The sequence below is a fragment of the Lepeophtheirus salmonis genome, chromosome 10 (genome assembly GCF_016086655.4).
Source record: "Lepeophtheirus salmonis chromosome 10, UVic_Lsal_1.4, whole genome shotgun sequence".
Lineage (NCBI taxonomy): Eukaryota > Metazoa > Arthropoda > Copepoda > Siphonostomatoida > Caligidae > Lepeophtheirus > Lepeophtheirus salmonis.
Window position 1 is genome coordinate 4,824,069 of NC_052140.2, and position 144,179 is coordinate 4,968,247.

General features: G+C 31.2%; 2 protein-coding genes and 2 long non-coding RNA genes across 11 annotated transcripts; 2 read left to right on the forward strand and 2 right to left on the reverse strand.

The window, feature by feature from the left end:
• The first annotated feature begins 26,168 nt into the window (after nt 1-26,168).
• On the forward strand, nt 26,169-112,602 carry LOC121125239 (uncharacterized). 8 transcript variants are annotated; one of them, XM_071891291.1, is made up of 9 exons: nt 46,956-47,420; nt 47,483-47,542; nt 47,640-48,488; nt 48,551-48,935; nt 50,804-51,215; nt 84,404-84,539; nt 107,810-107,952; nt 110,909-111,168; nt 112,039-112,602. In XM_071891291.1, the coding sequence occupies exons 5-9, from the start codon at nt 51,176-51,178 to the stop codon at nt 112,276-112,278; spliced, it is 819 nt and encodes a 272-aa protein (XP_071747392.1). In that variant the 5' UTR covers nt 46,956-47,420; nt 47,483-47,542; nt 47,640-48,488; nt 48,551-48,935; nt 50,804-51,175; the 3' UTR covers nt 112,279-112,602. The 8 variants fall into 8 exon arrangements, with proteins under 8 accessions (XP_040576323.1, XP_071747392.1, XP_071747390.1 ...); XM_071891289.1 differs by having other exon boundaries at nt 48,551-48,851; XM_071891290.1 differs by having other exon boundaries at nt 46,956-47,542; nt 48,551-48,851.
• Nucleotides 101,488-105,513, reverse strand: LOC121125238 (protein trapped in endoderm-1). The gene is made up of 6 exons (XM_040720388.2): nt 104,573-105,513; nt 104,415-104,516; nt 104,013-104,184; nt 103,698-103,796; nt 103,496-103,642; nt 101,488-101,994 (listed from the first exon to the last, which is right to left on the reverse strand). Exons 1-6 carry the CDS (start codon nt 104,821-104,823, stop codon nt 101,575-101,577), a joined length of 1,191 nt encoding a protein of 396 aa, XP_040576322.1. The 5' UTR covers nt 104,824-105,513; the 3' UTR covers nt 101,488-101,574.
• Nucleotides 112,603-122,788: 10,186 nt separating the features above from the next.
• Nucleotides 122,789-126,943, reverse strand: LOC121125330 (uncharacterized). Its single transcript, XR_011781965.1, has 4 exons — nt 126,838-126,943; nt 126,401-126,735; nt 123,075-125,803; nt 122,789-123,017 (listed from the first exon to the last, which is right to left on the reverse strand). It is a non-coding gene; the product is annotated as an uncharacterized lncRNA (long non-coding RNA).
• LOC139906444 (uncharacterized) lies at nt 123,446-128,595 on the forward strand. The gene is made up of 2 exons (XR_011781966.1): nt 123,446-123,583; nt 123,653-128,595. It is a non-coding gene; the product is annotated as an uncharacterized lncRNA (long non-coding RNA).
• The last annotated feature ends 15,584 nt before the right edge of the window (nt 128,596-144,179 follow it).

Here is a 144,179-nt window from a genome sequence, read left to right on the forward strand (position 1 = left end):
ATGAAATGAAATAAATACCAACCCAACTTTATTATGTGCCGTGCCTTCAGTTTGAGTAGTTGCGATAATAACGATTTGTTGCATTCAAATAGGCAAAATATGGACTAATTAATGCTTAACATTTTGAATTATCTAGACTTAGGTTCTGTATCCATAATATAAGTTTAAAATTCATGAGGTTAAAGGTACATATTTAAGCAGTACAGGGGAGTATGACAAATCCTCGATAATTAACGCTTCAAAAATGAACCACAAACAGAATGGTCTAGGAAATCAAATCAGAAACACTATTTTCGAAGTATTAGAAAAGAGAGATCAAATCAAAACAAAAGAGGTATGATAAGAATTACTTAATATGAAGTTATCTATAAATGAAAACAGGTTCATCAAGAGAAGCTCTTCACCAATATAAAAGAAATATGATGAACTACGAAGGAACTGACAATCTCATAACTATGTTATAGATATTCCTTCAATAATGTTTTGCTTAAATATGGTTTAATAAGAGGTCCGTCCTCCATACTCACTAATAAAGGCGATCTATAAAAGTTATCTATAAACTGAATGGAATAAAAGGAATTCTTGTGTACAAATTTACCCCTTTCTTTAACAGAATTGAATCATACTTGATCATTGCTTTTGGAGGACTTTTTCAAGTTTCACTACCAAAAAATGAAATTTTCCGACAAAATATTTCCCCAGACGATCAACAATTCTATGATTGATTACTTAAATCACAAATGAGGTTTTCAATGGACGATCGTATAAGTCGATCCCTATCTTTGCATTCATGATTCATCAATTTTTAAGACAAGAAATAATTCTTCTCTTCTACAATTGTTATATAATAGAAAAAATATTTATTATTTAGTTTAAAATTTTTAATTTATCCCATAAAATGCCAGTTTCTCAGGGATTGTATACTCGTATCTACGTGTAAAATTAAGTTAAATAAAGCCTCATGTAAGGCCTTACACATTTTATTACACTGTTAAGTTTCATTTCTAAGTAATGAACTAGTATGGCTAGTAACTATTATATATCCAACTTAATAATTTAAATTTGAGAGATGCTCGGGAATTTTGATTGTAAAAACCAAGGGTCACCAACCATATGCCCAAGGGCATCCGGTCACCTGTTGGCTTCTTCTTGTCGCCGCTGTATTTGTTCTAAAAATATTGTATATTTTTGATTTCTTGATTCGTTTATAAATATTTGTTGAGCTGGTAGATAAAGGCAAAAACAACTGCTTAAATGGTCACAACAACGGGGATAGTTGCATTGGGTGTAGCATTATAATTAGCAATTGTGTGTATCCTTCATGATAGTAGTATGTTGTTATACAAGCATAAATAACCGGGGAAAATCTTTTTTTGATGCTTTTAATTAGGAGTAATATCGCCGGACATTACTACATAAATTAGCTTTGGCTCTAAATCTCTACGATGTCATGTTAGAAAACTACATTAAGTCAAGAATGGTTGTCTTATCAGTTATAAAGGAGTCTTATTTTTATATCTAAGATAAGTAATTAAGGTTTAAAATTTGACTGCATGGATTAACTTTTCTTTTTTTTAGATAAACATGAAATAAATGAAAGTGGGATTCTAAAAGCTGTTCGTACTAAGATTGGAAGAAGATATGGATTTAAATCTAACATTATTTTGTGATTTTGACATTTACTTTATTATTAATAATTATTAAGATCTCATCGGTAGATATCTGTCTATCCTGTGCACAATTGTATATGCAACTTGCACATAAGGGAAAAAGGTTGATGATCTTTTTGATTAAACTCCACGTCTGGTTTGTGTTTTGCAACCTAAAGTTATGACATATTGAACTGAATTCCGATGTTAGAACAAGAAAATATTATTTGAATCAATCTATTATTTCAATATTCTGTATTTATAATTTTTTTGTTATTATTAGTTATATGTTTCTAACTGTTTAATTTTGTATATTTAACTTAAATGGATGATGGTTTATTTTTTAGTATGTAAATCATATTTAATTTAAGCCTTATTTTTTAAACTTGGAAATTCAAATATATTTCGAAATACTCTTACTTTGTCGTTTTATTAGTTATTACTCTGAGAATATTGTTCATAATGAATTACAATTTCATGGAGTGTGACGTTTTCAAATCTACTGTAACGGATAAAAACCGTCTAAGTCTAATTATACGTAGTATATCTTTATTAAACATTTTGCTAATACATACTTTTGTTATACCCTCAAAAATGATAATAAAGCAGGCAACTGATAAATACTGATGCGATTATCAGTGAGAATCATATCAGTATTTTAAACAAAATGATACCATATGTCTTTCTCCCCCCTTCTCCTCGCAAGCGTTTTTCTCTACAATATTATCAATTATAGTTATAAGTGTAAGTCATGTTGGAGTAGAATTAAGGATGGAAAGGGAGTAATTCCTCTGTATTCTTCCTTCGTGAAGTGGGGGGAGTTTGTGTTTTATTTTCCTGACCTCACACCTCCTACAAGCTAATTTAATTCCAAACATTCTTCAAATCCTCTGGATTACCAAGTTCATTTTCGGTTTTTTTTTTCCATAGCGAAAGTGCTTACAATTTACAACCCTAACTTTGAGCATAATTGTGAAGGCTAAGTGGTAATTTCCCATCTTTTCATTGCAAATTTACCAATATTCTAGATTTGAAATTTCAGGGCTCACAATAAAAATAATTTACAGATTTAACACTCATTTTCCTATGTACAATGTGTATAAATAATTAGAAGGGATGGGATTATTTTAGATCTCACTGAGAAGGTGGGAGCTTTACTTCTCTTAAGTCAGGTTTTCTATTCCAAATTTGACAACAGGAGAAATGTTAACACCATGACGATCTATTTTATCTAGTTCAAAGGTTGAAGGTTCTCCTCTCTACAGCAGTAATGCATTTGGCAGATGTGAACAATATTAATTGAGTAGTAATATACGTGCGACTCCTACCTTCTCTTCGCGCTTTTCAAAGTACCCCCCTTAATCATAGTTAAGGTTCCTACAGCAAAATAATCGTATGCTAAGAATGTAAAGAATTTACATTCTTACGAATTGCCTAATCCGAAAAATGCTAAACTTATCTGGTTTTTGAGAAATTAAAAATCAATTTTAGAGGTGTTGTTCAATGCAGAAAATCATTTACTTTTTATAAATATTCATAAAAACAGTCAGTCAGTTACTTTGATTTTTTTTTAAATCTTGATTTCTAAACAAATACTCAACGACCATTTTTCAAAAAATAAACAGAATATTTGACTTCTTAGAAATAAACAAGGATTACATTTTCCAAAAATCATAAAATTTTGACCATGCTTGAACCTAGTGCGCGTTTTAAGGTTAAATTTGAAAAAAAGTCTAGACATACGCACGGTATGAGCAGGTACCTTCTGGGTTTTTTCTCTCAAGATCTCGTTTTCCCGGGATTTTACACCTACGTAAAGTTTCACATTTAATTATTTCATAAAGTATGTTTCATTTAATTACATATAATCTAGTAAATTAATAATAAATTATACTAGGTGTGCTCAAAAAGTAAGAGGACTTTGTATTTTTTTTTAAGGAAAAGCATTTATTTATTTACCAATATTTATGTTATCCCCTTCAAAGTAATCCCAGATATAAAACACTTGTGCCAACGCTGTTTCAAATCCTTGAAGCACTTCTCATCAGCACTTTTCGGTGTAGCCTGTAACACTTCCAACAATGCAGTCTTTATCTCTTCAGTTGTTCCCAATCTCCGTCCTCTCATAGGTCTTTTAAGGTTTAAGAACAAGAAAAAGTCTCATGTTGCATGATTGTAGTGTTGTTTTTTGCGAAAAAAATCGACGATTCATTTTGTCAAAATTAAATAATTTCTGAACGAGCTCGGGGACATCCGTCTCATACGCAAAACGTACGAAAAAAAATTACGCCACATCCCAACCGATATGTAATATCCTCAGCAACTTCTCTGATAGTGATTCGACAGTTTTCAAAAACAATTTTCTTCAATACTTCGACATTTCATCTGTTGTTGACGGTCTTGGGCGACAAGAGCGAGGGTTGTCATTGGCATCTTCCCGGCCATCTTGGAAGAGTTTGTACCACTTTTAAACATTTATTTAACTCAGAACAGTTTTACCGTATGTCATTGTCAACATTTCAAGGGTTTAGGAACACTTAATTTAATTTTTTAAACAAAATTTGATGCAAATTCTTTGATCCATGCTTTCAATGGCAAAAAATCGCAGAAACACGCAAAATACATCTAACTGTTATGTCTCTCACAAACATACTTAACATATTATATAGCTGAAATAGTAAATACATGTTTGTTGTCAGTGTACTAACATAAAAAAAATAGAGCATACCAAATGTACCCCACCCACAAAATTTGAAGTAATCTAATTTTTTTGAACACACCTTGTATATAAATGAATTTAAACATAATTGTAATATTTTCCCTGAACTAAAGCTATTTTAAATTTAGAAGTTTCTCCTTTTTATAGTAGTAATTCATTTTTTCCCCCAAAAATCATTTAATAGGCAGCTAATATTAACATGGGCTTAATTGAGCAATATTCTAAGCATCTCTCCTACCCTTTCCTCACGTTCTTCCAAAAATCTCATCTCTATTCATTAGGAAGAATCGCCTAAATATCGTCACAAGATCTCAAGTTTCCTTTCTTTTTAATGACTACGGAGTGGGACTGGACTAGACCGGATTGAAGTGGACTACACCGCAGCTCTTGGTTTCTAAATAAGGACCGACTCAACACTAGTTGCGATTAAAATTTTAATTTTAGGTTTCTTTTTTTTTAGTATTTTGATATGTAATATTTTCTACATATTTTCTCTAGTGATAAACATAAAAATTGATAATATATGCTGTAGTAAGAAATCCATTATTTTGATGGATATATTTTTAAAAAAGTCCATTAATGTTTATCCCATTGGCAATCAAAATGACGGCGGTATTCGACGATTTCGATTATTTTATACCCATTTTCGACAATTTTCCTTCTAGAGCGTGGTACATCTTTAGCATCGAAATTACCGGAACAGAATTGATGAAACAAAAATACCACATTATTTGCTTTATTATGGACAATGAACCTGGTTTGTATTTTTGCCGTTATTCGAAGAAAAAAGGTAAAATATACCGTATTTTCTCTTTGCTGGTGTACATCTTTGACAACCGTGCTCAAACAATATTGAGTCAAACAATCACACAAATAGTGTAAGTCCTTATTAATTTGGTCCAGTTTAGTCCTAGTCGCTGTCCTATCAGTCCTTTGGACCGGTCCTTAAGACCGTCAGTCCTACTAGAACCTATTAAAAAAGAAGAAATAAAGTTGAGTACGTCATCAAGGACCAAAACTTTATATAGAAGTAATATGCAGGACATAACTGGACCGGACCGAGACAGGACTGGATGTGACTACCGTTTCTGTCAAAAATAAGGATTGACACAACACTACACACAACTTTCACACAAGTCTTATCTTTCTAACGCCATCTAGTGTAAACCGATCTCACTTATACAACACGAGATACTAAAGTTGGAAAAATAATGGATTTCTTTTTACAACTTCAACTAAATTAGATTAGACTAGATCTTAAAATGTATAATTCATTATTTAAATATAAAAGTGAAATAGCTAATTTAATCGATTGATTCCGGGGATAGACAATTTCCCGTGCAATGAGAAATCATAGTAGGTACCTACAATCCAAATAATTGAAGGCAAAAAATAATAAATGACTGGCCTCATGCGGAAAAACAGATTTTCCCATAATTCACTTTTCTTTTTAGGAATTGATAGGATCTTATCGTATTGGTCAGAGAGAAGGAACATGTAGTTCTTGTACAAAAATGGAAATAATCTTATGGCAAATGTAGTAACATAATATTTGTTTCTTTTGTGTGTGTTTTTATTAGTTGTTTCTTGTATTTTTTTGTACCTTCTAATTAATCTTGTAGGAGAATAGTTAATTTTCGTGATATAAAAGTAATTATTAGGCTTGTAATTTTGTAAAAGTAGTTTAAATATTATTATTTTCATGGAACATTTTATAGAAAAAGAGTATCGCAACCTCCAACTCTACCATTTTTTTAATGAGAAGCGTTAAGTAAGTGTTTTGAATAGCTTTTCTCACATAATAGGGGTAGACAAAAAAGCTTTATAAAATAGAAATAAACACACTTGAGGCATAAAATAATAGTATTAAATCATAGATAGGAATGGGCAACCACTAGTTCTTTAATAAATATTTGTGGTGTTAAGTGTGTTAACATTTTGCATTGAATTATAAATTCCTGCCTTTTAGTAGTGTTGTTTTTATGATATGCAAAAATAAAAAAATGAATATATATGTAAAAATTTAATTTTAGAATACTTTCCCCGCATTAATTCTATATAAAATGGTTCTCCTCTTCATAGTAGTCATTAATTTTCTTACTCCAAAATAATTCCAGGAAGGTGATGTCAACAAAAATGTATTAACCATTGAGTTTTTTGGCCTGAAATACTTTTAATAGGCAAAAATGTTTCATATAGGTAATATAACGAAGAAAAAAAATATGATCTTTAGATTTTTGTTCATTTCTTATTACTAATTAATAATTTCTACTCAGTGTTTTTTCTGATTCAAAATAATACTAATATTACACTTACCAAAAGAAATGCTCTTGTAATTTTTTCAAATTTCTATTAAAGCTTAAAACCTCCTAAAATATTTTTTTTATGGTCAACAATATATAAAATTATTGCTTTTCAGTAAAATATAAAATGTGAGAAGCCTCGGAATTTTGTTTTCCACTTAAAAAAGGTCATACGGTCAAATAAAGCCTCTTCTAAAAGTTTTAACTCCAAAAAAATGTTCAAAAAGTTTCTTGTCTCTTCCATTTCGTAGAGTATCCAAACATTGATAGGAACGGTCTTTCACTTTGGACTCTAGATAAACCTATACAAAATAATCTCAGGGATTGACATTTGGACTTGAAGGTGGTCATATTGATTTGTCCCAAAATTGAATGTGCCGTTGAGTTCGGCGTCTGGTGGGTATGGGAGCCCCATAGCTGTATTATTATAGGTTTTGATACCAAGGTAACGTTAATGGACTTTTTATTCTATGCAGTTATTGATAAAATGGGAAAATCAAGACTTTTTAGTTAACATAACACAGGGGCTGAAAAGTCCAGGGCTTAACAAAGAATACACGTTTTTTTTCATTCAAAATTAGCTTATTTTTAATATTATTATTATATCTGCAATATAGAGCGGAGTCCCCAGAATACTTTTCAAGCCATTGCTTAGATTGAACAGTATTTTTTCTCATCAAGAAGCTGTGTAAAATTAAAACATGTAATTGATTTTGATCCCTTTTTATTTTTGGAAATAACAAAAGTAGCCTCACACTTAGCAAAATAACTCACAAACTAAAAAACAAATTGTCATGAAATTTTGACAACTGTCTTTTGTTGATTAGTACTAACTGAAAATGAGGTGAATAATAATAATAAATAGCGCAATCTATTTGTGAAGCTCGGGACATTTCAAGACATGTATTATATTAAACTTGGCTGTTTTTCTCCTTGAAAACAACTGAAAGGTACAATTAATAAATGAAACTCTATTTCATGTTATGGTAAATTACTAACAATTATGATTTTGCAATCACTTCAGAGTTCACTTCACTTCGAGCCAAACATTGTGATAATTTTACCTGTTGCTACTAGGTAGGTAGATGATGTCAATTGATTTTATTTTTTTTACAACTGGTAAAAGTTAAAAAAAACAAAAAACATCACCTCCCTATGTACTCTCTCGGTTTTCCCAAGAGAGTGCGCCAAAGACGATAAATATCTTGAACAATCTGTAACTTGACTTCAAAGACAATTCCTAGGTCAAATGGAGTAATTGTTATACTATAATGTTTACTTACACGTAGTCAGTGCAACTCCATCAGACAAATATATCATTTAAAAGAAGTATTGAAAGTATTTGAAATTCGTTAATAAACCGTGATCACAAGAATCTCATTAGAAATTTTGATTTATAAGAAAATTACTGATAGAGAACAGCGTTACGAAAAACAAAACATTTAATAATATTCAGTGATAAAATTTACTAAAATCGACTCCATTTTTTTCGAATTTAAGAATCGACTTAAGTCGATAACACCATCCAAAAACATTTTAGCGCTCATGCTGAAACCCACATTTATTATTGTTATTAAAGCTGTAGAACACAAAAATTACCATTAAAACTTTCAATTCCTACAGGGTTGGCCTTAAAAGCCTTTAAAACAAATCAAGTTTTTAGGGTATAGCTACGATTCAGTGCCATATTTTGCCTTGAAAAATCTATTACAGATGAAAATCAAAGTAAACCACAAATTGATACAAACATTCAGCATTTGAAAAATGAATTGTTTATTAATTTATCTTAATTAAAATTAATAAAAAATGTATATAACCACTAAAAAATCAAGTAAAATGAAGTACCTTGCTTAGAACCGAATGTCTTTTTATTTTTTTCTTCAAGTGCGTTATATTCTAGCTGAATACTTACATTTTAACCTAAAAGAATTTCATTTAAAAAAGTCGATTTTGATTGTTTTTTAGTCTATTTTGTTTTGTTATTTATTAAGGATTTTTTTTTATAAAATTGTTAAAAATATTTTGTTCCAGGACATTATAAATTAGCTTAATATTATTTATGACAAATATCTAAACATATTTGTTTGTTCCATCCCCCAAGGGAGTACCTTCAAGTGAGAGTAATATTATTACAATACAAGTTCCTTGAATTTTTTTAAATTCAATCCAATCATCTAAGAAATGGAGTGAGAGGCTCGGTTAGTTCAATGTATACTCCTGTAATATTACTTCAGCCAGCCCATATTGTTGACATTTTTTAAAATAGGAAGATTTATTTTGGTTTTTCAATTTATGGCTGTTTCGGCGTTATTAACTCATTAACAATTTACAACGATTCGTTCAGCCCTTATGAATTATAATTAACTTATTAGTTTTAGTTTTTTGCTATTAGTTTCAACAATAATATCTTAACAACTTGATGTTTTAGTAGTCATTGGTTCGAATTATAATTTGACATAATCATCATGGTTCTATATTATTATGCATACGCCTGCTCCAATAAGAGCACTAAACCTGGTCTTAGCTTACATAAATTTCCTAGAGATCCAGGTCCATCAAAACTTAAGGTTTAACTTTAAATTAAATTAATGTCTATTATTTCCTTCAATATAGATTAGTGCCAGAAATGGATACGTGCTGTTCGACAAAAGGATTTACCACCTTCTCCTATTTCCGTCCCATGTTCAGAACACTTTTTTACCAATGACTTCTTGGGTGGACAGGAATATGGAATTCTGAAAAAGTTACAGTTTAATAGTGTACCTTCAAAATTTGAAGTTACACCTTTGAATTTTCCATGCAAGGGGAGAAAACGTTTACATTCTGAATCCTATCAAGAAGAAACATGATGATGACTGATTGAAATTATTACTGTTGAAAATAAAATTGATCCTACAACCTATTGAATCCATCAACATGGATCATTCATATGCTTTTCCATCTGATATTGCAGTGGCAAGATCCAAGTATGATAATCTTCAATCTTTGATTGAAAAAGTGCATCTTAAAGAGAAGAAACAAGGACAAAAACTCCATAATGCATGTCTTAAAAATTAGAATTAATTCAAATTATAAAAGGTATTGAGGGAAAACAACTTTTACAACCACAGAACATTTCAATGCTTGAAGGACGATTCAACAATGTTCAATTTGAAACCGTTAAAGGATTGCTGAAAAAAAACAAAAAAAAAACCAGAAGTGTGAAATTTTGCTACAACTATTTTTTTATTAGAGTCGAAATGAATTTGATTTCGTTTCTCAGCTTCTTACTTTACCAAGCCAGTACACAATCCAAAGATAAGTAGGCAGCATTGATTTATATCCTGGGTTTCAAATATCAGTATTAGAGAGCTGAAACGCCGGAACAATGATATTTATTTTAAAGAGGCTAGCCTTTTGGATAGATGATTAAATTTGATAATAAGTTAGGAAGGTATTTTGGTCAAAATAACAGTGGCGAGGATATACCAGCAAATGAATGCCTTGTTGTGATGCTCGTCGGCCTTATAAAGCTATTGTAAATTACCTATCGCTTATTTCTTAATCAAGGGAGTTCCGGCTTCTGTTCCTGCAGGAATCAATAGTCAAACTTTGTATTTGAAGCCGGTGTTATGGTCAGATCCATTTTAGCTACTATATCTCGTCATTAAATATTCTGGGCTACAACCTTCAAACTAAGGTAAATACCTAATAATGAGTATGAAATTGCGATAATATGAATGGTTCCTTGTATTAACTTCAGAATATTAAAGACATGTGTACAACATTCCCTCATCCATACAAAAATAAAATCATAGTTGCAATCTACGATCCCCTCATATGGCCAAAAACTTCAAGAATCTGTTTACACATTACAATACCATTATATAGCCCAATAAAGGTGTGATCAGATGGCCTTAACTTGAAGAACTCCATGAAAATCAGTACAAACATGATTTTAGGCTGATAGTAAGCTAACAGGACGCCATATTTCATTTATAAACGAGAGTTAAATTGTTCAGTTAATGTTAGACTCGCTCGCTAGATCATTGAAATGGGCTCATCAAAACAAAATTTATTGGGTTGAAAGTGAAGATGTTCTTGATACGGCAGAATTTCTTGAATTTCACGATAAGTTTTTTGATATTATGAACAGTCGATCCAAGTAAGGCTACAAATTCAAGTTTATACCCTGAAGTTTATATTTTAATTCTTCCGGGGTTTGGGCTAATCTCTCAGATTATTACCCAAGAAACTTGTAAAAATGAGGCTTTTGGCTCGCTAGGTATAATCTATGCAATAGTCGCGATTGGGGTACTAGGATTTATTGTCTGAGCTCATCATATGTTTACAGTAGGGTTAGATTCTGATACCCGGGCGTACTTCACGGCAGCTACTATAGTAATTGCGATCCCCACGGGAATTAAAGTATTTAGTTGGCTAGGGACTCTATACGGGAGTAAGATTATTTATACTCCTTCAATTTATTGAGTAGTAGGGTTTTTGTTCCTCTTTACGGTGGGAGGGTTAACAGGTATTGTGTTAGCTAACTCCGCTTTAGATATGACTCTACATGACACCTATTATGTAGTTGCTCACTTTCACTATGTGCTTCAATGTAGCATTGATTCCAACTAAAAATTATCAATTAAAAAACCGGTTACCAAATAGGAAAGCTATTCTCGTCAGCTGACGATACGTAGTTCAGTTAGCATCATGCCGTCATCATCTGAGGAGATAAAGAGCTATAAGTGGAACCAGGAGCTTTCGAGGTCCGCCGTAGTCATGGCATTGGTTAATAATGGAGGTGAAATCTCCAATTCAACGATTACTTCAACCTTAGGAGTGAATTTACGGACTGTTCAGCGTATCCGTAAGAAGCTAGAGGACACCTGGGATGTTGATGCCACCATAAAGAGGGCACCTAAGGAGGAGGGCGCCGACAGGAAGGTCAGGGACACCGACTTTGTCGACAAGGTGAAGAAGATGGTTGAGGATGACCCTACCAGGTCCATGAAGGCCATGGCGAGGGATCTGGGCTGCCATGAGAAAACAATAAGGGACTGTGTATCTGAGGATTTAAGGTGCAGGAGCTACAAGATGCAGGTGGGCCAGATCTTGACCCAGAAGGCAAAGGACAACAGGCTGATGAAGTCAACAAAATTGCTCAACAAGCTCAAGCACCCAAAACAGCCTGGGATGCTGTGGTTTTTCTCTGATGAAAATAATTTCTGTCAAGATCAGAAGGTCAAATAGCAGAACAACAGGTGGATAGCCACCTGCACCAGCCATGTGAGGAAGGTAATGAAGACCAAGTTCCCTGCAATGGTCATGGTGTTCAGCAGTGAAGGTCATGTTATGCCTCCCCACATATTTGAAACGGGTCTAAAGGTCAATACAGAGGTCTACCTGAATTTTATGGAGAAGGTGGTTCTGCCCTGGATCCAAAGGGTGGCCCTGGGCGTGGCAACAGGACTCAGCACCCTGCCATGTGTCTAAAATCTCCATGCAGTGGTTAACCAAGAACTGTTATGACGTCGTAACCAAGGATTTGTGGCCTCCTACCTCTCCAAACCTTAATCCTTTGGACTATTTTGTCTGGGTCTATGACGAAAGACATACCAACAGACATCCCCATAGCACCAAGGCCAGCCTGATGGACTCCATCAAGGAGGTATTTGGCAACATGGACAATGAGATGGTCAGAAGAGCCTGCGGCCAGTTCAGAGGCCGTATTGAGGCTGTTATTGATGCCAAGGGTGATTATATCGAATGAATGGCTACTCTATACATATATACTCGTCATAGTTTTGATTTTCAATAATAAAGTTAAAAAATGTATATTTTGTGATGTTTTTTGTAGAAAAATATTTTGGCGACAATTTGATCCCCGCATGCATGAAGTTTTAACAAGAAGTAACGGGATTGAAATAATTGCTTCTAAGCGACCTACTGGGTCATTATGTTTAAATTACCTGCTCTAAGTCATCTTGTAGAACTAATAAATTCTGGTAAAATAAATATGCAATATATTTGTTGTCATAAACTTCAGCAAGACCATTCAGAACATCGGCTCGCGGAAATGAGACGAAGGAATGTATGGTGTTTCAATCAAAGTCCGAAACAATTTAGTTTTGCCTTTATGTAATATTTGAAATGTTTGGTAGTTTAATTTTGGTTAATTATTATTTTTTTAATATTAAATATTTAATTATATATATATTTTTTTTAAATTCTCGCCACTGCTTCCCTGAACATCAAGGTCCCCTTTTGATATCATATAATACACCCCACCCACGAGTTCTTCAAAAGAACCGCAGGTTCAATATATATTTAGTATAAATTCTATTACTTTTCTTCAAAATAGACAAACATATATATTTTTCAACGTCATATGGAATAATTTCAAAAAATCCTCTTTTTGAACATACCTAATAATATCTTATTTTTATTTAATATATCCTTAACATACATACATTAACCAAATCAACTACTTTTGGAGTATGTTGTGTTATATGGCATTTTCTATTACAGAGATGTCCTTTTTTTTTTTTTTTTTTTTGCAGATGAACTTATTTGTTTTGAGTCTGTCCAATTGTACTCTTGAAAGCCTTTTTCATGCCCATAAGACATAATTGATGCGGTCAGTCGCAATGTGAATTCATTCTCTCTGGGAACTTCATCAACACTGAGAAATGACTTCTTTCAAGGCTCTAACTGGTTTCTTATATTGAACCGTTTTTTAAGACATCATATTTTGTCCCTAATCTATAATGTCTATTCTCTGCTACATGGATCACAACAGCCAATCTGTTTTTCCATGTTTAATACTTAGAAATGGGACTTTGACACACTCTTTGACCTTAGCCTCCTTAAAATGCTCTGAGGAGATTTGCATAATCCTTTTTGCTTGTCATTCGTGCCTGTGATTAGCTTCTATTAGTTGCACTTGTATCATTTAAGGCCGCAGATGGAACACTCATGTTCTCCGGATACTGATTGTTTACAGAATACCAATTTCATTTCGCACAATACAAGAGTGAAAGCCACGTCATAAAAATGTCTTGAAGGTCTCCATTAGCTCTCTCAGATTGTGAGTGATGAGGATTTCCATGCATAAGTTCACTTGCGCAACCCAATCCCGGAGGTCTATTATACACTATTAGAAAGGGTCTTTAATGTACAGGGAAGCAGTGGCTAATGCCCCACATTTTCGACCAGCGGTTTACTTGCACATCCAATGAGTTGGGGTATATTATAGAATATTGAAATGGGGTTCTTAATGCTCAGGGAAGGGGTGGTGGTGGCTAATGATCCACATATGTACCCTGCAGTTCTTTTGAACAACTCATGGGTGGGGTCTTGGATGATCATGGAAGCGGTGGGTAATAATCCACTTTTTGGACCAGTTGTTCACATGCACAATCCGTGGGCTGGGGTGTATCATAGGACATTAGAAGCGGTCATTGAATTCAAGATAGCCAGTGCGATAGATTTGGATCCCTATTGTGGACAAGTGGTTCACTTTCGTAACCCGTGAGTCGGGGTGTATTATAATATATTTGAAGGGCTTCTTGATACTCAAGATAGGGGTAGTGTTAGGTTTTGATCCACCATAGGGAACAGCTGTTGACGTATATTTTACAAAATAAATTAGAGTCTCTTGTGACAATGTCTTATCATACAATAATTCGATGGTCTGAATATAATATAAATTCCAATGAAAATGCACTATATCAGGGATGTCTAACCTTTTAATATAAATGTCTGCATTGCCACTTGAAATATTTTATGGGGCCATAGAACCTATTAGGTTAAATTTCTTGAAAAATGCCTATGTAAAACAAAATTCTAATTCTAATTTTTCAAGGCCAAATTACGCAAAAAAGCTAATCAGACAATCTTGTTAGAGTCTCAGAAAAAACGAGATACCATCAAATATTTTTCAAAGTTTGTCGTATTATGAGAGTTCTACACGTTTTGATGTTATTGCGACAATATTGCTAAAAAATACGACCTGATGTGAGAATGAGAAGTGGCTATACAAAAACATTAGGCGGGCCGCAATGTTGCCCACGATCCACAGGTTGAACATCCCTGCACTAGATTATCAAATTGCTTACTATAAAAATATATCATAATCAATATTTCAATGATTAAAATTACTTGTACTGAATTGTTTAATAATCAAATTACCCACAATTATTTCACCTAAAAATGTAAATGAAGTTTAAATTACCATTGACTATTTTACTATTGGAAATCTTATAGATTTCCCGGGCATTTTTCAAAATGCCCTATTTACTACATTGCCCGTAACATATATATTGAAAAAAAAATATTAAATGAGTAATTTGCAAAAGAGAATTATTTCATAATCAAGAAGGTCCTTGTCCAGACTCATCTTTAATTTTATTTAAAAATTATTACAGTGATAATCGAAATAGAGGACTTATTATACCGTCAGGCTCGATGTGCTCGACTTCTTTCTCTGTGTTAATAAATATTTTGTCAACACAATGGTTCATTTGGTAGCATTAACATTCCAGAAAAATTGTTAATGGAAGTCCTAACTAATATCAATTAGTCAACCATCTTCGAAGGATTATCAAAACATGCCTTAAACGTCAGAAACCTTATTCGTTTGGTTTTAAAAAAAATCTCTTTATTCTCATTAAAAAAGTATTGTCAAACATTATTTCCAACAATAAAATTAGAAAAGATGGAAGTCCCCTAAATAGATATAGGATTTTTTTAAATGTTTAGATCCAAGATGAATATATTTTTTTTTGAAATCAAAATATAATTGTAATTTATAAAAATATACAGTTAGCAATTCTAATATTGATTTTAATAACGTTATTTAGAGGATGTGTGTCTTGGGGAGGGAGGGGTATTTGACATTAGATGGAAAGGTAATTAATGTTCTTTGTCGATATTTTCGAAGTAAAAATGAAAAAAAAAAAAAAAACTATTGACATACCTCTGGTTCTCCAAGGCTTCCCATTGTGTCCAAAATGTTTTATAGCTCTAACATATGGTATGATCAAACTTTTTAAAATACCATTGAAAATTTGTAGAAAAGTATTTATTCTTCACTTCAAACTACCTAAATTTGATTTGCTTCCCACCCCATAGGAGTATGAATCAGAAGAACGACGTTTTCATTCTCAAGATCCATTATGGAGACAGATATATTTAGATTTCGAACAGAGAAGGGGAGGAACAATGAATTCGTGAAATAACTCCAAACTAAACAAATGTACCACATCAATCGCTTTGGATAAGTACCTATTTTGGAAGGTCTCAAGAGAATTTTTTGTAATTTAATATGAATTTTTTATCCAATGAGGAGTAAAACAAGTTTTTTTTTAAATCAATAATTGTTTTTCTAGTGACGACAATAATTTTTGACTTCTATGACTCTAAAAACCCTGAGTATGACTTCTTTTCAAAGTGTTCAAAACTCTATTTCTTTTAAATCCCCAAATTCGAATAAGATATCGAATACAAACTTGAGCAGCTGAAGATAATAAAACAGCCTTTCGCATGCCTTGTCACCTATATATATTTCTTTCTCTATGACCCTATTTATCCCCCCCCTCCTTACCAATCCTTGCGATACATTTCTTAGAAGATTGGATTGCATTTAAAAAAATGCAAGGAACTTGTATTGCAATAATATTACTCACACTTGAAGGTACTCCCTTGGGGGATGGAACAAACAAATATGTTTAGATATTTATCATAAATAATATTAAGCGAATTTATAATGTGTTGTTATTCGTCATGAAGTTTGAACAAAATGCGGGTAATTTTTCTAACTGGCAATTTTCCTCCAGGGCTATCTTCCACGGGCAATTTTCCACAGGGCAGTTTTCCTAGTACCTTTGGTTCATTTGAGGTATTCATCCAATAAATGTTTTACAGTGTGCATAAAAATTTGCAGAGCATTAAAGAAGGAGAAAGTTTCATAAGAAGGGTGAATAAAATGCAAAATTTTGCAATATGCAATTTGTGGAAAAACTACTGGCTGGTACTATAAATAATCATCAAATACATTCAAACAATAGCAGACAGATGTTCTCGAATTATTTTATGTATTAGTGTACAAAACCTCAACAAATTTTATTGAACTAAAATAGTTCTATAATAATTTTAAAAGTTACTTTTTTTCATTGAATGATGAAAATCAATGACAACATTTGGAGTTATGTCATATGAATAGGAATCCGCTCATTCCTTTAATTTGAATTATACTTTAGGATTCCATACATGATGCATCTAGAAAATCTCTTGAATCAACAATTCACAGATCTGTCATATTCGCGGGTGTATGAATCACGCTTCATATACAAGGTTGGTCTGAAAAGTTTCTAACCTAACAAAGATGCTCTTTTTGTTTTCGGCTCAATTATTCCACATTATATTAACTTAGACGCGTCAAATTTTAACACAGTAAGCCTTTATATGTCTGCTATTGCTTGAATCTATTTAAGGGTTATACTTTCAAACACAAATATTTAATGGCAGCTTGATATTCGATTGTGATTATTTTGACAAAAACACTCGTAACAACTCCCTCAAACGACTGTTACATAACAACTGCGTCTTCAAAATGGTGGAAACTTTGTTGAGTAATTTTTATTTACGAGTGCGCTGCCATCTTCGTGTTGATATTTTTTTTGTAGGGGGTTGGTTATTTAAATTTTTGCTGCAGAGCATAGCATAATTTGATCAAATGACCTTTTTGAGGGGGTACATATCCTCCAGCCCCCCTACAGAAACTCTGATGTTTATGATGTAAAAAAGTTATGCACGTTGATACAACCATAAACAAGGATTTGTTTGTTCTAGACTAGGAGAAGAAGGCGAAAGCCAGATTTATGGTACTTCTAAATTATGACTCATGTTAACATCAGCTCTCTGTTACATGATTTTGAAGGGATAAAATGTATTACTGATATATTGAGGAGAACCTTCTACATTTAAATTAGTATTTGCGCAGGGAAAATATCGTTAAATTATATTGATACATACTCATAAATAATAGGTTATTATGTAATATAAAAATAATATTTCAACAATACGTGGGAATTTATTATTTAGAGATACATGTTAACAACACGACGATCTTTTAAATAAAGATAAAAAAAAATAAAAGAACGAACCGTTTTTTAATGCTTCTTTAATTCGGCAGATGCAGTTGACTGATTAATTATAAATAAACGTTATGGTATTACAATTTCTATATCATACCTAGAAATTGACCTTGATGCCGATATAAATAATTTATTTCTGAGGGACTGAGTATCGTACCTACACACATTGAGTTCAATAGAATATTTTATTCCAAGGACATTGTCCATTGACTTACGTCGTTTCATCCTTTTTTCTTAAATTTTCAGATTCCTATAAACATATAAGCAGATCTGTTCCAGAAAGAGTGGCGGGAGTGGCTTTTTCTAGTTGACAATTTGAACAAGCTGATTTTGTTCTAAAGTTGCTATCATTATTATTTAATTCTTAAAGACAGAACATCTAAGTATAAAGTAATCACAAGGTTGTGTTCTCATGAATGATTTTTATAGTTAAAAAACACTCAAGGTTTTTCTTCTCGGGAGTGATAAGTGAAAGTCCTTGTTAGACTCCAAGTAAAATTGAGGATCCCAATCGGAGTAATTCAAATCTGTGTTTCCTTGCCCTATACGGAGTGGGATTTGTGTTTATTTATTTTTTCTCACGGCTGCTTGCAGCTGATCTAACAAAACGTCATGAAATCTAAGCAACCCTTCTCCAAACATTATTCCAGTTTTCAGGTGTTTTACATTAATTTTCGTTTTATTTTACTTTTTACATAGCGCTGGACCTTATTTTATGCATCCCTTATTGAACTCAGTGTAGAATTGAAGATCGACAACAGAGTAATTCCTGCCTTTGTCCTTACTTAATACGTAATGGTACATGTGTTTCTTTACTTCATGCCATAGCTACTTACAGCTAGTCTAATAAAACGTCATCGTAGCTAATCTGCTTTCCTATCAAATAAACTTCAAATTGTTTGGATTACTATGGTAATTTTCAGTTTTATTAATTTTCTACATACGGAGTGTGGACCCAAAACTTGACTGGGAATTAATTTACGATTTTATCATCGTTATTTTTAAATACAAGGTTTCATTACCAAATTTGTAGAATAATTTAATTTTCAATTATGAGGTTTCATTAAGCAACCAAATGTCTGCTGAAACAAAAATAAACAAGGTTTGTTTTTATCCCATGTCATTGTCAGAGCAACAATAACAACAACGAAAAAAGGCAAATCTTGTGCGATCTCCTATACGCCCACTCCAGTTTCAGTGCCAAGAATACTGCAGATACCTTTGGAGTTCTATCAGGACTGCCTTCAACATCAAGGAACTAATTCCCGAGTGCCCCTCCCCCTACAGCCACGAAGAATCAAAACTTCTCTATCACCAGTATGGCTGGCGGCTTCTGGCCTGCCTCTATGTGACAAACCTCCAGTCCTGACCTCAACTGAACTCTGCAGTTTGAGGTATCTTGGAGAAGAGTATCTACCGCACCTCTCCCCCAAATTTGAGCTGGCATCATGAGAGCATGGTACACAATGGGCACGACCATCATCGTCTAGAGCTGCCAATCTACTTTCCCGTGTGTCAAGGCTTTTATTGCTCGTGAAAGAGGACATATTGAATCAAAAATATAGTATTCAAGCATGAGACAAATTGGTTTTGAGTTGTCCTTTCTTGTTTCCATAAAAATCAAGTTTTTCATAATTTAGTGATGCTACTAAGAGTTTTGAGTTCCCGCTCTGTACCAAAATTGCATACGATTTACAACCCCAAATATCCCACTATAGCTGGGATCCTGTAGCTTTTTAACTTGTAGTAAAATTAATTTACCCTAAACTAGTGGCGTGATGTTTATTTCATTTAAAATAGGAAGTTGTACTCAAATTACCCCAAGATTTTCTAAATTACACAATTTAGTGTAATTTATCCCTGTTTCCCAAACACTGCTCTAAATAAAGCCTTATTAGTTTGTCAAACCAATAACCAAAATAATATGGAGGGGTTGGTAATGTAAGCCTGCGATAAATTTTACAATGTTAAAGTTACAAGTCATTTCTTAAAAGTAATAACGAGCTGCATTAAGAGTATATATGTACTATTATATATTCTAGTACAACAAACCCCCCCAACCCCCCCCTTGAACCCCTTTTCTTCGAATTAAACTTATTAAAGAGCTCGAGATGACACAACAGGCTGCTGACTCCTTGAAACACTTACAATATTTCTTCATTAGATTCAGAGTATTTTTATACTTTACATATATGAACTCGTATATGTACCGACGGAAATGCCTTTTGTCTATTTGTAACTAAAATGTTCATTGAATATATTGTAGGGGAGACCGGGAGCAGCTGCAATTTTTTTTGTTACTGACTCAATTACTCAAAACTAATTTAACTAAGAATCCCCAAACTTCAACGGAACACACCTCACGGCGTGGCCTCACTAACACAAATATATAAAGTATATTTTGCTGTCAGCTGTTGATATATCTGCTTCTTCCCCACTAATCAGTGTTCTTAAATGTTGAATGTATGTAGTAGGAAGGACAATTCCCAATAAATATTGAATAAAAGCTCCTTAGTAGGGAAGAATTGTGTGATTTTGGGTCTTGTTTTTTGTTTCAGTTCGAATAAAATGTTGCGTGATACAATGATTTAGTATAATCATAATAAGTGTAGTAGCGAGTTCTGAGCATTTTTTCGCTTTATTTTGATAATTAATTTAAAATGGTGAGGATTATCCGATTTAGATGGTTCCTAACTGTTTTCTGGCTAATTTTTAGTTCATGCGCAATGGAATAAGTGACCTCATACAGATCCAACTCAACGATTTCCATTATTTTATCGACATTTTCACGATTTGCTGTTGCATTTGATACTGTATTGAGTCCATTAACAACACCTTGGTCGTAGTGATAACGAAGAATGTATCGAATTTTCTCTATTTTTATTTTCATTTAAGAAGGCTGTAAGACACAACAAATGAACTTTTTTTAAAGTGTAGGCTTAGCCTTTAAGGATACTGTAAGCTTTTTTTTTTTTTTTTTTTTTTGATGTAATTCATTAATCGTGAGAAAATAGCTCACTAAAGACATCTAGCGAAAAACGCTCAGAACATTTTACTTAACTTAATATGTCTGCTATTTATTGAATCTACTTAAAACAGGGATTCTCAATAGGCCAAGTGCATTTCATACACCATGCAAAAATGATTTAATAACAATAATGAAATTAGAATAAAAAAGTAAAAGAATGGATTATTTGCTTGAATTTGATGTTAATATGATATGCCTCAGTGTGCTTTTTTAGAAAAATAAAATGTATTGGGGGAGAGCAGCCTTGCTATCATGACCTTTAATTAGATCAGCTACAATCAGACTGGGACGAGGGAGGAGAAGTAGATAAACGGGCAGATTGGCTAGAATTCCTCCGATGATGATCATCAATTCTACCCTAAGTCCAACAAGTGCTTACAATTATAACTCCAAAACAAATTATCCAGGTTACACTCCGTCTTTTAAGGGGACACAAATATGTTCAATCAGGTTTAGAATATAATTGAATGTTGTAGGAAAAGAAGTTGAGGATAAGAAAATGCATTCTTCAGATTACCAACTCAAAAAAAAAACGGTTGAGTTATAAAATACCACCGATTTTCATCCCTTGTACTAAGTATACGCCTATGAAATGATAAATTGGGCTATTGGTCCCTAGGTGTACCCAGCTAGACATTATAAACCAGTCCAAAAAACTAAATACTTATTTCTCGGAGTGTATCCAAATTTGGATGAGAGATACAATAGACATTTGTATCCAAGATGCCCTAAACTATAAAGTCCAGGGGTTGAGATGAGAGCTGCAGGAGGGACACATAGAGGCAGGCAAGAAGTCAGCCATATTGTTGCTAGAGAAGTTTTGGTTCTTCTTGGCTGTATGAGATTGTAATACATTTTTTTGTATTGTAGCCAGTCTGGATAGAGATACAAAAGGCCTTTGTAGCCTTCGTGGCCCTCACAATGCCACGGAGGAGCTTTTCCATGTTAGTTGTTACTCTACATTTTTACACATAGACACATGGGACTAAAACAAAACTTGTTCTTTTTCTTTCAACTTTCCTTTGGTTATCTAATGGAACCTCGGGATTAATAATAAGTGGGAATAAATTATAATTAAATGCTACGTCAAGCTTTAAGTTCCCACTCTGTATTGCCCTAAAACAAATTCAACTCGACGTAGAACTTAAAAATTAGAACTAGACCAAATTCCAGAATTGGAAAAGCCGTACCATGATGTCAGCTCGGAGCAAATCCAAATTTGGATGGGAGAGGCGACAGACATTCTTCTGCAAGACATCCCAAATTTCAAAGTCCAGGTGGTTCAGATCAGGACTGGAAGATGTCCACATGTTGTTTGGTTGCGTAATGTAACTTCATAATTAAAAATAACGGGGGATTAATCGTAGATAAAAATTAAATTATTCTGCTAGTTTTGAGTATATTTTTGTGTTAGTGAGTTAACGCTGTGAAAATAGGTCTCACCCTATTGTACAATGTATATATTCTGTTAAGTTGTAAAATATTAGGTTTCTCACTTTAAAAAATCATAACTTTATCCTTCTTAATGATGTTTGATAAGACACAAATCGTTTACAATCTCGTGGTTAATTATAACCATCATTAAAGGTATTTATTCATTCTTAATAACCTACATTTTTAAGGGTGCTTGGTAAGTACGTTATTAGTCTATTCATTCCCTTTCTTTATTTTTCATTTTTAGTATAAGAAGGGATATTGAGTGACATCATATGGCGTATGTTTCTAAACAAATTAGTAGATTAATCAAAATGTGTAAACCGTAACGCTGTACATTGAGTGGTCTAGAGATTACAGTGATAGAAGACGGGTTTTATTTATGGTTGATGATCTCTTATGTCTTACGTGGATTAGAAATAACGTCGTCATTAGCCCTTAATGGCGAGTAGCAAGGAAATCTATGGATGTAATTGGTACCTTGGGAGATCTAATTAAATCTTGTTCACTTTTTCCTTCACAATCCAAATAAGCAGTAAACAAGTTACTCGTGTCCCTGATTGCTTCCTCTTGTCTCCATCTCTCTCAGTACAGAGCTGGGAATTTTCCTTTTTGAAACTTACAAAAAAAAAAAACTTATCCCTAAAAAAACTATATAATTCCAACCATGGATATTTCGTGTGTTTGGAGGGCCTTAACTTTATTGGATCGGAAAGCTGTGGTCCAGAGGTCATCTAGTGATTGATCATCTCAGAAAATTTGTAATGGCGCGGGTGTAATTAGAAATTTACTAATTTGCAATAAACAATTATTGCTTCATCTTCCGTGGGGAAAAAAGTGTAAAGCGCCCAATTTAATCCTTCAAAATGAGGATTTCAATGTTCCCTGTGTCCTTACTTAGAAAGTGCTCCCAAACTCCAACTTTGGATCCTTATAAGGAATATTTAAAGCAGTGGAGAATCAAAAGGGACATTTGTGGATGTCTCAATATTTTTAGGAATCCTTTTTTAACGTCGGCAGAGAAATGTTTCATATATAGAAACCTTACTAGAACTCTTGAAGTGGGATCCAAATTTTATTGAGACAAGAGAGAGGAGTGCCTTATATGATGGGGAACATTAGAAACAACAGACCATTTTTTATCGGAATGTTTGATTTTAAATGACGAATGTATGATAACCCCGAATGTAAACTCGATAACGATGATTTTTCAACCTTTTTTAAGCGTACAGGCAAGGGGATATTGACACTAATAGAGTAGTATCTATCGCAAAAATTATATTCGTCTTTTATCAAGTATTTAGATGTGTTTTTTTTGGGATTATTTTATCGTGTATTTTTGCAACGAATTTTTCATAACCTAACTTAGTAGCTTTTTTATATGACTGTCTACGAATGTCATTTTTTATGTAATTGTGTTTAAATGTATTAATTGTTTAGTTTAATGTAATTAAATGAATGGGAAAAAGAATGGCTGAGAGAAAATAAGCAATCTCAGAGAAATTGGATATGATTATTCTTTTATATGAGTATCAAGTAATGACAAGTGCGTCAAGGATGAAGAACAACACTGAATATTGCTTGGGGAGTTATAGTTGTAAGTCCTTGATGGACTTGGAGTAGAATTGAGGATCGACATTAGAGTAATTCCCGCCCTATACTCATGTTTTTGATACATAAAGATTCGGATTTGTGTTTACTTACTTCATCTTCTACGTACTTGTATCTAATATAATGAATCTAAGCTGCTCTTTTCCAAATCATTTTTCATCAAATTGTTAGGATTACCATGTTGATTTTTTTATTTTTAGCATACCGACAAGTCATATTTTATTGAACTCTAATTATTCATGTTAATTATTGAGGAAAAGACATCTAAGTATAAAGTAATTGCGTGTGAAAATAACAATAATGATTGCCTGGGGAACATTTTGGTCATGTTAAATAAAAGATACCAAAAATCAACATATAACCCTGACAATTTGAATAATGTTTTGAAGGAGCACAGCTTAGCCAGAAACAGCTGTGAAGAGGAGGAAGAGAATGGTGTAGATTCTCAATTCTACACTGAGTCCAACAAGGAGTTACAATTATAGCTGCACAACACATTCTCAGGGTTACTCTCTTTCTTGGATGAGACCACACAAATGTTCAATTTGGTTTCGTATATATCAATAATATGTTGTATGTAGTGGAAAAGGAAGTTCATTTCCAAGAAGTTAAATAATAATGACAACAGCAAGGAAAAGAAAATTCACTCTTCAGTCTGCCAACCTAAAAAGAAAAAACCAGGGAGAGCTAAAAAATAAAACTGATTTTCATCACCAGTAATTAGCCCTTCTTGCCTCAGAGAAAATTGAGAAACTCCCTCCTACGTTCTTGATAGTTACGGAGTGTTTTTTTATTTATTATTTCCTTCCTCTCATAACTACTTGTAGTTAATCTAATGAAACGCCATGACAGCTAACCCGCTCACTTCTCAAACACTCTCCAAATTGTTAATTTTTTGTTGTTGTTTTTTGCATAACAAAGGGTATATATATTTTAATACAATATGGAAATCTGTCAGCTAATATTGGCGTCTCTCAAAGTTATCATAGTTTTATGATATTCTCTCAGGCGTAGTTTTTACATTCACAAACATTTCGACACTTTTCACAATTTTGATTTGTAGTCGAAACAGATAATATACCTAACTCTTTATCTTTTTCTAACCGTAATGTTAAAAAAAAAAAAAAAATAAAATAATATTCCATGTAGATTAATCTACACATTATAAACTATATACACACATCAACCTTGACAGATTCAATTATAATATATTATCATTCAAGTCAATAATACTAATAAAATCATAATCAAACCATTATCAGTACGTTGATCACGTATGAATAAATCTTTCTTTTGGAATAACACAAAAATTACATACAAACCAATTGTCTTTTTTTACACTGCCCACGGAATATCCAAGCACTCAAATATAAAAGATAGGATCTTAAATCCGCAAAATTTAAGGATAATGTATTGTTTCAATTTATTTCAAAATTAATCAAGCGATTCATAAATATTTTGCTCTTACATGTATGGGTCCATAGTGAAGTAAATCACTGAAAATGAACCATCTCCAACCTGGCCTTAAACCAGACGCAGGCCTTGATGAGTAACGCTTTCGATTGTTGGCCACTGCCTTAAGAATGGAAGCCTACAAGGAGTCAACTGTGTTATGTGCACGTTTATTGGACTCTCTCTCCAAGACGGCCTACACATAGTAGTACCAGGGGCTCAGATCTGGGTAGGTAGTGGTCACATTTACTTTGCCCCAAACATAAAGGTCTTTAAACTGTTAGGTTTTCCGGAATAAATCAGGTTCCAATTACCCAATTTGTACAACCTGTATCCATTTAAAATTTAAGTATAACACCAGATCTGTTAACATTAGTTTAAGCTCTCTAGTAACATTATCTATGGAGATATTTGCATCGTTGGACGTTCATCTGGCACGGAGGTACATTATAAAGCCCGCACAGCGGATAATATCTCAAAGATTTTGTATTTTTCTTTCGCAGTCTAGTCAGTTGAACCTGATCAGTACATTTTCATAAACATAGATCTCAGGATTACCAAGATATTTTGGTTTAAAATTGTTCTGTATTTAAAATCCCTACACTGTAGACATTTATTATGAATAATAATTTGATTTAAAAATCGGAAATCGTTTTAATTTTTATGCAAAGAAATTTTTATACATATGTATGTGAGTGAAATAAAATAAAAAGCCGTCAGATGAGGAAGAAAAAGAAAGAAAGCTTTCACTCCCCCCTTTTGCGCCTTCGTAGATCTCCCCCCCTTAAAAAGTCGCCGTCATTGTTTTTTATTTTTCGTCCGCAAGTCTTTAGTTCCCTTCATCGTATTGGGATGATATATAGAATTAAGGAAGACATTTTCTTAGAAACTTGAGTAAATTTTTGGACCTCTTTTACTGAGAAATTGTATCAATCATTAATAAAATCACAGAGATAAAATAACATCAAAACAAAATATTGCTCTGAATGTGCAAAGAATCCTTTTTCAAACGGAAATGACACAGGGTAAGCTCTCTCGTTTTTACCATCTTTCAAATCCTTTAAACGACTTAAGTTAATATAAAATCAACCACAAGTTCACAAACTGTAAATTGAATTTCAATATATTCAAATCATTATTAGGTTTTTGGTATATTTGAAAGTTGGGGATGATATTTTTTTTCAAATTGCATGAGATTTGTTCTTGTTGTTTGATACTTGAAGACTTCCTTGCATTCAATTTGATTAAATCATGTGTTTTTGAAATACTACACCTGCAAAGCTCAACTCTTGAAAAAATTGGAGTTGTATATTTTGGAATTTGAAAAGTAATTAATACTGTCTGGGCAAAAAAAATCATTCTGTTTTTCTTTAAAAAAATGATGAAACAATTTACACTGCTCCTCAATGACGATTCATTTTTTGTAATATCATCCTCATTTCAGGGTTTATAATTGACTAATTTATATATGTCGTGTACATGTTGTAACTTGTATAATCAGAATGTACAAGTTGAATCATTTTAAATAAATAATTTTGAGCATTTGTCAGAGGGGGAAAAATCTGGATACGCGGCAATTAAAAGTCCAGTTTCATGCCTTTGCTCACATGAACAATGTACATTTACATCGAGTTCAAGTTGAGTACAGAGTCTTAGTTTTTAAGTCTAAGTCATATTTAGAGACTTTTATTGTGTGATCAAATCGAGTTGTATGTAAACAAAATATGGACTTGAGTCCATGTCGAGTTGCAATTCAGTAGTTCGAGTCCCTTTTTCTGGTACTTGTGATGAGACTAATGCAATACTTGAATGTTCCATCGATGATGATTAAGGTTGTAATTTTTGATCATTTTGTGAAAATTAATCCTTAAGACGTATTAAATGGCAGGTTATAAGGCTCGAATGCCCAAATTTATATTACTCCTAAGTAGAACATATTAAATCCTTAATTTGAATGGATCCAAATTATATGATAGCTTCAAAGATTGAGTCCCAAATTGCCGTAACTCAAAATCATAAATATTAGTGTTAATGCCTAATTTTTTATCCGAAAATTATAATATTTAAAGACTGTTTAACTGAACTTCTTGGATACATTTATTTGTAAAAAATTGGAAAACACTATTATTCATACTCAAAGAATGGAGTTTCCATGCTTAACTCTATAAATTAAATATTCGATGTACGACAATTGGGCACTCACCCCACGAGTTGGTAATTAAATTGACTTATAAGGCAATTTAAGACGAAGAAATTGCAACTTTTACAGCCTATTTAACGTTTATATAAGTTACAACTAGGGTTGTGACGGTGTCAATATTTTTGTACCGGTAGAAATATCAACATTTGTATCAATATTTCGAAACTCTTCGATACTTTTTCAATTAAAAATAAAAAACAAAATGTAATTCAGAACACTTCACATACACAAACTGGTGCGTCCACATAATTATTGTTTGAAGATTGGGAAGCTATCCCATCCAAGAGAATGGAGTAGTTCAGAAATTCGATAACGTTGTAAAGTACAATTTAAATTTATACTTTGTTCCATAAAGAAAAAAAATTTTTACTCTGAAAATCTACGGAATATTTTTTATTATTTAATCGCACTGCAAGTACATGTTTCTCTGAGAATTTAGTATAATACCATTCTCAATGCGCAAGTTCCTCGGTAAGACTAGAGGTGTACCAGCCATCATTAATTGCAAATTGTACAGACATCGCAACTTGAACACAACATTCAATGGTAAACATACTAAGGGGCTATATCCAGTTCCCTGTAGAAATTTCCTTTCATAAAATAACTGTGTTAAGCGTATCTCTGCACTCCTCAGCCAGAGGCTACATGGATAACTATTATCTAGATTCACAGATGAACCTGCTTTTAACGTTTTCTTTTTTAAACTTAAATGGACTGTTGAGTAGAAAAGAAAGAGCGGCTATAGACTTATAGACCATATCTATCTTGATAATTCAATAAATAAAATATGAATTCATGCACATAAATGATTGATTTTTATTCCATGTCTATCAAGGAGTAAATCGTATCTTTGATTGTATTATTATATTAACTAATTTCAACTTTTGAATTGTTCCAAAATATCAAACCTGGTTTAAAAGATCACTCGCAAGAAAGTCGTCTCTTTTTCAGTTTTCCTTACCTGTATATATGCTATGTTCAAGCCGCGATGTCTGCAGGAGTTGTAATTTGTACAAGCTGCTACCAAAAAATGAGATTAATAGTTTTAAATTAAAAATGTACAGTACTTCGCCTAAGAATAGTGCAGTAGTTGAATATTCAATGGATGATTGATATCTTAATGCCAAGTAATTTTGGACGATTTAAATACGAATTACAAAAATATAAGTATTCTGGTGATACATTAGAAAGTTACTCATAAATACATAATAAATGCGTAATTTGAATAGATCCAAATTAAATGATAATGTCAATGTATAGTTGGTAATTAGAATGACCAATGTTCTAATTAAATAATACTTTTTAAGTGGTAACTTTGGAAGACAGTACAACTTGTACACAACATATATTTTATTCGCTTGACTGGACTCCTTGATCAAGTTTCCTAATGCATATTCCTCAAACATTAATAGACTTAATATTTGATACAAAAATATCACAATAATATCTGATATCATATTAACCACAATTTGCAATCATATTAAAGAAAAAATGGAAATAATATATATATATTTTGCAAGTAAAGAGATTGCAAAGGCCCTAATTTTTAGATTAGTCCCCTTCAAACAAAACATTTGAAAAATAAAATTATATGTTATATGTAAATCAAAGACAAATCGGGAAAAAAGAGAAGATTGCTTCTTAATGGGCTAATTTTGGGAGTGATAACATCTTCAGTACAATGTATTATGTATTTAGTTTAACCATGAAATATTTGAATATTTGCATAAAGTGACCATCTCCTCCATGTGTGATCCAAGAATCAAAGCTGATTTTTTTAATAGTCCAGATCATGTATTAAGCATTAGGGCTTCTTGAGACCATTTAGTTCGCAAAGTATTTTCCATTTGAATTTGAATCGAGTTATCCTTAAGTGCAGCTCGAGTCAAAGTATCAGTCCTCATCAGTTTTAGTTCGATCATAACACTATGCAACAGCATTTTTACCTCCCGGCTAAAATTTATATTTATTATTATTATTTAAGTCATAGAACACAAAAATTACCCTTAAAATTTTCAATCGCCGTAGGTTGGGCTTTTAAAGCTCTTTTTTAGAGTATAATTTTGATTCAAAGCCATATTTTGAAATGAAATCACTATATAAATGAAAATTTACATTCAACTAATCAAACGATAAATTAATTATTAATTTATGTTGAATACAGTTCCTACAAATTAAGGATCATATTTGGAAGCTAATATTTTTTTTCAATTGCTTTATATTATTGCTTAAACTAAAGACTGAATCTTGTATTACAACTTCCAAAGTTTAGCTGTTAAAAAAAAGTTCAATTTCGATTGATTTTTTCGGTTTAACTTTTCTTAAGGAATATTTAATAAATAATCAATATTAGGCTGCTTGAAAATTTTCCAAAATTAAATCGATTATTTGATTAATAGTAATATGTAATTTTACTGATTGGGGATGATTAACCCCAATTTTGAATATGTTTCATAGGCAATGTATTTTGATAAGATGTATTTACATTTAAATTAATTGATTTATTTCTTCTTAATTTCTGAAATTTTCCTGTCTCTAAAATATCAATTAGTTCTTAGATTTAGTCAAAGAATTGACTAAATCATATTTAATTTCGAAACATTGTAACACAAGTTTAGATTACATATTTTTGTTTTCTCTTTGCTTAATAACAATAATAAACGTGGGTTTTAGCCGCAGGCATTCCAAAGCCTGCATTTTGTTGCATAGTGATAATCAATATACAATCATATGAATGGCGCTTAATACTAAAACGCCATGACTATCATATTCGAGACTTGGGCTTTGGAATCTGTCTCCATTTGAGCAGGTTAGCAATTTTTTGGCTCAAAATTTGATGTATACAATTGTTAATATACTAATATTTAATCAATGGATCTTTAAACATAAAAAAATGTGAATTTTTAACTTATGGTATTCCAGTGTGGTTGTAAATGAATTACCTCATCGAAAAAGTGCTAAAACTATTCGTTTTTAAATTAAAAATCTAATTTTATAGGTCTTATTTGATGAAAATCAAAAACAAACAGTCAATTACTTTGAAAAAAAAATCTCTATTTTTAAGGGGAAAAAAAAAATCTCGATTTAAAAAAATTCAAAAATCTTCGATGTTTACTGATTTAAAAAAAATATTTTTTTGTTACTGTAAAGATTCTAATTTCAATCTGATTTTAAAGATGTTATATTGATAAAATCCTTCACTTTTTTTAAACAACAAATTTCAGCTAAAATTGATCTCCTTACACATTTTTATACATACAAATTTTAGTATTAATATTAACAATTATTTTTAACAAACAGTATAAACATTTTTATTCCTAAAAATGGGCAAGGATTGTAATTTAAAATATTAGAAAATGCAGGCCATGCAATATCTAGTGGTCGTTATAGGGTTAAATACTTATACATATTTATTAAATAGTTTGAAATTAAGGATATTTGTGAGTTAGGAGCATTCATAATAAATTAATCAATAATACTTATATTCAGACTCGAATTGTTGACCCTTTTCTCAACTAGTCCGAATTGAATTTGAAGAAGTAGAGTGTGTGTTAAAATCAAGTTGAATTTTAGTCTTACTTTTCGGATGCAAGAGAATCTTTTAAGCACTCTGGATTTTTTCCCCGCCCTCCCCCCTACACCATAATTACTTTTTCACCCATAAATGCGTATTTTTTAATCTCATTTCAAAGAAATAAGAAGAAACTCGCAAATGTTGTATTCATTAAATCCGTTTTATGCTTAAAGCAATATTATATAGCATTTTAATTTTATAAAGTACTGTTTTAAGGTCATATAAAAGGTCAAAGGTGGTTTTGATTGTTGGGGTATCCGAATTATTTTGTTGGACTACATTTTTTTTTCTTCAAAATGAAAAATAAGGATTATATTCTTGTGTACACATGACTTGAGAAAATGAACAAATTAAATTTTTTAGAGTGCTTAGAAGATGCTCTTGCACACAAAAAGTTGGGCTATATTTTAATTTGGTTATTTTCATAAATTAAAACCCCACCCCGTATTTGAAGGGGTGTTTTTCGGTATACAAGTACTTTAGGGTACCTGCGTATTGACTATAGTAAGTTGGTATTGAAACCGGTACTTGCATTACGACCACGTCATAAAAATCATTAGCTCTTTACACCCAACTTTCTGAAGAACATCCCAACTTCGAACCAAACTGATCTTTATAAAAAAAATTATAAGAATGTTAGTTCTATTCTATAAAAAAGTCATCACATTTATGAAATAGTCTCTACATAAAGCAAAACAAAAACAAACAAACTTGGGAACACCTTTGAGTACATTTGAGTTGCCCTTAACTAAATGTTTGTTCTATATTTTTACACAACAAACTATCAAAAAGTACCAAAATACTGGTATCTAATCTGAGACCGAAACCAGTCGGAAAGTATTGGTATTTTGATAACACTAGTTTGAAGAATTCAATTTAATTAGACTACAATTCAACTCGAGTACGTCTCCTTACAAGCTTTTGCATTGAGCAGTGTTATCTTCCTTGAAATGATGGTAAAAAGAGTTATTATTTTCTTATAATCTGTATAATTGTATGAAACTCTCTATGGTCCTTCACGTAGAGGGGGGTCCGCTTGGATCGGTTACATAAGCTATTCAAACCCCAACACCGTTCTAATTCAGTAAATCAATATTATATTTCGAACTGGGTACTAGTAAGTAATACGAATTGTTCAGTCTTTTCACATGTAATAGTCCGAGTTGAGTACTATGTGTTCAGTTTAATTATACTTTAGTCCTACTCGTCTACGACTCCTTATAAGCTGTGAGTCCTCTCACAATCTTATATGTATTAAATCTTGCAACCTTTTCATAAAAAGAAGAACAAACAGAAAAAAAGGCTCAAAATCAGTTTGTAGTTAGACAATTCTTCCCAATTATAAAATTATTAGTCAATAATTGCTTATAATTGTTCACAGCTTCACTAGAGCTAATTCAAATTGAACCAATCAACGATAAGAATACTGATAAGATTTAAAAACCTAGAAAAATTCACAGCTGACAACAAAAAGCAGTATATATTTTTGTGTTTGTGAGATAACACCGTGTTTTATGTATTCTCTTCTAGAGGGCCGGCCCGGTTTCTTAATCTATTGGAACTCCAACCATATTTGGATTCAGCTACCAATGAATGATTATTGTCACTCGAAACCAACACCAGTTTAAGATTAGTAGACGCATTATAGAGTCTTTCCACTTCAAGTCCGAGTTGAGCTGGAAGTGTTCAATTTAATTCGACTTGGGTACGACTCCTTATAAGGTCTGTTACATGAGAATTCCTTGAAGTGATGGTAAAATAAGTAAATATATCCTTGTAATTACGAAAAAGCCTTAAAAATGAATAATTAATTCAAAATATTAAACCCTTAATAAGTATTGATGAACCATTTTTCCCTTTCCCTTGCCAAAGGAGTATATTTTTAATTCGTAATACGTATTTGGTGTTACTAGTATTATTTTTAAAAAACCAAACCATGAAAGAATTAGTCCTTGAAAATTCAAGCAGCTTATATTATGTATTCTTATTAAACTTCTTCTTATTTATTTTTCACATTGAAAAGTAATTTTAAAAAATTATTTTGATCATATTTTATCAATATTCTGTACAAGTTGCGATATATGTACATGTTACAACTTGTATAAGCAAATTGTAGAAGTTGTAATTTCTTTGTCTTCAAATGCATTGCTTCATGTGAATTTTTTTCATTTTTATAACTAACTATTAATTGATACCATCATTTTATTTTGATCTATTGAAAAAAAACAACTTATTATTACTGTTGTGTTTCGGTCTGGAAATCCTAAACCTGTCTCAGACCATTATGAGTTTTGTTGTAGCGAACTAATTCAGTCCAAAGACAAAATTTAGTCTATATCGGTTCAAGAGAAAATTCGCGCTACAATGATACAAAAGAAAAAAATTCGTCAAGTTTGGTCCCGAAAAAAATCAATCTTATTTAAAATTCGGTTCTGACTGATTTTACATATAAATTGTTTATGAAGTCATATGTGTTTTCTAATTGAGACACAGTATAATGACATCATATGTGTTTTAAAAAGGTGAACAATGTGACCTTCAAGGCCTCAACTGAGGCATAATTATTCTTGCAGGCAATCCTCTCTACCCTACCCCACAGGTAAAAACTACGGGAATTTAGGTCCGGTCTGTGGCTAGCCAATAAAATGGAGGTCCTAAATCTGGCACATTTTGTACAAAGAACTCTTATACAATCTTGGTCTTATGAGCAGGTCCTGAGTCTTGCTGGAAAGTATATGGCTTCCCCTCAGTGACTTAATTCATCCATGGGATGACTATCTCCTTGTAGACCTCCTTGTTCACCTTCTGGTCCTTTTGGAAGAATTTGTCCCTCCATGCTGATGACCATCAGGACCATAACCGAAGCTAGATTCTTTGTTTTCATGACTAGTTGGACCTCATGAGGGTCCGGACGGATCCATCTATCTTTTTTACGTTTATTCTTGGCGTCAATGTTGAAGACTTTCTTGTCCGAAAAACACAAAAAAAAAAAAAAAAAAATACGCACGTAACCACCTTTCCTCTCCATTTGGTTAATAAAAATCTTGCCTTTGCTCATTCTGTCTACCTTATTCTGCAATGTGAATAGATGCTTTGAGGCTCTGGCCCTAGTAAAGAAATGCAGGTCAATCCTGATAGCATTTTTGATGGTCCCTTTGCTCATGTTGCAATCCTTGGCCCGCCTAGCAATTGGTGTATCTGCATGAGTGTCAATTGATCGTTTTAAGCCAGCTACGAACCTTTTAGTCTGGATTTTATCAGATTTTATTGAATGAGCTGCTCTCTTAGTCTTTCCTTCCTCATTAAAGGCCTTAATCACGTCCTAAACTGTGGATTTGGGATATTTGGAGAAGGAAAGGATCTCCTGTACAGAGTGTCCCGCACGGCAAGCTTCGACGATGGAAATTCTCCTGACTATTTCCATGCTTGAATGACAAGATACTCAAAAATATGTTATTAAATTCGACAGCTAATACATTTAGCTTGTAACAAGTAGTAAATTTTTATCACATAACCTGTAAAATTCTCATAATTAGCCGTTAAAGTTATTTCGGATTTACCTTGTCACCCTGTCTATAAGAAATACAACTTGTAATAAAAATTAAAAGCCCGTAACAGATGTTGACGTATTTGAAATCATAGTCATCATAAAATCTTTTTTTTTTAAAGTGAATTTTTTATCATAATTTCTCAAGAGGCTCCCTCGTCATTAATATATATATATTGGTACTTTTCAACTACTTCCAGTCATATTATAATAATGGGACTGTATCTAATTGATCATTGAGAAAAGAATTATATATCATTTATCACTTATTTATAATATATAATTAGTTACTTCTGGACCTGTACCTGAACATGGGTACTTGAGAATTGCCTCTCATTTATAATTCTAATTCTTAGATCATAATGCTTTTATCGAAGAATGGTCTTTATTACGTTATAGTAAAAAAATGCACCTTTCTGAGAGGGAAAACCAAGAGTCAATGGGTTGAAATTTTAACTGGTTTAATTTCCTCAGCTATGACTATCAACAAATTTTTCTTATTGACCTTTGGAAGCACCATGAATTGCACTTTAAGTATCCGAAAATAATTTTACCAATAATAAGAAGGAGATATATATAAATTTAATGGTTGAAATGGGCCATATCAGGGCCAATATATGTTTTTTAAACCAAATAAAGGTTTTAAACTATAGTATTTATTCTTAGGTGTCTTAACAAATCCCAAAAATTGGAATAATAAGGCAATAATTGACTCAAATATGTCTTTGAAATATTATATTTATATGACGATTTTGAGACGAAACGAAACAATTTTTTTTGTATGTTTCGTCTTAATTAAATAAATTTTGTTTTTCTTGATGAAGCAAAAAGAAATTAATATTAAATATATTAAGTATAAATGTGTATTACTTATATATTTAGATATTTTATAATTTAGATTGCAACAGCACCTTTGCTTAAAAAAGGATTGGACGTTACCGTAGTTGATACAAAAATCTACTTTTTGGCATATTATTCAGCTTGTAGACGTGTTATTAAGATATTTGAATAGTTTATTCTGCAGAAGTTGTCATTTTACTTTTCATGATGGCAATTTTTTGTGTCAACTTACCTATCGATGGGGGTTGGGGGTGGGAAGTTGACTCAGTAGCATTATCGATAACTAATTTTAGAAAATTATAATGTTTATTGGTATAACTGAAAGATAGTTAAGTTTAACCTTCAATAGATATATTAATTGATTTGGGATTTTTTATAATTTCCAATCATTTTAACATTTAAGTTTCATTTTCTGTTCTTTATTATTGATAGCAAATTAGAAAAATAAAATATGCTTCCCTTTTGTTACGTTTCGAAACTCGGGAAGTCTTAATTACTGAAAATGAATGAACATTTTATAAAACTACTCCCAGGTTGTAAATTTAAAAAAATGAGTTACAGGCACCCTCAAAGACCCCCAACTAATGTAACACAAATAGGTGGTTCTTCTAACAAAGTATTGAAGCTTAACTTCTAATTATAAAGTGCAATCATGATTGTGTAACATTGGTCATTTGTTTTGGAGTTGGACTTGGATTAGAATTGAGGATCAATGTCCTTGTTTGATGAAGAGTGGGACTTGTGTTTATACCTTTTCTCTCATAGGTGGTAATCAAACTTTATGACAGGTAATTTGCTCTACTTCCAAATCTTCTTCAAATTATTAGGGTTACCATGTAATTTGTCGTTTTTTTATATGTAAGACAGTTGTTGTTCTACAACTCTAAGTAAAGGGTGGATTTTTAATATTGTTGAAGTGAGTGAGCACACTCGCAATTTGTTTCATTCTATTGTCAAGTTGTATATTTTGGAATTTGAAAACTAATTAATTTATTTGTGGAAAAATTTGTGGTTTTTTAAATGACAGTTATACAACTCTGTTTATTCTGTTTCATTCTATGAGTTATTTGAATATAATTTTAAATAATAACTATAGTGTTCCCAAGTTTTGAAATAATTTCCACGTCTGTTTTTAATCTTACTACGTATTATGACCTCATTCAACTGTGTTCTCTAGTTTAATAATAAGTTCTAATAAATGAATAACAAAGCATGTAAACAAAACTTTACTTCAGATTAAGTACTAAACGGGACTTGTGGCTTATTTTGGGGCCTTTATGACAGAGGATGACTAACTTCAATTTGAAACATAGTATTTTGAATAAGGTATTTTGAATATTCTTTATTGAGGATGACCAAGAAATACAATGCTGGGTGTGAGAGTGTAAAACTTATTGGAAATGTGTGAGTCTATCATCAATTGCATGAGGCTTGAGAGCCATGTAAACAATGTACTAATATATAACGAATCAACTAGTACTTGCACAAGTTCTGTTTTTTTTTTCTTCTTAAACTCTATTTAATTTCAACATTTATCCCAAGTTTATATAGGCCATTGAGTTTTAGAAAAATGTAATAATTGCGCACGCAGCTTACCTTATTTTTCTTTATTTTCCCTCTTGAAAGAATGAACTAAAAAAAGACGTTGATTCATTTTCCCTTTCATGTGGAAATACAAATTCTGCATGATTATTCCATGGGTAGGCATAGGTAGTTTGATGCATGATAGACCAAATATCTGACAAAATAAAGAGTCCAATGTGAGGGCACAAATGAAATAAAACAACATAATGATAATAAAGACTCCATTATCGTGAGTCTACGTAATTTGATAGCCATATGTCATTTCGTCTTTGTTCGTGGTCATATTATAATCATATAGGTACTTAGATAATATATATATGTTGTATACGTATAATTACAAGTCATAATCAGAGCTGATTACGGTCTCAAACTACGAATCAAAACACTTTCTAAGTAATCATCCATCACAGCTTTTTTAATTAATTATATTCAGAAACATTCTAGATATATTTTTCATGTATATGAAGTTATCTCCCATTTTGTAGGCTAGGGCTTCTCATGACTCCGGAAATTGTCCGTCAGGAAGATTTCAGAAAACCCTTTTTGAAATAAAAGTTTTGGATACGATCATTAATCAAACTCCATTAAAACTCGACTTTGTAAAAGCTAACCATTTTCAAATAATGGCTCAATCTCTCACGGAATATATATATATATATATAAATATTTTTGTTGAAAAAAATTAGATTTCATTTGGAATAATCCAAACTCTAAGCATTTAATTAATGTTCATCCAAACTTTTACTATAATTTAAAAGGACTCTAAGAAAACTATAGACTATTAAAGAAATAGTTAATAAATTAAAAAGGTTAGTACACATTACATTCAATGCAGAAATTCTCAAAAACTCGATTTCAAAAATTGTGTGTAGAGTTGGGAACTCAAAACTTACAATAGCATGACTAAATTACGAAAAGTGTGATTTGTGTTAAAAAAAAACAAACAAAACATTTTGTGATATGTTTAAATATTATATCGAGGTATATTATTTGAACAATATGCCCTCCTTCAAAAGCAATAACAGCCTCGAAACAACGGTGAACAGATTGGCAGCTCTCAACGATGAAGGCCGTGTTCATGGCGTACCATGATGGCAGCTCAGAGCGTATCCAAATTTGGATAAGAGGTGCAACAGACATTCTTCTCCAAGATACCCTTAACTGTAAAGTCAAGAGGGCTGAGGTCAGGGGTGGAGGAGGAGGGCCGCATGAAAGGAAGCCAGAAGTAAGGCATATTGTTAATGCAGAAGTTTCGGTTCTTGTTTTCTTTATGGAGCTGTAATGGACTTTTTGGTGTATGAGGCAGTCGGGATGGAGATTTCAGATGGTCTCTGTAGCTTTCTTGTCACTGAGACTGGCATAGAGGAGAAGGCACCCCCCTTGCCTTTTTTTTTTGTTCCGAGATTTTTACACTTAGAGCCATGGGATAAAAAAACAAACTTGTTTTTACTTCGTAATCCAAATAACGAGGATTAAAATCGTAATTAAATGCTACTGCAAGTTTTGGGTCGTCCCCAATTTGTATTTTACTAAAACAAATTTAACTAGATGTCAAAAACTCGAAATCGAGCGAATTCAAAGTTTGTCACAAAAATGAAACTCTTGTGAATAATAATTTTTAAAATATTTTAAGCTATACTTACCGTTACATTTGTCAAAGGTTAAAAAATTAGTCAGTGTTTCCTACAATAGAATGTGAATTTCTAACAACACAATGACCACTTTTTCTTTTTTACAACTTGTCCGGGGAGTTTTGAGGCTTTATCTAAATGTCCGGTTTTTAAAAGGATTAACAGATTATAATCGACTTATTTGACAAAAATCTGAAATGTTTGTGGAAACACAAACGAAAATCAAAATGTATTAATTTTAAACATTATCAACCTTCCTTCTCCTTAAACGGAAAATGATCTTACCACGTGATCTCTTTTAGGAAAGCAAAATATGGTTAACCCAACGATAGTTAAATATGCATACGTTAGTTGCTTCTTTCCCGATTATTTTTGATAGATACACATCATTTGCACTGCAGAATAAATCGTTCAAAACTTCATCTCAATTCAAATAATACTCTATATTACATAAACACGTTATATATTTTGTGCTAGTTTTTAGCATAGATTAGTTTTTATAGGAAAGTGGGACGACGATTTCTTATATGAAAGAAACTCCTTGTTCAGATGAATCTTCAAAACCTGTAATTTGTATTGAATTAGTTACATAAGTAGTGATGTACATCGTGTGTATTTTTAAGCTGGCCCGTTTTTTCTTTCGAATTGGTAATCTGAAGAATTAATTTTCATTTCCTCAGCTGTTGTTATTATTATTCGACTTCTGAGTAGTGACTTTCCTTCCCCTAATACATTCAATTATGTATAATTCATAACCTGTTTGAATATTCGTGTGGGCGGCTTATAAATGACGGAAAGTATCCTTTGAGGATTTGTGTCATACTTATGCCACAAAAGTCCTTATTGTACTCATAGTGGAATTGAAGTTGAACATTATAGTAATTCTTGACAATTTCTTTCTTCCCATCTCCCTTATCACAGCTGATTTCCAAGTTGCTCTTCTTCCAATTATTCTTCAATTTATCAGGTTTACCGTGTAGATTTGGTTTTTTTTTTTTGACATGCCCAAAATGTACAAATTATGAAGTAACGAAATATAATTTTCTCTTGGGATTCTCCTTGGTGTAAATATCCCCAAAACGGGAATCTGCCAGATAAATCTTAGCATGTAAAATATAGTATGTAGTATAACATGGGTAATCCAATGAAATGTTCCACCCGAAGGAAATAAATAAATAAATTTGTTAAACGAGTAACGTCATTAGCCTCTTTAAATACACAACAATAAATACAAACAGTGAGTAAATTATCAGCAGTTTTCTAAGAGGTAATCATTAATTATAATGCGTTTGGGGTAGGAATTAATTGCACTCATTACATTCATTTCTTTAAGAATATAATATGTATAAATAATACATTTAAAACGTTCGTTGGGGGGGAGGGAATAGGGAAGCGGAAATGAGGAACGATTGCCAGAATTAATTTGTGGTTTTATGTTTTGTGAAACGAAACAATTTATTTTACGCTTAAAGTTTATATAAATACATAGGACTGTGTAGAGTTGAACCAAGGAGCAGATGAATTTGAAAAGGGGGGAAAAAAACCTGTAAAAAAACGAAGTAACTATCATTTGGACTTAACACTTGCGACTCGAATTGAATAACTTTCCATATCATGAGGACTCCGAATCGATTTGAAAAACAAATATTTTTTTTTTTTTTTAATTCAAACAATCATGAAGAACCTTCCTTGTTTAGAACCTTTCATTTAGAAAAAAATGAATACTCGTTGATGATCTTTTCTCATTACGGAAACCTTGTTACAACTTTTACTTCCTCTAAATACTCAAGCCTTCTCAAACAGCTCTGAGATGTTCCCCTACAGAGATTCGATCCAAATATCTTTCTAAAACGTTTCATGCCTAGTAGCAACAAGTGGTATGTACAAAGAAAAGGACGTAATCAACGTAAGCTTATGACTTATGCTTACTGGGAATTCGTGGTTCACAGGGATTAATTGCAAACCTCCAACCATACTACGGAGGTTTTTTTTCTTGTATTCGAAAGCTAGTGTATAATGAACTCAAGAAAAGCTTTTACACTATGGACCCTATATTATAGCTCCTAATGGGATTTGTGTAAAGAAAAAACTAAGTATAGCCATTAAAAAAAGGAAAACGGTTGATGTGTGTGATCTTTCTTCTTTTTTGTTCAATATTTAGTAAGTTGTGTGAGTGTTCACATCTCCTTCTAAAAGAAAAATAATCCCCTATTTTTGTTGTAAATTGTTCTAAAAATGAATAATAAAATTAATATATATGAATTTAAATATAATTAGAATAGTTTTCTTGCACTAATGTTATTTTCAATGTGGAAGGTTCTTCTCTTTATAAAAGTAATTCATTTTCTCTTCCAAAAATTGGAGAGAAATAATATGACAATGATAATCTTACAGTACTTAAGAGATAAATAGCAGTTGGTATTATTGACTTATTTGGCTAACTACCAATTTGTCTGTTTCTTTCTGTAGGAAAGGTTGTTTAATACAATAAAGGAAACGACGTGATATACTGAGACATAAAAAAACGAGGAAGGATTTGAAAATGATTAAATTTTGGTTTTTAGTAAATCCGTAAAATAGCACTTAAGACCGAACCGAATAAAAAAGAGTTCGGTCTTGGACTGAGTCTCACCACTAATGAATACATATAATCATGAATTCAAATTGTACATATTTTGATTTGTTTCACGAGATAAGAAATCGTCGTCCCATTTTCTTTGACGATTTAAAAAAAAAAAAAAAAATATTAGTTTTTCCCATCTTATTGTTTTGGGGGGATTTGTTTCTTTTTGATTACAACTATTTGTGATGATAAAAACGAGTTTGCTTCTTCAATCGTGAAAAAATTATTGTACAATACAGTTAATATTTATTCTCCTGAATCAATTCAATAATATTCCATTCGTCCATCAGGATGATAATACTTATTTATCTGGTTAATATTTTCGTTCTAGTTGCTACATAAATACATACATGATGTTAACAAGGCAAATGTATAAATAAATAAGAGTTCCTTGTTTTTCCAATCTTTGATGATTATTTATTTTTCTGTAGAGCTCCTAAAAAACCCGTCATAAAGCAAAAATAGATCATTAACATTTGAGGAAGTACATAAATGCTAAGTCACATGATAGATGAGATAACTATGTATATACAAACGTGAATTATTATATAACACAAGTATATTGCACAAAAATACCCACTGTATTCTCTTGTAAGCTGTCAATTCCCTTGTCTCACTTGATACGTCATGTCTAATGATACAAATCGTTTGCATTTTGGGCATGTTAAGAAAAGAAAAGGGATATTTAAAATGGTAACCCAGTCCATTTGAAGAATGAACTCCGGACAATGACGGATACTACTGTCAGTTTATACTAAATCAAATGAGCCTTACGAAATGGCTAGATTTTGTAGCTAATTTTAAGGACGAGAGAAAAGTAGATAATTAATGGGAGAAAAAAATCTTAGCCTTGCAAATGCAATAGTAACTTTTTGACTACACTATGGAAATAAAAATGTGTAATAACATAATTTTGATTACATATTACTAATTAGTTTAATATATAAAATCTGATATATATATATATTGTTATTTTTGTTTTGTGCACTGTATATAGGGATCCATGATGTAAATAATAAACATAGTTCGATCTAAGAAATAATAATGTAGTCCTATTAAGGAAATATTGTAGGGGTGCGCAATGCGCATATAGCATCCAATGTGACTATAGGGTACACAACACACAGTATAAAAATCATAAACTCCCTGATGTAAATCATATAAATATTTTTGATATAAGAAATAATAATATAGTCGTATTAATGAAATATTGTAGGGGTGTGCATGTATCACAAGAGCACTATTTTTATTATTGATCTCTTATTCTTATAAAAAACAAGTATAGAAAATGAATTTTGTTTGTTTTTATTAGTGAGCTCTCCTTTAAACAAAAATGCTCGTCACTCATGAGTATAGAGGGGATGTGTGTAAAGAAAAAAACTAAGTATAGCTATTAAAAAAGGAAAGGAGGATGGTTGATGCCTGTGCTCTTTAATCTTTTTTGTTCAATATTTAATCTCCCTCTAAAAGAAGAATTCTCGCCTATCTTTGGTGAAAATTGATTTAAAAATGAATAATAAAATAGTTATATATGAATTTAAATATAATTATAATACTTTCCCTGTACTAATGCTATTTTAAATATAGAAGGTTCTCCTCTTTACGGCAGTAGGTCATATTCTCCCTCCATAAAACAGGAAGCAGGATCTTAATTCAGGTGTATCATATGTCTCGCTCACACTCTTATAAAAAAACATCTCTACTCATAAGTCATCCCAATAATTACTTTTATTTTTCTCAAACTCTTATTATTAATATTCAGACATTCTTGAGGGCAAAACATAACATATGAATGGATATAAGTATTGAGTAGTTACGTGTGCTCAAGGAAAAGGTAGAGTAACACTAAGGATTTCTTGGGGGAGTTATCTTCTATATTCATAATGCAAAATTTGTCTTTTAGCCAACGCCTAATTACTTCGGACAAAGCCAGATACTACTCCCAGTATTTAATATATTAATATTTATCCACATATTTTATCGATTTCTTCTTTGATGATGAAATAAATTAAAGCTATTTTTTTGTTGTAGTTATTATTGTTGTTCAAATAAATAACTTTCTTATCTTTTTCATGTATATTATATTTGTAGATTATTCTACATATGTGTGTACTATTTATATGCGTAAAAGAAATCGAGAAATTTCCTTCTTATTGCTATTATAATTATTGATACAAAAACATCTTTTCATTGAGCCATATGTTTTGCTCCGTCGTCAAATCCTGTTATCCTTGACCGAAAAATCTAACAGTAGGTACGTATAGATTGTACAAGTCAATTCTTCATGCAATACATTGAGAACGGTGACTATCACTACTTTGTAATTAGAAACTGAGTAGTTCCTAATTACGCAGCTGTAATGGGTTCCTACGAGGTGGTCTGAAAAGTTATCGACCTCTACATGAAGATTACAGTACTCGCAAATAAATGTTAGTCACATCTATCTAGCATCTGATGACAGTCACTCACCAAAGTTTCAGCCATTTTGGACAAGCAATTGTTATGTTGTAACAGTTGTTTGAGAGAGTTGCTTTTTTTTTCATAAAAATTTATCATCTAGTCTCCTTGAGTTTCCAAATTTATTTTTGTGCTTTGGGTATAGAATAAGCTCCCCTTATATGACGTCCCTCAAAATTGTCATTCCCGTCTTAGCCTGACCAGGCTTAAAAGAGGCTCCTATGCAAAGTTTCAGCCTCTTTGGCCAAACGGTGTGGGCACCTATATAGGACACACACATATACCATATTATATACAAGGGTGGTCTGAAAAGTTTCCAACCTCAACGTGAAGATGACAGGACTCGTACATCAAGGCTACTCATTTAAATATAGCATCTGTTAACAATTACTCACCAAAGTTTGAGCCATTTTGGACCTGCAGTTTTTATGTCGTAACAGTCGTTTGAGTGAGTTGATTTTTTTGTGAAAATGGACAAATCGAGTACACCTCTATTTGGTGTAGTCTAAGCACCGATTAACTAATGTAGTTGAAATTTGAATACACGATTATACATCCCAAAGAAAAATTCAGTCTAAATAGTATAAGCTTATTTGGAAGAGAAAAATGCAAAGCACTATTCGGATGGGTTATAGAGATGGAAGTATCACTGGGAGAAGTGTGGTGAGTTACAAGGAGACTATGTCAAAAAAAAAAAAAAAAAATCACAATCTTTTTGGCTTGGAAACTTTTCAGACCACACTCGTTTATACTAGCGTTGGGTTTTGCTCTAGAAATCCAAGACCGGTTTGATACTGTTACGATTTTTGTTGGATTGTTCCACTAAAAATCCAAAAGAACAATTCTGTCTATTTCCGTTCCAAAACATCGGTCTAGACCGATTACACATATGAATTATTTATGACCTCATTTGAGTTTTCAATAACGTCATACGAAGTTTAAAAAGAGATAGCTCGGAGGAATTTTCTATGGTTTTAAAATGGAACAATACTAAAAACTTTGACTATAGGTGGTAGGGTGGGTAACTCCCTCCGTTGTTATAGCTTGTGGTCAAATTTGTTGAAAAAAAAGGTTTTTTTGTGATTTTTTTTGTTGTCGTCACAATTGTGGAATTTAAAATTCCCTGTATTAAAAATTTTATATCCCTTTGTTATACAGCATTTCTTCGAATTTGTTTTTCAAATTTTTTAAATTATCAAATTTGTTTTTCCTTAAAAAAGTAAGTAGTTATTTGTCACTTTATTTTATTTGTAAATGTGACATCTATAAGAATAACAATTCTGTCGAAAGGGCCAGAGTTTTGTCAAAAAGTAAAGAAAAGTCCTATTAACGGTCTTTCTAAGAGCCTGTATTGAATAAAAATGTATGGCAAAGGAAAAAAGTGTGATTTTTGAATTAAATCAAAACTAATAACTGAGTACTAAAAATCTTTTTACAATTCATTTAATTTTGAATCAATTAAAGAGGATAAAAATATATGATCCTTGCAAATGTAGTAGTTATTGTATTGTTTAAACCATGTAACTACGGATATAAAATGATGTATTAACATATTTTTAATACGTATAATGTAAATATAAATAATAAAGTTAGAGATTAATTTCAATAGATATTAGAGGCTAAAGTTCTTTTATTTGTCAGTCTAATTTTGACATCCGAATACATTCACGAGAGTGTGTAGTTCATGATTTTACTTCAGCCTAATCTAAAAACCCGTTTATTCTGATTAAATTTGGTAGAAACTTTCTACCTTCATTCTTTGTTATTATTCACCTCTATTCAGGCCTGCAACGCAGGGAACTTCTACTAGTTACATATAATATCTATGAAGATGGGTTAACAACTAATCATAGCGATTATAAAAGGAAAAACGTGTGCTCTTTATTCTTTTTTGTTCATAATTTAATAATCTGTGGAAGTGTTAACATCTCCCTCTAAAAGAAGAATCCTCACCTATCTTTTTCCATCCCCCAAATCATATATTAATATCATTTGGTATTAATAAGAGCCCTAATTCAGTAATACCAAATCCTCCTCCTTGCGCTCTCACACAAATCCCATCTCTAATTATCAATAAGATCAGCCAATGGCGCATGCGTGTTGTTAACTCGTTTGTGGTTTGTTTACATAACCAAGGAGAGTGTCACCACTTTGTGTTTGTTAGTAGTTTGTATACTTATTTAACCATTACGAAAAATTGTTACATCTGCGCCATCTTGCAGATATGGATGTTCTTTTAAAAAAAAATTGCTCATGTCATTTCGATGTTGTTTTCAAAAATCCATGTATTTAAAAAAAAGAGTTATCTTTGTAAATTAAATCAAGGACAAAAAGGAACTCATTTGAGGTATGGATGTTAATTATCATTGGATAAATAACACACTAAGCGTCTCCAATTTCCCCCTACACACTATAATTTATAGCCGTTTTGGTTTGGTTTAATTTGAAGGTTAAACTATATATATATATAAATAAATATTGTACATGTTATTAATGTTTAGTCAAAATATATTAACCTCTTTTTTGTCGTAATTTATGCTTGGAATGTTGGTCACATCATATAATTCATGGAATAATAATTCCCTTTGTGGTAGTGGCTAGCTAGCATACCGAGAATTCAGATCAGGAGAGGGGTTTCTACTTTCCTTCCGCTCTTAATGACTTGATAAAACAACATTTCTACAGGATGGTTCAGAATTAGACGTCCATTAAAAAATTAAATTATGCACAGATTAAGGTAATTTTTTTTTTAGAAAACTATGTGGTCATACAATTTTTTTTTACAGCGCCCTCTATTTGAGTAGCATACATAGTGATAATATGCATATTTATTATTATCTCTATGGTAACATACCCATATATTATATGAAATTATATTATCATTATTATTTTGCTGTAAGGCTGTGCTACTTTCTGCCTCTTTTTTTTGACAAATTAATATAAGTAAACACGTTTGCCAATATCTCATTCAATGTACTTGCCTTTGTTCTGAACAACTTAGCGGAGACGCCTTTTTACAGACTTGCAACTAGTACACACTTTAGATTTAAAGCAAAGTGCTAAAACGCCCCTGTTAGCTCGAGAAGACTTCATGTCGTACTGATATACTCTTTCCCACTCAAAATGTTGTTTTTTATCATATGACATCATTTTAACATTTATTTCATTTTTCCACATGAGGGTTGCAGTTTTTTATTTCATTTACAGAATTTTTCTTGTTAATTCAGTTAAGAGGGCAAATAAATGGAGGCATGTTCAAGCATACGCAACGACGTAGTTCAATGAACAACACACTCGGGATAATTTATTATGTTAAACTCAATGTCCGTAGGTTCGTGCCTCAGTCGTTCCTAGAGAAGGAAACATACTTTATGTACATGGATTTTAAAGACAACTCCTAGGTCAGATGGAGTAAAATGTAATTCTGTAATGTATACTTACACTTTATAAGTACAACTCAATGTGAACAATTAAAAGAAAATAAAAAAAAAAGTACACATGACACCTCATAGTGGACAAAAATGTGCCTCAAAAACCTTACCTTGAACAGACATTGATTATGTGATCTTTGTTTTGCCAAGTTTGGTTTACAGCTTTGGTACGCACAAATTCATTCTGGACCACCCGGTATGTAGATACATCGACTAAGAAGGAAATAATCTTTTTGCTCGTGTTCTTCATTCATTAAGGCAATCAAAATATGTACAATGTTGTACTTTCAGAAGAAAAAAACAAAAATGAAAGTTATGGTAATTAATTCACTAAAATAAAAAAAGTTACAGACTTACTATTACATTGGTACACTACAACGATGCCCTTTTTATATTAATTAATATTAATCCTTAGCATATAACATACCTACAACAACCATAGGTTCGTTGGTTGGTTGGTAGTTCATGATTTGAAGAGTGAGATTAGATTTAATATGTAATCATGAAGAACATTTAACAACATATTAATTTATATACTACATGAAAAATGCATTGTTTTAACAGCAGTCTTAGGGGTTGGTAACTAGAGAACTGGCCTTTCTACTCTTCTTACACATAATATGTAAATATAGGAGCGAGCCACATTTTCTCCAGTCCGGGTCGGTTTGGTTCTTTAGACGTAAATGCAAGGGTCGTTTGAAAATTCCGTGCAAAGTCCAAGAGATGGTACTACTGGTGCGTATCGAGGTTATGTTTAGTTAGTAGCATATTTTGGAAGACCCCACTCCAACTTTCAGACAGATCGGTCAATTTCTCTCTGTTTAGCATTCGTTTGAATCGAGGAGGTGTGTGATTTTCAATTAATGGACGAAAAATAATTTTGTGTCTTGATTAAACATTATTTTATGAGAGACAACGCCTCAAGTCACTAAAAAGAAGCTTCTTAAACATTATGGAGAATCTGCACCTTCAATTAGAACAGCTTATAAGTGTTTTCAAAATTTTCATAGTGCCCATATGTGCACAAGTGAAGCTGAACTTTATGGACGCACTGTTGAGGTTACTACTCCTGAAATCATTGATAAAATGATGCATGACAGAAAAGTGAAAGTGTATGAGTTTGATAGTGCTATGGACATCTCGAGTTGGAACCATTTTTCATTAATTTTGCGACCACAGCTGCTGATGTGTGAGCTAGTAAATTGTTGTAATGGAAAATGACTTTTCTTTGTGGACCAATCGTAGGCGTTTTTCTTGGAGCTAGGTTTGTTAACAGTCCAATCGCGATGAATAATATGCATCTATAATAGTTTTACCCTTTTTTAGAAAGTCGATGAGGATTATTCCTTGCAAACCCAAAGGACAGGCCCCATTTTCTTTCCGGCCGATTCCTCGATTCAAACGAATGCCAAACAGAAAGAAATAGACCGATCTGACTGAAATTTGGTGTGCGTTCTTCCAAAAGATGCTATAAAATAAAGATAAACTCGATACGCGCAAGTAGTACTATCTCTCAGACTTTGCACGGACTTTTCAACAACCCTCGTAATGCAGATTATTGTGCTACGAAATAGATCATTTTAATCAACTTTTCTTCGAAATATTGGATAAAATCTGACTTTAAGGGGTGAAATTTCAAAGTTAATTATTTTTGTGATAATGAGGTCAGTTTTCATTGTTTTCCCAGAAACTGATATCATTTCAACTATTGGTAATTTTGCTAATCTGTAGTTGACATAATTTCATCAAATTCCAATTTCACTTATTGAGAAACAATTGGAGATATTGTTACACATATTATAAAGGGGAAAGGGAAAGGTTGCAACAATTACTGCAGTGTTCCTTTCAGCTGTTTATTCTATTTTAATTGTATATATCATTTTACTTCACTTCAAACATGTTTTTTTAGACGTAGCAGAGCTCGGAAGACTTTTAATGGTGTGAATTTTCCCAATTGATAATATTGATTTATTGTTATTAATATCAATAACGTAAACCTTATTACATCGTCATCTGATTTTAATTTATTGAAATGTAATTATTCAATACTGGGTACTTTCATTATATTTTAATAAATACAATATACTCATGGTTGAATTATATTAAAAAATGGCATATTTGCAGTTAAAATGACACATTAAAAGATTAAATTGGAACACTGGTTTGCAAGATATGAACTAGATATCATGTTTTAACCATTAGATGGAGATCACATATTGAAAAACTTTAATGAATTATTTTTGATAAAACTATAATTTTGCTATCAAATTATATATTTTTCAAGCCTCAAATAGTAAAAACATTCAAAATTATTTCTTCTCCTTAGTTTTACACTTATTATAACATCAAATTAATGTTCCTCACAAAAAAAAAACAACATATAATTTGATACCAAAATCAAACTTTTATCAAAAGTATGACCACTAAAATCGATAATTAATGTATTAATAATTGAGCGCAAATAAGTGTTTTTTTTTTAAAGTCTAATATCTCGCTAACCAATTGGCTGATTAAAAAAAACAAAAAAACTTATTTTAATCATAATATTTAATAATACGCTATACAACAGCTTAGTTAATAAATTTCCATCATCGAGGGTATAAAATTGTTGAAATATAATAGTAATTTTTTATGTCAAAATAATATTTTTTTCAAATTTCCTTAATTTCTAACTCAAATTCAAATCCTCACTGAGCATAGAGAGAGTTGCAACATTGAACAAGTTGAATTTAAATGCTATTTGGATTGATATCATTACTAGTATTGTGTCGGTACTTTTTATTCGACTCTGTAAAGTCTAATCTTAGAATATCCAAAAAATGTCGATGGTGTATCAAGCCAAATAATATATGTACAATATCCTACAAAAAATATTCTTATTTTCATTATAATGCAATATGGATCCAAGTATTGATTTTAACTTTTGTAAGTACCGACAAATGGAGGTGGACAGGACTTTGGTCCTTGGTTTGGTTCTAAATAAGGACCCACACAACACTAATTATAACTTTTAAATAAATTCAAAAAATAGATGGATTGTCAAGTTTTTTTTTTTCTTTTTTTTTGGGGGGCTTAGAGAAATATATTTTTGGAAATATATTTTTTTTTTTCAAAAATCCATAGCTATTCACAAAAAAGTTCAAATGCCCTTCTTTTAAGAAAATTAATCTTTAAAAAATAAATTTTCACTCCTATTTTTGCGTAAAATGTTTTCATCCTGAACAAAAAAAAAATTTAGTAAAAAGAAAAGAAAATCCTTTTTTTTTTGGAGGGGGCTACACCCCCTCTAGTCCACCCTTGTAGACCTCTGATTTTAGATGTATATGATGTGTTAAAATGTGACGAGTCTAAGCCAGCTGACTTGCTTCGAGTAATTGATCTTAAAATGGTAAGTGTTGCAACTGAATTGTCCCCAGTACCCCACCCCCCTCCTACTCTACATACATGAAAATAATCCTTGGGAAAGACATCCTAAGAAAATTTCATCCAGTGTGTATAATATGTTTGAAAGTTTGTCGTCATCTGGACATTATGAGAATATAATATGTACAATATACTATATTTTCTTTTCTTTTGTAGGAAGGATCTGACCAATACCTCTCTGTTTCTACACAAGAACCAAGCAATCATCGGTAGAAGAAGACACCAGTTATAAGAAGAAGGAAAAGGCTGCCGGGAGGTGGTTTTTTTTTCGTGTGTTTTTTTTTTTACATAAGAGTGTAATTTTGTAATTCCTTAAAGAATAAAAAAATAATCATAATTAGTCAATTACAACTTCTATCCATATTCACCAAGACTTTCGTCATTTCATCCTTGCAACGAAGAGAGTGTAGTTCTCTCAGTCAAAGATAGCTATTGTGTAAGCATATAGAACTATTATTTTCTTCAACAACTGTTGTTTCCGCATTAAGTGTGTTCCTATTAAGAAGAAAACGAAGCACCCCTTCAAAAATGACTCCACTGTTTTCAAAACTCATTTTATTGCTATCAGGTAAGTTACATTTGGTGTGATATGAATTGACCTATTTTTATATGTTTCGTATAAAGTGCAATTAGTATAAGCAAATTGTAAAAGTTTTAATTCCTTCGTCTTAAAATTCATTATTCGATTACAACATTGGACACTCTAATTACTAACATTACATTGATAATATAATATAATTTTGATGTATTAAAATTTAGGATTCATTATGTTATTTTGGTAATTTTTTCAGTAATTTTATTAAAATATTCAAAAATTACACAATTAATTATCGATCATCCATGTGATATTCAATTATTGTATTATCCTCATCACAAGTTCTGTAAATCCTTCATTTTTTTTTTTTTTGTGCATCTTGTACAATTTGCTTATACAACTTGTACACAACATATATATATATATATTAATGCTGTGTTTCGTTCAAAAATCCTATCAAATAAGATTAGCCAATTGATATTAACTCTTATCTGCTCAAATTGACGTATTTGTAAAACGAAAATTATTAATATATTTCCTTGTCTTAATTGGTTTATATTTTTTCAACCATTTTTTCACATATCGTTAAACCTATATTAAGCGGTCAGTCTAGGTAAACTATCAAAGAAACTGCATTGTTCAACTGACCTTATGAACCAAGTTGCCCATTTTGTAACAATTGTGTTCCAAAATTGTGAACATTAACCGACAATAAAGTTATATGAATTTAAATGTCTTACACAAATTATATTTGTGCACCTCATAAATAAGGATTTGTGAGAAAACCGGTTAATAGATTGTGACCAAAAATCCTCATTTCACGATTTGAAAACAATTATATTTCGGTTTATGGCGTAAGATTGCGGTCTGAGTCATAGTATCTCTCCAAATCGGCCTACAAAAATTATTTAAGACCAAATTGAAGAAGAAATTTGATGTCTCAACACTAGCTATCCCCTACTGTCTAACAACTATTGGTCCATAATTTTCCTTTCGATCCATGGTTTCAAACGACGAAATGGACTTTACAAATAGTGTTGATAGAAAAAAAAAGATTAAGGCCGAACCGATTAAGTAATTCGGTTTTGTACCGAGTCTTAACACTAGTATACTAGTATAGTATGTATGTAAATAAGTGATGAATGGTTATGACTTATGTTTTTATTATTAACTGCCTGTCCTTAAAGTTGATTAATTATTTGTTAATTTTTGAAGCTAAAAATAACAAAAAGATTTTTTTAAAAGGTACAATTTTCAGTAATGCTATACATACCTAAAATTAATTGCTATATGAAAGAGTACATTTCTATTAGTGTTGGGGTTCGGTCTGTACAATCTAAGCCCGTCATAACTAGGGGTCTTAGAGGAGAGCAGCTACGCTATCATGACGTTAAATGAAGTGATCAGATGTGAGATGAAACAAATAAATAATAATCCTACTTTGTATTTAGGTAGGACATAGGCAGTTCATTTTCGATCCTTAATTCACCTCCGAGTCCAACAAGGACTAACAAACTTATAAATTGGAAAATCAAAAAAGGTAGTGTTGTAAATCGTAAGGATTTAGAGTATGTAAAAAAATAAGTTATCCAACATGAACATTGGAAGAATGTTTGAGGGAAGTGCAGCTTCGCTATCATGATGTTACATCAATGTATGTAGCTGGGTGATGTTGTTATATGAAAGAAATAAACACAAGTCCCATTCCATATCATACAAGGAAATAGGCTGTAGAGTTATATAATATATATTTTTTTTTTTGAGAAGAGAGGAGGGCTTGGTTTTTGGAATTTTCTTGAAAAAAAATCCATGGCTATTTACAAAAAATTAAATTTTTTGGGAATTTTTTTTCAAAAATTCTATTCATAAAATTTTCAAAAATCCACAGCTATTCACAAAAAATTTAATTTAAAAAATTTGAAATATTCAATTTTTTGCATTGCTGCATAATTTGCCACATTGAAAAGAAAATAATCCTTTCAAAAATAAAAATTTACCCCTATATTCGGTGAAAAAAAATTTCACACTAAAAAAAAAATTCTAGTCAAAAGCAAAAATATCTTAATTTGGGGGGGCCTTCAGCCCCTCCATTCCATCCCTTGCGGACGCCCCTGGTAATTACTTGAATGTCTATCCTTAATTCTACTCCGAGTACAACAAGGACATACACTTATAATTCTCCAACAAATACTTAATGTTAGTTTGAATCTTTAATGGTCATAGGAGCAATTAGCCTTAGATATTAACTCTTCAAGAATTAAAAAACAGTTGTTAATGATACCCGCATTGGAAAACATATAAAAAATTGTTCAAGATTCCATCAAAAAAAAAAAAAACTAGCACGCTAAAAAAACTTAGGATTTCAAACACTTTTTATAATGTGTGTAAGACAGAACTAATAATCTCCATGTTCGGCCTGGAAGAACCTTTTTGTAAGAAATAGGATATGAAGCAATGGGAGAAATTATACTCTTAAACCTAATGTGCGTAAGTTCGATTCACTGTCGCTCCTAGACAAGAAAATATATGTTTTGTATATTGACTTACAAGACAATTCCCAAGTCAGAGAAAGTAGTTGAAATAAAATAATACTTACGTATACTCCATCAATATTTTGGCGAATTTTTGGGGAAAAAAATAAGAAGTTTGCTCAACACAAAAGTCAATCCTACAGCAAAAAAAGAATTACTTTTTCTTTAGAAAATAAATTTCATACCACTGTTTGAAAACCACAGTCTGAATCGAAATATTCGAACAGATCGGAACAGAAAAAATCATTCAAATATCATACCGAGTATCAACACTAATTTATATGCCTCACGGCCTACATACTTACATATGTTTACCACTCCAGGAATGAGTAAAAATTCGCTGTGGAAAAAAAGTACCTCAAATTACCTCATTTTCCCTTCTTTTTGCAAAGTATATTTTAATAAAGTCCATTTATTTTTTTGTTTTTCTTTAAAAAAAAGAAAGAAAAAATTCACAGTTTCTTCATCATCTGGTCCTTAATTATTATTTTTATTCTTTTCGTATCATTGGTTTTTTATTCAGGCTAAAAAACAACGAATGACGGGGTAACTACAGTTCTTTGTATGCCATTAAAAACAGTTAATTTAAAAACCATCGTAATTAAAAAGGCATTTGTGAATATGTTCATGTTTTTGACCTTCTGATTTTCAAAAATTATATATTATAATAGATGTATTAAAAATAAATCCATTATTTTTTTCTTTTGATTGCTTTAGTAAAGTGTATTTCGCGGTGTATAAGTGCAAGCTGTTTGTACAAGTTACCATTTGTACGTCTAAATATGTTTTATTCAATTATAACTTCAGTTTTTTTATCTACCAACTACCTTTCCACGGATTTGATAACTTTTATGTATTTTGATCTATTAGAAGGATTTAGTTATTGAGTATTTGAGTACTAGTAATATAATTGATGGCATTTGAACTTTATAATGCTATATAATATATATGAATTCAAATATATACAATTCAAAAATTATATCATTAAGATATCCCCCATACACAGAATTTTCAATTTTTGGGGTATCCCCAAAAAAAGTACTCTAAATTATTAAAATTATTCATCTCCTTTTTGAGTTGCAACTTGTACATCACAGGTTCATTTTTTATTTATTAGTAACAATTTCTTCGTCTAATACCATTTAATTAGAAACTACTATTATTTACGTAGAAGTAATTTTGTGTCCGTCCTTCTTCATTCGGTCCTGTCCAGTCTTAGGAATGGTCCTCAGAACCGTCAGTCCTTCAGAAGTCAGTATTAGAACGGATTGAAAAATAAGAAATAAAGTTGAGTGACGTCATAAAGGACCTTATCATTTTTCACTAATCCAAAGGACTGAACTGGACCGGACCAGGACAAAACTGGACGAAATTGTAGTTTGAAGTCCTAAATGAGGAGAGACACAATATTGAATGAGATTTGAATAATGATTTAAGTTACAAAGTTGTTTTTATGAAAGAAAGAAAATTGAAAAAGCTTTGTAACGCACCAGAGAATTCTTATCAATTAATAATTTTAGTAAAAAAAAATCAAATATTTCATTTCAAGTTTTTAATTTTATAATCGTATACTTTTTTTTTGTATAAATGTCTGACGCTCTTATTACTCAAGAGCTAAGACATTCATGATAGCTACACCATGATTACTCAACAGCTAAGAAATTCATATTAATTCAAACAAAATAAATTCATCATGCAAAATCATGGATCCATAACATATTTTCACTTTTCTTTTATACTAACTTCCTTCTTAATTAAAGGGGGGGGCACCCCTTCTCCCTCTCTTGTTTATGCACTTGCTGAGGGGCTGGAAGAGTATTTATGTTAAATGTGACACTTGGAACGTTTATGGGGAAGACCATCGCGTTGTTGATTTTTGAAAAGTTATCGTTTTAAATGATTTTTTTTTCTAATTCTCTCTTACTTGTGGTACCTCATAAAATATTCCTCGTTGTGAACTACTTGGTCTCTACTTAATATACATCTCACATCTCACCTTACATCGTTATCTTTATTGTATCACACAATTTTTCTTCCAAAAAGAAACAGAAAGAAGGACCGAAATCATTTGGTAGTTAGGCAAATAAGTCAATCATACCAACTGCTATTTATCTCTTAAGTACTCCCAGACTATCATTGTCATATTATTTCTCCATATTTTTTAAGTAAATATATATTTCATAATTTTAAAATCCTCCTCAGTATTTTATTCCATAATGTATTATAATATTGCTCAGTAATATTTTATTAAAGGCGTAGCTTTTCATTTGTATTTCTATATTATAGCAAAAATTTCTTTAAAGTAGTAATAAGCAGGGTAATTTATATAAATATATATATATACGAGGAGGACTGTATTCCTGTTCTTTTGGAAACGGAGCATAAGGATAGAATAACTCATTCCTTCGTTTATTTATCAAAAATAATAAATTATGAAATAAACACGACGCATTAAGTCAGACGAGGGAATCGACAGGTGACAATAAAATCCCTTGGGGATTTTTTGTTAGCCAGCTTAGGCCCTGTCCTGAATAGTATGTTGATGTTTGATTAATTAGTACTAAAAATAAATGCCTCGCTTAATTTTATTGACAACATTCCAAAAGGACCAAGAACCAGTCTTACCTGAGACTAGGGCATTCAGGCTTATAGTAGGAATGGGCTGTATAAGGCAAAATTTTATTTTAATTTAGGTTGGATTTTTATAAATATCAAATACCCTGTCGAGACATATTATGACAATAAAATGGCTTTTGTCTCATAACCAAGGTGAGAATGCCGCCCATTTTATGCAACCGTGCCCCTTATTTACTCGTGATCCAGTATTATATATATATATATATTCTACTATAATGGGCAGATACGCAATCCAAAAACTTATCTGGTAGATTTTATACGTTGAATGTTAGGTAACACATTTTTTTCTCTCATAATATGTCTTGATAGTCTATATGGAAGCTAAAGAAACCAAGCCTAAATTATAACCTACAAATTCATAAAAGGATCTTCTTACACATATATTACACACTTATCATCTTCACCATAGAATTGCTAATAATTTACATATTCTTCTATGTAGCCTTTGGTTTAGTTTTAGACCAGTGGCTCTTAACTGGAGAATGGGGGGGATTTAGGTTTGGTTTAAAAACATCTCCATTTGAAATCACAAATATTATAACACAAGATGCGACAATGTAACTTCTTTTTCTCATAAACAATAAAACAAGTTTTATTTTTGTTTCATAATGATATTAAAAGTTTTGTTTTACTCAGATCATGTCAAATAGGGGACGTCCCCTATTGTCCAATCACCAAACTTTGGTATTTTAATACACATTATTTTGCCTTTTTTGGATACAAATTGCTGTTGTTTTGTTTACTGCGATGAAATAAATAGAGAAAATTTGGATTCTAGTTAGACTACACAGCAGCTTTGATGATGTTTTACCGTAAAAATTCAGCTGCAAAAATCTTCTTTCATTGGGTGGGGACAAAATACAAGACCCCATCTTTCTTTTTAAAGGAAAAAAGGGGACATTTGACACCAAATTTAGATTTGAATAATCCCCCTTGAATCTTGCAACAAAGGATGAATACTTTTGCGCCATATTGCAAAATCTTGATCTTCCAATTATGGAAAAGGTTATACGTATAATCAGTGGTAGTTATGATGAGATGCCTCCGTCTAACAAGACTCCTCAAGATATCAGAAATTTCAAATTTGCTCCAACTACTAATGTGGACGTTAAATGGTCTTTTAGTATCTATAAAACTATCAATACTGATCGATGACAAAAATTAACAAAATAAAATGTTTCTAAAATCTTAATTAGTTAATATAATATAGCAAAATTACCCAATAAATCATGACAAATACATAAATAAAAAACTAATTACTTTAAATAATCATTTTAAAACTGTATTTTTCTTTGTACATAAATTGCTCGATTTTCATAATTTGGGTACTCATTTATCAAAATTTTAGCGCTCATTTTGGCTGAAAAAATCGCTCAAACCCCTAAGTTAACTCATTAGTAATTGTTAAGAATTGACTATTTGCTCAGATTTTAAGAACTAAGTAAGGCACACATAATAGGATCATCAAATGAAATTAATACGACAATACTTTAAAATAAACTCTGAATTTTGTTGCCTGCAATTGATTTTTCTATTTCTTTAACTCCTTAAATTAGTGTTCTGAACGTTCATGATTGGTTGCATTCGAATTAACTTTTGTACTTAAATTCTAAACCATTCTCAAAAGTTATTGAATAACAATGTCATAGTTGAAAAGAGTTATTAGCAAACGTTAGTTTGATTTTCGAGGGAGAAAGGTTGCAAGATACAATAAATGAATAAACAATGAAAAAGATCATTAACTGCGTCAATTTAAAGTTTACACTCAAGATTATTTTTCAAACTTTATTAAAAACTAATTTGTGAACACAGTGAGAACAAAATTAAGCTTAGTAACAATGAGTTATAACTGAAATACACATTTTTTTTTCAATATGCCTCCCTCAGCCTCAATTTAGTATTCACCCTCTTTGGGAAGGCCACACAAACCTTACAGATGCAGTCTTGTGACAAGTTAGCCATGCAGTCTTGATGGCTGACTCCAAAGATATAACAGACTCGTGAGGCTTGTTGGAGAAGAAAATTGGCTCTAGATAACTTGTTCTCCTTCGTAACCGTCGTTATGAGAGGTTTCTACCTCTTTGGAGCGTAACCTCTTTCATATTCATCTTGCTGTCCATACCGTGTATCGTCCTCAAATGATTTATAGGAAGGCGGATTTTGACACACTTAATCATGACCTATGTTCTTACTGTTTGTTTCAAACCTTTCCCAGATTTTCGAGCAACTGTTCGTTGGGTTTAAATCGCTTTTTAATACTAAACACGGCGTCCTTGGCATTCACGGTTGGGGTCTTCTGGCGCGTTAGCCTTTCCAGCACAATAATTATCTTGGCTTCCATTTTTTCCTCTTTGAAAATACAGCCATTATTCATAAGTTATATTTAAAATACAACACTTTTTATCACTTGTTTTAAAATATTCTGTCGAAACAGTAGCTTTGAGCATTACTTAAATATGACGCATGGGATACAACATTATTTGAGTTATTTATGTATGAATAAGGAGCAAATCTTCACCAAAAGGAGAAATTTGTTCGTAAACCAAGGATTACCTGTATTGTGTACATACTTATGTTGGAATATAACACGTAGGGATCCATACTGTACTTGAATATTTCATCATTTTCGTGGAATTAAAGGTAACATCTGGTATTCATAGAGAAGCAGTTCTTGTAAAATTATTATTATTCTACTGCTACTTTTTATTTTTTATTGTTCCTATTTTAACTAAGAAAGTTTCTCTTGTTGAGATAAGAAATGAAAAAGAATCTACTGCCCTTGTTGTTCATTTCACGCTACATCTTCTGAAATATGAGTATATAGTATAAAAAGTGTCCATTTTTCGTACATTTATATATTTTCACTATTTCTATTCCTGGAATTTTTGGTACGGGAACTTTTGCCCTCAAATAAAGGGTGATCTAGCTAAATTGGGAAACTCTTTAATGGCTTATAACGAACAAATATGATGAGATAAAACCATAAATGTTTTGTTATTTGAAAGCTACATTTAATATAGATTCATAATGAGATCCGCCTCTCTTGATCACCTCGGGTACACGGCTTCAGAATCATTGGCTGGGTGACCTCGTGCGGATCCAGATTTACCATTTTAGTGAATCTGGTTATCACTTTTAATCTGCATTCCGTGGATGAAGTAGCCCAAGGAAGAAATTATACCTTCCAACAGGACAGTGCACAGGACCACACAGCCAAACAGAGCAGGATGTTTTGGAACCCAAATTTTTGGCCTGCAAACAGCCCGTACCTGAGCCAATGCGATTTCTATATTTCGAGGAGAGCCAAGCATGAGGCCAGTGCCAAGTATACTTACAATGGCAAAGCTGGATCTGCACGAGGTCGCCTGCGCTAGTAAAAAAAATAAATGACTAGCCTTGTTGTATATTGACTAATTTCAATGAACTTCGAATACTGGTTATAAGCGCTAAACCTTGTTGTACTTTGAGTAGAATTGATGAACGACATCGGGGTCATTCTAGCCAATATGTCCTACTATATGAAGAGTGGAATTTGTGTTTATTTCCTTCTTCTCACGACTGCTAGCAGCTTATCTAATAAAATGTGTGACAGGGAAGCTGCTCTCTTCTCTATTACCAGGTTCTTTTTCGTTTTTTTAATTTCTATTTTATTCAGGACAAAATCGTTGATAAGTTTTGTGTGTAAGTGAATGGTTCTCATAATACCTAAGCCCTACTGTGCTTTTTACCGCATTAACTTACAAATAAAAATAAGAGGTTAATTTAATTTTCCGTATTATAATTACAATCATTTATATCCTATGTATTTGCGTGTTTGTCTCACCAGGTGATCCAAATAATTGGATTAATCTAGGTATATATATATATATATAAATATTAATTATTATATAAAACCACAAGAAGTTGAAAAATCACAAATACATATTCACAATTTTTTCTGACTGAAAAACTGATTATTTGTAGGAAAAAAATATGTAAATAATTCATATTATGTTGCTTGTCAACATTAAAGCAAGTTAGAATGTTTATTCTCCAAAATTGAGTCTGCCTTATATTTACTATTTCCATTCTTAAACTAGTAATTATGTTCCATTTATGTTAATAAAATGTTCTGATTCATTCATTGTGTGGGATACAAACTGCATTTAAAGTTTTCCCAAATTCCTTGTCACAATTAAAGGAAATGAAAGTTTTAAAAGATAGTGAATATTCTTGGGTACTTTAATCCATTCCAAAAAAAATGAACAAAAGGCTTACAATTGACTGAAATATGTTATAAAATATAAGACTGTATGCATTTATGAGATGAAAAAAATAAATTGAGAATTTCAAATTTTATGGATATTTATTAGCGATTGTTGTTGTGTTGACGCGCCACATTTAATAAATATGTATATATTTCACTTAAGGCTCCACAATAACAAACCCTAATATACATACCTACTATGTCAATCAAATATGTAATAATATAGATATATAAACTAACAGCCTTAAATGGCTTTAAGGGCGATTATGTTTTCTAAAAATACTAACAATATGTTTTAATTTTTTATTAATGAGATTCTGATTCAAGGGGTATGAAGCTCACTATGTGAGCGAAAAAATCCCGTAAATGTCGAAAGAATCTTGGTATTTTTGCAACATATTTAGTTTAAAACTTATTATTTTTTTTTTTTTTGCAATATGGACCTTGGAGCTTAGGAGTTCCAAAAAGTAATCCAAAAAAATAATAGCCGATAAGTAGCTTGACTTCGTATTTGAAAGACTCTTCATATTTAGAGATACTAATACCGGGTGGGCCATTGAAATTTGAAAACTTACTAATTTAATAATTAATGAAGGTTGAGGTATCAAAATTAATGCCTATTTCGATATATTAAAGCATAATCGATTAGTTACAAACCAAAACAAACCTGAGTTTTCTAGACTACGTACAAGTCGAAAAAATGACACTTGAAAGTGATCCACAAATTTCCAATCGCGCAATCCAAGCAGTTGGGCGTCTCTAAGACTGCCGTTTACGCCGTTAGCAAGTCCAAAATATTGCAAAGGAAGAAGGCCTCTATAAAAAAAAGGCAGACTGGATCCAGAGGAAAGAAAGAAAACAGCCCAGGTCAATACCCTCAATTCCATAAGGACCCATACAAGATATCTTGGGATTTCACAACAGACTGTCTAAAGAGCTATCAAAAAGTGGATGGAAATAACCTCGTGAGGGGGAGAGGCCATTTTGGACACCTGCATCGAAAGAAACCTATCTCCTCCTTTGCAAGACTCGTTTGAATGAGTCTTTTGAACTCTTTTTATCACTTTTGCCCCCCTGATGGCAAGCCCTCGACTACATCTTTTGGGTTCATGTCGAGGGGAAGGCCTGCAGTGTACGTCATCCAAACACTAAGACCCTCAGAGCAAAAGTCATGCAGTACTGGGACGCCATGACAGATTACTACAGCTGCATCGGGACCCAGGTCTTCCACCAAGGCCTGGAAGCCATCATTGCCGCTAAGGGTGGCTACATTAATGATTAAGAGAGCTCAGCGATACATCTATTTATGATATTAATTTTGTTGAAATTCTATTGTTAGTTAATAAATTATATCTTATTGAAGTTTAAAATTCAAAGTGTTCATATTTAAATAGACCACTCCGTAGTATAAGTATTTACGGACAGGGGCACTCAGCGAGTGCACGTATGACAGAACTATACATCTTCCCACGGTTCATAAATAGAAATACATCCTGCCTAATATGCAACTGAGCCGTAAATTTACGAACATAGAAGATTTCACATGTGGATGTATCTCATTCAGATTTCCTGTAGTTTTAGAACTCTTACATATGATATTCTGTGGTCACCCCAATGGAATAGACTATTAAATCTTCTCCATTTTTTAAATTCATTGGCCAATGTGCAGGACCTTCGACGGGATTGACCCTTCTTATTAATGGATGTAGTAAATTTCGCTATGATTTGACTATTGTCCAAGACAGCATCATGGAGATAGATAATATTTGTCCTCTTTCTAGGACATATTTTATACATCTCTAGATATGATCCTCACCCTAAGTACATACTATATACTCCTACACAATCAAATATATAATATAGAGATATAAATATGAGTAATGTACATATGTATTCTAGCAATGACAAACTACATAATTTATATTCATATATAGAGATGAATCTCTCTACAATTGGCACCTCATAAAAAATCCTTTTGATGCAAAAAAACCAACAAAAAATAAAATATATCAGTGATGTGCCAAGATTTCCTCTCCTTCATTCATAACAAGAGGGTTGCATCTCAAATATCATGTACAATTTGTACATTCAATACATTTGTATGATGTATTTTAGTAGTAATGTTAAAACTCGGTCCTATATCCATTATATTATTCCCTTCTCGGTTCGGTGTTATATTTGTTATTTTTAATCTTTTATTTAAACTCATTTTTTTTAAATTATAAATAGAAATTAATGATTAAAATCAATCGAGAATTAAAGTGGTCACTTGGACAATTTAAATAATGTTTGGAAGGAAAATAGACAAGCTCTCCTGACGTTTAATTAATTTAGCTGCGAGCAGCTTTTGATATTAAGGAAATAAACACAAACCCCACTTTGTATAAAGCAAAAATATAATTAGGAATGACTCCGATGTCGATCCTCAATTCTACTCCGGGAATAATTCAATCCACTAGAAATCCTCAGAGTTAATCTTCGTCTTTCATGCACTAATGATTATTTTATTCTCCCTACTCATTCTCATCAATGAAGAATCATTAGTGTTGGATCGGTCGTATGACTGATTGCCTAATCAGACTTCCCCTCCCCCCCCTTAAAGTCTTTTTATTTTATTGTTCCGATCTTTTTTTACCATTCAACGATCCTAGCTATCTTTAAAGCTATTCTTCACACTCATAGCTAGAATTTAATAATATAAAAAATAAAATAAAATAAATGATAGGTACAACGCACAATAATAAGTTCTAGCCACACACATCCTACTTTAAACTTTAGGAATCTTCCCCCCTGAAAGAGTTTATATGGATCAGCTGAAAAGATATAGTTAGTAACTATGTCATTTCATGTGTTTTAGTAAACATAGAAGACCGATAAGGACCAATCCTAGAACTGAATAATTTTATTAAGAAAGGACTGATCGGAGTGCAGACTTTTTAATTGTTTTTTTTAGACCGATACGTCACTAGAGGTATATAATTTGTGTTGTTTTGGAAATTGTAGCTTGAATAAGCAAATTGTTCAAGTTACACCTCACAAATGAGAAGTAAAATTTAGAATACTTTTGATAAGTATAATGAATTAAATGTAATTTTTGATTTGAAGTTCAAAAAGTTCTTATATTACTTATAGTCGTAAACAGGGGCGTTTCTAGCTTTCATTATTTGGCTGGGTTTAGCCCTAAAAATGATCAACATCATCATATAATTACTTATATAAATAGGTTTACTTGCGTGCACGGAAAACTACCTGCGGAAAATTGCCCATGGAATATTGTCCTGGAGAAAAATGCCAGTTAAGAAAATTACCATATTTAGTTCAAACTTCATGATGAACATTATAAATTCGCTTAGTATTATTTATGAGAAATATTTGAACATGTTTGTTTGTTCCATCCCCCAAAGGAGAACCATCAAGTTTGAGTTATATTATTGGAATATAATTTCCTTGCAACATTTTAAATTCAATTCAATCTCGTCAGAAATGGATCGAGAGGATTAGTAATGAGGGGGAAATAAATAGCTATGAAAAAAAATTTGAAAAATCCAGAGCTGTTCACAAAAAATGAAATTTTTGGGAAAAAATTTCTAAAATTAAATTTAATATATGTATATATATATAAATCAAATATCCAGAAAAAAATTTAAATATTAAATTTTTTGGAAAAAAAATTCAAAAATTCATTCTTATTCACAGAAAATTAAATTTTTGGAAAAAATTTCAAAAATAAAAATAAATTTTGTTGTAAGAAGAAAAAAATTCTTAATTTGGGCTATATTATATATCCAGCCCTCCCCTTGCAGACACCCCTAATTTTATATGTCTATCTTCTGCCACCGGTGAAATGATAACTTGTACAATTGGCTAATAGTGCAGCCATCTTCACGTATAGGTCGGAAACTCGTATACTTTATCAGTACAACGTCATCGAACTAATTAAAGAAACATTAAAAAAAACAACGATGTATGGCCTTTTACACAATCAACAACATTACTAAACAGTGTGTGACCGGTGTAGAAGATATTATACATCTCAAAACGGAAAAAAAGATTCGTTCTTGAACGGAGTCTCAACTAAAGTACTACCTACTTTGAGGCATTTAACAGAGGGGTAGGAACTACCCCTCTGTTAAATGCCTCAAAGAACAAGAAGGGATATTATATTATTTAATATCCATATATTAATAACGGTATCAGAGATGGGAGTGGGGGGGGGGATGTGATTAAGATGAAAGGAAAGGTGGACATCAATTATTCATTCTATACCTATAATGAAAAAGTAATCTGTTTATATATTTATATTTTTTACTTTTGTTTCATTAAAGCAATGTGATCCATCAATTTTTAAGGGATTTTATTTATCGTATACATATGTATTTACAATAGAACCGTTTGTTTTTCAACTACATACTTTCGAATGTATTTCGAATACGGTTATTGTTCTATAATATCATTTTTAGATTGTACATCTAGCCAAAGTTAGAAAAAAGGACACAATTACTTATTTAGTCGATAAATTGGGTAAGATAAAGCAGATTTTGTTATCTTTGTATAAAATAAGTTTGATAGACATTGTTTTTACCTATAAAACTTATTTGTAGTATTATTTTCTAAATTCACCTGATCTAGCAAACAGAAAAAATAACATAGGGCAATAAATGCATTAAAATATAGGATTTTTTTCCATAAATGTTATTGCAAGGAGAAACATTTCGTTGCGTTCGGCACTCATAAGCAATACTTATATGAGTGCCGAACGCAACGATTTCCATTATTTTATTCACATTCACGACAATTGCCCTTGGATCTTTTTTGTATTACAAAACAGAAGAAAGGGCTCGGTACTTGCACTAATTTTAGACGAGTACAAATCCTATGAAAACATAGTAAACCCGCGAGTCCACTGCACTGATATTTTGATCTTTCCTTTTCGAAAGATGCGCCCTATACGCGGATCATATAAGTTTGCTTATGTTATTCTCTATTTTTGCTCCTTCAGATAATTTTTGAAGAAATCTTTATTACTATTTCTTTTAGGTTAGACAAATGTATATCTAAATTGTTTTATGCAAAATACTTAACTTTAATAATTATTGACTGATCAGTGAAGTGGTTGCTATTTTTCAAACTTACACCGAGATGTGCGATCTAAATATGATATCGTAGAGGAATCAAATTTTGCAGCGGTAATTTTCTGACCACATGACAATAACTTATCCTCATTAGCCGTAATCGAAATTCGATTTTTTTTGAAAAACTCATCCGACCTAATGTACTATACAGATTGAGTTGCTGTTAATTACTCCAAGTTGGTTGTATCAAGGAGTCTGTCAATCAAATCCTTGACAAGACTTCTACATCAAATATATATGCTGAATGTGTTTTGTTTTTACAAGAAAAGTTTATGTGAAATCAAAAACTGTTGAAAAAAGAAATCAATAAATCTCAACCCTACATCATAGTATAACAAATAATTTTGTAAAAATAAAAGTTCTTGACATTTTAATATTATTTTTATAAGAGGCTTTTAAGAAGTTAACTTGTTATTAAAGTTTGTCAAGTTGCTGGAAAATATAATCAATTAAATTGATATTTTTATAAGTATAACTATGATATTATTATACGTAGGGAATATCGGGGACAGTTGATACACGAAACGGCTTGCAACAGGTATTTTTCTTTGTACGTTTCAAAAGATACGACCCGAATATTAGCATTATAATTGTGTAATATAATGCAGATTATTGACGAAGGATCAATGATAATCAATTTTGCAAAGGTCTTAAAAATATTGGCATGTCAAAAATAAATCCAGTTTAGAACAAACTGCTATAGATAAGAACTTTTGCATTGCACCAAATCGAATATCATCAATTTTAGCTATTTATTATCTCTATCAGAGATATTTGTGTCCAAAGAATTTTGCAAATTTCAAATTATGAAAATGAATTGAAAATCGTTTTTTGTATACTTGAAATAGAAGCAATTAACTGATTTTCAAAACTCATGAGCTAAATTGCAACAAGTTTATTTTTATATAATATTCTGTCAAAACATTTTGTTCAATATTTATTTAGAGTCCAGATTTCAAATATGGAGGGCCGTCCGCAGGATTATATATATATATATTTTTTTAGGGGGGAATTTATTAGGAAAAAAATATAATATAAGTACATTTTTTGGAAAAAATTTCAAAATCTATAGTTATCCTCAAAAAATATTTATTTTTTTTGGAAAAAAACTACAAAATCCACAACTGTTCACACAAAATTTAATTTTCGATAAAAAAATTCAAATATTAAAGTTTTAGGACATAAATCTCAAAAATCCATAGCTATTATTTTTTTTGAAAAGTTATATTCAATTTTCTCGTAAAAAGATAAAGTTGCAAAAGGGGGTTGGGAGCTACCCGATTCGGTATAAAAAAGGAAGTTATGTTGCGGCACTCTGTATTATTAAAACAATGTTTGTCTGTAGGACGCTTGATAACTCCGTGTAATACTGAGTAGAATGAGTACAATCTATGCATTATTTGGTAGAATTATTATCAAACATCATCTGAGTACCTATGAATCAGAGGTTTTGGGGAGGAAGGGAGAACAAAATATGTATAATCATTGTTGAAACATACAAATCTCTCTCCTGCAACCCTTTTTCTTTTCATAATTGTCGAAATTCTGTTTGAAGTATTTATGTAATATATGTGTATACATACAATATAATTGAATGTGCTATAATACAGTTCAGAAGAAGGGAGATGGAAATCTAATCACGTCTTTTAATAAAAATCATCTTCATGTCTCAATATCACCCTTGAGGGCACTACAGTAAATATGGTATTGATTGACATAGCACGATGATTAAGAAATATTTGCTCTTTGCACTTATCATAAACAAGTATCAAATATCTCTTCAAAAATAACAAATTTATAAAGAATGTTAATTGAAGGTGAATAACATTATTTAAAGGGCCCCTGGGTTACTATATCATAGATATTATTGGTATATATATATATTTAGAAAGTTTAAAATATGTTTATTTTGTCGCAAAACATTCGATCAAATAGCTCACATAATCTATATTAATAAAGCATATAAAAATATGTTTTAATGTAGTGTTGTGTCAGTCCTTATTTTTTCCGGTCTAAGCCAGTCTTAGGACCGTCCTTTCGGACTAATAGTACTAGAACTGATTAAACAAAGATTAAATAAAGATGAGTCATCAAGAAATGAACTTTAAAAGTTTTTAGGAATGACATGCAGGACCAAAATGGGCCGAAACGAGACTGGACTGGACGGAACTGCGGGATTCAGTCCTAAATAAGGACCCACACAAGACTGTTTTCCGTAAAGATATTTTAGAGTGTAGATACTTGATCAAAAAAAAAAAAAAAGAAAAAAAATACAATCGAGCATGAGCTTCATATAATAAAAAAAGAGAGTATTTGTATATAATTGTATAAAACGATAGTATTTAAAAATGAATTAAATATTTTAGGCGTTTAGGGTTCAGGGGAATTGGCATAATTGAGCCATTCCGATACTGCGGAAAAAGCCGATTCATGACAATTCCGATGCATCAGTACGCCTCTAATATTTTTTTTCTAGTTTGTACATGTCCAATTGCAAACAAAATATAATCAATGAATCTTTTCAACAGAAAAAAGTAAATTCATTGAAAAAGTACTGAAGCCACAGGTTTTTTTTTTTTTGATATATGTCAAAAACTCATTCTTTTTTTAATACATCAGCAAAATCATTGAATTACATATTTTGATTTTTTTTAAATGTCCATTTCTAAACCATAACTCAAAAATCTTAATAAAAATAAATAAAAGATCGCAATATTTTAGTTATATAAAAATGAAAAGCAAGATGCTTAAATCATCCGATAAAAATTCTAACATTGGTTGTACAAATTTGTCAAAAGAATTGTTTAAAATTACCGTCAATAATAGGACAATCAGAGTATATTATTTATAAAAAAAAGTAATTTTCGAAAAATTTAAATTTGTCAAACAAAAATAAAATGTACAAAAAAATTGCAAATACACATACAGATGTATTATAGTCAAAAATATAATCTTTTTTGATTGAAATTTGTCAAAAATAAAACCTACACACGAAACAAATAAATATAAAGATACAAAAAAATAAATATTATTTATAAAAACTGGGGAGAAAGCAGGTCATAACTTTTGTAATAAATCAAAGGAGCTAAAATAAGTTTTCCTTCTTTTTTGTGTGTTTCTTCTTTTCCTAAGGTTAGTTTTGCGCATTTTATATTCTATTTTTTCAAAAAAAAAAAAAAAACACACACAAATAATATATATTCTTGTACATATTAATAGTAATATGTAATACTAATCTCTGACGTCATAAGCATACATACATTAGATATGTTACTCAGAGTCAAAAATATTCGATTAGAGATCTGTAATGACTTTTCAAGTAGTTCCACCATATATTTCCCTAGAAAAGTTTTTAAATCAGTAGTTCTTAGCCTGTGGGGAGCTGCCAAGTGGGAAATGACTGATTGTACAGGAGAACCACAGCTAGCTTCAAAATTTCACCAATTTCAATTAATTTTTCCTAATTTTCAACCAATTTTCAAATCACAACGATTTTCAGACTGTTTTAAAATAATAAAAAATTAGCAAATGAGCGATTGTATGTTATGTTTGGGTAAAAGTGGCATCTCTCCTTGGTGTAACAGAGCTCCAATTATTATGTATTTACGTATGATATTGCATGTTAAGGATTAAGATTTATGAATGATCGGGAAAAAGCGAGACAAGTTCGAGACTGGTCGCAGTGCAACTGCTTTTACAATGTTGGTACGAATGAGATAAATTTATGATGGCGTCAACGACGTTCTTAAGAGCAAATCCATTATCAACCTCAACAGGCTGAGTAAGCAAAGGGTACATACTGAACACTGCATGGGTTAAGATCTAGTTTGAAAATTATACTTAAAGATGAGATTCGGGTTAAGAAAAAACTAAGTATATCGATTAGAAAAGAAAAAACGGTTGATACATGTGCTTTTTCTTTTTTTCTGTTCATTATCGAATAAGTCGTGGGGGTGTTAATATCTCCCTCTAAAAGAAGAATTATCGCCTATCTTCGATGCAAATTGATTTAAAAAGGCATAATGAAATAAGTATATATGAATGTAAATATAACTACAATATTTTCTTTGTACAAATGCTACTTTAAGTGTATAAGGTTCCCTTTTTATAGCAGTAATTCCTTTTCTCCCTTCAAAATCATATAACAGGTACCTGATATTAACAAGGGTCTTAATTTAGTTGTACCATATGTCTTGCTCACCCCTTCTCCTTGCACTCTTACAAAAAAAACTACCTCTACGGATGTTAATTGGGGTAACCCACCTTAATACCCAATACTATAGACCTCACTTAAACCGAATCTTGAGAAAGTGACAAAATTTGTCCCCCATAAATGAAATCTGACTGATCTAAATAATTTTAAGTAAATATAATTTATAAAATCCACTAAAAGCGTGTCCACCTTAAGCGGGTTCCACTCTATATTCATTTAAAATTGAGTAAAAAAAAAAAAATAATGACACTCGATGAGAATAATTTTCATAGAGCCCTCTTTTTTTCTTTCAAAAGGTATGAAATGATTTAAATAATTTCCTTCTTATCAACCTTGGACATCATCATTCATAATGGTATATAGAATAATCCCTTATAAATTAAATTAAATTAAAGTTAGTTAGAAAAATGAAGAAGGGCTTTGTCTGTGAAAATTTTAATTTTTAAAAGAAATATATATCATTTTTATTTTATTTAAAGAAGACCTCTATCATTTTTCACAAAGTAGACACAAGGAGGTCGTCGTATAGGTTTCATCTATCTATCTCTTCATATATATATATCATAAATTCATTATTTCCCATATTTAAAAAGTTTTCTTATTTGAATCTAAATTGAAAAAATTATAAGATCACGTTGATGAAAGAAGAGATCAATGCTAGATCTTCTTTTTTTGAATCGCAATACCTGAAAGTATAGGTGAGAATATGTCTTTATACTCCAAGTTCAAGATGAGTTCCACGTCTTTGCTTGCATATCCAAGTCAAACCAAAGATCTAGAATATTTTCATTGAGTCCATTTCGAGTCCTCAAAAATTAAAGATACATTAAAGAGGGGAAAAAATGAAATAACTTGCAAGTCCAAGTCAAATATCGAGTCTTTGATTGTGTGTTCATGTTGAGTAGTAAGTCTAGAGTCAGATTCCCCACCTTGGCCCAAAAAATACATCAACAACTACTTTTTATTTGCATATGCTGTCAATTTGTCTATTATTAGATCTTATAAGTCTCCAACACGTTGATCTGCTTTATTCAAATTAAAATTTGTTAATTTCATAAAACCCCTCATTAAGAATAGCCCAACTTAAATCTATAAGCCAAGTGGCTAAACGATAACCGCACAAATGTTTTGTTTAACTCCCAAAATACGAGTTACCAATAGAGAACCCCTAATACCTACCAAAAAAAATAATCACATGCAAAGATAAAAGAATTATTCACATAAAGATGTCTCAAAAAATATGAATCCGTTTTTTTTCCCAAGGAAATAAAATTTAATTACAAAAAATCCACTTCTTGGACATAATTGCAAGTTTTTAGGGATTCCCACCTCTATTTTTAAAGCACTCTCTATTGTTAATACTACTCGCTAATGTTGCGTGACCATCAATTTCCATCATGAAGTTTTTCACGTCAATAGATTTCCGTGATTGTTGCGGGTGTTCATCCAGATAATGTTAGAATCATGAGATAGACTGACCAGCGATGGAACAGTACACTGAAAAGAGATAAACTAACAACCTTCTTATGATAAAGGGACAGTATACACCATTTTTTTCTAGTTTCACAATCCTTTCGAGGGCTAATTGTCCGAATAAGAAGTTTCAAATCCTTGATTGGGAGATCAAGTCAAGTTGTATGACTTTAAAATACGAGGACAATATGAAAAGTTCTCGGCCTCATTGTGAAAAAATAATTAGATTTTTCTATATAATCTCCATTTACTTCCACCCTCTTGATCCATCATCTCTCCAACATAAGTATTTCTTCCCGAAAGTAAGAGTCTGGAAGGTTGTGAAAATATTCATCTATGGCACTCTTAACTTCTTCAATGGGTACAAAACGCTTACTGAAACAAATTTATTTAGGTTTGTGAACAGATGGAAGTCTGAGGGTGCCAAACCAAGAGAATAGGGGGACCTGCAGGTTTCCCATTGTCATGCACTATTGTGTGCAGGTGCGTTGTCCTCGTGAAATATGATTTTTTTGTCTTCTTTAAGCCATACTTCTTCTCGCAAATTTTGGCATCCAGCTGTGTCACTCACTTTCACACTTTCTTTTTAACAATTGGAAAGTAGAGTCCCTCTAAAATTTTTTCAATTTCAATTGATTGTACGCGTCAATCCATACAAAATGAGGAATTTTATAACCGCACACTATTCAATTTTAACAAAAAAAAACAAAAACACGAAATGTTTTTAATGTATAACAGTTCGTGTAAACTACTAGAGAAAACAACCAGTTGAAACTAGTCATAAAAAGGTATGCCCCTTTCACCTATTAAGAAATATAATTTTTTCCCTTATAGCAGCACCTTCTCCGATTAAGGCCGATAACTTTTCACCTTACCCTCGTATGAACTCAAATCGAGTTGCAAGTTTCGATTCAAGTTCCCATCTTTGCCAATCAGCAACACATAATTACACAGTATATTAATTGCCGCCTTGCAGTGATGAAGCAAGTACTATAGATAATTCCTTTTAGTAACTTTAATGTTTATCTGTTAACAAATATCCATACTATGAAAAAACAGTTTTCGGACGTTTCTCTCCTACTTTTCTTTAAAAAAAAAAGATTACAAAAAAAATTATCCTTTACATGTATAGTTTGTGTGTTTTGAAAAGTCAAAATTAGGGTTAGGACTAAGTGATCATATGGGGTGACCATCAATTTACCACATGAACGAACTCAGTAGCATTCTTCAAACATTTTTCATTCTTTAGTTTTCTTCTCAATGTTAATTGACAGAATTTGATTCATTTTCCATGCCTGTTTATTCCCCTACGTCAATTTATCAAACCTTAACAACTAATTATATATTAATATATGCAATATGTAGAATTAAAACAGTATTGTATCATATTTAACAAGAAATAAATGTATTTTAAGTCTCATTAAATACTTAAAAATTCAAAAAAAGTGTGTACATTGAACAAAAATAAATATTTCAACTATTTAGTTCATATTTTATGTTCATACATACATATGTGTTGTGTCAAACTAAAAACAATCTTGAAACAAAATATCAAAATCCAAATGTATCTTTCTACTTCTTATATAGTACAGTTAATCTGTGTAACTAGGAAATTAATGAAATAGCTAAAATGATGGTTCTGTCATTTTATCAAATGCTTGATGATGATTATATCCAAAAAAATAATAGAAATTAATTTTAAATTTTTATTAAAGAAACGATCATTTTTATTCACAAATAATATGTATATCTCTGACCTAGGGAGGAAATATATTAAATGTCAAGGCATAAAAAATGAGCTTAATAACTTTTTGGTAAATAGAGATTTGGATTCTACAATTTTGGTTTTGTTGCCAATAGACAAAATTTTAATATATTTCAGAAGCGACAGTATGCTAACTGTAATGTGCTATGAATTTATTCTTTGAAAAACCCTTCTATATTTCTTAATCAATTATATCTACATTGCAGTGTTGCACTCCTTCAACTGCACGATATGTTCTAGAAAACATGCTGTATACATATAATAGTCAACGGGATTAAAAATCAACTGAGCCGTTTCTGTTTAAACTTTGTATGACGTCATTGTAGTTAAAAATACATTTGATGTCATGTTAAAAATAATTTATCTGTAAAATCGGTTTAGTCCTATTTTTTAGGACCGAACTGGACCGAATTTTTCATGGGCTAATCTAAACCGAAATTTTTCTTTGACCGATATAGACCAAATTTTTCTATGAGACCGGTCCAGATTGATCTTTTTGATCGAACCAAACTAAAGGTCTTAGACCAGAAGGATTTCCAGACCGAAACCCAACACTAATAATTACATGTAACAATGTTTTATATCATTAGCTACATGCACTAATATACAACAACGTTTTTGGTAAACTGCATCTTTCAGTTTTATAAAATAGTTATAAAAACGTTTACATTTCAAGGATATATCCTTGAAATGTAAACGTTATTATACAATACATACCAGATAGCACAGTTTAGCACTGAATTTAAGATTTTTCGAGCAAAAAAAGTACAATTTGTTAAATGTGTTTATAAATTTGTTATTTATAGGAGGAATAAATTGTTAAAATTGACAATCTAGCCACTAAAATTTACAAATGGTGATTGCAAAATTTCAATATCCTTGCTTCAATATTGGCGAAGTTATAGCCATAAACAATATTGAAAGTTAAATATATTAGTTGCAACTTTTGTGCTGATAGCATTTTTTTCACACTGGGTCAACGATATTACAAAAACTCCAAATATTTATTAAGAAATTAGTTGATATTTGAACAAACATGATTGCTGTTACAAAGTATTTTTGATTTTAATCAATTACATCTATTTCTCTGAGACTGCTTCTTGATTTGACCACAGCCATAATAGAAAAATCTATGGCCACTAAAAGGTATTAGAGCTTAATTAATTGTGGTAGTATTGTCCGTGTTATCAATAGAGTTATTTAGTAAATGTCGAGGACAAAGGTTGAATTGATTTCTGGAATAACTTGCTCTTAAAACTTTGGTTTCCACGGTAATTCTGTAAATTACATTTTTTTTTAAATCAACTTGCAAAATTCCTTCTGAATCAGGTCTTTTTAGAAATTGATTTTTTTGATCAGACCTTTTAAAGGGAGCATTTTGATACCAAAACACTTTTATAGCTCTGTGAGATCTGTTCCTGGGTCCAGTTTAATATGTTTACTAAACCAATTTCAGCCGCAAGGATTGAACACAAGAATATAAATCACTTTATGTATATGTATGTATAGTTTTATGATAACTAAAGTCATGCCAGCACGTACAAAATTACGTGAACTATATAATTTGTATTTGGAAGTAGCTCTTCATTACATATGAAGAAAATCATTATATTTTATACATCACAACATACCTATCAGGGTTCAAATCAGGTGTATTACTACCACTTTACTATTTCACATGTTTAGGAAATTTTGGTAGTTTTTCAGTCATTTCGTCAAGTGCCTAAGTGAATTACTAAAAATTCTAGGCCTTTCATAAAATACAAAAATACGTACTGGACAATATTTCATTCACATATTTGAGTCATTATAGGCTTATTATTCAAATTTTTGGGGTAAATTCGGCTTAGCTTATAACCTATATTTGATTTAAGATAATTGTATTGGTCTTGTACAGCCTTTTAACAATAAAATCCATCAATTGCTCACTTTATTTTATTACGACAATCAATTTTGTCTACTATAATTCAAACAATTGGATTCCATTGAATTATAAGAATATTTTGTCAAATAATTCAATTATTGAATTATCCTCATTTCGCCTACTCTAAATTCTTCATTTTTCATGTCTTGTGTCATCTTGTGATCATTTGTACAAAATCGCAACTTGTACAAACCCTGTACATATGGGGAATAAATAGACATATAGGCTTACACAAAAGCCGCCGCCATGTTTCTACACATTATAATGGCACTTAAAACGCTAATAACAAAGAAAAAAGAAAGAGGGAAAATATGAACTAATAATAATATTAAAAAATAGCAAATAAACTTGAATCTTTAATAGGCATTTACATACATACATACATAGATACACACTCATAGGTAGTAGGTACGAACATGTAGAAATGTCTCTTCTCCCCCTCCCCCCCTCTTTTTTCTTTCTCTCCATTTCAACATACATACTACCACCATTAAAAAAAAAAGCTAAATTAAAGGAGCTAAATATAAAAAATTATAATAGATGATTAACTTCTTCTTATTCTTCTTCTTCTCAGACCTAGTAAAACCTCCTCCACTCATAAACCAAAGAGAGAAGGAGAGAAAGTAATTTAAAAAGTAAATATTTTTTTCTTCAAAAAATAACCATTTTTATATTATATACAGGGTGTGTCAGGGAATGTTACACTATTACTAGAGGGATGGGGATAAGTCTTTATACTAAGGCTCGGAGTTTTCTTTGAAAAAGGGGTGTAGATTAATAGACTTTTTCTTTAAATGACCAAATGACATCCTATTTTATCTGACTGACTACAAGTGTTGTGTAGGTCCATATTTATTCCATCCACTCCAGTCTTAGACCTGTCAGTACTTTTTATTTTGTTTCTATATATAGTGTATACTATTGCAACCAGGGTTTAGCGTTGTGCCGGTCCATATTTATTTGGTCCTGTCAGTCCTTAGTTGGTCATTGGTACCGGTCATGAGGATTGGCAGGACTTTTTGTTTCATTTCCTGTATATTTTGTATGCAATTAAAACCAGGACTAGTGTTGTACCTGACCATATTTATACGGTCCAGTCCAGTCTTAGGACCGGTTCTATCGATCCTTAGAACTGTCGGGGAGTGGGACAGGACCTGAGGACTGTTAAGACTTTTTATATCATTTCCTGTACATTTTGAATACTATGGCTGTGTTGGTCTTTATTTATTCGGTCCAGTTTAGTTTAAGGACCGTTCCTATCGGACTTTCTATTTAATTTCGTATACATTTCGTATAAGATTTCAACCATGACTAGTGTTTTGCCGATCCATATTAGTCTTAGGATCGGTCCTGAGGACTATCCGAACTTTGTATTTAATTTCCTATACATTTTGTATACAGATACAAAAGATTGCAATACAGATTGTTTTGCTCCTTATTTATTTGGTCTAGTCCAGTCCAGACTTAGGATAAGTCCTACTAGCCCTTAACTGTTGGTCCTTGGAATTTTTCATATAAATATCCATGGTTTATTTACCCAAATAATTTATAAATTAGGAACATTGAACATATCTTGCAAAAAATATTCATTTTTTCATTATAATGCAGTGTAAATAAACATATTATATTTTACTTAGCTATACAAGTTCTTCTAATATATAACAGAGTAATTAAAAAAAGGAAAAAATCCCTCAATGACGTCACAAGCGATCAATTTTACCTACTTTAAGGACCGATATGGGAAATTGGAATAGAGCACCGTCCTCGTTCCTAAATAAGAATCGACACAACACTACTGAATGTTAATTTTTTTCTGACTCAATTATGAAATGATTTTTTTTGTGTGCCTTTTCTTTCGCCCCCCCCCCCAAAAAAAAAAAAAAATCAAATATATAAAAGCACGTTTTTTTTTTTTTTTGGTATTTATTTTAGAAAGTATTCCCTTATTTTTATAAAAAAGGCCAAACTTTCTTTTGATCTTTGCAATAAATTGTTTCTATATTTCATTTAATGATTTTTTTTTTAGAAAATGATATTTTTCCCCCGTTTTTAAAATGCCCCTTTGCTTTAAAACTTAAAACTTAATTTTTTTGAGAGACATTTAATTTTTCCCAACCAGTCATTACATTAATAATCAATTTTTTTCCAAATTATATCCCATTTTTCTGACTCTAATAATCCATGGGAGAGGTACCCCCCCCCCCTCTTGTCAACAACCCTGCTTATTCTTCTTGTCAAGTCACAATTCTTTGCATACAAATTATGTCCAAGTTCTTGAATATTTTTAACGTTTTACAAGTTAGAGTACTCATAATTTTTTTGAGGCTATTTCAAGTTTATAACTATAATATAATTGGAATGAAGCCGAGTCGTAAATCTTCAAAATATGGACTCAAAACCAAGTCGAGTCTGAAGTACAAATCAAAGCAAAAATTTCGGGATATTAAGATCCTTTTTATGCTTCTCGAACGCAGGATCAAAATCCAAGGGCAAATAAAAGTTGAAGTTTTGTTGACTAGTGTTCTCAATCGATTTATCTTCTGAACTAAACATTGCATCAGATAAGAGATATAAGGAAAAATGTATTTGACTGGTTTTCCTATTTTCAACTGATGAAGTAATATTAAATATGAAATATATTTATAAATGCTCATGAAGCACCCCTTACATTTTTATATTCAATTAACAAATAAATACTAAAAAAATATACATTAAAAAGAGCCATTCACTGACTTAATATTTATAATATTTTTTCATTCAACATACTTCTTTAGAATATTCTTTATTATTTACCTACTTTAGTATGAATTCTCTACGCCTACATAGAGCCTTCATAAGTGTTCCTCTAATTTTTGACCTCCAAGATTTTAATGCTATTGCTAAATCCTGAAATATATTTTACAAATCAATTAATATTTTTGCAATGGTAGGCATATCTGACAATATTCTAACCTGTAAATTAAGCAAAGTGCACTCCTATTTAAAAGAAAATAAATTTTATCAATACTTATATTTATAAAGTTGCAATTTTGTACAATTTGCATTAATAAATTGGGATGAATGATTTTAAATGAAAGATGAGGATAATGCAGGAAGGGAATGTTTCATAGATCATTGATATATTAATGGTGCCATTTTTGACTATTTTAATATTAATTACTAAAATAAAAGTATTCTGAGGCACATTCTGAAGTTAAAATACCCTGGTTTACATATTGGCCTTTGAATAGAACAAAAATAAATGATGGTATCAATTAAACTAGTTGGTAATTAGAATAATCAATGTTGCAATTCAATAATGCAATTGAAGACGAAGAAATTGCTACCTATCCACTTGCAAAATGGTGTAATAATATTTTTTTTTTATTAAATTAGACTAATTGAATTTTAGCTCCAGAGTTTTTATTGGTATGATTGATGAAAATCCATGGGTTCAATTTTCAATATTGCTTCAATTTTAAATTTACAAAAAAAAAAAAGATTTTTTCAAAAATTCATTTTCATATTTTGAAATTTGCATAAATATTTAGACATGAACAACTCCACGAATAATGATGATAGAGAACTAAAACAGATATAATTAAATTTTGTATCATGTGAGAATTCTAAATTGATGCAGTTTCTCTAAATTTGGTAATTAAAACTGGCTTTATTCGGGAAAAAACGACATTTTAAAGAACTTTGCGTAAACGCCAATAACTAATTATTCAATCCATATATCTAAATAAGATATTTTGTCAGTTAATTGTTGTGTTTTTTTGTATAACAGACCCTTTAAGCCCTCTCAAGGAAAATTAAATGGAAGAAAAATGGAAAAATAAGCGGGTATTAAAATATCGAAGTTCGGTTTATTGAGTATATGGACAATGGGGACGTCACTTATCATTCATAGCTATGTACAATAAAGCTTTAAATCTGTGTTATTATTATGAAACACGCATAAAATTTGGAAAAAGGAACTTATGTTTCCCACCCTGTCTTTATGTTATATCATGTACATTGTACATCAAATTCAACAACTGATATTCAATTGTTGACATCAAAAGCCCCCTGATTAAAAAAAAGCATCCTTTTATTTTGAACAGGCAAAGAAGAAGCAATAATAATATGGAGGAAAATAAAAGGCAAAAAAATGCATTTATTACCCATTAAATCTACATATTATATGAAACAGGAGTGCGAGCGAGCGAAGAAGCAAGCGTCATTGAATTCATTATAGTGAACAATAAGCCTCATTTATTTCATGTATCACGCAAATAATAATAATCGTAATATGGATACATTGTGCGAGTACATAGTATGTACGTTAGGGTGGTTTGTACAACAACGACTGTCAAATTTCGATTAACCCTTTCTTAGTGAACATTCTTTTTTATAACGCAGTTAGTGAACTGTCTAAAAAAAAACAAAAAATGTTTTATAGGTATATTGTGAATGTCTACAAAGCTTTTAGGCCCCGAATAGAAGCCGTTATTGCCTCCAACGATGGTCATTTTGAGTTGTAATTGTAGAATAGCATCATGGCTACTTCATCTGAGAGTTTATGTGACAGGTAAAATCGTGAACTTTTTGATAAACAACAAATAAAGTAAACTTTTGGAAGAAGGAAAAGGAGTTCAAGATTGTAGGTTATCATAGACTTATTTATAGATATATACAAGGTTGCCCTCTTATCAGTGTAGCTGTTCTAGCGGTCCAAGAACCGGAACTAACAAAGTTGAACCGAGATCGCAATACATAGCTTATCCGCCTTAGTTCTTGTGTTTTGTTCCTATATATAATATACAAAGAAACTACAATACATATTGTATAAAATAAATTAACTGAAGCAATAAGTCAATTTTCTGAGGTTTTTTTTGTGCAATTACAGCATTTTCCAATGTTTTTTTACATTGGCAGGGTGATACTGTGTGTATCTGAGTTCCAAATAGCTAAGGGATTCTTATGGATATGGAAAAGTGGTTTTAAGAACAAGACGGTATAAATAAAAGAGGGAAGGGATGGGGTAGATTATAGATCCAGATCCACTACTAACCTTGTCGGAACCCTATAATATGATAAATATAATATTTCTTAAGCCAGGGGTTCCCAAACTTTACTAAGCCAAGGCCCCCCACACTAATACATTTTTAGCTAACCCCCCTTTATAAGAAACAATTCTCAATTCTCCATCTTCCTTTCATAATCGAAGGGGAACAGTCTAGAGAGAAAGGTGGCCATTTGACCCATTTTGCTTTAATCAAGTCAACAATTTCTGGCCTCTTTTGAGCTGGTTGGACATGGTCTCTGTGGAAAGCAGTTACCGATGTAATCTTACATAAGAGGCCTTCCACAAAGCCTTCACATACTTTCTCAGAGTCCAATAACTGACATTGATAGCCTTGGCACGATGCCTCACCGACTTGGGTGTACTTCTTGTGATTACAGTTTCCACTTCTCCATGATCCTGTTTTTTCAGCATCTACCTCTACCAGGGGACCTCTCAACCTTACCTTGCACACTGTAGATTTTGTGTAGCCACACTTTAGTAGTACTTTTCTTAACAGATGACATATACTTTTCCGCATTTTCTAGCCTTAATCGACATTCGATAGTAATTGACATACACACCGTCCTAATGGTTTGTACATTGTAGCTGATCATATTATATAAAACGAATACAACAATATAAGAAACATCAAATTCCCTCCTCTCTGTCTTACTCTTTCAAAGCACACATATTGCATATTTACATAATTTTCTTTTTAACTCAAATTCATATCTTGTAATGTATGTTGTATCTAATGTGAGCAGACTGCTGGTTCCGCCTCCCCCCTCTCCTTATCCTCCCGTTCGTTCCACAATATGATCAATTTATATATTATAAACAATTTTTTTATTTTTTAAGAAAAATAAATATTAAGTATTATCATATTTTGAACATTTTTCATGCAAGGAATCTATCTAGTAAGCTTTCAATATAGCAACATGAAATAAACAGATTTACAAATTACATACATACATATATATCTTGCTTTAGAGAACAAATTATTTGGGCTGCTTTCAATAACTAATTAATTTTTAAAGTTGTAAAAAATATGAACTTTGACGAGTGCAAGACTGTTTGTAATTGGCAACCTGAAAATTGGTGTTTTTTTATGGTAAATGATGGAGAGTAGCAGTGAAGATTTGTTAGAGAATAGGGGAGTTATAATTAGAAGTCTTTGTTGAGCTTAGAGTAGAATTGTCATTTGAGTAATTCCTTCGTTAATACGAATTTATGATAAATTGAGTGTGGAGTGTATCTCTATAAAGAAAGAATGAGAAATGGATGACCTTAATTTGAAAGACCATATTGTGGCCAAATATGTCTATTATTGAGTCAAATATGTCTATGAAATATTGGTAAGTATCTAACATATAATAGATTCGGGGAAAAAGTAATTTCGTATTTCCTGCCCTTTTTTTAAACTGAGTATATCTTGTAAAGACATTTTTACTATCTGAAAGGGAAAAATACGTCAAAAGCGACCAAGAAAATTGGTGATGTAGTGGATACTCTTTCAGTTCGTGTTGCATAATAGTGTATAGAGATTATTTTTTATTAGTCAGTGCCCTCTTCTTTGAATATTTCGACCGTTTGAAGCTAGTAATCGAACAGAAGCGGTCAGCTTTGTTGAATAGGAGACAACAAGACATCATCAAGACAACGCCTGCCCACACATACCTTCGATGACGTGCCAGAAGGTCTGATGGGAAATTCTTATGCATACACATTACAGGCCGGAACTGACACCAAGTGACTACCACCTGTTCCTGTCTTTATCCAATACGCCTGGGCAACAAATTTGTCATCAATTGAGATCTGTGTGGTTGTCCAAATTTATTGCCAATTGGAACAAGAGCTTCTACGAGAAGGGAATCATGAAGTGGGATCCTCGTTGACTCGCTTACATGTTTTCTAAGAGAACGGGGCATATTTGAGTTAAATATAATGATTGCAACACTTCCTCTAAAGTATTGAAATAAAGCAAAAAATACGAAATAACTTTTTCCCCGACCTATTATATTACGAATTATTTACGGAGTAAAAAAATATATTGGAATTTCTCCTTTTCTTGATTTTTGTTCAAGATTTTTGTTCATTTTGACACACAACAAATCAACTTCCAGGGACTAATGTCACATTTAGAGAAATAAAAACGAAATGATACAGTGAATTTTTTTAATGTGATCTTTTTAAATGACATTGCGCTGAAACACAAAATGAAAGTGGTTTAAAAATAATACTATTTCAGAAAGTGCAAAATAAATATCTACAATTTTGCAATTATGTCTAATATACTTTAATTCATCAAAGGCCTTTAATTGTTGCATGCTCTACTACTTTAAGTAAGTATCTTAAATTTAAAAAAATATAAAATGTAATTTCTAATTCGGAAGACAATTGTTTTCATGCATTAAAGGAAAATGAAAACATTCGTTCTAGGAGATGAATTTAAAATCTTTTGTGTATACATACATATGTAATTTCAGTTTTTTCAAGACGAATAATGAATAGTGATTTTCTATGATTACATAGAATATTGCACCAATTAAAACTCTTCATACATAGACCTATATATATCCACATAAATATTGACTCTAAACACAGGAAAACACATATAATCCCATGCCTATTTGTGTATAAAGCGTTTTGAAGAGTCTTGAACATTATTTATCCAGAAAATAAAGAGAACAATTTGATTAAAGTTAAAATTGTCCATTTCGGTCGAGTTCTAGATTTCGATGATTGAAGTCGAGTCGACTTTGAGTAACACAACAATACTCATATTTTACTTCGAGTTTGCTATCAAAAATTCCATAAATGAGAAAAGTTAGGCGGTTCATAATGGGATATATATATACCCCATTTTTATATCATTTTATTTCAAAACTTGGTACATCAGTTCTAATTATAGGTCGATTTTTGATGGATTCCTATCCTTTGTTCTGAATAGTTAATGATAAATTTGTATATTGCAGGAATCATTCGGTATTCCTTAATATCGAAAATAAATAACTAGATACTTGATTACTCAAGACTCCTATAAATATTTTGAATTTCCATTGTTCCAGTTCAAACTATCTCCAGTTTTTCAAAAGATATTTTGGACAAGTTCTAATAATTTACAAAAAATAAAAAGCTTCACTTATGTTTATTATTTTTCGAGCTCGAGTAATACTCGTATCCAACTCTAATAAAAACTCTTCTTTCATCAACATTAAGGGGGAAATTGTGTACGATTGGATGTCAAAATGAGACAATTAAATATTAGGACTTAAAACTTACGTCTATAAAAAATATATCTCTCGAGCATCTAGTTTTATTATATATCAATTCTTAATGTGTATTAATAGTATGTTAATACTTCAATAATCAATCTTATTTCTATAGTGTAGAAGGTAAATAAACTACTTCATTTGTAAGGATAAGATATTTTCTCTTATAATTTTCCTACTTTTCTTATACCTAATAGATGAAATAGAATGGTACAAATTTAGGAATTTGATATGTATTTTTAGTACCTATTAATTATATTTATGTTTATCATTTGCATGAAATGATATTCATTACAAATGAAGAGTATTTTTTATTCTTAAACTCCATTTGAAGGAGTTCCATAGCATTTAATTGGAAATTAGTCCGATTTATGTAGTAAAAATACAAACTATGAGTTCTCAAAATGGCCTCACATTCAATAATTATGGTGTAATTATCTAAAATGTGTCAAAAATTGCATCATAATTGAAGGAGACGCTATCACGAGGTGTCAAAAGTTGATATTTTTAATACATAAAATGCACAAATTTCCGTTAAAGCTTGATGAGACTCCATCAAATATCTGTAAAAATAAAAGACTTTACAATAGTTGAATAGCATTTAATACCAAAGGTAAACCGGGATATTTCAATTTTTTAAATACATTTTAGGGTAAGATATATCTCAAAACTAGGTAATACAGGAATCTTTGTTTGATAGAGGGTAAGATTGAAGTCCTTTTATGTGTTGGTTCCATTTTGGCATACAATAGTTCAATATTTTCTGAAATATTAATGTAGAAAAGGTTTTCATTTTTATAAAATTTGTTTCTTTTGCTCCCAAAATGCCCAACATCAACAATGCTGGATTTACATGAAAACACTCTACACTACTCAATAGAATTGCACAAAAATAAAAGAACTAAAGTTTTATTTGTAAAAAAATGTGAACTCCTACAAAAAATCATTCCAAATTATTTTTAAAAGCATACAAGATATAAATGTATTTATTTCCCTTAGGCTGTGGTCTTGGACTTGCCCTATCGGAGTGTCATCCACAAGCAATGGCCAAGTGCACAGATCCCTTAAAGGTCGTTACGGATAATAAGGATCTTGGGTTTGCGACATCTAAATCAGAATTAGCGAAAATGTGTCCGTAAGTATTGCTCTTTAATCATAGATGGGGGGATACACCCAAGGGTCGGTATCATCGGGCCTGTATATATTTATTATGTATGTATATATAGTATTGGGATTGGGGGATTGAAGGGTGAACAAATGTACAATAAACAGAGTAATACCAGCATCAATCAATTCTTATTGAATTGGTTGCATCGTTTTTTTTCGATAGTTTTGGATGATATCATTTGATATATAATAATAGAACCTATAAGAAAAAAGTTTTTGTTCTGAAGTGTCCCAGAAAAAGAAGAGGGGTCTTTTATATCCTTAAGGTAACTTTTTTAATAGGACTTTAATTTCTTCTTTTTTTTTTCTTTTTTGAAAAAAAAAAAATGAACTTTCTCCCGAAGTTATTATAACCTTTTTAACATAAAAAAAATAAATAAAATGTTAATATTTATCTTTTTTCAATCATATATAGAGACAATACCAATATTTTATTGTTTATTTAATTTTTGAATATTTTAATGAAATTAACGAATTCACAGCACCTTTATTTGTGTTATTTTTTTACATCTTATCTCATCATCAATTTCTTAACAAAACAACAATAATAATAAAAAAGGAAATCCTGTGTCAACAATTCAATTGTCTCTTCGCTATAGATCTAAATACTGAAATGTTAGTGTTTACATTATAATAAAAATATTTTTCTCAGAAATGCTTTTTTCTTCCTCCCTTCCAAACGCCGAAGATGATTTCATTAATTCTATATATATTGATGCTGATAGATCAAATGCTTCCATTTGTGTGGAATAACCGAGTGTGAATTTAATTCTGAAACACTTTATTTTAATAAAACATTTTTTAATTATCTCTTAAACATTTATTACTGAAGACACTAGTGTTGGGCTTCAGTCTGCAAATCCTAGACCGGTCTGAGACAGTTCTAATTTTTGTTGAACGGAGTTAGTTTAGTTTGGAGTCTAGAAGTGGATTCGGTCTAGCTCCAAGCCAAAAAGCCCGCCGACCGAACCTCATCTTGCCCAGTCCGACATGTATTTATGATGTAAAATAATTCCTTTAAAACTAATTGCTCACGTCATTTTCAACTTGACACCCCCTGAAATGAAGAATTTTTAAAAATACTTTTTTTCTAAAAAAAAAGATAATTATTCAGCGGAGCCAAAAAAATTAATTTTGAAACTTTTTCAAAAAAACAAGGCCCATATGGAATCCCTCGGACACATTTGTGTGATATTTGACTTCATATACAACATTTATTACATACTGATATTTTAAATATATTTAGCTCTCATGGGTATATATTGGAATACTTTTATTTTATAAATTATCATATTTTTCAGTCCAATCTACCTCTCCTTATCAGTAGTGGTGTCGATAGCCTGTTTGGGGGATTTCTTTGTGAGTTATCTTCGTTATTATGAAAGCAAAGTTTGTATTAAGTCGACATATAATTACTCTGGCAATGCCGAATACTAACTTTAATATTCATTTAACGTAATGACACCGTAAGTAAGGGGTTCAATACCAATTAACTATAGAACCGTTTTAAATACGTCAGTAGTCATAGATTACTTAACATATGTATATATACTATAGACGTAACCTTTTTAATAGAGTCTTTCAAATTTATAATAAATAATTCTTCCATGAAATAACAATTATAAATGAGAAGAATTAGTTTTTGTTAAAAGTGATGAATCATGAATATTCGGACATGCACTTAGCCCATCATGCATTGGAAACCATTATTTGTGATTTAAGTAATTAATCATCATTTTTGTGGTGAAACTGAAAGAGTGATTCAAGAGTATTTAACATGTATGATTCAATTTGGTCAAAGAAAGAGCTATTTTTTTAACATAATTTCTTCATTTCCTTTCAAATCTAACTCATAATCGAGGATTTCTTTAATATTGAGTATTGAGGAAGGACCTCTTATTAAATCTCATAAAAGGAAGACATTTTTTGAGGGAGTATCCATGATACAGTTATTATATTATCAGTTCCTTCGTAGTTCATTTTATTTCTAACCTTTTTTTATTTAAACGATAAAATAAAATAATTCATTAAATCAAAACAGTACCTAGTGGTTGTAATAGAGAGGTTGTGTGATTGTAAAAGTGAATGGTTTATCCAGATGTTAAGTAATCGATGCAGTTTCTCGGGACTACTGTAGTTCCCGTATAATTAATAACACTACAAGCGGATGCGAAATAGTTCTTTCTGTGTTACAAGACGACTTTTCCTTGAAAACAAATGAGAGCCACTATTTTGAAGACATTTGAGAAGAGTTTTATTTATTTATTTTCTTTAAAAACTTGGGAAATAAATCAACGTAGAGCATGAGTATGTTTGTATATAAAGTTATTAACTATTGCTGCTGTTCCTACGACTGACTTAACATACTTATACACTACATACTAGGGATGTTATTTCATGTGGTTGTATGTCATACATAAATTTGTTGTTAATTGAGTCCCTTTTTTAACGTGTTCATAAATACATATATGTGAACATACAGCATAGCACAACATACACTTGAAAATAAATAAATAAGTATAAAATAATCTTGTTAAATTGCGTGTTGAAGCATTAATAATTATTTATTGTTTTATTATCCTATTCTATAAAAGACTGTAAAATAAAAAGCAGGGGTACCAAAAGAAGAATTTTTTTATTATGATTTTTATGTCACGAAACCATAATCTAGAGTTGTAAGTCCTAAGCATTTTTTGGGGTACAAGTTTTGTTGTTGATGACAACCTGAACAGTGTTTCAAATTTTTCTAAATCTCTTATCATTATTTATTCATCCTTGAGGATAAAACATCTAAGTAGGAAGTGTAACCATAGCTTTAGGTGCTCACGAACGATGGGAAGTAGGACTCTGAGTTTGAACGGGATTTATAAGTGCAAATCTTTGTTCGACTCAGAGTAGATTTGAGGATCAACATCGGGATAATTCCTATATATGTACTTGCTTATGTTTATTTCGTTCCTCTTGTAGCTGTTTTTAGCTAATTTAATAAAACGGGATGCAAGCTGAGCTGTTTTTCTCTCAAATATTCTTTAATTGTCAGGGAAGCCACGTTAATTTTTGGTTTCTTTTTTAAACAAAGAGGCAGGCTATATTTTAAACAACTGTAAAAATCCCAACGATTCATTAGCATGTGGATTCATTTTTTGTTAGCAACTCCAAGAGGTTTTTTTATTTTCTAAATTTGTTTTCATTATTCTTTAGAAGGAAATATCTAAACATGTCTTGAGTGTGTTTATGAGTGTCGTAGAGAAATAATGAGGATTTGTTAGCAAATGGGTAGTTATAAATGGAAGTCCTTGTTGGGTTCGGAGTAGAATTGACATGGAAGTAATTCCTACCTATGTCCTTGCTTACTATGGAGTTGTAGGTATTCCCATCTTCTCATATATACTTGCAGCTAATCTAATAAAACGTCATGACAGCTAAACTGTTTTCCTCTCAAACATTATAAACATTGAGTAACTACGTGAAAAATGGAGAGTAACATTAATGATTTCTCGGGGAGTTGTCTTTTATATTGTTATACGATCTATCGACGCCTAATAACTCTGGTCAATGCTGAGTACTACTGAGGACACCCAATATACCCATTAAAGTTGAGTAAGAAAAATAAGAACAAACGAAGAGAAGACTTTTCACAGCGCCCTCTATGTGAATAAGTAGCATGCCCAGAGTTGTAAAATCTAAGTACATTCGGTATGTAAAATGAAAGAAACTAAAAGACGACGTGGTCAACCTGACTATTTGAAGAGCAGTTTAGCTGTCATGACGTATTACCAGATTGATTAATTAGCAACAATCAACAATAAGAGTGGGGAGAAGGAAATAAACACAAATCACACTTTGCATCAAGTAAGAAAATAGGGTGGAATTACTACGTTATTCGAGACTCAATTCTTCAACGAGTTTAACAAAAACTTATATTTATAACTCTAGAACAAATCATCAGAATATCTAAGTACTTTGTACTTAGATATTCTTATCTCCTCATTAATTGAAAAATAAGGATAGCAGCTTTGTAATATTGGCAAAGCAATTTTCTTATAGAGCGTTTACACTGGTTCATAAATTACTTTAATGGAGAAATTTGTAATAAATCTTGTAAAACTCCATCAAAGTTTTTAAGAATTAAAAAAACACATAACACTTGCATTGAATACAACTTAATTATAATGGAAAACAGTGATTTTTGAATTAAATCAAAGTATATATACTGAAAATCCGTTTGAAATTGGTAAAATTACTTCTTTTTTTTTGGATCGATTAAGGATGAGAAAAGTAGGATATTTAGAGAAAGACATCTTATTTTTTTCTATTCTAAATGTTAATTTTTATCTACAATGTAGAAATAAGATTGTATAACTGTGTAGTAACATATTTTTAAGCTCGGATCTATAATAAAACTATGCAATAGACAGTACTTTTAATTGTTGGTCCTATTTTGACATCTAATAGTCCAAAAAAAAAAAATTAATATTAATGGAAAAGGGTTTTTATTGTTGAACTTGTTTGGTTTAGGCCCCCATCATTGCCGACATCAAACAAGCTGATGTTACATTATAACATTCTATTGCTAGGGGTAAAAAAAATCTGAAATTTTACGATCGTGTTCTTTTTGTAATTGTCGACTGAAAAGATGATTACATATCCCAAAGCTGTTATAATTATTTTTTTATTCTTGAAGAGAGACAATTGATTTAAATTAATTATTAATTCGTGAAAGACGAAGAGTAAGTCTGAGGATTTGTTGTGGAGTTTAAATCCTCGTTGGACTCTGAGTTGAATTGAGGATGGATTAAGGAGTAATTCCTGTCTATATAATTCCTAGATACGGAGTGGGGTGTGTGTTGATTTTCTTCATCTTATAGCTGCTTGCAGCTAATTTAATAAAACTTCTTCACAAATATTCTTATTTTTTAAAACATACCGGGGTTTCATATTGTTTGAAGCTATTTCTATTACTAACTACAAAAAACGCGCACGCAAGGAAGTACTTAAAATTTACAATCCCTCTTTTTTCTTTGTGCCTTTGTACTAGTTAATATGTATGTGAAATATCCTTGATAATACATAATAATAATTTATTCAATGCAACCTGGAGAGACCATTTGCAACTAAATGTAGAGCCATTAATCAGAGAGGAAAGGAGAAGAAGCACAAGTGTGTGCAAGGAATGTGACTTATGAAAAATCCTAATAAAAAAAATAGCAGGGTTTAATTACACCAATTAATTATGACTTCCTTCTAACTCTCAACACTACCCCTAGTAGAAGTAGAAGTACAAAGTATGTATAAGTACATACGATATAACTACACATAATTGCATGGAACTTGTCTCAAGAATTAGAAAACAGGAGAAGAAAATTGGGGAATGGAGAGGCATTCGCTCTGATGCTAATCCAGAGCATTTTGGGCATGTTAAAAAAACAACAACTGAAAAATCAACATTGTAACCCAGACAATTTGAAGAATATTTTGGAGAAGAGCATCTTAGCTCTCATAATGTAATAGTAATAAACAATGACATAGACAAAAATCCCTCCGATGTCACTTCTCAATTCTAGTTTTAGTTCTACAAGGACTTACAATTATAACTCCGCAACATATCCCTTTTTTAATTAGCAAATATTCAAACCGCTTTCATATATTTGACTGATATGTTGTTTGTAGTAGATAAGGAAGTTCACTTCCCAGGAATTAAATAATAATGACAACAGCATAGGAAAAGAAAATTCATTATCATCAATGATGTAAATCCGGTGTGTTTATCTGACCCGTTTATTTGTAATTGGTTAGATAAAGTATGCATTTCCTTATTCTGAGCAGTTGTCATTGTTATTTAATTCCTGAGTAGTGAACATCCTTTCTTAAATAGATTCAATTATGTTACAAACCTGATTGATCATTCGTGTGTACTCATAAAAGAAAGAGCCTAACCCTGAGGATTGTTGCAGAGTTATAATTGTAAGTCCTTGTTGAACTCAGAATAGAATTGGGAATAATTCTAGTAAATGTTCTTGTTTATATCCTTTTCTCCTTCCTCTCTAGTCACAGCTGATGATAGCTGATCTAATGAAACGTCAAGAGAATGATTCTTTCTCTCCTCCAAAACATTCTTCAAATTGTTAGGGTTACCAATTTATTTTCAGTTTCTTTTTTTCAACATGCCCATTTCAGACTGTATTTTCACCTTAAAAAATTTATATTTGCTTATAAAATATTTGACTTGTGTTCACTTATTTTTTTTCTAAATTGCGTAACGTTGTGAATCAATTGACAACCAATAGATAAATTTAAGATTTAAAAAAATAGTAAAATTATACTATTGAGTAGCAAAAATGGTACAGGAACGACACATCATGAACTTAGTAGAATTTGATCCCCTGATTCTAAATATGCCCATATTTTTTCAACTATTAGGGTCATGGCCCTTCAGAAAAAGGACATAAAGCTTAAATTGTCATTTTAAGATATTTTTAAGATTCAAAGCTTTTTTAAGCGCTTGCTATTGAAGATAACGATGTATCATTTGAATACACTTCAAAGCCAAATATTGAAAGATTCCAAAAACATTTTTAAAATGTATGTATTAGGCGTATTACCTCAAATTATCTTTGTTTAAAGTTGAAAGGGTGGTGTTTTTTACTCAGATAGACATAGCTTCAAGAAGAATTTATACAGAAAGTATAAAAATATTTCATTTGATAGCTGAGAGTCTTAACTTTAATTTTTTGAAAGAGCTCCTTTAAAAATGCTTTGAAATAAGGGCGTTAAAATATTTTAAGAATATAACTCATATTTGAATTGATATTATAATTATTGATGGCCTGCAACTATTCCCTTAAAACACTTTTTTTTTTGCCAGGAATGTAGCCAAGAGTAACAACAAACTTAGTTGTCCTATCAGTTGGGCAACATCTTTTTTTATATAGTCGTTGAATATTGTAAATGCTTGTGTATATATATATATATATGGACTTATACATATATTATAGAGATAAAAGTTGAAAATTAATAGCATGTTCCTTATATTGTAATACGAATGAACTTTATAGCTATAAATAGCTTTTTTGTTTATAGATATCACTATAATATCATAATATTGTACATTGTAGTATACATTTGTTGGTCATTCACGTCCTCTCCTCCCCCAATGAACAACACTCCTATCAGAGTTGAATATCTACATGTAACTATGTATTTGTTTATTATATACACTCATAAATAAATGGATAATATGAACTCCATTAAATATTGTCTCCTTATGCTTCCTATTAAAGAAGAAACTAAAGTCTCCACACCTTTGATGCGATTCCCGGAATATTTCCCCATGTAGAATTCCCCTCCGGTGAATTCCCACCTATATTAATAAACCAATTTCAATTAAAAAGTAAGTCGGTTTTTTTGCATATCTATTTTCTATCAACTTCGTATTTTCTATATATTTTATAAGTTAACAGCAAATATAAACATTAGATAATAGAAAAACATAACATATATCAATTTTAATAGAAATAAATATTCAAAATCCAATATTATGAGCAATAGCTCGTAAATAATCAAAATTTTCACAATTCTCATAATCATATAAAATAGTCATAATATGTTGGTTACAATCACCACATCGTCTTCTTTGAAGAGGTGGAAGATGACCTTTAAGCTGTTGAATCATCTCTATGCGCATCAAGTTTTTTTCATCCTTTAAAAGTTCGAGAAACTTCCAGAGACATGAAGCAACTTGCAAGGAAAACCGACGGTGCCATCCTTCCATTATCAAGTATATTAATAACCTATATTAATCGCATAGAGATAATTCAACAACTTGCAGGTAATCATCCACTGTTCCAAGAAGGCGATAACGTGATTGTCACCAACGTATTATGACTATTTTAAGCAATTAAATCGACTTACTTTATTTTCGGCTTTCTATTTATAATTGGTTTATTAATATAGGTGGGAATTCACAAGGGGGGGGGGAACTCACTGGGGGGAATTTTCAGGATACCCTTTGATACAAAGCTATAAGCCAAGTGGCGAAACAAAAGTTTAAATATTGTTGGTCAAGAGAATACATTTTTGTCTAGTAGGGGAAGTTTACCTCTATAGGGCCTGTATAATTCAGCACGACTTGTCTGCTGAATCACGGCATTAGTATCGCAGTAAAACACATTAAAATAATAATTATGACTAGGAAACATTGGAATCCAAACTAAAAATAAAGTTTATTCCAAAGAGAATTTGAAATTTTCGTCAGAATTTTGACTTTCTCTTTGTGTTTAAAATTTGAGATCATGTCAGGCTTCGATGGGATAGAGGACACTCTAGTGGTTATTCTTGTACATCAAACAGTCCCTATTATAACAAAACTTACACTGTGTTTAGTTGTCAACTGTCGACGTTTTTGTTTCATTTCCCAAATCAAAACACTGATTAGAGGAGATGAACTGATCCCATAATCCGTGTTATGAACGTATATTGGTCGGATTAGCTCCTATTGTTAAGCTGTGAATAATTTAAAGAAACTATTGAATTGTTATGACTTTATCGTTAGGAAGAATTGGCTAACTATTATCAACTATGTTAGCCCCTTTTTCGGTTTATTTTGAGAAAATAGGTTGCAAGATTGAAAAGGCATTGATTTGAATATCAAAAATTGAATATACATATTTTAGTTACACTTTTGGGATAAAGATAAGGCAGTAAAGTATGAAATATTTTGACCCTTTGGATTTTGAGAGAATTGACAAAAAACCCAGTGTTATGGATGTTACAATGTCATGATATTACCCGTATATAACCTTTAAATTAAAAACAAAAACAAAAAACACCTGGGACGTCATCTGTGGTATAATAAAAAGTGACATCTTGCTTAGAGAAAAGAATACAAATATAACAATGAGTATAGTGGAGCTAGTAAGTGCATGTCAACAATTGATTTTATAGTGTTACTTCGATAAAGCTTTTTCATGTGAGGTTAGCATGGTTTACGTCTTTCATTTTGGAGCAGCTATGACTAGAAAAAATAGATGACTTTTTTTTTTTAATGTTTCGTCCAACTAAAACAAATTTTGATTTCTGTACGAGATAAAAATGAAGCTAAATGTGAAGAAAATAGACGAAATATGACGAAACAAGACACTGTTTTGGGGCCTAAACAACTTAATTTTATAAGAATAAAAACCCATATTTCTATATTTATTAATATTAATGAAAATAATCAACTATTGGTGTGTTTTTGAATATCAAAATGGTACCACGAAATAAAAGGACTTTTACTGGCTATCAAAAATCTCTCCCTCTAATGCCTAGTTTTATTACTTATAAGACCCTACGATTAAAAATATGTGATTACATTGATTACAGGAGAACCCTTAAAATTCAATCCATCCTGTGTATAGTATTTTCACGTGACGTCAGCATTGTTGATGACGACCATTTAAGGTTATAAACAACCAAATTTTATAAGAAAGAAACCCATTTTTCAGTAATATTAAGGAAAATAGTAAAGTATTTAAAAGTCTAAATGGGGCTAAATAACAGGACATTAATCTGTACTGAATATAAAAAATATTTATCTTTTATTTTTATTATACATATATCAGGTTTCTAATAAGCATTGAAAATATGCTATTACATCAATACACAAATCTAGAGATTTTATTGGGAGTTTTAGTATGTACATTGTACAAATTACTTTGATTTAGTTGAAATATTTATATTTCAACCATTGACATCAGAGTGCATTCAATGCAGGTGTAAAGTCTTTTTTATTCTTAAAGCCATTATTTGAAGCTTTATCAAGATTTAGGGGAAATTCGTCGTATTTATTGAATATAATATCAATTATGAGCTACCAAGATGGCGTCGATTTCAGTTATGTTGCAATTTGTTATGTAAGTGAAAATGTTTTATAGAAGCATTTAAAAATCCGTTAAAAATAAAATGGAGATACTTAGTCAAAATTCTGGAGAAGGAAATATATTTATAAACAAAACAAAAAGAGCCTCTTTTATATACATAAACAAATATTACTTCCTTATGACTCATATGCAATGTATTGTACATAAAGTATCTCAATCCTCAAGCCCAGAGCAATTCCTTTCTCTTTTGAAACGACTCAATTCTTCCGTTTTAACAATCCTTCTCTATCTTTTTTAAAACCATTCTCAGTCCTATCTTTTCATCAACTATATTGCTAATTGTTTGGGTAACTTCCCAAGCAAATCCTCATAGACCCTCCACAGATACTAGTGAATAATTTATGACTATTGGATTGATCTTATGTAATGTTTCATATTGTATATTTTTCAAGAGTAAAATTTAAGCGAGAGGTTTTGTGTGAACATTTATTTAACAAAATCATCTGAAAATAGCCCTCAGCTCGAAGAATTACCTCAATACGAGGCCTAAACCCCTTGCAGACCTTGACTATGTAGGTAGACTAGAGCTTGGTCCAATTGAGACTGGATACTCCAGCGAAGAGTAGCACACACTCTCTCCTCCTTATCGTCTGGAGGGGAGGGTGGCCACATGTTGAGGTCACAAAAGTACGGAAAGTTGTCTCTCAGGAAGGCCTGGGTCTTAGAGGCACGATGACATGGAGCTCCGCCTTGATTGAAAACAAGGTTGTCCTGAACCTTTCTCTCGCCCAATCAATATAGAACTTTATTATCCAGAAGTGTTCGATGTAAACATCTGCATTTAGCTGTTCCTTCCTCTCCACAAAAAAGGGATGGCTGACTCCACCACGCCCAAGACGTTCAGGCTGGATTCTTTTGTTCGGAAGATACGTCTCACTGAAGCTGAGACATAATTTGTATATTCCCTTGTGATGTAGCGGCCATTTGCTTATTCACAGTGGTATCACCGGCGAAAATTTTTTTTATCAGAAAAGGGAAAAACTTTGTGATAATTTTTTTTGCTCTTTCCAACTGTCTCAGCTTGCTCTGTTCAGAGATAAGATGTCTTGTTGTCCTCCTCCATGATTTTGCAACAATGTCATTCCGATTGAAGTATATTAAAATATGTACCACTAGATAAGATCAGTCCTGTATAACTTCTCTTATTATAGAACGAAATAAAGATGATAACATCTTTGTTAAATGAATATAAACACTGGTCAAGTTGCAACGACAAAAAGTATCGCACTCGTCATAAACAATATTTTCTACAGCTGTAGATTAATCCATCCTACTATCTACTTATGAAAATCGAATTTCATCACCCATTTTTTAACAACTTTTTTTACCTTTTTACTTTTGGGTAAAGAGATAAAATGTACTTTTATTTTAGAGCTTTTATTTATTCATTATAAACTTTTATCAATATACATAATATATATCTATCTATGTTAAAAACAAGATATTAGCTTTCTATTTTTGTTTGGAAAGTTAATTTGGTATCTGTACCAAGTTGACTACATCTATCATAATACTCATTATTTGGAAATTTGTAATTTTAAATACGCTAATGATTTATGAGTCAAAATTATTTTCATTTTTCTCATGATTTATAATTCAGGTATATTTTGATTGCACTATTCAAGGACTTCAACCACTACTCTATGCTGGGTATAGCCTATTTAAGAAACAATCCAGTTGTAATAAAAAACAATGCCAAATGAAAGCTGAATAATAAAAAAATTATAAATCAATTAGCAGGTCTTGATGACAGTCTCTTTTGGTAGATTCTAGAATTCCTTTCGAATCTTGAACATGAGCTCGTGTTTTGTGTTGCAGGAGTATCTGTAGATATGTCGCTCATCTGTGCATCACACACAGAAGTCCATGCGTTTGAGGTCAAACACAGGGTCCAATAAAGTAAAAAAAAAAAAAAATCTGACAATCAGGTAAAAGATGGTATTTTCTGTCAGAAGTTGAGCTCTTCGGATCTTGTACCAATTTGGATGCAAATCATCTGTGACACACTTCTTCATTAGCATTTAAAAAAAGTTGAGATCCTGGTTAATGTCCATCATCCATTTGTATAGCTCATCATCAATTATTTTTGGAAATTTGGAATTGAATTCTGATTGTTCTGGCAGCTTGAGCTCATTTTGTGATAACCATGCTTTTCTGCTGATTCATAATCACCTCCAGACTCTAACAGTTCCTTCCTGACTCTCCAAAAAAAGGACCTGTCAACGTTTAATAAATTAATAAATGTAATTTCAACATTGTCTCGTTGCTTCCTCTCACAGCTTCTTGCAGCGAATCTATTAAAGCTTCATGATAGATAAGGCATTATTTAATTATAGAATTAAAAACATCGAAGTATAAACTAACAACTAGTGCGTATGCTCATGATAGACAGAGAGTAACAATAAGGATTTGATCGGGTGTTATAACTGTAAATCCTTCTTGGACTTGAGTAGAATTGAGGATCGACTTCGTAGTTAATCCAGCCTATATGTCCTTGCTATATATGGAGTGGGATTTTGTTTATTTCTTTCCTCTCACGACTGCTTGCAGCTGATCTAACAAACAGCTCTACATCTAAGTTTCTTTCCTCACAAACACTTTAATAATTTTCTGGGTTACAATGTTCATTATTCGGTTTCTTTAATTTTGACATGCCGGCAGGATTTTATGTATCACTACTTATTGTTCTGTCTTCAAGTATTAAATGATAATCACAACAGGTTCCGTTCAGATTACCAACTAGAAAAAATTCATTCAAACTTTTAAGGACATGTTCTTCCTGATTTATAATCCAAGTTTCTTTTTATTGCATTTGCAGAGAATAAGAAACATACGAAAAGTTGATTAAAATTGGCAATTTTTATATTTATTTCCTTGTAGATATATATCAAAGATTATGTTTATCAAGCCAATGGATTTCATGTACTTATGTAGGTAGTTACAAATGTAATATTGCTAGAAACCATGTCTCCTTTTTTTATGAATTAACAAGGGTTAATAAATCTTAACTCCACCATTTATTTGGTTAAAAAATAAATATTTAATTAGCATTTTTGTTGTTGCAATGATTATATTATTATGTTGTACATTGGAGTGATTTTTGAAGCAGAAATTATCTAAATGAAAAATCTGAGACTTTAAATATTTTTATTATTATGAGAAAGGTTTGAAATGAATATATACCTACCTAGTTATGCTAATAATGTCATTAAAATACTTCATTACTTATTTTTTTAAAGTAAACTTTTATTAATTGCTCTTGAGACAATTAATTTAAGGTTTCTTCGTACAAAAAAGTCTTATCATCGATCTACGTAATTCTTTTAAATAACAACAATTTTTGCTATTTAAGAATTGCATTTAAATAAGAATTGCAACGGAACTAAACACTGTAGGTCGTTACTTTTATTGTCATAGTTGTAGAAAATATCACTTGTCGGTATGCTAAAGAAAAGAAAATGTACGTGGTAATCCTGACAATTTGAAAAATGGTTTAGGGAGAGCAGTTTAGCTTTAATGACGTATCCTTAAATCAGCTGCAATCAAGTGTAAAAAGGAAGTATGGGGAGAAGGACATAAACAAGGATATTGACAAGAATTATTCCGATGTAGATCCTCAATTCTACTCGGAGTTCAACAAGGATTTACAATTTTAACTCCGCTACGAATCCTCAAGGTTACTATGATGTATTAAATAAATGTGTACATACAATATTAACCTGATATTTAATCTGTTGTATATGATACTGAGTTATAGTCTATAGAATATGTCTATTTGAGTATATGTGCGTATGTAGTAGGAACCTGGTATTTATTTATCGAACATGTTCGAACATTCCATAGTGCAGCCACATCAAAGACGATCTACATTCCCGACGGCATTAAAATCTACAGCTTGTGACTATAATCAAGATGTATATTCACCTGGTCATTTTCCCTATTAATGATGCCGCAAACCCCACTTAAGACTACTACAGGTATGAATTCTAGTATACAGGAAAATTCTTTAGACTATTTGAAGAAATCGAGGTTGGTGTTCAAAGGACATGTTTATCGAGGATCGAAGCTTTGCTCTCAGTGTTAGACCGACAATGAACCGAGATCTGAACCGTCTAGTCTGGAGATCTTATTGGACCAATGGAGTTCCATTTTATCAAAATATGAAAAGGCTGATTATAAAGTTATTTTCGTTGGTGGAGAATATACTCGATAAGTAAATACCAGGTTCCTACAACATAGGTACGTCTGTCTATACTCTGTTACAAGGATGCGTAACTTCCATGATAAAGAGGGTCAAAAAAAATTTATTTTTATCATTCGAGGGCCACATGACCATTTTTTTCTTTTGTTTAAAAAAAAAAAATATTATTGATCTATTTGCGGGCCGTACTGAGTGAGGACGAGGGCCGTATGCGGTCCCAAGCTGGCAGTTGTCCATCCCTGCTCTAATAGACCTATTTTACAACTCAATATCTTATGTATAAACAACAGATTAGATGTCAAGTTAATATTGTATGTACATATTTATTTAATGAGCGCACACGAATTTATATTCAAGTTTTGAATTTAATGAAATGTTATAGAAAAGGAAGTTTTAATAATAATAAGGGTAAACTCTTAGGGGGAAAATCATTCTTCAGATGATTGAGTTAAAAAAAAACCAGGCAAGCTAAAAAATACTCGTAAATTAAATCTAGTGACATCTAAAGCATTAAACCAAGTAGCGAAACGCGACCGTTAGTCTAAGGATATACAATGGTGTAGCGTTATAACACTTTTTTGCAAGATGTCCCTTTTTACATGACGTAACTCATCATTTTTCTTACTACGTCGGAGTTTTCAATTATACATTTATGATTTATTGACTCTTATTATAATAATAAATTATTGTCAGAGGTGGGAACTTGGACTCCATGGTTTAATATAAATCAATTATATATGAAAAATAACGCAGAATAAACATCATAATCTTTAAACAAAAATAAACAATTATTGGGTTAACAAACCTCACTATTATAAAAATCTTCTCTAGTTGAGCTAAGTCTGTCTTCTGGATTTCGAATGAGCATCTTCTAAAAAGTAAAATATATTAGATTACATAGTAACTCCTAATTATATATCCAACTAAATAATAGCTCTAGTGAATAAATAAAAGTTTATGTACAACAATACATTTTTCAGCTATTGATCACGTGGGTCCTCGTTTCACTACTTGAGTCACATCTATCTAGCATCTGTGGAGAGTTACTCACCAAACGTGAAGGTATTTGGGACGGGGAGTTGCTATGTCATAAAAGTCGTTTGAGTGAGTTGATGTGAGTTTGTTTTGTGAAAACTGACCTAATCAAGTATCCCTCTGTTGGCGCAGTTTTGGCTCAATAAATCCGAGTTTTGGCGCTAATTAATTACTGTAGATGAACCTTGGATACACCAATATACGCCTGAAATAAAATAAAAATACAGTCCAAACAGTGGACTGAATAGGTTTTTGTCAAAATGAATGGTGAACAATGATTTTGCAGGGGAAAAAACGAGCATTAGTTGTACGGGTTAGAAAGATGGGAGCATCGCTGGGAGAGGTATGTAGAGTTACAAAGATACCATGTTGAAAAATAAGAAAAAATGTTGTGTATCCTTGTTAGGTCAGAAACTTTTAAGATCACTGTCGTAAGTAAACAACGGTCTTGCCTTAGTATTGAAAGGTTTCAATAATTTGTCGTCGCTGTCTCCAATTTTGAAGTAGGATGAGATGGAGGGGATGTAGCCCCCCCAAAAAAAAAAAAAAAAAGGAATGTTTGCTTTTTACCATCAATTTTTTTCGTTATTTGCTCCCCCCTCCCCCAAAAAAAAAGAAATATATCTCTATATAATCCTGCGGACGTCCCTGAACAAAGATTTAATAGTAGGTCCATTTTTGTATTTCTTTTTGGAAGCAAGGTTGCGAGATACCATAAAGTTAACGACTTGATGTATTAGTTAAAAGAGTCCATGAATCCATTTCAATTTGTTATCATGTATTTCTCAATTCTACCTACTTCCAACCCATTACTAGGGAACGGATTTGGATTTATATAATTACATCTTGTACACCCTTATCTATGTATATTGTACATAATATATGCTTTTTGTAAATGTCTTATTTTTACAAGATGGATTGATAATACTTATTATTTACCTCCTCTTAAAGATAAATAAATGTACATTTGTACCTTGTGAACACAAAAGCAAGCTAGTATGATTTTTCTCAAAATTGATATTGAATTAGATACATTTGTATTATTCGGTGAATTATCTTTCATTTCTATGCACAAAATATTCTTATTCCCCCACTGGAGTCGCCGCAAATTCCACATAGAACAGGGCAAATGGATTCTCAAATAAAATAATGAGACACTGACAGATTATATATTTGAAAAGGGCCATATGGGTGCCCATATAAGTCTCATGGATCAAATAAAGTTTCTAAATTATAGCTAAAATTATTTCCTATTTTCAATCATCCCACAAATTTGAATAGACACTATAATATATGTCTATATAAATATACTAATGAAAGGCACAATTATATTGCTATCAGAACAGCTTTAGAAAATAAAAAAGCTTGTTCAGATTACCAATTAGAAAAACTACTCCCACTTTGTATGATATATTTTATACACCTCTGCTTATATACTAGGCTTTAATTTATTATTGCAATTTTATAATCAACCTTTATAAACATTTTTACAGTATTTAGGCTTTAGCATGTACATATATAATAGCATTATAGGTACGTATAACTTACCCCTCGACAACAACGCAATAGCAAATAGTTGCCATCTTTTTTCGTTGTCCAAGTAACATAGAAACAATATACCTTTATTAGGGACTCATTAAAGAAAATATTTATCAATTATAAATAAATATAACTTCTATTCATAGAGAGATTGACTATTTTTTCATCAATTATCATCTCATTCATTCCATTAAGTTCTCTTTAATTGATTCTCATCGTACAACATCTATTTTTTTATTTTGTTTCTTTCAAGATATTTATTAATTAATTTAGATATAAATAAATATATGGACGACCGTTCCGTCCCTTTATGTCAATGGAACTTCATCAAAGCGAGGGTTTTCCTCTTTTATCACCTCATTGGTTATTTTTTTATTATTCTTCTTAAGAGTGATACTGCTACTGGTTTGACTACTAATCAACTTTCCATGCTGATAGGAAGATCCTCTTCGAATCGAAGATTTTTTCACCATTTTTTTAACACTTTTCCATTTTGATTTCTCTTCATTTTCATCCTCTGACATGGTTGATGACCGAACGCCTTCCTGTTGAAGTGCCATACTGTTGCTTCCTTTCTGCATGCAGCAGCAACGTTGGAAAAGAAAGTGGATGGCAAGTCTATATTTATCATTAGATATGACATATATAACTGGGTTCATGATGACAGTGAGCCAGTTAACAATGTAAGTGATGATGTGGAGATGCGGCATTGTTTCGTCCCCATCAAACTGTAATAAAGGAATCATAAAGCATCATAATTTGCTGAAAGACAGAGTACAAGGTACACGGCTCTCATATCTCACACACTTTAATCAATCTCACTTTGATTGGTAATCAAAAAATTTCATAATATCTTATATAGAACCACAATTTTACAAATGGAAGCCAATAAAGACCTCAAAACAAGGTCGCCAAAATTTTCGTTTCGTTTTCCCATAGATATACGAATTCACCTTTTAAACGATTCTAAGCTAATGAATTCCGCTTAGCTAGAAACTGAATATAGATAGCAGTAAAAACATGGGCTGAAAAGTACCTGCTTTCAAACATAACGGCGCTATTTTTATTTAATTCGCCTAATTTTCAGTTTGTACCGAGCTTTAAAAGACAGCTCTCAAAATTTCATGACAATATGTAGTTTAGTTTGTGAGTTACAAGTGTGACGCTACTTTTTTCATTTCCAAAACCATGGATCAAAAACAATTTCGTGTTTTAATTTTACACTACTTTTTGATGGGGAAAAATAATCTTGAAGCTGAGAAATGATTCTGAAATGTGTTATGGGGACTCCGCTCCAAAGAGAATTTTAAAAAATGAAAAAAAAATAATAATAATAATTTAAAAAAACAAACAAATAATGAACGAAAAAAGCATGTTTTTTGTTAAGTCCGTAACTTTATGGTCCATATATTAGGGTTTTTTTTTTAAATTATCGGACTTGTACACATATGCAACAGACCGATAGACTTTAAATTTTTTCTTATTTTTTATTAATGTTTCTTATTTGAAGCAGGTAAAATGATACGAAGACTTACATATTGGCAGTACAAAAGTTAATAACGTGTTTACAATTGTATCTCTTTACTGGCATTTTCTCCCCTAAAAACAACAAGCATATTAAATCACAGATCCTAAAAGAAAATTGTTGAAGTTTGAAGATTATATTATTAATAGTTTTTAAACCGAAACATGACTTTAAATATCTTTGGTTGGATCAGTTTGGCAATTTAATTACTTAAAAACTTCATGGATGCAATTAAAAATGCATATAAGGTCCGTCAACATAAAAACAAGCTAGAATAATTTTCTACAAATTGAGTGTGGATTACATTTACATTCTTTGACAAATTATCACCTAATTGTTTTTACAATCTGTTGGTACAAACCATTTGGAGGCGTTAAAAATTGAACTTAAAGTAAGATTATTGATCATCACAATTAAAGAATGAGAAATAGTTATATTTAATCTGAAAGGCAATATCGAGACCAATATAAGACTATTAAATCAAATAAAGATTTAAAACTATAGTTAACCTTTCTGAGTATCTTATCTAATTCCAGAAATTTGAGTATAAAGCCTATAGTGGACTCAAATATGGGCTACAATGAAAAAAATTAACTGGTATTTTCTCTTTTTCTAGATTTTTGTTCAAGATTATTTTTATATTGACTCACGACATATATCTATAATTAATGGATCATGAAATTTAAAAAATGCAAATTTCTTACAACTTTGATAATGGCTGCAGGAAAATAGGAAAGTGCGAAGCAAAAGAATATAGTACACATCATTTTTGTCAACTTTTGCTCTCTTTTCTTGAGTGCTTTGCTTGGATTTGAAACGTACTGAGCCATTCGTCGACGAACCATGGCAACCTATGATCATCAGTAAGGTCAATAAAAAAGAATTAGGGATAAAATAACTAATTACCTTTACAAAAATCATGGTATTTGCAATAAAGAGAGTAAATGATGGCAATAATAGTCCAAGGAGCAGGAAGAAAATTTTGGGACTTGACCCATGAGTTTCCTACATAGGAAAAATAGAAGAACAATTCAGCTGATTAAACCTACGTGCATTATTCGCATATTTAAGGATGTGAAAACTGTCAAAATCATGGTTAATACAGAGGGAAAAATAATTAATAAGCTCACAAGCTACCAATATGTACTTTTTTTTATCTGAATGCTCGAAAGGATTTTGTTAATTATCTAATTAACAACTAATAATGTTATTTCAACGAACCTGTATGGTGCATGATCGAGTGTGACATTCAAGGTCATGAGATCCCCAGATTCCAAAGAGTGATGGACAGAGTAACAGTACGGGACTGACCCAGCAAAATATAATCATGATTTTTGTTCTCGCTCGGGAGAATATTTGAGAGGATCTATCCGGGAAATAGATCATGACCCACCTGGGGAGAGGGAAATAATTATAAAAGCCACTATAATATTTGTACTTATTACAGTCAAACCTGCCTAATGGGCACCTATTTTAAGCGTGTCACCACACTATGCGGCCTTATCCAGTTTTCAAATTTAGAATACTTACAAAAAAAATAAACCTGGTTTTAGAGGTTACTTTTTCAGCTTCTCTTGCCTGATCACCTAGTATTGGTTTGACTGTAATTAAAGTAGCAACTACCTGTGGATAGTAACAGCAAGGAGTGAGAAAAGTGTGACGGCTGAATTCCCATAGAAAATGAGAGGAAACAAGCGACAAAGGGTTTCTCCAACAATCCAGTCTCTGGAATGTAATAAGGTATTGTAACTGTTATTATGACATATTTTAAGATAAATTACTCGGAAAAAAACCGAATGGCTAATATCGGAAGAGTTAATGAACTGAACAATAGATCCGAGGTCGTTAATGAAAGAATGAATGGAGTTGTAACGTCATAACGAAGCTTTTTATAGTTTAAAGATGCCAAAACAATGACAAGGTTGAGGGAAAATCCAAGAAATCCAATAAGAGTAGCAGAAATGCCGGCCAATTTACTATCGAATCCAGAAAAGACATAGGCATTCGATGGACCCGAACAATTTGGAAGCATTTTTTTAGTTTAGTGTTCAGGAGATATTGAATCGATAGTTATTGAGGTTATTAGATCAAGGACTCGAAGATGTTTTGAATATAAAAAAACTTATTAAATCTTCATTGCCTGATTGTTTTTGCAAGAGTGCAGTTGCATTAGACAATATAGGTGGATATTCCTTGTAAAATCATCACAAACCACTGTCTTTAATCATGGGAAACAATTAAATTAATTATGAACCACTTCTAGTGAAAAAGAACTGTCTAATTGATCTGAGTAGTATTAGAGTTATTTTTTTCATTACTCCACTTATCACAGGACTTCCGCTATGAGTTCACCGTAATATATATAATGTGTATGTACACTGTTCACCTATCAGCACAACTTGTAACATTAAATACTTTAATGTTTCTCTATCAAATGCTAGTTATCTACGATTGTAAAATATGCACAATACAAATCAATATTACCTAACTTCTTTGTAGATAAAGAAAACATTCATAGGCAGTTTTATAACGGTTGCAAATAAAAACTTAACAGGGGTAATTTAGGAATGTATGTCCATTAATAGAGTTGTATAAAATATGACCTACTGGTATATAAAAACAAAAATACACGCCGTATATGGGAAGGACATTTACCATCTATTGGAATTTGGAGACATCGTAAATCGACTTACTTGAGGCCCAAATCTGCTCCCTGATGGCCTTCTGGGACAATTCTGTACGGAGGGAGTGCTGCTTTCTCAATACTCTTCTCGTATTGTGTGCTCAAAGTGGCGAGATGGACAATTTTTTTCTAGGCAATCGACATCTAATTATGTTTTCTAAAACATTGCTCATAAGACAATTATACAAAAATGAGTCTTAACATCTCAAAATTTGCAAAATAGAGATGATTAAATAATAACAGTTGGCCCGGTACACTGAAATTAGTTCGATGTCAATCCTCAATACTACATCAAGTCCAACAAGGAATCACACTTTTAACCAGAGGTGTATAAAATATGACCTAGAAAGCGGAGGCTATTTTTTCCATTTGCCAATCTGAAATGCTCTTTTATTTTCCAAAGCTGCTATCATTAATATTTAATTATTGAAGATAGAACATCTAAGTATAAAGTAATAACTAGTAGTTGTGTTCATGAAAAATGGAGAGAAACAGCTTGATTGAGAGTGCTAAGCGTAGATCTTTGTGGGCCTCGTAGTAGAATTGTGGATCGAAATTGAAGTAATTCCAGTCTATATGTCTTAGCTAAATACGGTGTGGGATTTGTGTTTATCTCCTTCCTCTCACAGCTGCTTGTAGCTGATCAATACAACGTCATGGCAGCAAAGCTGCTCTCCTCCGAAAGATTCTTCAAATTATCAAGATTATAACACGTTCACTGAATTTTGCGTTCTTTTATTTTTACATACCAGAAGGACATATTATATGATCTGTGTTTATAACTCCCGAGCAAATCCTCATTGTTACTCTCCGTCTTTCATGTGCACAAACACACTAGTTATTACTTTATACTTAAAAGTTTCATCCTCAAGAATTAAATAATAAGGATAACAGCTTTAGAAAATATAAACAATGTTCAAGATGCAACTACAAAAAGCCTCACAAGCGTTCAATGTAATATTTTTTACAACCCAATACATAGGAATGGTTTTGTTTCTTTTTGTATGTTTCCTTTCAATTTTTTTTTTTTTTTTTTTTTTTGGGGTCCAAGACTTTTTTCCCGGAGTGTTATTGATCAATGTATAGAAATTGCAAAGGTTCTTAAATTTTATAATTTTCAAAAAAAAGTTATACATGAAAATAGAACAGTTTATAATGAATAACTTATTTAAATGAATAAAAAATCTTTCAAAAATTTAAATATGGTCTCCCTCTTAAAACGTTATTGGTTATACAAAGTAATTTTATTTTTTTATTTTTGTACAAGGAACAATCAATTTATTAGAAAACTATATAAAAAACTTTAGAGCATTTTGAAAGATGATTTTTTTATTTAAAAACCATTTATTTATTTTAAAATGCTGTATTGTGACAAAGAAAGTTAATAATTTGTGTCATTTTTAAGTAAAACTGAATTCATTTACACTTCAAGCAATCAATTTTGGAAAAAAGGTCAAAAGTATTTACCCTAGAGTACACTATTTGTGATAAATCCTATTTATTTATGGTTATTGTCATGATTGACATTATTTCTTCTCCAATTATAAGATGTGATGTGTCAACATAAAAAATAATCTGGAACAAATATCAATAGAAAATGAAAACGACAATGTATTTTTACTTCATATACGTATACATATTAAAGTCAATTATAGGCCTTGTGCTCAAATTTGTGGGATGAGTTAACATACCTAATGTTAGCTGTAGTTTATAATCTTTAAATCTTTATTTGATTGAATACACTTAAATTGACCCCGATATGGTATTTCAAGTAAAACACCATTTCTAATTCTCTTATGGAAACGATCAATGTTGGTAGGTTTAATTCCAATTTGCAACACACTAATAAAAATGATTTGTTCATAGAAAGTGACGATAATTCGTCTAAGAATACAAATGTAATCCACGCTCATTTTTGAGAAAAGAAAATTGCAGTTTTCTTTTATTGTAAAATAATCATGGAAAATATATAGTTGTTAAATCTTTTGTATTATGAATTCCAGATTTTAAAAAATAGCGGAACTTTTTTATATTTTAACGTAACCTCTTAAAGGTATCATAATAATAGTATTATGTGATATTCTTATTAATCAAATTAACTCATTTTTATAAATGTTTAAAAAACTTTTAATAAGGAACTTTGAATGCATAAACTAACTTTCTAACAAAATAATAATAATAAAATCCACCATATAATGAGACTTCCTTCATTATTTGAAAGGGATAAAAAAGTAGAAAACGTGAAGAATAGGTACTTTTACATTATTCTTCATCAAATAAGTATCTATTTTTTTTTTATAATTCCTGAGTTGTCAATATTTTTCCCTTCTTACAGAAAATTAATGGATGGCCTCCGATGCATCGACAACTTTACATTTCGCTGCTTGGATCGTGAGCATAGAGCCTATTTCAATACTCTTTACGCAGGGACTACTCAAGTGATTGTGGATCTTTGTACTGAGGGCTCCTATCAAACAGGTAATAATTAATTCAATTACTAAATCCTACTGTTAGATCACACATAGAAATGGTTTCCTAATCAGTCTTTCTTATAATCGGTCTTATGTTTTTTACTATTCAACGTTCCTACACGGCTAACTTTTTGAAATAAACTAAGATGTTGTTTATTTTCCTTTCATTTATTTTTATTAATTTTCATAAGTTGACTCTTGTATGACTTAAAGTATTGTTGAAATCCCCAAAACGCTTCTAGACTTCAGGACACGCTTCTCGGTAAGTTTTTTACGCACCATAAATCTGCATTATGAAACCTATAGTCCTACGGTCTAGCTTTATTTTTATTTTATTCCCTCTTAGCTAGGATTGAAGAATATAAAAACGAAGAAAAAAAATATTAATAGCTAAAAAGTATAATACTCATATAGGTTCTAGCCACACACCTACTACTTTAAACTTTAGGTATACATATTATGCCTTTGAAAGAGGTTATGATAAAACTCAAAAGCTGAAACATCATTTCAGCTGTTGTCGTTACCATAAAAGACCGATCCTTGGATAGACAGTTTTCATTAGCACCGGCCTAGTAGGACTGCGGTCTTTTTAGTTTTTTTAGACCGATCCAACACTACTAAATCCGAATGATTCTCAGGGCTCTGAAGTTTTTAAACTAATTCAGCGTGAGATTGTTATCAACTCATTCAACTGGGAATCTCCAGTTTTTAAATAAACTATGACTATGAGATACACTTACAATGAGTGGAGGAAAAAAACAACAAATACATTAGTCGTCATAACAAACATAGCTACGCAAACTAAATATATCATGTATATTATCTCGAAATTTGAACATTTTGAACTTTTTTCGAGAAATGAGATCAATAATAAGGTCGATAATGATTTGAAACCGATGAAAAAATATAAATGACTAAAAAAAACTGAAAAAATAACAGTAATCGGAAAGATTTTATGAAATATTACCTTGTGAAAATTCAATTTTGATTTTTTTTTAAATTTTCGTTTGATTGGTTAGATGGAGTTGCACTGATTAAGTATAAGAAAATATTATAATATTACAATTACTCCATCTGACCTAGGAATTTTTTGGTGAAATCTATATACATAATGTATATTTCTTTCTCTAGGAATCAACAGGGCGCGAACGTACACATATTATCCTTTGATCGGTAGTACAATCTTCCTTATTAAAGTGTTTTTGCTGATGACTTTGTTGAACATGATCCCTTTTTTTTTTGTAACAAAATGTATTATGGATATATAGAGCATTTTCCCTGTGTTGCAGAATCTATGATCAAATCTGTATTCTTATTTGATATGATATTTATTCCGTCTTCTACCTCATTTGTTGAGTATGTGCTTCAGGACATAAAGGTTCAGTGTTATTTCCAGAATTTAGTATACTATTCTTTAGTATAGGTGTTGAATGGGGTTTCATTCAAAAATGGTGATTTTAAATCACCCATTTATACTGTCATTATTCATGATAAGAGTACAAATCTGTAGCGTGATGTTGGGTGGAAATAGGTATTTGCAAATTAAAAAATATCCATATCCTTAAGATAGTGCAAATATAATAAGCTGGTTGAATAACCTAGTTCGTAGACCAGTTACAAATAAACAAAAATAACCGATCTTACGTTTTTTACGCATGACGGAGTCACTATCATTTTTTATGTAAAAAAGGTCCCTTTAAATTGTGTTGGATCGGCCTTAAAAAACTGCAGTACTACTAGCCCTGTTCTGAATATTTTTTTCAATTCTATGACCCGTCCTTATTGGTCTTTTATGATAACTAGTATTTTTGGGGTTGGCTCTGAAAATTCTAGACCGGTTTGAAACCGTTATGGACTGACCATAGAGAAAGAAAAATATAGAGGGGATAAAGTATGCGAAATACTGTTCTATTGGTTTCAGCTATTAACTTTAATATGCTCTTCGAAAAACATTCTGACGAAACTGCCATAAAAAAACTCGATTTTGGATCTATTCTCAACACTAATAATTATGTCCTTTCAGCAGTTGAAGTTTTATCATAACCTCATTTAAAGATACGTCTGGCTAGAACATATAATACTCAAGCATTTTACATTCTAGCTATCATTCATTCTTTTTTTTGTTTTTATTTTCTTCAATCCTAGATAGGAATTAAGACAATAAATAAATACCAAGGACTGTTGGAGTCAGGGACCGACTCATCTGTCCTTACTACTGTTGGATGGTGAAAAGGCCAAAAGATAAGAAAAAAAGAGATTGAAGGGGAGATTGATTAGAAATGCTCTTCTAGGACCGATCCATCAACACTCAAGCACCATTATGTGGGACTCCCCCTGGCTGGGGGCTCTGCAGGATTATATATATTTTTTTTGGGGGAGAAGGGGGGTGGGGGGTGCTTCGTTTTGGGACTTTTTAGAAAAAAAAATTTAGGAAATTTTAATTTCAATTATAAATATTTTTTGAAATTTTTCAAAAATGTTGAGCGCCATTCACAAAAAAATTAAATTTGTCGAAAATAATTTAAAATATTACATTTTTTGGAAAAAAAATCAAAAATTCTCAAAAAATTATTTTTGTATTTTTTTCCGATAATTAACACCTGTTGACAAAAAAAAATCAAATTTAAAAACAAAAGAATTTCTAGTTAGAATTCCAATGTTAAATTTTTCGGATTTTTTTTTCAAAAAATCACAGCCATTTATAAAAAAGTAATTTTTTTGGAAAATAATTTCAAAACTATAATTTTAAACAAAATTAAATTTTTCGGAGAAAAATTTGAAAAATCTATAGCTATGGAAAAATTATATTAAATTTTCTAGCAAAAACTTCTTAATTTTCCCTTTGGGGAAGGGCTATAGCCCACCCCTTGCATACCCCACTTTCTGGATTCTAAATAATATTTCATTGTTATAATTGTTATATATTGTCTAGATAATTTATATAATTATTATATACTATCTAGATTATCTTCGACATGCACCCTGCATGAGAGAAGTACAGAATGGATATGAGAGATGTGCCGCAGACTATCAATATCGAATCAAGAATCTCAACAGCAAACAAGAGAATGGGGGTGACAATGAGAGAAACGTGAAACTTCTTTGCTGCTCCTTTCAAAATTACTTATTTTGCTCAGAGAGGATCGTCAACTCCACCTGTGGTCCTGAAACTGCTCGCTTCACCAAGAGTTTTCTTGATAGAATGTCAGGTCCATTAATACAGGTAATTTGATATTTATTTGTGTAAGTTTCCACATCTACTGTACATTTACAAAAAAAAAACCGTGTATGCTTAATGCGGTCTACCACATATATCATCTGTGTATATGCAATTTATTTTTAAGAACTTTGCTTATCATAATTTTCAAGCCTCAACAACTCACCCTATCAAAATGACGAGGTTTTGTGATTTAAAAGTTTCTTTTTTGGGGAAGAGAAAAGCTCTGAATCGTAACTATATTACAAAAACGTTATAAAAAAGCTATATAGACTATATATAGCTATATATAATTGAAAATTATAATGGTCATTTTCATTTTCTAAGGGGTAAATAACAATAATAAACGTGGGTTTGGTTATCTTATAGAAATACGCTTCTAATAAAATATTACGAAGCAATATTGGTATACAGTATCGAATAAAATACAATGTAAGATTATAAAATTAAAACTCGTGTAAAAAAAAATATGTGAATGATGGTCTGGGACTAATTAAGAGAGCAGATCTTGACTTATTTGACTAACAACTATATGATTTCGGACCTTTTTCTGTTTCTTTTTGGATGAAAAATTGACAGCTGACAACAAATTATGTGGCGTTTTTTGTGTGTTAGTGAGGTAACAGCGTGATACACTTATTACACGTACGATAGATGTGGAAACTTACCTTAAGACGTAATAATATATACATACATAAATCTCCTTGGAAGGAATATTTAATGAAGGGATTAAGAGAAATTAAAATTCTTTATTCATCCATCCATCCTTAATATGAACTTTGATTAAAATTCTTGACAGCTTCTAGTCATTGTCCTCATAATCCCTTCACGTTAAAAATGATTCATATTTTTCTTATCTTTTTCTTTTAATTACAGGGACATTGTCAGGCCTATGAGCAGGGTCTGAATGAAAATTGTTTCTCAGAGAATTACTCTGACTCAGGCTATTCCCCTTCCTCCTCTTCCGGATCATCTTCATCGTCGGAACAATCCAGGGGCTCTCTACAAAACCCATTTTCTTCATCTGCGCCATCCTTGCAAACGTATTTCCCTCATCTTATCCTTCTCCTTACTATTCATCCTATTGTTCGACTTCTGACAGTCTCCCGCACCTAGACAACGTTACTAATCATTATACACTGTCTTATTCCTATAATGACCTCAATTTTACTACAATAATTATAATCAATAGGTCATGACTACAACCCTGCGTTTTTATTTATATTTCGCATAAGAAATTCTTTTTATATAATTAATGAGTTACAAATCAATCCATACATCCATAAATACATTTCATATAATACATATTAATTAATTAATGAACCATGCATATTATAATTACCTCTTCTCTAAAGGAAGAACAAGAAATCAGTATTTAGACATTAATAGAATATACTAATAAAGTAAAAAAAAATTGTTAAATATATTACACACTTAGAATTGTTGATATGTTATTATTTATTTAAATATAAACCCAGGTACGCTGCTGTAAGCCCTAGTTCTTTTCATGGGTGTTTATCCAACAAAATAATGGTCCTAATACAGGGCTCGGCCATGGATTATTTAAGTAATCCATGGGTAATCATGTACATTTGTTGAGTGTTTCATGATATTTAATTAGATCAGCTGCAAGCAGTCGTGAGAGGATTGAAATAAATATAAATCTCACTCCTTATAAAGCAAATACTTACGACAAGTTGCCTCATGTATTATGCGTGTACATTGTACATATATAAGTGTATATAACTAGTAGAGTGTTCGCTATTTTTTAAAGTTGACCAAATTCAAAATTATCATGGATCATGAGATGTGTTTAGGTGTTGGTAATGACTTCCTAAATTATTTTTTCTGTGCCATCAAAAACCGTTACCCTCCATCTGGTCAAAGTTCCAGCGTTCTGGAAGTACTTCAAAATGAGGTCAAATTAAAAAAGAAAAAAAATCTTATTATAATTAAGGCATAAGAAAAGAAAAAAAATATTTTTTGACTTTATTATTTAGTCGGTTTTGTAAGTAAAACTCATGAAGTAACTATTGACAGCATACAAATATAAATAAATAATTATGGATTTTTTATTTATTCAGCAATTTATATAATTACATTTTTTCAAGAACAAAATACAAATGACGATAAATATAAATAGTTTTTAAATCTTTAATAATCAGTAAATTAATTAATGAAATCAGACTTTTGAAAGTTTTTATTCAATTTTGATCTTGAGTGATTTCTAACAACTAAATTTTTTGTGTCTTTTCTCTTTATGATATGTTTTCTAGGATTCCATCGTTGTTGATGATATATATCTTTCAACGATTTGAGAATCACACGGAATTTCATTAGAGCTAAATCTTCACCTTCTGCGCATTTCAACAATTCATTTTTTGTTGTATCAAATATTAAAGGATGTTAAGTTTAGTAATTTTTAGTATTTATATTCAAGTTTATTAAATCTAGTTAACTAGTTAGACGCCTATTTAAAAAATATTTTGTAGGAAAACATTTTCTGACTTAACCTTTTTGTATTTTTACGATCTTGTAAGATGATGTCAACTGGCTTGAATCAAACAAGGCACGTAGAGGGATATTTTCTGGATATGCAAAGCAGAAATTTGTCTTCAATAAAGCCGATTTTTTCATTTCTTTCTTCAGAGTTGAGATGCTGATTTGCTTGATTTATTGAAAATAAAAATTGTTCGATCCGTGTTAGATGTGAGGTAATGTTTATATGAACGAAAGTAGGACCATAGACATTTAAAATCATTATAACAAGTCTTTTAAGCTGCATTGATGGATTTTTTGAATGTACATATAATCTTAAAAGGGTAGAAGCAGTAATAATCCATCTCGCATTTTGCACTGTTCCAGTATGTTTTTCAAAAAAAAAAAAAAAAATTAAATACATAATGTGGCCCCATTTGTACAATCTGGACAAAGTACTATTGATCTCTGCTCAAACATTGTTAGAAATATGCATCTATGTCTGGTACACTTCCTTTGATAGCCACAAATGTTAAAGTGTACGTTTTACATGAACAGTTTGAAATTTGAGAGCTGTAAAAGATTTTAGCCCTTTTGTTTTCGTTTCATAGTATTCAAATATTTTTTTATGTGAAGTAAACAAATAAACAAAATCAAAAACAACGGATCCCAGCAAACATATGATCAAGAGAAAAGACAAAAAAATGTAGTTTTTACCAATCACTCAAAATCAAAATTGAATTAAAACTTTCAAAAGTCTGATTTTATTAATTAATTTACTGATTATTAAAGATTTAAAAACTATATATGTTATTGGACATTTGTATCGTGTTCATGAAAAAATTTAATTATATAAATAGCGGAATAAATAAAAAAATCCATAATTATTATTTATATTTGTATGCCGTTAATAGTTACTCCATGAGTTTTTACTTACAAAACCGACTACATGATAAAGTCAAAAAAATTAAGTATCAAGTGCAAAAAAGTTAAAAAATAAGTATTTCTTATCTTATTATAATAAGATTTTTTTCTTTTTTAATTTGATCTCATTTTGAAGTACTTCCGGAACGCTGGAACTTTGACCAGATGGAAGGTAACGGGTTTTGATGGCATAGAAAAAAAAATTAGGAGGTCATTATTATGTCATAATCCATGATAATTTTGAATTTGGTCAACTTTAAAAAATAGCAAACACTCTAGTATATAGGTAAATATATATATTAGACTGTTCAGTAATGCCAAAAGTTAGGAATTTGTTATCGCCGGATAATTTTTATTTTAAATTTAATTCCTCTAAACAAGAAAATATCCATCAAACGTTACAAAAATGGTCCTTCATGTATGCGTTTGGATTTTAAAAATTGTAAAATGTAAAAAAAAAAGAGATTTTGATGTAGTTTCTTTAAAATAATCGATTTGAATTCAATTAAAGGATTTATATTTTATTAAATATTATAGATGAAACTATATTTTACAATATTTCTTTAATTTGCTTCATGGCATGAGTATCCCAGTTCCAAATATGCTACCAGAAAATACTGCGTATAACGCATATTTATTTTGACGTTTCTCTTCATTTTTACAACTCTAATCTCGTTTTTGGTTACACGTGTCTAATATATGATTATAAAATATACTTTTGTTGTTCATTTATGCCAAAAAGACACCCTATTTTCCAATTTATAATTTTGTACTACAAAAACTGTCTGTTAAACTCTTAAAAATACGACCTTATATTTATTATTCCATAATTTCTAGGGTTGATTTGTTTTTATTGAAGCATATTTTATATTCTATAAGTTTGATATTTTTCATTTATTATGAATATTGAATTCCTTTTTTTTAGATAAAAGATGTTATGTATAAATAATTGCTTCTAATTATGTTTTTGTTCCATTAATAGGGATAGTTAAACGCAATTTTAATTTTGCTCTGATATTGCCGTTTAAAAACTTGAGCTATAGCGTAGCTTACTTCATTTATTACACGTTCTCAACTTTGTGTGTGGCATGGTATTTTGAGAAATTTAAGAGGTGAAGAGACAGAACTAATCAGTTGGCTTTGAGGAATGACTACCGTGATAAAGGTTCAGTGGCATTGTTCCAATCCTCGTTATTAATGATTGAAGTAGCATCCCAATTGAGGTTAGGGGAACCATATTGCCGTACCTCGCAAATCACTTCCATCTCTTATTTTTGATATCCCAAATTGGCTATCTTCTTGCTTAGAGCTTGATATTAAAGATAAAAGAACATGCCACGCACCTTTCTCCACAAATTTTATGGCGGCGATACTTTTTACTTTTTTTGAAAGTGCATTTTTTTTTCACAACTTGTCACAACTGATTGTAGCTAATCTAAAGAAACTTCATGAGTAATGATGAAAATCCAGTGTAGAATGGGCATGTTAAAAAAGAAACCGAAAATCAACATGTTAACCCTGACAATTTGAAGAATGTTTCGGAGGAGAGAAAGAATAATGCTCATGACGTTTCATTAGATCAGCTACCATCAGCTGTGACTAGAGAGGAAGGAGAAAAGGATATAAACAAGGACATTTGCTAGAATTACTCCGATACCGATCCCCAATTCTATTTTGAGTTCAACAAGGACTTACAATTATAACTCTGCAACAATCCTCAGGGTTAGGCTCTGTTTTTTTTTATATAATTGAATCTATTTAAGAAAGGATGTTCTTTATATTACCAATTACAAATTAACAGGCCAGCTAAAAAAACACCAGATTTACATCACTAGCAAAGGTATTTAAAATGCTATCCGAAGGTATTTTTAATAAAATAAACCTAAAATTAATGTGGTAACCCTGACAATTTGAAGAATATTTTTGGAGAAAACAGCTAAACTGCCATGATGTTTTATTAAATTACCTGTGAGTAGCCCTGAGAGGGCTGGAAAGGAAGTAAACATAAATCCTACTCGGTATATAGTAAAAACATTTGCAGGAATGACTTCGAAATTGATCCTTAACTCTAGTCTTAGTCCAACAAATTCTTTTTATCATAACCATAATCATAACTTCCAAACTAATTTTGTATAGCAAAGAATGGTTACAATATTAATCCATTATCTTACTCATTTGTTTCAAGGTTGAATTACTTACCAAATGTTCAAATTTGAAGAAAATGATAAAGTCCTGGATCATTTGTGTCCTAAAATGGCCATTGCTTTTAATAAAGACGTGAGAAGAGTTGACGATATATACCTTTGATGTTACAATATTAAATCGCCATGTCCTATAAAAATATTGAAATGATATTAGTCTCGTATTTACGAAATTGTTATAACCAGGAATCGGATTCAATATTATGTAGGACGTGAAAATATAATTCTTTCGTCATCATTAACACCCCCCAAAAAAAAAAAAAAAATGATAACCCAAACTTTTTAAATGTATAATTGTGATGGAAATTTCCGAAATTTGATTAAAAATTAAATAAAAATGATGTGTAATTTAAAATCAAAAAATTAAGTTAATTTTAAAGCTTGTATTCTTCCTTAATAATGCAAGATAAAATAAAATAAAATATTTCAATTTGTATAAAATATAATGCGTATATTATATTAGCATTGAATTTTTTTTTTAAATGGATTCATTCTAAGACTTATGTACGTACAACTCCAATATTACTTACTTTTCTTATGATTAGTTCTAACACGTTTTAAATAAAATATTATGTATCTAACGAGAACAAATAAATATAACAACTATAAATAATATTCTAACATTAAAAACATTTAATTTTACTATATAGCTTATACATATATATAAACATTAATTTTAATTTTTCGCCGATAATGAAGGAGAAAAGTCTTGATTTATGCCAAGGCTTTTAGAATTTTGTCATGTGGCCTCTGTGATTTTGCGAGGCAAGCTTTCAGAAAATTTGAACGTCAATATCATAATAAAAGTAGTATTGACGAAAATAATTTGAAGCTTTATTCAAATAATATATTTTTGAATCTAGTCCTGATACTTTTGATCCATGTCGGATATGAACAAGATGCATGTCTCCTGCAATGCCCCATTCAACATTGATAGTCATCCAATCTTGTAAAATTCATAGAATTTTATACTAGTAAAGTATTTGCTACCCCATCACAAGGTCAACCGAGTTCCAAAGTTAAGTATTGTTGTCAAAGATTAAGGAAGAACTTCTAGGAAATAATTATCTTCTTATCTTATACAAAACTAGAATATCTCTGTAGTAAAAATTTACTTTCTTAACTCTGGGGATCAAAAACGATTGATTAATACGCCGTGCACTTCAATTCAGTCTCAATTGTACGGATGAAAACAGTGATGCAATCAATAAACCAACTACGGTAACATATAAAAGATGGCATATAAAAACTCAATTATAGGGAAATTTGTAGGCTCAACTTTAATGTATAACTACTGATGAATGAGGCCGCTATACCTTTTTGTTGAGGTTTCTATCTATATAACCTATATTACAATAAATATAAGAAACCAAATATTAAGATGCATTACTATACTCGTATCTACCTATATCCTCAATAGTTATTTTCCATCTTCATCATAGATCCTCTTCATATTCCATAAATAGTTATGAATTACTCATTCTAAATAGTAAATACTAAATATAATTAATGAAAAGAGTAAAGATTCATTTCATCCAAAATTCAGAGCTGTATTTGAGTCCACCTTTTCAGTGTTCATGTAAAGTCTAAGTCCTTATGCTCCGGGTAGTGTGTAATTAATAAAAAATAGGAATATAGGTAGACAAGAGTAAAATATTAAAAATATATCTTAATATTTGGTCTCTAATATTGATTGTGCTATGTAGATTTTATTGATGATAAATTCGACGAAAATTGTAGATGCCTCATTCATCAATACATATTTAAGTTGTGCGAACAATTTTCACTATAAAAAAGGTCTTATATGTCGTGAATGGATAACGTTATTAGTGTTGACTTATCAATTGTATCACTGTTTTCTCCATATCAGTGAGACTAAATTGAAGTGATCGGTGTATTAATCAATCGTTGTCGATCATCATAATTAAGAAACAAAATTTTTACTTTATTTGGTATTTTTGAAGTAAAAGTAACTTCAAAAGTTTTTTAAAGCGTTGCTGTTCTGTTCAGAACATGAGAGAGTCTAGTGACATTCAACATCATTTGGAAATTTTGCTTAAGGTTTTTGACATATTATATGAAATAAGCATTACCATCGATAATGAAAACCTTTAGTCTCTTGCCACAGAAATCTGAGCCAAAAATTTTGTTAAGAATTTTGACTTCAGTTGTTCTATTGTCAGCCTTCTTAACATCTTTCAAGTTTATTAAATATGGGCAACCTAACAATGACCATACAGAGTAACAATTAATAGTGCAGTCATTGATCATAGTTTCGTTCAAGACAAGAAGATTATCATGTCCTATTAGTTCTTTCGTAATCTTTGACGATACTACTTTACTTAGGCACTCTAATTACTTTGCGAAGGTGTAGCGGGAAGGAATGCCTTTGCCAGTTTAATGCTTTATAAATTTTACAAGATTTGGATGACTGTCAATATGGAGTGAGACATTGCAGGAGACATGCATCTTGTTCACATCTGACATAAAATTAGAAGCATCAGGACTGGATTCAATTATATGTATACTTTAAATAAAGCTTCAAATTATTATCGTTAATACAGTTTTTCTTATCCTGTTGAAACGCAAATCATCTAAAGGGTTGCATCCCAAAACCACAAAGCCTACGTGACAAAAATCTTAAAGCCTTGCCGTAAATCTATACTTTTTCTCCTTCTTATTCGTGAAAAAAGAATTAAAATTATATATAACAATATTAAAATGAAAATTAATGCTTTTTAATGTTAAAAAATAAAATATAATTGTTATATTTATGAGAAATGATATATAAATGAAATAATAAAATTATATGCTGGGAACTTTGACGGCATATCTGCTGAAAGGATCATTATTAAAACTTTAGTGCTCCTTGTTTGCTAATACATTTAATTTTTAAAACAGAGAGAAAAAATCTATAAGAGTACTAATATCTTGCAGTTTACCAATTAGTACTAATATGCTCAAAAAATTTACATCCCTATCAATGATCCCCCTCCTCTCCAATTCTACTCACATAATTAATTAAAACCTGCAATAATAATAATTTTCATTGACTTTGTTATTAGCCCTTTAAAGGTGATAATTTTTTAGGGCAGAGTTCTTTCTTCTGACCAACCTTTTCTTTTTTCAATATCAAATGAACAAGCTTAGAATGACCAAACGTGGGGGTCTACTTCTTCTTTTTAGTAAGTTTAAACCTGATAAGAAGGAACTATTATTACTGTCCCTACACCAAATATGTTCATTTTGGAAGAAAAACTTATAGGGTTTGTTTGTTTGGGGGTGGGGGGGTGTTAGACGTTTATAGTGAAGCCAAGGAGGCGCCAGCCATAAAAAGTTTGGGAAACCCTGCATTAGATGAATTTTAGTCAAGACAATGAACTGCGCAGAAGATGAAAAAGCGTATTTACAGAATTTCAAACGAATCAGAATTAAAGATAAGAAAATAAAATCTTGAAATATATAAAAGTCGCCTCTTTCCTTTATAGTCCCTTTAGCCGAGTAGTGAAACTAGGACCCATGTGATCAATAGCTAATAAATGTCTTGGTGCACAGAAACTTTTTTTCTCTGCCAGAGGTACTGTTTACTTATTATTTTGAGATAAAATTAGTAGTTATTGACGATTGTGTCTTAAATTATTTATTTATACTTATACTATTAACTATTATAATTAATAACAATCAATAAATCATAAATAAATTATTGAAAACTTCTCTTCTCTTTGGTGGGGTATTTATAAAAGAAAAAATCAAAAAATAAAATAATTTTTTTTCCCAAAGCAATTTTAGACCTAATATAAGGTGTATAAGAAACTTGGAACGTAGTCTGGTTGAACAGATTTTAATAGATGTTTCCCATAGTATTTTTTTACATATTATTATTTTTCAAGTATTTCTTGACAAAAAAATTAACAACTAAGAAAATTAAAGATATTCTGCCCTTTGAACATAAATTGTTTATTTCCCCTTTTTTTTATTATATTTGATTCCTTCAGTTTAATTTTGCTTCTGCATATTTCTTATTTTATGTATATTATCATTTATCTCTGGAGTAAAGTTTTTGGCGATCAATTAAATATTTACTTCTAATAAGAGGCATGTATTGGCGAAAGTGAAGATCATCATCATATTCTGATTCCAGAATGTCAAAAGTATAATTTCTGACGTTTTCATAAAAAAATTAATTTTTTACATATTTTGAAGGAGTGATGTCGTTTAAATTGACTCTTATTTTTTATTTTCTAAAAATATTTCAAATGAAAAAGTGCAAATTAAAGATGTAATATCAAATGGATGAGTAAGTCAACTCAAATCAATTTGATTGAAAATAGTCGGCCCTTCTTCGACACTGTCATATATAAACAAATTTACATTAAAGTTTTCCCTAGATATATAAAAATATTTTTATATGATCAATATCTTCAATAAAATTTGAATCATTCAATATAAAATTCAAAAACACAATATCGAATTGAAGTAAGCTTGTATATTCAGTAATACGTCGCATTTTTTAATACATACTTTATAGAACATAGACTTTGATACTAAATCCCACAGTTACATTCACAAATGTAAGATTGTAAAATATTCATTTCATTAAAACCTTCATTTATTTCTCTGGTTAAACGAGGCCGATCAAGCTTCATGTAAAGTTATTATAAGGAAGATACTGTGTCAATCATCTCAAGAGTTCTTAATGTCATTCTAAAAGAATTAATTTGCTTAAGTACCCGGGATGAAGTAAGATAAGGTTGGGATCTAATTCTTGGAATTGATTTATATTAATAAAGAGGAAGATTTCGAAACTGGGATGGAATATCAAATTTTTCCAATATTTTTCGGATTATGCTAGGATCTTAACGACAAAATTTTTTAGTATCCTCAGATTCAAGTTTATTATCAGAGGAAATAAAATAAAGTTCACAAGGGGCCGAATATTTTGAAAGTTTCTAGGTACGGCTTGAATCCCATGTTTTCTTAGTGACTCATCCTTAAAAACATATGAAAATGTGGTTTTATTATGTTTCCGAGGCCAGTTTCGATACTTTCGGACTTAGTTGCTCTGTAGTCAATTACGGCAACTTGATGTATTACATATCTTTCCCATTATTCTATAGTAAAATAAACCAAACACTGTACTTTAACTTAAAATATCACGTGTCTTACTTAATGCTGTGTTACTCTTGTAATATAATTTAATATTGTTACATAAATTTTGAAACTCTTTCAGTCATATAGGGAGGAAAGGTTGCGGAATCCTTCCTATTCTTAGTTGTTAAGATATTATTGGTATAACTTGGGATATAACGAATTTAATAGATCTTAGGTATAATATATATTCAATTTCCCGCTCTATCGTTTAAGAGAGAATCCAAGAGAATTAGAATTATCAGGATCTTTTTCGACAACAACGAAACATTCATATTAAAATTATTAGTATATTTAGTATATAGAAGTATTTTCTGAATATTTTTTTAATTTTCTCAATTCATTTCACCAAACTTAATAAATATTATTACAGAATAATACATTTAAATAATTAATTATAATTAAATGTGGGCAATAATCTAGATATATGTTGCACAATTTCATGCATACTTGCACTTTGACTAGGCCGAACATTGTTCTTCATTCCCCCTTCGTCTCTTTCTAGAAAGTTTTGTGTGCATCTTAGCACGATCTTGGCAATATTTCTGAATAATTTTTGTCTTAATATTATGACAATCGGGTAGGGATATATTTCTTGCTTCTTTTTCAGTTAGATCTTGCAGGTATTTTGTTATATTTCTTAAATAATTAATTTTTGAGTTTTAATAAGGTTGGAAAATCGCTTCTTAGCTGTAATGTACATATATATTTTTTTCGAAGACTTCCTTGATACAGCAGCATAAAGATTAGTTGATATAATCTTTGATATTAAAAAGTTTTGAATATGGCCAATATCACTAGTGTGCAAAATAACAAAACTAAGATAGTTCTAACAAACAGACAGATATGTATTAATTTGGTTTTGATATATATAATATAAAATATCAGTGTTTTGTTCAGACAACAAAGTATCTTCATGTAGCTGAGGAATTAGTTCTTGAAGAAAAGATGCATTATTATCCGCTTCGTCTGCTTTATTTCTTCCTTCTTTTAAATCATCTAAGAAATCGATTAGATATTCGCCATGATCAAATGGATAATTGGAAGATCCTTTTTTCTTCATGAACTGACTTAGAACAATTATTCTAAGATTATTTTGAGCCTCTAAAGACGTTGGAGTTAAGCTCTTGTACCGAATAAAGGTGTCACTGAAGTACTTACTCAAAATTTAGTACGCATATCTTCTTCCTTTTTATTATTATTATCATTGAGTCCATCTTTACTGCAATAGATCCTTTTTTTAGAACCTTTAGACAAAACATCTCCTTTACACAAAATTCAAGTATTTCTTATGAAGTTATGATTTCTTCTCCTAAATTCAAGTATTTTTTTTATAATTTAAAGAAAAAAAAGGAAAATTGTACGGAATTTAGAGAAAAGAGAAGGTGCAGATGAAATTGCAACGGTTTCATAGGTTTAATGTTCAAATCAGAGCGATTTACTCACAAGTTCGAACTATATAATTATAAGCAATTATATACAATTATTACCACCATTACGTCATATAAAAATAGAAGATAAACAAAAAAATTACAGATTACTCCAATCGATTGAAATTTAATTATGATTCTTCTCCGGAAATTGGAGGAATATTTTCGTCGCTCTTCGTTGCATCCATTCAGGGAGTACTATATACATGGAGAGTTCATGCATTTTCTGGAAACACATAGGTTGGTATTAAAAATTGACAATCCACTTTAGTATTTCTACGTGGCTAAAAAACTCTTTTATTTCATCAGATTATGGCCATGGGTCGTATTTAATTAATTATTCTACCTAACAACTTCAAACTTGGTAATCTATCTCATGATTCATGAATCCAACCATTCATATTCTTGTTTCTTCGGAAATAGTTCCACGATGAGTTTCTACTGGCTCTCCTCATCTTCACTTAAATGGTAATGCAAAAGAAGCTCTCAAACCTCGGAATATGTTTCCTTAGTGGCCAAGGAATGATCACGAAGAAAGTGAAAAGCTCTTATCGTTTTGAATGAAGATTTTTCAAGAAAACAAGACAATAGTTCTTTCATAAATTACTCCTAGACACGTAGTGACGGATGAATAATATAAAGAGGGTTCGAAAGAATATTAACTGACAATGATTAATTTCATTCTTTTAAGGGTTTTGTGTTTATTATTATTCAATGAAGCATTACAATATTACTATATTTAAGTATTATCATTTATATCCTTATTGTCACTAGTTCTTAGGGATAAAAAGGGTCCTATTAATTTCTAATCAAATATTTGAAGAACTGTTGGAATCTTCATCATCACTATCCTGATACTCTTCATTTCCTAATTTAGACAAGTGTACACATATTGTGTAAATCAAATATAACAACAAATTATCTATAATCTTTGATATTATTATAATATTTAAGCAAGTAATATAATTAAATTATTGAATTAAGAAACGTACACGCTAAGAAAAGTAAGCACTACAGCATTCTGGAACAAAGCATTGAACAAAGTATCCACGGATTTCAATGCAAAAACACCAATGAATAAACCTTTCACCAATGAGAATAGTAAAAAAATCTTATGTTTTACTACATACCTAGATATTAAGAAATATATAATTTTAATAATCTTAAATCGTGGTAAGTTAATAAATTATCAAATATATTATAGATCTAAACAATTAATACTAAATAAAAATGATGTAAGTATAAATCAATGAAGCACATATATAAATATATATAGGTGTATTACACAATTATTTACAATTGATGAATAAGTAAATAATTTTAACTGTTAGTGTCATATTAATATGCTTTACAATTATCAAGGAACATAATATTTATTTGTAATTGCTAGAATAATTGTGACGATCCTCACAATAGTGATATTTTAATATGATAACAAGTGATTTGGTAAATCAGAAAATGACTCATGACTCAATAAATTTAGAAATATGTTAAACGAAACTCAAATTTTCCAATATAGCCTATATATATAATGTATTAACATATTTATTACTTAAGAGCTCCCATAAACTATTTATGCGTATATGTACGTAATAGGAGAGTTGAATATGTTTTGCGGCTTTGCTGATAAATATATCTAGAAAAGAGGACCACAATAAATTGATATACCAGGATCGTATTCAACTTTATTGAAAGAAAGAGACGCCCAAGTAATAATGGAATCCGAAGCGAGGGTTTATAATTACATAAATAATACAACCTTATATTATATCGATTCAGTATCAAATATGAGTTGTTTGTTTGTTATCTACATCAATGGCACTTAAAGGCTCAAATCAATAAAAGAGTTTTCTAAGAACTTTAGAAGACGAAATAGAGTAGAATTTAGAAGGAGTTTCTATGGAAGAGCTACAGATGAAGAATGATAAGTTCCTTTGTTATTCATCTTTATTTAACATATCTTCAGTTCTTAGAAATGTATACAATTATGCCATAATATCCAGAGCAACGGATGTGTATTTGAACCAATGGATGATGAATTAACAAATTATGACGTTAAAGAGCGTTTGCACAATGAATCATACTTCCATTATATTAGATGTCATCCAACGAGTCAAGCACAAAATATTTCTCTAAAGAGATTAGATCCCTTAACATCATCGATACCCAAATATCATAACACATATGAACCCAATGGAAATATGAGGGGACTCAGATCCATAAATTCGGATGTTCTGAGAAAAAAATCCATCCAAACCATCTTTATTGTCTTAATTAATTTGATATATATATCACTATTCTAACTAAAGTTTATCACACGAAGTGTTTTCACAAAAAAGTGCTAAATCATTTCATTTATTCATCCTTCACCCCATACCCCGTAGTTTGAATGTAGAAAGTTTCGAAGCGTTTCTTATTCTCTCGTGTTTAGATATTATTGATGTATTAATTATTATCATTCTATGAAAAGAGAGTAAAATTGTTAAGTATCAGTCAAGAGTGTCTAATTCATAAATATTGGAAATTAAAAAAAATATTACAATATCAATATTTCCTTAGTAATAATATTTTGATAACATTTTTGAAAATATATTTCCTTTGCCTTTATTAAAAAGCTAGAAAGAAATTAGTACTCTATAGAAATTATCTGACTTTCGTCCAGTACAATCCTCATTCAAAAAGATAAGACCTCTTCACAATTTCTTCAAAAGTCATTCCTTGATCACTATGGAAACATGTTCCGAGTTTTGAACTTATTTTATATTAACATCTAAGTGAAGATGAGAAGAGCCAGTCGAAACTCATCAAGGAACTCATTCGGAAGAAACAGAAAAACTGAAGCAAGGATATGAATAGATGGATATTCTATGGCAAACGAACGTTTCTCATGAACTCATAAGATAAACTCCCAAGTCGAATAATTAATTAAATCACTACCCATGGGCAGAATCTGATGAAATATAAGAGTTTTTTAGACATGTAGAAATAATAAAGAGGATTGTTATTTGTTAATACTAACCTACGTGTTCCCAGAAAATGCATTTATATAGTACTCACTGAATGGATGTAACTTAGTAACGAAGAGTGACGAAAATATTCCTCCAATTTCCGGCGAAGAATCAGAATGGGCTGTGAGCAAACCATAGAGAATATTAGGTAGGTTACAAAAATAACTTAATCAAGGACATTATTTAGGCTCCTACGATGTAGAATTTTGTTGACACCAAAATGAGTTCTATTTGTTGGATAAGGGTTATCCGGTAAGCACCGAGTTATTGCATTTATTCTATGGGCAAAAATTGAATTTTCTTCTCATACCTCCAAAAAAATGACGTCACTTTTTCTTTAGACTTTTTTGTTTTCATATGTAGATGCCACATCCTATAGAAATCCTATTTAAATAGGTTATAAATATATTTTTTTATTTAACAAAAATAATACAAATACTGTTAGTAATAACAATTTTAAGTTATAATTCAAAAAATAAAACATACGAACACACTTCCTTATGTATGACATCACACTCTCGATTGAATATTTTTTATAAATGACGTCAGAACGTCTTTTTCAAATTTCATATTTTGTTCATTATTCAGTGAGCTTAGGCTGGGACTATATAAAGGGGAACTAACAACTTTTTTTGAATCACAAAACCTATAGACCCGAGTAGGCACGACAAATGAGTTTTTATAATATATATTATAAAAACACATTGGCACAAATGAGGTTTTGAAGTCCATTAGTCAGCAGATGGAGGGAGGTGAGAGAAGTGTGGAGTTGGAAATATATTTCATTCATGGTCATTTGGATGGATCTCTCCTATGTAGGAATTGGATACATGGATCCGCATCCATGTATCTTTCCTGTTCCTAGGAATATCCAATTCACACGCTTTCTGATACTCTCTTCAATGTCGTGGAACAAGTAATTCACTCGGTCGGTGGATCTTTTCTCCTTTAATGGAATGATTGTTGATTGTGCAAGTCCCTCTTCATGTCAAGGTCTGTGATAGGTACTTCAAATCTCTTTAATCATTGTCCCTATACATAAATTCCTCTAGATCTTCTACGGAATCATCGTCTTCTTCTACATATAACAACTACAGAGTTCCATTAAGCAACAGAAAGACCCAGCGAGGAATAGAGAGTTCTCTTCTTCCTTCCGCAGCTCCTTCTTTGAAATTCTTGAAAGTCAACTCTGCTTCGTCTCCTACTCTAAGAAAGCGATTTCATTAATAAGATTCGTTCAGTGCCCTTGATATATAATGCAGAAATCACTCATCATGATCTGATTTTTATCAATTCCATTTATACGTTGGACTTAGTGATATACGGTTTATACGGACAATTATACAACCTGGACACTTTAATCTCACACTTGATTTCTTTATTACTACTGAGTATATTTTGTCATCGGAAAACAAGTGTAAGATGATTATAGACACGTAAAGATAATGAGCTCTCTTTTCTCGATATTTTGGTCTACAACCAATTATTCTGATATTACATATAAATAGTTATTTGGAACTGGAGAGTTCCACAAGAATAAATAATTTCCGAATTAATTACCTAGTGAGGAACAAAGAGTTATCATTTTTATCCACAGCCACAGATCCTTTGTTGAAACTCTTGAAACATGTTCCGTCCAAAGTCGACTTTTTTTCGTTTCTTATTCTGAGAAAAATATTTCATTGTTAAGAATCCTTCAGTTTCTTTAATGTTTATAAGGCATATATCCCTTGGAAAAAAGGAGAAGTCAATCTTAGACTCTTAATGAATATGCAGCCTTCTTTCTCGATACTTATGTCTACAATGCATATATATATCTTCTTTTTTTTTTTAAATCTGCATAAAAAGATTTTGGGAATTGTTGAATGCTAAGGGATTTTTTTATAACAAATTATAAGTGACCTCTTAACTTCTGTAGAATTGGAAAACCTCAGTATAGTTGCAATATGGAAACTTAGTTAGTCTTAATAATGTTCTAAAAAACTTAATTGCTTATCACCATATTGGAATATTACCCCCATCAAGATTTAGGATCTCCACACTAATATTATTAATAAATGTTTCCCATAACAGTTTTTATATATAATTATTAGTTATTTTAAAAATATTTATTAATGACATAGTCAAAAAAATAGTCGTTCAAAATTAAAAGGGTACTATTTATATTTTATCCTTTATATATATATATATATTATAAAAATGTATTATTATTTTGCGATCTGAATAAAACACTTTTTAGAATAAGTCCTCTGTATATATATCCTTGACTGACTGAGAGTTTAGTTTAAATCCAACCTCCATAATTGATTTAGTCACTTTTTTTTCCTAAATTTTTCAAAAAATTAAATAACTATGTTTAAGAGCAATTTTTCTTTTTTCTCAACATCAACTATGTTTCCCACCAAAAAATATCATATAAAAAAATTAAGTCTTTTATTCAAAATTATCACTCGAAAATAATTCTTTTTTATTACTATTTATGTGTATTTCATATATTATAATTAATATAAAACAGATCTACATCTAATATTTTTTAATTTTATAAATATAATTTGGAATTATTGTTAAGGAAGGTCTTTTTAGAAGCAGTAATTTTCATACATTCATAATTTATGAAATATAGTTAAAGACGGGATCGGTGGAAAATAAAAACTAATTATAGCAGTTAGAAAAGACAAAAAGCGTTTGATCTTTCTTCTTTTTTGTTCATTATTTAATTAATATTTTCCTTTAAAAGAAGAATTATCGCCTCTCTTTGGTGTAAATTGATATAATAAAATAAATATAGATGAGTTTTAAAATAATTACAATATTTTTCATGCGCTAATGCTATTTTAAATGAAAAAGGTTCTCTTCTTTATAGCAGTGATTCATTTTTTCTCTTCAAAATCATATATCAGGTAGCTGATATTAACAAGGGTCTTAATTCATTCCATATGTCTTACTCTCACCTTTTCCTCGCGCTCTTACACAAATCCCATCGGCCATCTCTAACTATAGTAAACGTAAAGAAAAAGACGGGGGGAAGGGGAGGAGGCCGGCCGGACATAAAATAAGAGGAGGAGAAGTCGTACAACCAGAAGCATTGGTACCACCTAATTGCACCTACTCTTCTCGACAATACTTGAAAATTAACGATATTTGATTTTCATTTTTTTGCATAATTTAACATATCTAATTTTTAAAGTTGATAATATTGTAGAGAAAAGCGCGTGCAAGGAGAAGGGAGAAAAAAATACATATGGTATCATTGTTTAAAATACTGATGTGATTGTCATCTGCCTGCTTTATTATGATTTTTGAGGGTATAACGAAAGTATTTATTAGCAAAATGTTTAATGAAGATATACCACGTATAATTGACTTCGACGTTTTTTATCCGTTACAGTAGATTTTATAACGTCACACTCCATGAAATTGTAATTCATTATGAACTTTATTCTCGGAATAATAGCTAATGAAACGACAAAGTAGAGTATTTATTTGAGGTTCCAAGTTTAAAAAAAGAAGGCTTTAATTAAATATAATCTACATAATAAAAAATATACCATCATACATTTATGTAATATATATACAAAATTAAACAATTGGAATCATATAACTAATAACAATAAATTATATATACAGAATATTAAAATAATAGATTGATCCAAATAATATTTTCTTGTTCTGACACGGAATCTAGTTCAATATGTCATAACTTTAGCTTGCAAAACACAAGCGAGACGTGGAGTTTAATCAAATCAAAAAGCCCTTCTTCTTCATGTGGAAGTTGATATATACAATTGTGCACAGGATAAATATATATGTACCGATGAAATCTAACTAACTATTAATAATAAAGTAAATATCAAAATCATAAAATTAGAAAATAAATATACTAATAAAAAAATGTTACAAATAAATCCATCTTAAAGATTTAGAGCAAAAGCTAATTATGTAGTAATGTCGGGGGATATTACTCTTTATTAAGAGCATCAAAAGATTTTTTCCACGTTATTTATGCTTATATAACAACATACTATTACCATGAAGGATATACACAATTGCTAATTATAATGCTACACCCAATGTAACTACCCCCGTTGTTGTGACCATTTAAGCAGTTGTTTTTATGAGTTTTCTGAACACCATTTCTTGGAGTCTATCAACCATAGCTAAGCCTTAAGTGATAAAAAAGTAATATTTATTGACTGTGGAGGACTTAAAACATTTTTAGATGTATAAATGACATCAGTACCAACATCCTCCATTAATTTAATGATGGTTCCTCGGGAACGGATAGGTTTGCCCGTGTATTTCTCTATAAATTTTTTGAACGTAGATGATTAGCAATGCAATAAGCATCTTTGTGAGACCAGAGTTAAAATTTGACTTGATGCTCTTGATATGAGATGAGGATAATGAGTGGCGTGTAATTCTAGACAGGGGACTAAAGGCACATTTATATCGACACATACGACAAACCATCTGTTTCTCATCCGGTAAGTATTTTCCAAATTCCTGGGCCTCCATTTTCAGAAATCCAGGCAGAAGGCGAAGTTATTTTAAGCATTTTATTCAGTTCTTTATCGATTATCACCATCTAATATTATATTAATATTGAATAATAAAGGCGGGAATGGATAACGTGCTTGATTGATAGAAGAAGATGTATATTATTTAATCAATGATGCCATAAGTATTTCTTCTCTTCTCCTCGTACGCTTTTCTATTCTTAACAAAATTATCACCCTTACTAATTTTACATATTGGGAATATTTATATTAAGGATAACGTTATTTTATCATTTCCTCATCTGACGTATGCAATTTTTCTATAGTATCGTCCGGATAGTATAGTTTTGCTAAATAGAGGAGACTGAGCGGCCCTAAGTTAGATTTAAAAAAACACAAGATTGTTGAACTATGAAAATCAGGAGTGATTCATACATCTTCTTCGTTTTCGTCTGGTATTCATATTGTTGAGAAGGCGTCTGGAAGCTATCTTACAATCGAGAAAATAACACTTGAACGTGATCTACGAATTTCCATTTGTGCACTCCAAGGAGTTGGGCGTCTGCAGGACCACCGTCTACACCTTCAAGTCCGAAACGTTGGAGAGGAAGAAGGGATATATCCAAAAGGCAAATCTGGACCCTGAGGAGTAAAAAAAACCCAGCCATAGTCATTCGCCCAAGTCCATGTGGGCCCATGCAATAGATCTGGGATCTCACAACAGTTTGCCTAGAGTGATATCAAAAAAGTGGGTATAAATAGCCTTTTGAGGTTGGAGAGGCCACTTTTGACCCCAGCAATGAATGAAATAAATCTATCTTCTCCGTTGCAAGACTATTTTGAATGAGTCTTATGATGTTCTTATAAACTATTTTTTGACACTTTTGGCCCCTTACAGTCTTGATGCCAACCCTTTTGACTACGCCTTTTGAGCGCATGTCAAGGAGAAGGTCTTCCGCCACCACCTGGAAGTCATAATTGCCGCTAAGAGCGGCTACATTAATGATTAAGAGAGCCCAGACACGCATAATATTAATTTTGTTGAAATTCTATTGTTAATTAATAAGTTAATCTTGTTGAAGTTTAAAATTCAAAGTGTTCAGATTTTAATGAACCACTTGGTTCATTATAATAAAAACATGAATATTTTTTTTTAAAGAGATTTGCAATTCTCATAATACATATCATTTATATCTTATTGGGCCTAATATAACATCGACATTTTAAGGTAAGATTCCTTCCTGGAATATAGAAATACTTGTTATTTTGAAACTATTGAAAGATCCAGATCACAATTCGGTATACGGGATTTCTCTTTTGCCAAAAATAATTTCAAAAATATAAATGAAGATAATTATAAATATTGCTAAAAACCCAACCTTGGAACGGAGGAACACAATTACAACTATTATTATATACTCCAGAATAATAATAGAAACAGATCTCACAAATTAATATCTCTGTGCAATTTCTCAGGATTAGGCTGCTGCCACCGCTATCTTGAGTATCAAGAACCCCTCTTAATAGCCTAGAATACATCCCCCCCCCAGATTTATGCAGGTGTACCACTTGTCCACAAGATGTGTTATTATTCACCGCCACTACGTTCAGCATGAACGATCCCTAATAGTTTTCTATAACACACTTCAGCCCACGGGTTGTGAAAGTGAACTGCTGCTCCAAAACCACTGCCGCTGCTTCCCCGAGCATTGAGGATCCCTTTAAAAATCCTATAATACGCCCTGGCCTGCGTATTGTGCAGTGAACCGTAGGTCCAGCCCGTGGGGCATATGTCTTATTATGAAGATTTGTGGAAATATAGAATAGGAAAGGCCCAAGCGAAGGCACAGGGAGAACACCGGATGATAGCAAAAAATATCTATTTTGTCAAAAATCTTTATTCAGAGAAAAAAAATTGTTCTACCTTAAGCCATAAATGCCACTCTTTCAGTAGGCTTATGTAGGAAACTGCGTCAAAGTCCTAGTTCCAAAATGGATCGTGAAAAAACGGATCCCTGTAACGTCTTGGGTTTTGTGATCCATGCAGCAGAGAAGAAATATTATAGATTAGGGACAAAAATGGTGTTCAATCACAGTGCTATATTAGAAACCAGTTTGAGCATTGCAAGGAGACATTCCTCATTATTGATAAAGTTTCCAGAGAGAAGGAAGTTACATTGAAAGTGACTACATCAATTCTGTCAGATTGAAATGAACAAGGCCTACAGCGTTGCAATTACACAAACTCCATCCACTGCCAAACAAATAAATGCGTCTGCAAAAAAGGGACACCTCTGTAATAGCAAATGGCACAATAGTACTCAAAAAGTAGTTTATTTGGTTAATGTAATATGTTTAGAATATATATAAAAATATTTGGGTAAAAAAATTACTGTTTGAAATTATTACATTTTTTGGTTATACAAAATATTTGTAAAAAAGTTTTTTGTTCATGTCTATTTCGAAGAAAGTAATACAATTTATATGAAATATAAAACCCTGTAGTTCGAATATTATCAAATATGATCAACAATTCTAATGTAAATTTTTATTGGATCATTATTTGTTGCTGTATTCATCCTGATATATCCACATTTTATCAGGTTCATTCAAATTGCTCACTTTTTTGGCATATATTTTGGTATTAAAAAATACATGAACCATCCAGTTGCGGAGGAGCCGCATGAGGGTCATTAACCACCACAAAAGTTTACATACCTTTTCAAAACCCTCGAAGTATAATACTAAAAATAATTCAAGCCCTTGATTTTTGTACAATAACGAGGGCTCTTGATGTTCAGTGAAATGGTGGCGGTGGTTTTGATCCAAGTTTTAGACCAGCAGTATACCTGTAAAACCCATGGGCTGAAGTGTATCATAAAATATTAGAGAGGGTCCTAAATGCTCAAGGAAGCGGTGGTGGTAGGCAATGACCCACCATGTGGACTAGTGGTCCACTTGCATGACCCGTGGTCTGGAGTGTATTATAGTCCTATATTAGAAGATGTCCTTGATACTCAGAATAGCCGTACCGATAGGTGTTGACCCCTTCCCTTTAGGGACCTGCTGCCCACCTGTACAATTTGTTGGGTGAGGTATGCGAGGTATATTTTACAAAATAAAATGGGTTCTCTCGTGACAATTCTTTTTCATACAATAGTTTGATTATCCGAATACAATATAAATTTTATTCAAAGATCATACGATTATCAAATTGCTTGATTATAAAATTGTATCATAATTAATCAAATCCTTAGTGATAAAATTGCTTGCAATGAATTATTAACACAATCATTTTACTTGACAATGTAGTTGAACAAATTTTGAAATTTTATAGTTTGCCGGGTATTTCACAAAAAACTCAATTTTCGATTTTCTAAAAATATAATTAATGAAGTTTTTCAAGTTTTTCGATATTTTATTATTTGTGCCCCTTGAGAATAATCAGGAAGATGTTGTTTAAATGCTGCAGATATTGACAATTGCCTTGCCAGGTAATTTGATGTACTTCAGTGGCAGAAAAGATTTGTGTGGAACAATACCTACTTGTTTGATGGGGTTAGATGGTCGGGGAGGGGGGTAGTGTGTTGGGGGTAGGTGGCCTGTTCCCATGCTAGTTTAGGAGTACTTAAGAGATAAGTAACATGTGGTATGATTGACTTATTTGCTAACTATTGTAAAATTTGGGCCTTTAGATACACAGGTTCATTAATGAATTGATACTTTTTCACAGTGGACGCCTTAGACAGTAAAATCCAGCAGACTTAGTCAAGAGGAGGCTCCAACGTCTTGGATTCCTGGCTAATGAAGGTGTTGTTGAGGGCTCGAGCAAACTCTTCATAAGCCCCTTCACAAGTCGAAATGAGAAATGGTTCGGCTACAGGATGACGATTATTCACCAATAAATCTTTGAAAATGAAAGAAAGGATAAATTGCTCCTTCTGTGGGGCTCTTGGAGGCTTTGTTTCAAACATCAATTTCTATAACTGATTGGTTGGTGATGTCATCCCCTTCCTATAAAAATTTGAATAAAATTTAATTAATCTTTTCTGAGGTCTATTGATTCTCTACTTCACACTACCTTTCAGATATTTTAGGAAAATAATTTGCTGAAGGTCAAAATTATTTGTGCGTTGGAGCACCTCCTAGCTACATAAAGAAGGTGGTGGGTGACTTCTCCTTCGAAGTTTGATGTAACAGATACAGGGAAGATCAAAGGATGAAACATACATATTACATGTTAGAGAAACCAAAACAAAAGAGTATCAAAGTTTCGCGTCAAAACATGAACTTAATTGTTCAAGCCTTCACAAGTCCTGTGCCATTTTTGGCCCGTCTGAGCAAATGGAAAAATACAAGGGCAATGTGCAATAATTGCATGGAAGAACCACAAGGCGCATACAACCTTATTAACAGATGTACATCGCTCTCATATGAGAGATAACAAGCCATACAAGAAGAGGATGAAAATCTTCTTATTCTTAATTATTTTTTTTGTACAACAGTACAACTATATTTCACAAAGTCTATTCAACACAAACTTCAATCATACTAAATAAAAGCATTAACAAAGAGGGATACAGGGGGGTTTATCGTACTTCTTCATTTATTAAATGTACAAAAATGAAACAAATTATTGATAATAACTATAAAATTAAGTGGTACGTAATATCCATTTCTGCTGTTATAGAACATATACCCCTTTGTCTGGTCGTGTTCTTTACCATACGTATGTATAATTTTGTAATTTATGCATATCTTTACTATTCTATAATGTATACATGTACAATGGTAAACAGCCATAAATTCTTAACTATCTTATCTTTCTCTACTCCGCACGTTTGAATAAGTATGTGGTTCCTATAGGTCTTGATAAGTTAGTCAGAAAAGAATTTCATCTTATGGAGCAAAAGGAACCCTTACTTTGTCTATGGATTGACTCAATGATCAACTTGCTTGTTACATAGACGTACCAGAGCTATGACATTAGGGATGGCACAGTCTATTTTAAGCCTGAAGACAATTTAAGCCCGACAATACATACCAGGTATGCGCCTATGTAATGATACTTTTTGTTAAAAACTTTGAACGTTTGTTGTGAAAAAATGGTTACAGATTTAATTTTCAAAGTATGCACCTTCGCTAGCCACACAGTTTTCCCATTTTCAGGCAATAACTGGATGCCTTTCGAAAAAAAATGTTCGGTATGGCTGCAAACTACCCATCGATCCATTTTTTGGTTTCAACGTGAGAATTGAAGTGTAAATCATTGAGTGCGTGGTCCATCGATGCCAACAAGTGATAATTGGAAGGCACCAGGTCTGGTGAGTAAGCTGCATGAGCAAGAGGTTCCCAGTTGTACGATTAAACAAGCTAGCGGGTAGCTATAGAGTGTTGGTGCGTTGTCATCAAGGAAAATCACCTTGTGTTGCCTGGCTTCATATTTTGAGCGTTTTTGGCGTATAACATGGTTCAAATCGCCCAATTGTTGTTGGTAGCAATCATCATTAAGATTTGGCCATCATCTTCATCGAGCAATGCTTGCTTTTGGGTGTCTCCAAAAATTTTCGGTGGCTGGCCGCGCTCTTAATTTCTCAAGTTAAAATCACCACTTTAGAATTTTTCAAACCACATGAAGCACTGTATTCTGCTTAGAACATGTCCTTCGTAAGCTTCCACAAGCATTTAGTAATTGGTAGAAACTTCGTAATTTCAGCTGTTATAGTTTCTACAAAAGAAAGACGAATTTTATTAGGACCAGACAGATAGAACTGCATTCCTTTTAGTTTTTTTAAACCCGATCCAACATTATCGGCAGCTAATCCAGTTCTCAATAAAGTGGTTTTTTTTTTTTTTTTAAAGAACCGATGTTGAGTCGTGTGTTTTTGAAGCTTTGTTATTCGAGGGTATGTCATTTTGTAAGTGTTGAAATAAATTATTGTTGAATGAAAAAAAAAATATATATTTATTTCCTAGATCAAGTAGTCATCCAATTTAAGATTTTAGGGGCACACTCAAAAATGAGGGATTGACGGGCAAACCAAAAAACTTTTTGATTTATTAATATATATATTTTACAATTTGAATTCATGTTTTGTACTACAGTGCTTACATAATGTATTTACTAGTTAATCACTTCTATACCATCGGTTTTTGGAATATTATCAAACCAAATGATGCAGCTTTTTCTTGCGCTACAAAAATTGCGTTGGTTATTATTTTTTTTATAAATTAATATATTTTGCGTCATTAATTTCTATTTATCCTTCAATATTTGTATTTTATTTACGAATCTGAGTTAAAAAAAAATAGAAAAAGAGATAATGACTTACAAAATGATAAAACGCATCCCAATTCAAGGACTGAAACGTGTGCCGTGGTTTGTACCGAACTGCCCCAGCCCTAATTTCAACGCATTTTGAAATTAGTCAAGTGGAGCATTTCATCCCAAATCATGTGTGTTTTGATTTCCGGGGAAACCTTGAGACAAACTCATCGAACCACTAGGGCTCAATCGAACCCATATTACGAACCAATGATCTAAAAATATCTTAAGCACAAAGAAAATGTGAGCTCTTACAATTTATCTTCTTTGAATGACACTAAATACGTCGTTACCTTTATTGTATCACACAAACTTTCATCCAAAAAGAAACAAAAAAATATCCCAAATCAATCATACTAACTGTCATTTATCTCTTAAGTACTTCTAAACTATCATTGTCACTATTTCTTAACTATTTTTAAAATGAATTTGATAGTATTTATATCTCATAGTATTAAAATCCAAGATAATGTTTTATTATTATGTAGCTTTGTAATATTTCATTAATTTTAATGTTAGTGAATAAATATCCTTTTTCTAAAATATTCAGTGAACTGGGGTAAAACATGGCCCAAATTATTAAACGATTTTTTTATTACATGATATACAGTCGGCATATACTTAAAATATGGCTACTTAAATTTGTATTATTTTCCAAATTATTCCATTTTGCACCATTCAGTATCCATTTAAGTTCTAGAAACACTTGCTTGACTTGAAGAAAAGGAGAAGAAATACAATATTTTTGAAAACTAATCTCAGTAAAATTAGTTTGAGATATAAAAAAGATGTAATTAAGTATTATTTTAAGAAGTTAAAACATAATAATTTATAGGAAAAAAAATCTATCAAATATTTATTACCTTTAACGAACTTTACCAATAACTTACAATTTATAGAATAACACCTGATATTACATTAGTAGCAACTCGTATATCTCCATTTGAAAAAGGGAAATAAAAAAAAGCAAAAGAAGGTATTAAAAGCGAACAAATTAATCAAATTAAGCAAACCGAATTTAAAAATTACAAAATGTACGAATTATTCCGAGAAAATATTTTTTTACAACAGAAAAAGGTTGCATTTAATCTAAAAGGATGTTTGAGAAGCATATTAAAAAGTTCTGGCCCTGAAAGTTGTTTTAAACAGATATGAATCAATTTTATAAAATTTGGTTGACAGAAAATTCCAGTTAACTTACGAAGGCTTAAAAACGTAGTTATACATTTATAAATGATGGCCAAAACTTTGTCACAACGAGAGATCAACATAAAATTCTTATTCTGTACTTTTTGGAAACATATTATATGTATAGTATAACCAGGACGGGCATGCGAGAAAGTGGGATGAAAGGGCAGGAGCGGTACTATTGATTAAAGTTTATTTAAAGAAATCAGCTGGATATAATGTTATGTTTTTGGAGGATACCATATCACGTGATTGAATTTTTATATACTTTAAATAACACTAGACGAGTTAATATAAAAAGTTGTTGATATTTCAAATTCTGGAATATTATATTTACTTCGTAAAACTTATAAAAAAACTTTAATATTTATATATTATAGATCTACCGAGGGGTTTATTCAAATCTGAACACTTTGAATTTTAAACTTCGAGAATATATAATTTATTAATCAACAATAGAATTTCAACAAAATTATACTATAAAGATATGTGTTGGAGTCCTCTGTCATGGTGTCCCAGTGCTGGCTGACAGTTTAAGACAGGCTAAGAGCCTCGGTGTTTGGATAACTTTAGGGATTTCCCCCAACGTAAACCTAAAATGGTTAAAGAGTTCAAAAGAACTCAAAAGATCAATTCAAAAGAGTATCGCAACGAAGCCGACGTGTTTATTTCATCGTTGGTTTCAAAAGTGGCCTCTAAATCCTCACACGGCTCTTTCCACCCACTTTTTTTGATAGCTCTATGCCCAGTCTGGTGTTAACCACCGATATCTCTTGTAGGACTTGAAGGGAGTGGCCTTGGCTATTTTCTTTAACTCCTCCGGATACAGTTTGCCCTTTTTCACAGGGCCCTTCTTCCTATCCAACATTTCGGACTTGCTGACGGCATAGAATATTGTCCTGGGGACGTCTAACTGCTGGGAGTGTGCGATTGGAAATTTGTAGATCACGTTTAAGTGTCATTTTATCTACTTTTATGTAAGCTAGAGAGAGCTCACATTTGTTCTTGTTTTTTGTAACTATTTTTTAATAATTTAACATACATATCGAAATATTAATTAATTTCAATCACTCAACCTTCATTAATTATTTAACTAGTAAGTCTTCAGATTTCAATAGACAACTTGATATTAACACTGAGATCTCTTGAATTTTTTTTCGTTGAAGTCGCTAAGATATGTTATACAATGAGTAATCCAAAAAATAATGACTAACACATGAGATGAGCTGTAGATTACCGGTAAATTGATAATTTCAAGTATTATAACGTATATTTGTGATATTACGATATTCAGAATTTCAATTAAGGAGCAGCGGATGAAGGATGACAACTCTTTCTGTTTCTCACTTGGACTTTTAATCGATTATTACGAATTACTATTTCTGAAACTCATTAGTTCCTTTGGAAGTATGGGATTATTCTGTAAAACATCAGGAGGAATTTATGTACATATTTTTGAGCATAGATACAATGATTCACGAGGTCAAAAGTCACTATCACATACCTTGACGGAAGGGACATCTACACAATGAACGATTTTTCTACTAAAGAAGATGAGATCTGCCGAGTGAGGACACAGAGACGAGATCACTTAAGCAGTAGGCGTGTGGCTAGGATATCCAGTTGGAAAAATATATACTCGTAGGAAAAATGGATAGATGCAGATCCCATTAATTGGAATCCTGGTGGAGGACACTTTTTTAAGGCATTTTAATAATAAGATTAATTATATTCAACATTGCACGAAGGTAGCAGCAAACTATACAGTTGTTATTAGAGAGATATGTTAATTCAACAATGAATGAAAATAAGAAAGAAGAACAAGCTAACACAACAACCCTTTTTCCTTTTCTAACCTCACAACTGTAATTTATCAAAACTTGCAGCACAGTTTTAAATATAACTAGAGATGGGATTTGTGTAAGAGGACAAGGAGAATGCGGGAGTGAAAAATATTTCATTAAGATTATTGGAAATATCTTCTGGGTGTTGTTACATATATGATTTTGGGGGAGATAAAATGAATTATTGTTATAAAAAGGAGAACCTTCTACATTTAAAGTAGTATTAGTGTAGGGAAAATGTTATAGTTCTATTTGAATTCAAATTTATTTATTTCATAATGCATTTTTAAAGCAATTTACATCAAAGATAGGGGGAAAAATATTCTTTCAGAGGGAGAAGTTAACACACCCATGACTTATTAAATCGTAATTAAAAAGCAAAAAAAGAGCATGCACATCAACTGTTTTTCTTTTTCTAAGTGGTAAACTTAGTATTTTCTTAAAGCAGATCCCTTCTTTAAGTATCACTTATTACTTCGTTTATTTATCAAAGAGAATAAATTGATACAATTGTATATTCACTTACATTTTTAAGTATCTTCTTTTGTAAGACTACTTATAAAAAACTGTTATGGGAAACATTTAATTTTATTTATCTTAATAATTTATTTACAGAGATTAAAAAAATATGCAATGTGCGTAAGTTCGTGCCCCGGTCGTTCCTAGAGAACGAAATATACTTTTGGACTTTTAAATAGGAATCCTAGGTCAAATGGAGTCATTGTAATACATACTATAATCAAGGAAGGCCACATAAATGGAATGCCACTACTTTTCCCTCTCGTACCGTTCTAGTAACAGTAGAACAAAGAAACTTGAGATTCCTTCTTCTCTTCAACAGTTCAACAGACTACAACGTGAGCTATATTAAAATTCAGGCTGCATTCATTTTGGGTTATTTGAATTTATACCTTTATAATCACTAATAATTATTGATCAAGGTGATTAAATATCCCTAACACATAAATTGCCCCTGGCTGTGTTGTGGGTCAACCGAGAAAGAAAATCCCACCCCATGGGCTTGTAAAGCTTTTTCTGGGGTTTCTCATATAAGTCAATTTGCTCCCATTGTTTTGGAGTAGATTTTGACCACCTGGCCGGAAGGAGCAAGTTCCCTCCAGCGAGAATCTAACGGTATGTGATCTTCACTGCAAGCCTTTATAAAATATCTTATCTAAGGGTAATTCACCATTCTTGTCCTTCCGTATCATGAAAATAACAAAACATTCCAGTGGAATTCGATATCAGTTTTGCCAAGTATCATGATAATAGAGTTTGTTGGACGATTCTTAAGATTAAATCAAACATTTAAAAACTTTTTTTTTAAATAAAATTGTGGTTCTGAATTAATTAAGAATGATCATATGCCTGAGCAATCGCCAAATTAATTGCATATTTATATTTTTTGAATTTGCATATATTTTAGTTTTAGGGTTATCATTTTCTTATTGTAATATTAATTTGGTGAAAAACTTATTTCGTATTTTTCAATTTATTCCAATGCTTTACAAAAAGTGCTAAAATCATTTGATTTAAATAAAGTATAGCCTGCTCCGTTCAATAACTTGTTGCCAACCAACAAGAATCCAACTTTATAATACCCTTGTCCCTATTGGTCCAAAAATCGGACAACCAATTTTCAAAGGCCTATGTTGAGGCCAAAGTTGTACCACCAAGCGCGTTGTCCATAGGCAAGACAAGGTGGTAGTCACTTGGTGCCCGATCTGGACTCTAGGGAGGATGCATATGCACTTCCCGTCCGAGCTTCCAGAGCGTCTTGTGCATTATCAAAGATGTGTGTTAGTTATAAACTCATACGTGATTCAATTTTTTCCTCTGAAATATTAGTGTAATCTATATTCAACACAGCCTAACCAGGCCATCTTCTTTTAAATTTCTTAATAAATATTAAAAACTAAATCTACCAAAAAACCATCAAAATCCACCTCTTTTAAATGCATTTTTTTAAATTGAAATATAAGGTATATTGTATAATTTCAGCTAGGATATAAAGCATTTGAATAAAAAATATATCAGCTTCCTTTGTAAGGTCTTTCATTTTACTCGATTTTTTGGTGGTTATATACATTTTTTATTAATTTTAATCAAGATAAAGTAATAAAGAGTTGATTTTTCAAATGCTATATGTTTGTATTAATTTGTTATTTAATTTGATTTTCATCTATATGGTTCTTTTATCTCGAACTATCGCACTGAATCATAGTAATACCTAAAAAACTTGTTTAAAAAAAAGGTTATAAAAGGCAAAACTTTCGATGTTGAAATTTTAATGGACATTTTTGTGATATATGTCTTAAATAACAGTAATAAATGTGAGTTTCAGCCTGGGGGCGAAAATGCTGCTATATAGTGTAATGAACAAGATATACTTAGTTAAAAAAATGCAAAATTACTTTTTACCTAACCTACTAAAGGGTGATTCAAAACGAACGTTTTTTTTCCAGTTGGGATTTTTTGATAGGTGCGCGTGAGTTCTGTCAAATTCATACGTCATTTTTACACAGTATTGTTTTACAATTCTTCATGGAAAGATATATGCCACAACAACGTGTACAAATTGTTCAATTGTACTATGAAAATCAGAGTTCTGTGAAATAAGTTTTTCGCAAATTAGCCCAACTTATGGTCCACATAATCGACCTTCAGAATCCCCAATTCGCAGAATAATTGAAAAATTTGAAGGGGACGCAACTTGCTGGGATGCCCCGTCATCTGGTAGGCCACGTACAGCTCGCAGCGTAGAAAATATTCCAGCCGTAGCCGAGAGTGTAGCAGAAGATCGTGAAGAATCGATTCTCCACCTTCAACATACTTTTTGGTACCTCAAATTGAAGCACATGGTTTCCACGATATTTGATTCCACACAGATCGCGTAACAATGGACTTATTGAGACATCATTTTGGTGAGCAATTAATTTCATGTTTTGGCCCGGTGAATTGGCCACCAAGATAGTGTGATATCACACCTTTGAACTTTTTCTTTGGACAACGTAAAAGCAAAAGTTTATGAGGATAAACCAGCGACGATTGAAGCATTGGAAGCAAATATTGAGCGAGTTATTCGTGAGATTGCGGTCACAATGCTCGAACGCGTCATCGAAAATTGGCGCAAAAGAATGGACCATTTAAAGGCCAGTTGCAGCCAACATATGAAGGGGATTATTTTCTAGAAATATTTGTGAAGGTTTTTCCTCTATTTGGGGTCCACAACGTCCACCTTATAATCCAAAAAAACCTATTATCTGGCGTGTTCTCATTCAAAGGCACATGAATTGAATTCGGTTCAATTAGTCCTCTCTTTTCTTTCGTATGTGAGTCTCAATCTAATAAGATAAATAAATCTTTATGGTTTCAAATGAAACTAATACATGTTTAATTTGCTATTATATGTAATTGAACAACACCTAAAATATACGTGACAGCCTTTCAACTAATAATGTACATATATAGAACATTTGTAAATGGGTTTGAGCGCTGATAGGATCTGAAGTCATTTTTGTTTCTAACTAATAATAAATCTAGATGAATTTATTTTAATACAAGATTCAATTTTTAAATAAATATCACATATATTTTGAATTGGAGCTCTGAAGACTCTAACATGAGGAATTTTTACAATCCATGATTAATAAAAGGAGATATTAAAGTGAAATAACCATTTTGTTATTCTGAACATAATAAATGAAATGACGTATTTCGAAGGACAACAAGTTCGGGAGAAATTATTCTCATGAAGTTCATGTGCGGAGGGACGATCCTTGAGAAGGAAATATGCATTATCTATAAGGACTTGATGGAGTAATTGCAGTACTATAATTATTAATTATATTTAATCAGTGCAACTTCATCTGACCAACTAAATGTATGAATATAAAATAGAGTTTGTGTGTGTCCTTCAGGCGTGTCCACTATCCACACTGTTGACAGGGACGAAATTTTTGTATGTTTTTCATA

Coding starts and splice junctions, on each gene's coding strand:
- LOC121125238 (XM_040720388.2), bottom strand. CDS start 104,823: ATGCTTCCAAATTGTTCGGGTCCATCGAATGCCTATGTCTTTTCTGGA. Junction 104,517..104,572: donor GCCATTCGGTTTTTTTCCGA/GTAATTTATCTT, acceptor ATTACATTCCAG/AGACTGGATTGTTGGAGAAA. Junction 104,185..104,414: donor CTTGCTGTTACTATCCACAG/GTAGTTGCTACT, acceptor CCCTCTCCCCAG/GTGGGTCATGATCTATTTCC.
- LOC121125239 (XM_040720389.2), top strand. CDS start 51,176: ATGACTCCACTGTTTTCAAAACTCATTTTATTGCTATCAG. Junction 84,540..107,809: donor GAATTAGCGAAAATGTGTCC/GTAAGTATTGCT, acceptor CCCTTCTTACAG/AAAATTAATGGATGGCCTCC. Junction 107,953..110,908: donor TGAGGGCTCCTATCAAACAG/GTAATAATTAAT, acceptor TATACTATCTAG/ATTATCTTCGACATGCACCC.